Source organism: Procambarus clarkii, chromosome 59 (assembly GCF_040958095.1).
Source record: "Procambarus clarkii isolate CNS0578487 chromosome 59, FALCON_Pclarkii_2.0, whole genome shotgun sequence".
Lineage (NCBI taxonomy): Eukaryota > Metazoa > Arthropoda > Malacostraca > Decapoda > Cambaridae > Procambarus > Procambarus clarkii.
This window is the reverse complement of record NC_091208.1, coordinates 24,328,761-24,472,939: the sequence shown is the minus strand read 5'-3', so window position 1 is coordinate 24,472,939 and position 144,179 is coordinate 24,328,761. Positions and strand designations below refer to the sequence as shown.

At 42.9% G+C, this 144,179-nt stretch overlaps 2 protein-coding genes across 3 annotated transcripts; one reads left to right on the top strand and one right to left on the bottom strand.

Annotated features, from left to right (window-relative positions):
- Window positions 1-22,622: 22,622 nt before the first annotated feature.
- Window positions 22,623-45,469, bottom strand: spidey (hydroxysteroid 17-beta dehydrogenase 12 spidey). Its single transcript, XM_045758675.2, has 7 exons — window positions 45,155-45,469; window positions 38,908-38,954; window positions 30,104-30,179; window positions 28,937-29,108; window positions 28,629-28,791; window positions 24,244-24,459; window positions 22,623-23,491 (listed from the first exon to the last, which is right to left on the bottom strand). Exons 1-7 carry the CDS (start codon window positions 45,294-45,296, stop codon window positions 23,363-23,365), a joined length of 945 nt encoding a protein of 314 aa, XP_045614631.2. The 5' UTR covers window positions 45,297-45,469; the 3' UTR covers window positions 22,623-23,362.
- An 18,595-nt stretch (window positions 45,470-64,064) lies between these two features.
- LOC123768223 (putative ATPase N2B) lies at window positions 64,065-131,551 on the top strand. Of its 2 annotated transcripts, XM_045758674.2 has the most exons (9): window positions 64,065-64,210; window positions 66,959-67,154; window positions 73,148-73,318; window positions 81,641-81,847; window positions 89,839-90,009; window positions 91,559-91,675; window positions 103,865-103,990; window positions 122,942-123,082; window positions 131,124-131,551. In XM_045758674.2, exons 1-9 carry the CDS (start codon window positions 64,200-64,202, stop codon window positions 131,376-131,378), a joined length of 1,395 nt encoding a protein of 464 aa, XP_045614630.1. In that variant the 5' UTR covers window positions 64,065-64,199; the 3' UTR covers window positions 131,379-131,551. The 2 variants fall into 2 exon arrangements, with proteins under 2 accessions (XP_045614630.1, XP_069163146.1); XM_069307045.1 differs by lacking the exons at window positions 64,065-64,210; window positions 66,959-67,154 and adding an exon at window positions 74,098-74,179 and having other exon boundaries at window positions 73,180-73,318.
- The last annotated feature ends 12,628 nt before the right edge of the window (window positions 131,552-144,179 follow it).

Sequence of the window (144,179 nt, the reverse complement as noted above, 5' to 3'; positions counted from 1 at the left end):
ATATTTACCAGGAAGGAGGAAGAGATATTTGACATTCAGTACCTTCCTCCCTTGGGTAAAAGTGACCATGTCTTTTTGGGAATAAAGTATGCAATGCGTTATAAGCTGGAAGAAAATAAGGAGGTTGAAGCAGTTGAAAAACCAGACTTCAGGAGAGGACATTATGGTGACCTTAGAAATTTTTTTTAGTGAGTATAATTGGACAGACTTGATGCTAGGCAAGGAAGTGAATGAGATGTATGGCAAGTTTTGTGAAATATATGATAAAGGCACAAAAAAATTTATACCAAAACAGAGATGCAGAACTAGGAAACAGGATTGGTTCAATAGAAATTGCGAGAGGGCTAGAGACCGAAAGACACAAAAATGGAATCAATACAGGAAGAGGCCGAACCCCCAAACATACCAGCGATACAAAGATGCGAGAAACAACTACACGGCAGTGAGGAGAGAGGCAGAAAGAAATTTTGAAAAAGGGATTGCGGACAAATGTAAAACAGAACCAGGTCTATTCTATAAATTCATAAACAACAAATTGCAGGTAAAGGATAATATTCAGAGGTTGAAAATGGGAAATAGATTCACGGAAGATGAAAAGGAAATGTGTGAAACACTAAACGAAAAGTTCCAAAGTGTGTTTGTACAAAATGAAATCTTTAGGGAACCAGATACAATAAGAATTCCAGAGAACAACATAGAACACATAGAGGTGTCTAGAGACGAAGTGGAAAAAATGCTCAAGGAGCTCGGTAAGAACAAAGCAGCTGGCCCAGATGGCGTTTCACCATGGGTTCTGAGAGAATGTGCATCTGAGCTCAGCATTCCACTTCACCTGATCTTTCAGGCATCCCTGTGTACAGGAATCGTAGCAGACGGGTGGAAACAGGCTAACATAGTTCCAATCTACAAAAGTGGCAGCAGGGAAGACCCCCTCAATTATAGACCTGTATCATTGACAAGTGTAATAGTGAAAGTATTGGAAAAACTAATCAAAACTAAATGGGTAGAACACCTAGAGAGAAATGATATATCAGACAGACAGTATGGTTTTCGATCTGGAAGATCCTGTGTATCGAATTTACTCAGTTTCTATGATCGAGCCACAGAGATATTACAGGAAAGAGATGGTTGGGTTGACTGCATCTATCTGGACCTAAAAAAGGCTTTCGACAGAGTTCCACATAAGAGGTTGTTCTGGAAACTGGAAAATATTGGAGGGGTGACAGGTAAGCTTCTATCATGGATGAAAAATTTTCTGACTGATAGAAAAATGAGGGCAGTAATCAGAGGCAATGTATCAGAATGGAGAAATGTCACAAGTGGAGTACCACAGGGTTCAGTTCTTGCACCAGTGATGTTTATTGTGTACATAAATGATCTACCAGTTGGTATACAGAATTATATGAACATGTTTGCTGATGATGCTAAGATAATAGGAAGGATAAGAAATTTAGATGACTGTCATGCCCTTCAAGAAGACCTGGACAAAATAAGTATATGGAGCACCACTTGGCAAATGGAATTTAATGTTAATAAATGTCATGTTATGGAATGTGGAATAGGAGAACATAGACCCCACACAACCTATATATTATGTGAGAAATCTTTAAAGAATTCTGATAGAGAAAGAAATCTAGGAGTGGTTCTAGATAGAAAACTATCACCTGAGGACCACATAAAGAATATTATACAATACAATACAATACAATTTTATTTAGGTAAGGTACATACATACAATAAATATTTACAAGGATTGTTTAACTTATAGGTATAGCTAGTACATACAATGCCTAAAGCCACTATTACGCAAAGCGTTTCGGGCATGATAAACTTAAATGACAAGCTTAATACTAATTGAGCATAATGAGTAGAATGAAAACAAGAAATGAAAACATAGATGAAAAAGCAGCACAAATACAATTATGTCGACAAACAGCGCTCTTTAAAGAAAAAAACAGACATTGGTTGACAATAGAAGGGTAAGGTAGGTTACAGGGAATTTATTAGGTATAGCTTCGCTTTTAACTTAAACTGGTTGAGAGAGGTACAGTCTTTAACATGGTTGGGAAGGTCATTCCACATTCTGGGCCCCTTGATTTGTAGAGCATTTCTAGTTTGATTAAGTCGTACTCTAGGAATATCAAAACTGTATTTATTTCTGGTGTGATGCTCATGGGTTCTGATACAACCTTCTATGAAGCTTTTGAGATCAGGATTGGCATTATAGTTTAGCGTTTTATATATGTATAATACACATGAGAGAATGTGCAGTGACTTAATGTCTAACATAATCAGAGATTTAAGTAGGGGTACCGAGTGATGTCTGGGGCCAGAATTGGATATTGTCCTAATAGCAGCTATTGTGCAAGGAGCCTATGCTATGCTTTCTAACTTCAGAATTGCATTTAAATACATGGATGGCGATATACTAAAGAAATTGTTCATGACTTTTGTTAGGCCAAAGCTAGAATATGCAGCTGTTGTGTGGTGCCCATATCTTAAGAAGCACATCAACAAACTGGAAAAGGTGCAAAGACATGCTACTAAGTGGCTCCCAGAACTGAAGGGCAAGAGCTACGAGGAGAGGTTAGAAGCATTAAATATGCCAAAACTAGAAGACAGAAGAAAAAGAGGTGATATGATCACTACATACAAAATAGTTACAGGAATTGATAAAATCGACAGGGAAGACTTCCTGAGACCTGGAATTTCAAGAACAAGAGGTCATAGATTTAAACTAGCTAAACACAGATGCCGAAGAAATATAAGAAAATTCACCTTCGCAAATAGAGTGGTAGACGGTTGGAACAAGTTAAGTGAGAAGGTGGTGGAGGCCAAGACCGTCAGTAGTTTCAAAGCGTTATATGACAAAGAGTGCTGGGAAGACGGGACACCACGAGCGTAGCTCTCATCCTGTAACTACACTTAGGTAATTACACTTAGGTAATTACACACACACACACACACACATACACACACACACACACACACACACACACACACACACACACACACACACACACACACACACACACAAATTCACCTTCGCAAATAGAGTGGTAGACGGTTGGAACAAGTTAAGTGAGAAGGTGGTGGAGGCCAAGACCGTCAGTAGTTTCAAAGCGTTATATGACAAAGAGTGCTGGGAAGACGGGACACCACGAGCGTAGCTCTCATCCTGTAACTACACTTAGGTAATTACACTTAGGTAATTACACACACACACACACACACACACACACACACACACACACACACACACACACACACACACACACACACACACACACACACACACACACACACACACAAATTCACCTTCGCAAATAGAGTGGTAGACGGTTGGAACAAGTTAAATGAGAAGGTGGTGGAGGCCAAGACCGTCAGTAGTTTCAAATCGTTATATGACAAAGAGTGCTGGGAAGACGGGACACCACGAGCGTAGCTCTCATCCTGTAACTACACTTAGGTAATTACACGCGGGAGACGGTAGGAGACACACACGATTAGTGAGGTCCGCGGAAATTCGTCAATTTCTCGGGACATTGAAGGAGTATAGAGGCTAGATCATAGTATTTGGCCTCTTGCAGTGTGTAGCTAGCAGGGTGCAACATAGCATAGTCATATCGCTAGCGATAGTGCGAAGATTTGGCGAAGAAACCGAAAGTAGACTAGGGCATCACCGGTGCATGTAAGTGTGTGACCTGACAGGGTGGGACGACCCGCCGTGGAACTATCTGATTGTGCTGTTGAGTGGTGACTGTGATCAGTGGTACAGTGAATTAGTGAACTGTCACATAACGATACAGTGACTGGCTCCATAGCTTTGTGTAGACAGAGAAGAACCGACCTCATCAATCTACCAGCACTTATTTATTTATTTATTTATTTATGCATATACAAGAATGTACATAAGGAATGTGAGGATACAAATATGGTAATTACAGTCTTGTAAAGCCACTAGCACGCGCAGCGTTTCGGGCAGGTCCTTAATCTAAGAAAATTTTAAGGCGGTAAATACTTGCAAAATTTATAGACAAAAAAATGATAACAGATTACATGGAATGAAAAAAAAAGAAGATGAGAGAAAATTATAGGTACAGTATATTAAAGCACATAGGTAGCTATGATTGATTGCAATGACAGCTTAAAATGGTAGTTGACAACAAATTGGTAGGCACAATACAGCAGAAACAATATAAGATTGATTGCAATGACAGCTTGAATGGTAGTTGACAAAAATTGGTAGTCACAATACAGCATATGGCTAGCACATAAAAGAAGACAGCAATGAACACAATGATAAGGTTGTTTGATATTACATAAAAATTAGGAGATTGGGTAACACTAGGTACAGAGCAAATTTAAAGTGAATACTTAGTGAATACTTAGTGAATCACCTAGTGGGAGACAACGACGGATAACCATAATAATAATAATAATAATAATAATAATAATTTTTATTTAGGTAAGGTACATACATAAAGAGATTTTACAAAGTTTGTTGGCTTTATAGATAGAGCTAGTACATACAATGCCTAAAGCCACTATTACGCAAAGCGTTTCGGGCAGAAACCGGGCCATCGTCATCATACATCGCCCTTACTCATCTGGTTGTGTGAGCGGGAGGCAGACTGGTATGTACCCCTCTCTGGTCAATTAATCAGGTGTACAGATTGAGGTAAAAGATTATCAAATTCTCGTTCAGGATATCATATATATTTAAAAATCTCAGAGTGGCTCATTTAGGCAGAGGTAACGCATAAGGGATATCTTGACACATACAAGCACGCCCGCCCACGTACGTATACACGCACACAAGTGTGCACACGCTAAAACAGACACACACACACACACGTGCACACACACACACACACACACAATTGTTCAGTCAGGGGAAAAGGCATTAACACCTGGGATAGGACCTTACTAACCCCCACCCCTCTTGACCCCACCATCTGACCTGACCTGACTTAGTCACCATCTCCGCCCCCCCCCACCCCCAGTCCCCCGCATCGCCCATACACACACTCTTCCCCTCCCCACTCTCCCTCTCTCCCACTCCCTCTCTCCCACTCCCACTATCTCTCTCCTGCTCTCTCTCTCTCTCTCTCTCTCTCATCTCTCTCTCTCTCTCTCTCTCTCTCTCTCTCTCTCTCTCTCTCTCTCTCTCTCTCTCTCTCTCTCTCTCTCTCTCTCTCTCTCTCTCTCCCTCCCTCGAACCTCCCCCTCTCCCTCCCTCTCTTTCCTTCCCCCTCCCTCCCTCTCTTTCCTTCCCCCTCCCTCTCTGCCCACACACACACACACACACACACACACACACACACACCTCCCCCCCCTCTCTCCCTCACCCGCTCTCTCCCTCACCCACTCTCTCCCTCACCCGCTCTCTCCCTCACCCACTCTCTCCCTCTCTATCTCTCTCCCTCTCCTCTCTCTCCCTCCCGCCTCTCTCTCCATCTCCTCCCCCCCCCTCCCCTTCTACTTTCTTCTCACTTCAGTGGAAGGGTCGGATCCCCCCCCACCCACCCATTTATCTCTCCCTTTATCACTCCCTTTCTCTCTCTCTCTTTCTCTCTCTCTTCCTCTCTCTCTCTCTCTCCCTCCCCCATCCCAACAGGGTCAAGCATGGCAGCCAGAGGTCCCAGGGGAACAGGAAAGAGCCAAGGTGACGAGATGAAGGAAATGTTCGCCCAGTTTCTGGAGGACATCAAGAGTGAGATGCAAGAAATGATGCAGGAAATGAAGAACGAAATAAGCAACCTGAAAAGAGAGCTGACAGCAGCAAAGGAGGAGATTAGAGCCCTCAAAGAGAATGGTATCGAGGCTGAGAATCAGAAAACCACCCAAGGAGAAGGTGGTAATAGTTTTCTGGATGAGAATGCCACAATAAAAGCAACATTTGCAGAAATACTAAAAAAAAATAACTCTGAAGTAATGACTGCAGTGATGGAGGTGGCCATGAAAGCAGCCACCTCGCAGGAGGCGGCACGCTCCACTAGCCAACTGCTGGAAAGGAACAGATCAGTGGTTGCTGTGGGTATTAAGGAGCAGGAAGGATCTAATAGGACAGAGTGGAATGACAAGGACAAAGCAGCAGTGAATGAAGTACTAAAGGCACTAGACATGGAAGGGGCTGAGCATAGCATTGAGAAGGTTTTCAGGCTAGGCTGGTACAACAAAGACCGAGACCGAATGATAAAGATAGTGTTTGCAAACGAGAACACAAAGGAGAAGATCCTATCAAGGAAGAGCTCCCTGAAAAACGTGGGAAAATTAAAAAATGTATTCCTCCAGAGAGACATGACAAGGGAGGAGAGAGCCGTGGCGGCAGAAGCAAGGAAGAGGCGCAGGGCGAGAGGGGAAAACCAGGAAGTCACAGCTCCCAACACAACACCCCCAGAGGCAAGGGGGGAACCCACAACCAGCTACCCAGTAACACCAGAAGGGAGGACAACCCCGCCTCCCTCCTCTGCATAGAAAACTCCCCTACCCCAAACCCTCCCTGCCCCCACTCAAATGTTCAGCCAAATCTCCCTCCCCCCACACCCAATCCCCACCCTTCTACCCCTCCCCTTCTCCCGAGTCATCCCTCCCCCCCTTTCCTTCCCGTCCTCCCTCCCCTTTCACCCCATACCCTCCCTGTCCCTCCCCCTTCACTGGATCCCCCGCCCCTCATCCCAGTATCCTCTGAGACCCTGTTATCCACCTCACAGGTCCTCACACCCATGGAACAGCCTCCCCCACCAGCAGAACACTCACCAAGGAGGCGATTTGAGAAGGGACAGAAGAAAGTGAGCCTCAAAGCGATGTACACTAACATAGATGGAATTACAAATAAAGCAAATGAGCTTGGAGAACTGGTACTAGAGGAAAACCCACACATAATAGCCCTCACAGAAACAAAGATCACGAAAACGATAACAAATGCAGTGTTCCCACAGGACTATTATGTTATGAGGAAAGAGAGGGAAGGAAGAGGTGGGGGTGGTGTAGCTCTGCTGGTAAGAAAAGGCTGGGATTTTGAGGAGATGGATATTCAGGGCTGTGAAGGTTTCAGTGACTACATAGCAGGTACTGTAACAAATGGAGGGAAAAAATTATAGTCGCAGTCATATATAATCCACCACCAAATGACAGAAGACCTAGACAGGAATATGATAGAAACAACATGGCCACCATTAACATAATAGAAAGAGCAGCTTCTGTTGCTAGCAGGAATGGATCTGGACTACTAATTATGGGAGACTTCAACCATGGGAAGATAGATTGGAAGAACAGAGACCCGCATGGAGGACCAGAAACATGGAGAGCTAAGCTGCTGGACGTGGCAACAAGAAACTTTCTAAGCCAGCACACCAAAGAACCAACAAGAATGAGAGGAGAAGATGAACCAGCAATGCTTGATTTGATATTTACCCTAAATGAATGGGATATAAGGGAAGTTAAGATGGAAGCGCCCTTGGGAATGAGTGACCACAGTGTATTGAACTTTGAGTACCTGGTAGAGCTAGGACTTATCTCCCCCCAAAAAGAACTAGGAATCAAAAGGCTGGCATACCGAAAGGGGAATTATGAACAGATGAGAAGTTTCCTAAGTGAAATACCTTGGGACACAGACCTCAGAGACAAGTCTGTACAGGGTATGATGGACTATGTTACCCAAAAGTGTCAGGAGGCAGTAAACAGGTTCATCCCGGCCCAAAGGGAAAAATCCGAGAAGCAACAGAAGAATCCATGGTATAATAGGGCATGTATGGAAGCGAAGAAACTGAACAAAAAGGCGTGGAGGAACTTCCGGAATAACAGAACACCAGAAAGCAGAGAGAGATACCAGAGAACCAGGAATGAGTACGTCAGGGTGAGAAGAGAAGCAGAGAAAAATTTTGAAAATGATATAATAATAATAATAATAATAATAATAATAATTTTTATTTAGGCAAAGGTACATACATAAAGAGATTTTACAAAGTTTGTTGGCTTTATAGATAGGAGCTAGTACATACAATGCCTAAAGCCACTATTACGCAAAGCGTTTCGGGCAGGAAAAAACACTACTGACTAAAGCTTAAAACTAATGGGTAAAAAGAAAAAAATGCGTTGAGTACAAATAAAAATAGAGGTAAAAGAGGGGGGAACATTGTTGAAAAAACAGCACAAATACAATTACAAATTATTACAGAAAATTACATTATGGTAATGTAAACAAAGCAATATAGCAAACATATAGCAAACAAAGCCAAGACCGAATCGAGGGGGAAGCGTCATGGCGTCTGGTGGAGGTTCGCGCAGCGTCTCTCCTGCAAATATTGACGATACCTTAGAGGACACTGGGGAACCACTGTTGCATGCCACACATTTAGATCATGAACATCACCCGGTCTTAGAAGAGGATCTAGATGGAGTTTTCCTAGACAGCAAACATCACAGCAAGGCAAACAGATTGGAGGCGAAACGCCGCCAACTTACAGAGGTAAACAGAGACCATGCCGGCACCACGCGGCCTCAGTATCAACCGCCACAGCTCAACCAAAGTAGGCTAAGTTCTTCTGATTTGCAAACTTTCATCATTGCCTTTGATGGCGAAGAGGAAAATGTGTTCAGAAATAGCCGAGCACAAAGTATCTTATATAATGCCATTCCCAAGATATTCGGGATCGATGTGCACAATATGAGACCAAATAAACAGAAAAACCTGATCGCAGTGGACCACAAACATGGCGAAGAACTAAAGCTTTCAGACATTACTGACATCTGTGGCCACAAAGTCAAGTGCTATAAACCACTTGGGGACCGATTAACAAAATATGTAATCCGACATGTTGTAGACATCAGTGTAGACGACATCAAAGCACAACTTGAGACACATGACATCCCGATCCATGGAATCAAAAAATTTATGCGAAGAATAGACGGAGAACTGAGTGATACAGGCACTGCTCTGCTTACCTTTCTAGACTACATTCCCCCTGAGAGGATTTGGTTAAACGGCTTCCTCCATAAACTAGAGAGTGTATATACCACGTCCCACTCTGTGCTTTAGATGTAAAGGGTCTAACCATACCTGGAAAGGCTGCACCAAAGACATTAAATGTGGGAAATGCTCTGGTTCCCATTACACACAAGATTGTACATCAGATACACTTACCTGCTCAAACTGTGGTGGCGACCACGACATTACATTCAAACAATGTCCCTCATACATAGCAGCAGCAGCAAAAACTAAGGTTCTCCCTACCAACAACCTGCTATACAGTAGTGCACTGAAACAACCTAACACAGCCCATCATCAAACACTACCTCACACTCAAACACAGCCTTTGCTTGTACCTGATATATCTGTCACCGACACTCCCACAACCCCAGGGTCCAACCATCCCTCACAAAATGCACAACTGAATCCTGATCTTGTTGAAACTCTCGTCACTCGCATTGAAAATGATCTTGTTGAAACTGTTGTCACGCGCATTGAAAATGCACTAGAAAAAACGCTGGACCGACTGCTAACTAAATTCTTTACACAAGTAACACAACCCACTCCTGAGGCTGACCCAAAAGACATCCCATCAACAGCTACAGACACTGACATCCGCCCAAACAAAGCCACCATTGCTGGACACACATTGTTTGAACAAATGATAGAAAAACTCATAAATAACTCCCTAGCACGCCTTACCAAAATCATTCCACAGGCTGACTTGCCACAAACCCAAACCGCCAGTACCAAGAGTAAGGCACAGCCCACATCCACATCTAGGTATCCAACACGTACTACTACTGGCATGCCAAGGAAAACAGACACATCCATAACCCACACATCCTAAATGGCTCCCCTAACATTCATGAATTGGAACGCAAAAAGCATTAAAACATCTCTCACAGAACTTAAACAATTCCTTTACTCATCCAAACCGGACTTAGCTTTCATAACCGAATCCTGGCTCACCCCTAAACAAAATCCTATTTTTAAAAACTTTCAGATGCAGAGACTGGACAGACCAAACCGTATGGGTGGTGGTATTTTCCTCCTAACACGGAGTAACATGACATGTAAACCTGTAACGCTTACACATTTTGTAAATGGTAAGCTAGAAATTTTAGCATGCCTAATACCCTACAATGGTACACACATATCCTTTCTGGGTATATACAACCCTGGTGGCGCAATAAATTTAAATGAACTAGAATTCTATCTAAACCAACTACGGCAACCGATCATTGTTACAGGTGATCTCAATGCCAACCACCCCACATGGAGTAGAGGCACCCAAAATACTGCAGGCACCGATTTATATAACTACTTAGACACTACACCATATATTCTTCTTTCGCCGCCCTACCTGGCAACCTACTTTAACTACAGAACCAATTATGAAGCCTCATTGGACATCTGCTTTGGCTCTGCACACTTTCAACAAGAACTACAGATTCATACTGGACCAGATATTGGAAGTGACCACAAACTCCTCATTATAAAATTTACTAACTTTCAGCCACCAACCCACCCCCTAACGCTCCCCAAGTGGAACATTAAGAAACTTGATAAGAAAAAATGGGCTGATACTGTCTGTCTCCCAGATACAGACGATGTAGACCCCAACACGCGACTGTCCACAATCACCTCGGCCATAAATTGTGCAGCCACCCAAATGCTCAAGAAAACTTCAGGACATAGGTCAAACAAACCACTTAAACCGTGGTGGAACGCGGAATGTGCACGAACAGTCGCTTTACGCCGACGAGCCATACAAAAACAAAGACGTCAACCCTCCCTACAGAACTGGGTTAATCTCCGGCGGGCTACAGCAGAAGCCAAAAAAACCATACTGTCAGCAAAGCGAGCATCATGGGCAAAATTTTGTGATAGCCTCACACCCACTACGCCACATTCAAAAGTCTGGGCTACATTTAACAGCATTAAAGGTCGCCCAACATTCCCTTCGTTCCCCCTGACGATCAACGGTTCACTCTGTCAAACACCTCAGGAGCGTGCAAATGTTCTTGCTGAATGTCTTAAAGTTACCCTCTCAACACCCTTCTTTCATGCCCAAGAACTCCCCCTCAGACAAGAAATTGACCGTGCCATACTGCTACCCATGCCTGGCGTCGACAACATATACACCTTAAGCGAGCTACAATTAGCCTTAACCCGCCTACCTCTTGGCAAGGCACCTGGAGAGGATGGAATTCCATATGAACTCATAAAACATCTCCCATCAACTGCACATAGTACTCTCCTAAACTATTACAACCTATGCTGGACTCACGGAAATATTCCCTCACAATGGCAGACCAGTATTATTCTTCCGTTCCTTAAACCAGGAAAAGACCCATCCCAACCTGCGTCATATAGACCTATTTCCCTACTATCATGCCTCAGTAAAGTCATGGAAAGACTAGTACATACTCGCCTCCAATGGTACCTAGAATATAATAATATTATACCGTCACTCCAAGCTGGATTTCGACCGCAATGCTCCACACTCGATCAAATACTTTGCCTTGAACATGAAATCCGCACCTCTCTCAGAAGCAGTAGATATTGTCTTGTTGTCTACTTAGACCTCAAAGGAGCTTTTGATAGCATTCCTCATACTTGCCTCCTCGCAAAGCTTGCGCGTTTAGGCGTACAGGGAAGATTACTTTTATGGTTAAAATCTTATCTTACGAACAGGACCTCTAAAGTCTATATACAAGGCGAGTTTTCCGATGACATCCCAATACAAACGGGTGTCCCACAAGGCTCCATACTAAGCCCAACCCTTTTTGCTGCATTCTTAGCAGATTTGTCTAACACCCATCCTGTTAACCTCTCGGCGTACGCCGACGACTTAACACTGTATTACTCAGACAACGCCTTACCTAATACAGTCTCAACAATGCAAACAGCACTTGATCACCTCATAGATTGGACACAACAATGGGGCCTTCAAGTTAGTACTACCAAAACCTATTATCAAATTTTCACTAAAAAAAGACTCGTTCATCTACCCACCCTCACAATACACAACACTCCCATCCAACACGTACGAGAACATAAATACCTTGGCATGCGCTTAGACTCGCCCTCACTTACCTGGACAGCACACATTCAACACCTTAAACAGACGACACAACCCCGACTCGCCATACTGAAAGCCCTCACTGGCACCACCTGGGGAGCACACCATAAAATCCTGCTCCGTTTCTATACAACCTACATTCGCAGCCAAATAGACTATTGTTGCCAAGCATATGCATCGGCTGCGCCTACTAACCTACAGAGCCTAGAGGTCATCCAAAACAATGCCATGCGACTTATATGTGGCGCAATGCGTTCCACTCCTATCCTCGGACTTTACGGGGAAACGGGCCTCACAAGCCTAGCCACCAGACGAGACATAATGTGTGCCAACTATCTGTCACTCTGTACCACTGCTCACCAGACACACCCATACAGATCAAAAATTAACCCAACAGTTAACCCACATAACCCCCGCTTCCCAACCAATCACTCACAACCTTTCCTCACACGGGCTACAAATAACCTCAATATAGACCTCTCTCTACTCCAAAACTCGGAAACCCAACTTACTGTTCCCCCTATTCCTCCCTGGCTTTATACAACTCCTAATACAGCAATACAACTCGAAGACAACATTCCAAAGTCTGCACCAAACTCAGCCATAGCCTCAGTCTTTCTCTCAACAATGAAAAATTGCTACCCAAATACCACAGCGATTTATACAGATGGATCTCGCATCATCAAGAACAACGTACCCTCGGTCACTAGCGCTGTATGGATACCGGAATACCATCTCAAGCAGGGATGGCGGTTACCAAACCAACTATCTGTTTTCACAGCTGAATTATATGCCTTATATCAAGCTACCCAAATAATCACAACATTACCAGTCGGGACATATACAATCTGCAGTGACTCCAAGAGTGCGATTCAAGCAATTACGTACTCTTCAAAAACGTGCAAGGAGTTTGTTTACCCATGTCTTCAACTTCTTCATGAACATCGATTGAACGGTTATGATACCTCTATCCAATTGGTCCCAGCGCATTGTGGTATTCTCCATAATGAACTAGTAGATCAACTAGCCAAAGCAATGCACAACACACCTCACATTACCCGTCATCCAATTCCCCATGTTGCACGTAAAGGAGCCTTCAAAAATACCATCACCCAAGATTTTGCGACGAAATGGAAAACGTCATGCTCACCTTTGTACTATGGGTCCATTAAAAAGAAATGGGAAACTTGGAAACATGTCAGATATAAAAGCAGAGAAATTGATATAGCGATGACCAGATTAAGGCTGGGACACACCAAACTAGCAGCACACAGCTCTAAGTACAGAACAGACGTCAACGAACTCTGCATCCACTGTCAGGTGCCTGAAACAATCGAACACTATCTCCTACATTGCTTCCGACACTATAGTGCCAGAGTAAATTTCAAACAAGAACTTATCTCACTTAAAATACCCTTTACCATCGAGCATATATTAGGAGGCGGTGACCACTCTTTACATGAAAAATACCAAATAGTCAAAGCACTGGCTAAATATCTCCAGTCGACCAACAAATTGGGTCACATCTGACCCGCGCCACATTTATACCTGGCGCCACCAACAGCTAAACACAGACAACAACTGCCTCGTCGCAACACCAAGGATCAGCTGACGCCATAAACACAACACACCGCCCTACGGTGCGGCAAGTCTCCCTCTAACACACACCTCTGTTCTAGTCGCCGCTCCTCTGTCTACAGCACAACGCAACAAGCACTTTTGAAACTCTTATCATCTTCAACATAAACGCCTCTACCAACATCTGTACTGGTGCAGTCATCGGGAGGACAAACCCTTCATGCAAACTGCACCTACTATCAAGAAGAAGAAGAAGAAGAAGAAGACCGAACCAAAGCTACTCCACAGTCACATCAGAAGGAAAACAACAGTGAAAGAACAGGTATTGAAACTTAGAACAGGCGAGGACAGGTATACAGAGAATGACAGAGAGGTGTGTGAGGAACTCAACAAGAGGTTCCAGGAGGTCTTCACAATAGAACAGGGTGAGGTCACTGTGCTAGGAGAAAGGGAGGTAAACCAGGCGGCCTTGGAGGAGTTCGAAATTACGAGAGAGGAGGTCAAGAGACACCTGCTGGATCTGGATGTTAGAAAGGCTGTTGGTCCAGATGGGATCTCACCATGGGTACTGAAAGAGTGTGCAGAGGCACTTTGCTTGCCACTCTCCATAGTGTATAGTAAGTCACTAGAGACGGGAGACCTACCAGAAATATTGAAGACGGCGAATGTGGTCCCAATATACAAAAAGGGCGACAGACAAGAGGCACTGAACTACAGGCCAGTGTCCTTGACTTGTATACCATGCAAGGTGATGGAGAAGATCGTGAGAAAAAACCTGGTAACACATCTGGAGAGAAGGGACTTCGTGACAAATCGCCAACATGGATTCAGGGAGGGTAAATCTTGCCTTACAGGCTTGATAGAATTCTACGATCAGGTGACACAGATTAAGCAAGAAAGAGAGGGCTGGGCGGACTGCATTTTCTTGGATTGTCGGAAAGCCTTTGACACAGTACCGCATAAGAGGCTGGTACATAAGCTGGAGAGACAGGCAGGTGTAGCTGGTAAGGTGCTCCAGTGGATAAGGGAGTATCTAAGCAATAGGAAGCAGAGAGTTACGGTGAGGGGTGAGACCTCCGATTGGCGTGAAGTCACCAGTGGAGTCCCACAGGGCTCTGTACTCGGTCCTATCCTGTTTCTGATATATGTAAATGATCTCCCGGAGGGTATCGATTCATTTCTCTCAATGTTTGCGGACGATGCTAAAATTATGAGAAGGATTAAAACAGAAGAGGACTGTTTGAGGCTTCAAGAAGACCTAGACAAGCTGAAGGAATGGTCGAACAAATGGTTGTTAGAGTTTAACCCAACCAAATGTAATGTAATGAAGATAGGTGTAGGGAGCAGGAGGCCAGATACAAGGTATCATCTGGGAGAGGAAATTCTTCAGGAGTCAGAGAAGGAAAAAGACTTGGGGGTTGATATCACGCCAGACCTGTCTCCTGCAGCACATATCAAGCGGATAACATCAGCGGCATATGCCAGGCTGGCCAACATACGAACGGCATTCAGAAATTTGTGTAAAGAATCATTCAGAACTTTGTATACCACATATGTCAGGCCAATCCTGGAGTATGCAGCCCCAGCATGGAGTCCATATCTAGTCAAGGATAAGACTAAACTGGAAAAGGTTCAAAGGTTTGCCACCAGACTAGTACCCGAGCTGAGAGGTATGAGCTACGAGGAGAGACTACGGGAATTAAACCTCACTTTGCTGGAAGACAGAAGAGTTAGGGGGGACATGATCACCACATTCAAGATTCTGAAGGGAATTGATAGGGTAGATAAAGACAGTCTATTTAACACAAGGGGAACACGCACAAGGGGACACAGGTGGAAACTGAGTGCCCAAATGAGCCACAGAGATATTAGAAAGAACTTTTTTAGTGTCAGAGTGGTTGACAAATGGAATGCATTAGGGGGTGATGTGGTGGAGGCTGACTCCATACACAGTTTCAAGTGTAGATATGACAGAGCCCGATAGGCTCAGGAATCTGTACACCTGTTGATTGACGGTTGAGAGGCGGGACCAAAGAGCCAGAGCTCAACCCCCGCAAACACAACTAGGTGAGTACAACTAGGTGAGTACACATCTTGAGGTAACGCACCACTCATTTTGGAGATAAGAATGCTGCCTTATCAATCCCAAGTCCCCTTAAGCCAACCACTGACCTTCCCCAAGGATGCAACTCACAACAGTTGCCTAACTCCAAGGTATTTCTATTAGTACTAGGCGCGCAGAGGCATCAGATGAAAGGAAATTTACTGAACCCACAAGGGGAACTGAACCCAGGTCCCTCGATTGTGGACCGAGGACATAAACCACTGTGCTACTGAGCAACAAAAGCAGTTACTGATGACAATAATAATAATAATAATAATAATATTTATTTAGGTAAAGGTACATACATAAAGAGATTTTACAAAGTTTGTTGGCTTTATAGATAGAGCTTGTACATACAATGCCTAAAGCCGCTATTACGCAAAGCGTTTCGGGCAGGAAAAAACACTAATGACTAAAGCTTAAAACTAATGGGTAAAAAGAACAAAATGTGTTGAGTACAAATAAAAATAGAGGTAAAAGAGGGGGGAACATTGTTGAAAAAGCAGCACAAATACAATTACAAATTATTACAGAAAATTACATTCAAACAGCGTTGATTTGAAAAACAAGAAAAAACAAAAAACATACATGGGTTGACAACAGAGGGGTAAGGTGGGTTACAGGGAATTTATTAGGTAAAGCTTCGTTTTTAACTTAAACTGGTTGAGAGAGGTACAGTCTTTAACATGGTTGGGAAGGTCATTCCACATTCTGGGCCCCTTGATTTGTAGAGCATTTCTAGTTTGATTAAGTCGTACTCTAGGAATATCAAAACTATTTATTTCTGGTGTGGTGCTCATGGGTTCTGTTACAACCTTCTATGAAGCTTTTGAGATCAGGATTGGCATTATAGTTTAGCGTCTTATATATGTATAATACACATGAGAGAATGTGCAGTGACTTAATGTCTAACATATTCAGAGATTTGAGTAGGGGTACCGAGTGATGTCTGGGGCCAGAGTTGGATATTGTCCTAATAGCAGCTTTGTGTTGAGTAATTAGAGGACGTAAGTGATTTTGGGTAGTAGAGCCCCAAGCACAAATACCATAGTTGAGATATGGATAGATAAGGGAGTATGACTATTCAGTAACATTTACAGTACAGTGCTACTACAAAAGGCTCAGTAACATGTACAGGACCCTACAAAAGGCTCAGTAACATGTACAGGACCCTACAAAAGGCTCAGTAACATGTACAGGACCCTACAAAAGGCTCAGTAACATGTACAGGACCCCTACAAAAGGCTCAGTAACATGTACAGAGGGCACTACACAATTATGCGATAACAAAAAAACAAATAAAAGGTTCGATAACATGTACAGGGGGCACTACGAAGGCTCAGTAACACATACAGGAACACTGCAAATACAAATTTTGTGCCCTCTGTAATGCTTTTTGCGCTACCGCTCACAGGATGGGTATGGGGTGCACAATAAACTAGCCGCCTCCGGCTGCAAAAAAAAAAAAAATCAATAACATACATACAAATATAAAGATGGCCCCTGCTTCGTGAATCTGGCCCAGGAACTTTGCACATATATGTAAAAATGGTGAGAATCGGTCAGAAACTGAATCTTTTTTACTAGGTCTCAAAGATGAAAATGTTTTTCATAGAGAAGAATGCATATAAAGTTCTCGACAATAAATATAGTACTGTACTTCTAATTTATGACATATCTTGTAAGTTATGAATCAAGACTGCTTGGTATTCATACTCGAATATGTGAAAGTGGTAGGTCAATGTGTGTTGAAATGAAGTCAAGAAAAAATAATCCCCAAAAAAACTATATATAGGGATACGTTAGAGATAACTGAAAAACAGACACTGGGCCCCTTAACTGTCTAACAGTAGGTTAGACATATATATGAATGAGATTGGGTAGATATAAATAGGAGCCGCCTCGTATGGGACAATCAGAACACTGAAAAGAATTACTGAACAAATAATAGGCCTTCTGAAGTTACCTTCATTCTTATGTTATTATAACGAAAACATATACATTGCAATAACTTTATTATCCATTTATAAGTGATAAGGCTCTTATCTGGTCCTCATTCATCAATAGAGGCTAAATAGACAAAGAGAATAGTGTTTGAACTCTGCAAATAAATCGACCCCCAAAAAGAAGTCACAACTTCGGCCACTTGTGGCTGATTAACATGTTGACCAATTTCGTTCAAACTTCATATGCTTAGTGCAGGATATGCATTCTCAAAGATGTAAAAGCCACAACTAAATCTGTCTAGAAACAAAGGAGAAAGAAAAAAAAGGGGGTTGTCAGCTTTTTGTACAAAGGGACATAAAATAATTGCCATTGGGCAATGTATTTATATGATACTGGCATATAATAGAATATAGCGTAATAACATACTAACTCATTATGTGTGAAATCCGGTCCTCTAAGTGGCATATCCACTTTGTGGACTTTACTGAGTTTGAGTTACTTTTGGCCCTAAAAAGAAAAAAAAAAGGTAAAGCCACATCACCCGGTGAGAATGGTATCACCGACTTATTGCGTCTGCTCCCTTTAGTACTAGCGTACTGAGGATTCCCTCAAGCAGGAAATCCCCTGCTTGAGTTATATAATATGAGCTATGTTACTGGGAACTTCCTATCTCTTGGACCAACAGTACAATCATTCCAATTCCCAAGCCAAATCAAGAGAATGCTTTCCACCCAATTTCCCTTACTAGCTGCATTTGCAAAACATTCGAGAGAATGGTCCTCAACAGTCTCCTCCATAGAATAAGAACCATGCTATCCCCCCAGATATATGGCTTCATGCATGGAAGGAGTGTGCATCATTGCATCACCACCTTTCTTACCCTGCACACTGAAAAGTCATATACCACCTTCCTGGATCCCAAGTCTGCCTTTGATATTGCAAATCGACATGTTATCTTGAGTGAGCTTGCAAGAATGAATTATTGGTGGTCGGCTTCTTTGTTGGATCAGGGGTTACTTATCCAAAAGGAAGTCATCTATATTTTTCCAGGAGCATAGGAGTGTAACAAGAGACTTCGAACTAGGTACCCGGCAGGGAGGTGTCCTCAGGTCCTACCTTATTTAATATCTTAATAAACACGTTAAACTCTGAGCAAACACAACGTCCACATCATTAGCTATGTTGATGATATAACGATGCACACTACTGGGTATGCTAACACGCAGAACACTCTTAACTCTATTAGATTCATGTCAGGATCTAGTTTTAGTCATCTCAGCAGAGAAAACAAAGATACTAAATCGGCAGCCCACCCAGACCGGAGGAGCTGTTCGCAAGATGCAACTGTCTTATGGCTCCCAGCTTGAGTATGTAAACAGATTCAAATACCTTGGCCTTGAGGTGCCACTGTATGCAGGTTATCACTCAGGCTATGGTGTCAATGTCAGAATTGTCAAAATGATGTACCTTGCATAAATCAATCTTTAGTGGATTATGCTGCACCTCTCCTTGCTTTGATGCATTAAAGAAAGCTTGGAGGGCTTGAAAAAACTTACAGAACTAAGCCTTGAGGACAATCTGGGTGCCCTCGTACTACAAATACTTAACATGAGAAAGGAACTTAATATTCAGAGCACTGCTGATCGTGTTACTGAAACTGTCAAATTGGTATAAAAATACTTAGGCTAACTCATCCTAACCCTTGCACAAAAGCCCTCCAGAATTTCTTTATTGAAGGTCAGCATTGTTCCAGATGGATAACTAAAACTGGAACTGAACTTAACATGTATCAGGTTAATCATTTGTACCAAGAGAAACAACAACGGCACTTTCCTGCAATGTGTGAGATTACACCTTTTCCAATTTTAATCCCTCCCTTTCCACCCAAGAAGCAAATTAGAGATCAGCCCAAGCTTCATCTTGAGGCAAAGCTCAACGCCTTAAGCCATATTGATGCTCTGTCCACAGAGCATTCTCTCTCTCAAATCATATACACTGATGGTTCCCTACACCGCCCCACGGGTGCAGCTGGAAGTGCAGTTATCCTGACAATGGGCGATGGCTTATATTTTGAGTGGGGAGTCCGTATAAACAGCTGGGCCTCTACCCTTCAGACCGAACTGTTTGCTTTGCTCCTTGCAATGAAATGTGTACAAGTCTCCAAACTTGATACATTAATTGTAAGTGACTATCATCCTTAAATGCAGACGAGAGAGATCAAATAATATACAAGTGGAAGATACTGGAGGGCCAAGTACCAAATTTAAACAGTAAAATAACAACATGATGGAGTGAACAATATGGAAGAAAATGCAGAAAAGAACCAGTGAAGAGCAGGGGTGCCATAGGCACAATCAGAGAACACTGTATAAACATCAGAGGTCCGTAGTTGTTCAACAAGCATAAGAAATATTGCCTGGACAACCGTGGACATCTTCAGGAGAAAACTAGATCATTTTCTCCAAAGAGTGCTGGACCAACCGTGCTGTGGTCGATATGTGGGCCTGCAGGCCACTGCAAGCAACAGCCTGGTGGACCAAACTCAAGTCAAGCTTGGCCTCGGGTTGGGCTTGGAGAGTAGAACTCCCAGAACCCCATCAACCAGGTATCTCTCAACTCTTGAGACATAACTGTAATGTGCTCGTGTGCGAAGCTAGACACAAATACAGTACAAAAAAATTATTAAGGACGGTAACAGAGTCCATTTCATGCGGTCTCCATCTCATGTTGGCCTCCGAATGCACGATAAGAGCTGATAAGTTAGCCAAAGAATCTGCTTTTTAAAGAAGACGTTGAGTGTAACCTTGGATTGTCAATGAGCAATCTGAGAGCAGCAGTACACCGAGAACTTCAACAAGATCTTGTAGATCTGAGGCAAAGTGAAATTGACACCAGTAATTATATCTATCATCATACTATCATGCAAGAGGAGCCACACATCTATGGTTCATCCAATAAATTCAGCAGACTTCTAGATGTTACTACTGCTCAGCTTAGACTCAGTTACAAGTATCTCTGGGAATTCTCATTATCTGCTGATGTAGACCTGACCAAATGTAAACCGTGTCAACAAAACTATTTGCACACCCTCCGTCACTATGTGATGGAGTGCGAAAAGATACGTGAATTCAGAGACAATTCTATAACAAATGTTGCAATAAAGTGTAAATATGCATTTCAAAATTATCTGCTATCAGAAATTTTAGCCAAATATCCCCAGTTTGCTAACTGTAGGTAGTAACTAAATGATTGTAACTTATCCACTGGATAGGGAGGAAGGATGGGGGAAGGGGGGCGCGTGCACAGGACAAACATATCAATTGTGACACTTGCCCTCCACATATGTCAGTTGCTTAATTTGGAAACTGTACTTGTGGTTGATCACGAACACATTCATAATGTGACGACTTATACTGGATTTTGTAACTTTCTTAACTAAATGAATTGTGGGGTTCAGTCTCTGAGCCCTGTGTGCTCCTCCAACCCTTTCCACTACCGCCCACAGTATGGGTATGAGGTGCATAATAAATGAACTAAACTAAAAAATAAATAACCTAACTACTACTAAATCTTCTTTGTGCATCAACAGGTGCTTGCATCTCTCTATCCCTAATTTCCAGAAAACAGGTGGTGTTATCAATACCATTTACCAGTTATCATCAATACCAGTTGCCGCCCGTCGCTCATGCATATAAAAAAAATTTGTAAAAAATCCATTTCTTAACATATTGGGATGAAATTTTCACGACACTGATGCCAAATAACGGGAGACTTTAAATTTTTCATACAGTATTTGTTAAAAGTCTCCACATGCACCGGGCCCCTTAAAAGGGAAGGATTTCAAGACAACTAACTGCTACCCAATAGAACTTGCCATTCCTGTGCTACCGCTCTAGCACAAGAAATTTGGGGAGCACCGAGCTATATAAACTATCACACTACCAAGAACTGTCTCACATGTCGGAGATCGAGGCTGCCAGTGCCAAGGTGAAAAGTTACATCCACAGTAGTGTGGTAAATAATTTACAATGTTATATAATTAAAACAGGTAACATTGATGATTTGCAATATTTTTGGCAGGAACATTACAATTTCATAAACATCATATTTAGGTTTCTCTTACCCCTGCTTTCTAAGATTTTACCAAATTTTAATGAAATTTTAATGTCTTAGGGCATACAAATGTTAAAATCTTAAATATGTTTTTGTATCAGTTCATGGTAACCCCATGCTTAAGTTCCAAGCTAAAAATAAAAAATATAAATCTGGAAACCTTGTTCCAAGAGTAAATATGACTAGACACCCCTTACTGATGTGCACTTAATAAGGAAAAAGCCTTTGTACTATAGTGTACACTCTATTGACACTGCCGTGCATTATTTTGTACAATATCTCAATTTTCAGGACTGCTGTAAACCTTGCCTTCCAAATGCCCCTTCAAGTCATTTGTCCCTTGATATAATCTTTGCTCGAATATCATTTTTCTCGTTCTGGCACCCTAAATGTTAAGGCCATTCTGATCACTGCAAAAGTGGTCAATAGTATCCCTGGCCATCGTACCTTCTTTTGATAATTACTGCACTTTGAGAACCACCTGAAAAAAACAATATCAGTTAAATAAACTTGAATTGTACATACATGTACATATAGGCCTGGTCGACGACCGGGCCGCGGGGGACGCTAAGCCCCGGAAGCACCTCAAGGTACATATTCTTACCACATTCATATTCTTAATATTCTATTCTAACATTCTTACTTTAAGCTCTCTCCATTTTTTTTTTTTTGCGCTTCAGATCAAAATTTATTGCTGCAGAAAATCAAACCAATAAGACAAATATACTTATCCTTCAAGAGTACTGTACCCTCATCACACACAAGTGAAAATAATATTGTTGCCTATGGTACAACATGCAGGAAAGAATAATTTAAAGTCTTTACAACTAAATTTATTTTTTGTACATTATTGACTGTAAATGTAAAAACAATACAAAACTATTTATAACATTTAATTTAAGTGTTATGTTTTCAGAAGTACTACATAAACAGCATTAACATATGATTAACTTTTAAGAAATCACACATTACGTGCAGATAAAGTTGATTATGACACATTACGTGCAGATAAAGTTGATTATGACACATTACGTGCAGATAAAGTTGATTATGAAACATTACGTGCAGATAAAGTTGATTATGAAACATTACGTGCAGATAAGTTGATTAGGAAACATTACTACAAAGTTAGAATTAATATTAACCAAACACTTCTTGATACTGTATAAATTAATTCATCTTCTAAAATGTAATTACCTGTATTGTGAAAAATTGTGGCAGAGTTACATACAGCAGATACATTTTTTACAATACTATATATATATACAGTATTTAAGACTTTTCCCCCATTACTGCAATGTGATTACTGATCGCTTACTTCTCAAACTGCACATCACAGATTACAACACTGACCTGAGTTGACTTAGTATTCTAAGAATTACTTCACATATTCCTCATTAGACTTGTGTTAGTTTCTGTAAACAAAGTTGAATAAGATAAATACTAGTACTGTACACATTTTCAGTGGCAATTAATGTAAATCAGTTACTAATGACCTGGAGGGAACAATTAATAATAACTTTCTTAAACTGTGCCTCACTTTACAACAAAACTGATCTCACTCTGCTTTGGCTTGCTTTTGCCTCTTCTTGAGAGCCCTAATGTTGAAGGCTTTCAGCTGCCGGAACACAATGTATGTAAGGATCCACCCAGGAAAGTGCATCTTTGCTACTTCAATGAAGTAGAGCTGAGGATACATAATAAAACTTTAATACAGGGTAAAGCATAATAAAGTGCTGCAAGGAAAATTAATAAAATTATATACTATTCCCCGAGAAATGCAAGGTTAAGAGAATATGCACAGTAGAGTACATAACATTTTCCAGCACATCAATTTACTATAAATATTAATTAATGTTTGAACATGTTGTTGACATATCATTACTACCAAGACTTGCAAGAGAAAAATCACGTTAAAGCCTCCAATTACTACTGGGTTATACGCCAACAGTTATCAATGCATTACTTTTGTTATGATATGCACATAACTGTAGGTTGATATGTGAACATTTGGGAAGATGAGTAGCTATAGACAAACCCCAATATTATGGACAGAAACATTATACTTTTTTAACTGTAGCCAAATTAAAATTGAAACACCAACTGTACAATGGGCACCATAACCAATATATTTGCATGAAATATAACAATGTAATGATGCATATGTGGTAAACGAGTGGCAACAAACTGAACAGCTATTTCCAGCTTGGGTATGATCATGTCGCCACCTATTTGAGCACTATACACAACTAATGGTGCTTAACCTCTAAAACCAAGAACTGTAATGGTAATATCCACTAAGCAAAGGCTATTTTTAATTAATTTTCACATGCACATTAAATTAATCTCTCTCTATAGAAAATACCAGTAATTTGTGTTGAAAGCATATTCTATAAATTCAAGAGAAAAAAAAAAGATTACTAGAATTGTTTCACATACCTGTATCTTGTGCATGAAATAACCAGCAGTACATTTTTCAATACCAACAGTTCTTAAAGTAGACTTTACATATGCTGTAGGTGAGGGAGCCATGAGGGTGGGTCGTCTGATCTTGGACATGTTGGAAACCACAAAACCCGGCATTACACACTGCACAGTAATGCCCTTACTACCATACTCTGTGCCAAGGCTCTCGCTGAAGCTCTGCACATATGCCTACAGATTAAACACAAATTAGTATGTATAATTAACCAAAATACACACAACTAGCACACTATTTCAGTTATATTTTCAATTTACACTTACATAAAAACATTATAGCATATTAGTTAAACTTCATCCCACTTTATATTACTTCAACAGCAACACTAACCCTTATTTGTGCTTCTATTCCTTTCCATCCAGTTTCCTACATTTAAGCATAATTGAGTGGGAGAAGTTTTAACATCAACAAAAATTTAAATACAGTACTTAGGAACCCAGAAAATCAAACAAGAGGCTTTTGAGGTCACGATTCATCTATTACTGTAAAAAAGCATCCCCCCCCCCCCCCCGGTGGCAAATGTTATTTCCTAATTACTTATGCCTTCAAAGTATAGAAAATGGACATTATTCCCACAAACTTTACTTATTTACAAGAAAATTCCATGATCAGTGCCGAGTAAACTTTCATGTAATACAAAGCGTAGTATAAATACAACGTAAATATAAATAATATTGTATTTATACTATATTATAATAGTATAAAGAACTGTAATGGTAATATCCACTAAACAAAGACAATTTTGAATTAATTTTTACATGCACACTAAAGTAATATCTACATACAGTATAGTATATTAAACACTACAGTACCAGTAACTTGTGAATATTACAGTTTATACTATAGTATAAATATAAAACATGTGGCCTTAAGTCCGCCTGTTTAGTTGAAGCTGCCTTAGTAGATACATATCTGCACTTTTCACAGATAGCATCAAGAGGTCTGCAAGCTTCCAGCATATGCATGTTGTTGTCTACAACCAATTTTTCAAGACAAGTGAAAAAGTGTTCCATGGAAGCATCAGCTAAAATGAGCAAGGCCCATAAGGCATATTTAAGCATGCCTGTCAGGGATCAAGACAAACCTTGGGGATCTCATTTCACCTGCGAGCACTGTAAAAACCTCCGACTGTTTCGAACAGAGGCAATCAGAATCATCATACGATTCTAATTGTTATCACTATATGATACCTGGTTGTTAAACAAGGTATATGCTTATACCAGGCTGTTAAAACGATTTTGCTCGTCGCATTCCAGGGAAAACTAGGATTAAGGACCTGCCCGAAATGCTATGCTTGCTAGTGGCTTTACAAGAATGTGAGAGCTCTTGTATATATATATATAAAATATAATAAGAAATTAAATAGCAACAAGCGAGTGGCACCTCACTGACCAGGAGCCTCAGTTATGCTGCTCTATAGTAAGAACAAGTGCCATCTCTTCCCCTGGCTTAGTGCCCCACAAAGAGTATTACAACTGCACCAAAATCAAAGTGGATGCCTTGACATATGAGAAGTACAGGTGGGAGGTCATCTGAGACTTCAAAATAGTGGCATTCCCAATGGGTCTCCAAGTCAGTTTTACAAAGTTTCTCTGTTATCTTTGCCTTTAGGATAGCAGGAATGCACCTAGATGCACTACCACAGGCTGGACTGGCCACTATAGACCAAGTTATGTGTATTCACCTAGTTGTGCTTGCAGGGGGTCGAGCTCTACTCTTTCGGCCCGCCTCTCAACTGTCAATCAACTGTTACTAAATACTATCCCCCCCCCCCCAGGAAGCAGCCCGTGACAGTTGACTAACTCCCAGTTACCTATTTACTGCTAGATAACAGGGGCATCAGGGTGAAAGAAACTCTGACCATTGTTTCTCGCCGGCGCCCGGAATCGAACCCAGGACCACAGAATCACGCATCCAGCGTGCTGTTCGCTCAGCCACCAACCTCCCCTCTGTGGGAAGGAGCAACGTCAGGTGGGAGTTACTGATGGACACCCCCACCCCAGAAAATGTTTATATCGTCATTACATATCAATAGGGCCTTATGGAAAAAAATTGCCATCTCTAGACGAGTTGGCAGCATTCAAATACCTTCAAGACTTCTTCCCTAAGCTGTCTGAGGCAAAGGTGTTTTAAGCAGACTACATACAAGATGATCTTGGAGTGCAAGGAATTCCCCATGAAGCTCACTAGGAAGGAAAAATTGGCCTGAAACAGTCGATTCAGGGCTTCCTGGGCAATCTCGAGACTGAAAACTATATGGAGTTGGTCGAGAGACTGGTAAAGAATCATGACACAGTGGGCTGAAGGATGTTCAAAGTTTATATCCTTGAAGCTCCTCTTGATAAATTCAAGAATATGGAAGTGTACTCTGAGAAGCAAGGTGAGCAAATTTATAATGCATGCATGTGTGGAAAAACCAGGCTGCTCATCACTGCAGTTGAGCTAGAATAGCTGGGGAGTCACCAAACAGAGCAAAAGGACACCGCACTACTGCACTTTGAGGTTTCATGTCCATATTTCCAGCACTTATTGCTAAGGCATGGAGAGTGGGGATGAACTCCTGAAAGGAGCATCTGGCATCGGTAAGAATTACCGAAGATACGAGGTTCAGATTATCAAAAGTGATCCCAACTGCTCTAGGGGATTGACGATGACTGCAATAGGGTAAGGTGAATGTATCAATATGGAGGATGGAATAACCCTGGGCCCCAAGGATGTAGTTACTATCCTCATGGCAGTCCTTAAATTATCATTCCCCAGTCACAACATGGGGGAGGGAGAATGACTGCTGACTTTTCTATAAAAAGAAAATGACTGTAGATCAGTTTTACATTTGTCTGCTATACCTTTCTCAAAGTTCCTTTCTACCTCTCTCCTCACTGCTGTGTAACTGTTGCTTGCTTGTAGTGTTGGTATGTCTGTGGGTTAGGCCTCTTCCTATATTGAACTCATTTTCTTGTCTCTCTCTCTGGCCCTCTCACAATTTCTGTTGTGCCAATCCTGTTTTCTGGTCCTGCATCTCTGTTTTGGTATGAATGTTTGTGTACCTTCATCGTATATTTCTCAAAATTTGGCATATATCTCATTTACTTCCTTGCCTAGCAACAAGTCTGTCCAATTAAAATCATTAAAAAAAATTCTTAGTTCCCCATTCTTCAATGATGTTCAAGAACTTGACGGTGATCAGATCTCCATCACTTCCTTGATCGTCTCTCTCTCTTTTACAAGAGATCAAATAAGGAAATAAGAGGAAATAAAAATAACGTCTCTTATTTCCTCTTTGTACTTTTCTAGTTCCTTATTAACCTCATCTATGCGAGTTGTCAATGAAGTTTCTCTTACCATATCCTTGCCTAACTCCTCCTGCATCCTTACCCTATCAATCAAGCTGGTAATTTCCTTACCTTGCTGGAAAATGCTTCCTTTTAATCTTGAGACCTTCATTTTATTGTTCTAATTACCTTTTCTTCATAATTCTGTAGCAGGTGCTCAATAATCACTAACCTGCCCAGTAAACTACCTTTCATTATATCTTGTGCTGAGAATCATTGAAAACATTCATCTGTTGGTGTGTTGTCCTCCCCTGTGGTGGCGGCCATCTTTGTTGTTGACATTTTTGTTTTGGAATATCAAATTTTCCAACCCAGATTTTTCACTCACTCACACTTATTTCTTGTCTCTTAGTTACTTTTCAAATTCCTTATAGCTTCATGTATCCTGGGACACCACTTACAGTCCTCACCCTCTTCCTCAATACGCAGGCAATTCGATTTATCCTGGAGCCTGCTGCAGTGTGACTCCTGCTTCCTGGTGCTCCTCCCCCGTGCGAAAGACTGAGTGCTGACCAGTGCAACAAAGGGCGTGTTGTCCAAAGCAGCACTCCCCCATTTTTTAATGGGAGTCCAACTTTATCGTTGGACACCACCAGACTGGTGCTATAACCTCTTCCTCTCACCCCAGCCTTAACCCCCCAAACCTACCTCCAAGGGCAGCACCTCACAGGTGACCCCCTCCAGCAGGTGGTCTGATGACCTGAACAGGAATCCTAAATATGTTTAATTTCAAAGATATGATGCCCGGAGAAGGGTAGGAGGGGACTAAGGAAACTCGCACAAGTCTCAGAGTCATATGTGAGCCTCCTTACTATGACAAGGCGAAACCCTTGAGGGAAAGCAGCAGCTAAAGTTACCGTCAAAATGGCAGGCACCGCCCCACCAAGAAACAAAGCCTCTGTATTTGCTATGAGGGATGCTACTATTAAGGATACTAAAGGTCGTCCTAACGAAATATACACAATAAACGTCTTATATGTTCAGTATTCAAATTCTGCTCCTGCACAAACCTTGGATGCTCCATATACAGCAAGCAATGGGGCTGGAATGGTAGATGATACAGATGACAAGTTCATGATGAGGCCTCTCTTCCTTTCTGCCATGCCAGGTAGTATGATGCGAGTCATGTGAGTTAATGACTTTATATTACAGTTGATTAACTGGTCACACATCCTGTAGAAACACATTTACATATATTTAATAACCATACCCGAGATAAATATTTGCAATGTTAACAAATGAGCGAGAGATGCAAAATGAACCTGTGTTACATTTAAATTGTAAAAATCATTTATGGAAAACAAATACTGGTACTCACTTTTGACACTCAGAAATCTCTGTAAAATATTCTGGATATTCATAGCTCATGCCAACATTGTTCACCAGGACGCCAACATCCATTTTCCCAAGTTCAGACTCCAATCGATTGTAAATATCTTCTTTGGTGAAGTCAACATCAACAATCTTTGTTTCAGTACCATACTTGCTGTCTGTGGTCATGACATTAAACATGGTAATCAATATACCCGGCATCACAAACTTCAAGCAGCTGTACATGCACATTGCACTATCATAACTTTCACGCTCTCTGGGAAATTACAAAAACTTTTTAGACATCTAAATTATTCTAATGACTTCATTATGTAACTAAACCAATGTTTTACAGATAACAGATCTCTTGTACTGTAACTTCACAAAAAAAAATTACATCCCAAAGGGGTTTAAGTGGATGCACCTTCTTACTTTACTATAGACAACAGTTACCTCTGACATAACACTTAATTCATTACTTTACTATAGACAACAGTTACCTCTGACATAAAACTTAATTCAGTCTTCAAGAGTAATCTGAAAAAATACTACATTGGTAAAAAATGCCAAATATTTAGACATTGGGAAAATATAGCCTTGTTATCACACTGTGCAACACACGACACCAAGGCCACATGTTATATTATGCATGTTAGCTTTAAGCCTCTTATTGGCCTTCCTGTAACCTGAAGGTTACAGGAAGGCATCAAGCCTACCGAGGAAAAATTGGTTTGATATATTACTCTTGAGATAAAATGATTAAAAGGTCAGTTGTAAAGCACAAAACGAGAACTATTATTTAAAGGGAAAAGGTGCGCAAGAAAAACCTGATAAACATTCAAGTATCCCTATAGTATAAGGAGCCGGTGGCTGAGTGGACAGAACACTGGACCCGTGATCCTGTGGTCCCGGGTTCGATCCCGGGCGCCGGCGAGAAACAATGGGCCGAGTTTCTTTCACCCTGATGCCCCAGTTACCTAGCAGTAAATAGGTACCTGGGAGTTAGTCAGCTGTCACGGGCTGCTTCCTGGGGGTGGAGGCCTGGTTGAGGACCGGGCCACGGGGACACTACAGCCCCGAAATCATCTCAAGATAGCCTCAAGAAGATGATCCTTCAGGATGACCCTTCACATGCATGTATATAAAAACTAACACTTGATAAAAGAAATCTTACTGATCTCCGCTGCCACATTCTGAAGCTTGAAAGGATTCCGACTGACTAGGGCAACCTTAAATCCAAGACGGGCAAACTGGAAAGCAAAATAAAGCAAACAATAAAAATACACCAATTTTATTTTTACATATATACTGTACCATGTTTTGCAAAATAATGCAAAGCAATAGAACAATCATAATCCAAAATAAGCTAAACCTAACATATGTTTGTGTATTTCATATAGGTACAGTACATTTAAAGTTATCAAGAATACATTTAACAATATTGTACTGGTTATACTGTACAGTACTGTAAATAAACAACTACAGTAATGTACACTAAAACACTCCTTATTAAAAAAAAATTAATAAAATCTGTGTTCCAAAAACATGTCTTTCATTAAGTTGAAGCCCATGATACCTTGAACAACATTTTTAATGTACAGTACACTTTAACCTCGGTGTACGAATTTAATCCATTCCGAAAAAAAAAATGGCTTTGAATGTAATGAAACGCCAGTTTCTGGGAGAGCTCCTGAGGCTCCCTGCAGCTATCCAAACTGACATATGCCATATTATTTAGGTGTCATCAGTTTTGGTTGGCAGTTCTGTACCTACCGGAGACCACGAGCCAGAACCTGGTCCCCTCAAAGAGGCGCAGGGAGCAATGGCTATTATGAAAACACTAGCTTTAGAGAATGTCATGTCTGCCATCGACCAGGAAGGGCACCCCAGAAAGAAAGGCGAACCAATACAAACCCCCAACTGGTAAAAATTGCAGCCTATGTCTGAACAGAGCCAAAGAACTCCCCCAAAAAGAAAAACAAGCAAATCGTCATCCAACTAGCACGCCCACTCTGGCGAGCCATCAGCCCACTTCCCCAGTTCGTAGAAAGATGAAAACCACTGACCAGGTTGTCAGGGAGCATCCGGGGCTCGCCCAGAAAATAACATTTCACTACATTCAACGCTGGTTCTCTGTGGAGAGCCCTGTCGGCTCCCTGAAGATAACTACCCACATATAAGTAAAGGAGGGATTTACCTGGGAGGCGGCAGCACCACAGGTCTCAAGAAGACAAGACTCTAGGCCACAACAGAAGTGCCAAGGCCAGAGGGGGCATGGCACATTCACAAGATATCTAGCGGCTAGGACCCTGTTCGATTTGCAAAACCCGTGCCAGAATGCCAATCCCAGACATGTTCCCAAATACAGCCGCGAGAGCAGCATATTTCCTCATCATGGGCACAAAAGTAGACCGCAGGTTGGCTAAACTTGATAACCCTGCGGACAACCTGAGAGACATGAGCCCTGGAACAGGAAAACTGGATCAACCCTGAGTGCGTTTACAGTTACTGAAGCATGGTAGTGATGTAAACCCGCCACTGGACACAAAACACGATGCACCAACAACCCTCGGACCCCTCCGGAAGTTAGTTGTCTCATTCTTCGCCAGAAAAGGAGGGGGCTGCAAATGAACAAAACACCCAGGACCTCAGCTCTCCAACCTGACCCCCAGAGACCAAAGCCAACAAAACAAGGCCTTCAGAAAACAAGCCTGAACCAAAGGGGGCCACAACAAACAGAGGAGGAAAGAAAAGAGCACCTGGTCCAAAGACCAAGACAGCTCAAGTGGAGCATGAGCAGGCCGGAGGTGGAAAAATGCATGGGAGAGCTTGCGGAATACGGCACAAGTGACATCCACCCCAAACGCAAGCTGGAGCGGCTCCGCCAATATCACACATGAAGCGACAGTATTTGGCATGAGATGCCGGTCCAAACAGCCAAGAAAGGACAAAACCACCTTCACATACACCAACAACACCCTCTGAAGTGAAAGGAAACGGTGGAAAGACTGCCAGGAGATTTCATACTTTCGCTGAGATGAAGACCGCAGGTGGAACACCATCAGAGAAGCCACCTGATCACCATATGAGTGGCGATAAACCCGCATCAAAAAACCAGCAAGGTACCTCACTGGCCTGACTTGCAGAAGGACTCCCGGGTTCGGACACTGCGCAAGCAGCATCAAGGCTGGGCTGGCCACCATGGGGCCAGAAGCACCCTTCCCTGATTTTTTTTAGCACTTTGGCGTACCTTGGCGTAAGGGAGCCGGTCGGCCGAGTGGACAGCACGCTGGACTTGTGATCCTGTGGTCCTGGGTTCGATCCCAGGCGCCGGCGAGAAACAATGGGCAGAGTTTCTTTCACCCTATGCCCCTGTTACCTAGCAGTAAAATAGGTACCTGGGTGTTAGTCAGCTGTCACGGGCTGCTTCCTGGGGGTGGAGGCCTGGTCGAGGACCGGGCCGCGGGGACACTAAAAAGCCCCGAAATTATCTCAAGATAACCTCAAGATATACCTTGCGCGCCACCCCTCAACTGTGCGATTTGGGTCCCAGGGTGTCACGGGAGCGCGTGTAAATTCTGAAAAGTGTATCCTCTCTTCAACTTTGTCACCTCAATTCTCGTCCTACCAGATTAAATTTGGTATCATTGTGTTCGCAATAAAATTCTCTACAGCACTAAATGCATATAAACTCCAAAAGCTCGGCTAATTACCCACAGCAAACAGAGAAAGTGCGAACGAGTTACCCAGGAGCGCGCAAACGCTATAAAATGTTTTCACTATTTTCATTCTGGTCACCTCAATTTTCGTCCTAGGTCTTTCATTTTGGTCTCAATGGGTTTGCAATAGAATTCTCTAGAGGAACAGTAGCATATAAAATAAAAAAAACCTGGTCACGCTCCAACCGCCAACGAGTTGAAGACGGGCCACGCGTTAGCCGCGAGTGAGCCCTCGGACCCCTTCCAGCTACACTCCCAATTCCCGCCCTTTTCAAGCCCTTCTTTCGCAATTTTCTTCCTGGAAGGGCCTTGTTCATGATCACTATCCATCGTGGAGTAAGCGTAGTTTCTAAAGCCGCAGTAAGAAATATAGCCACGGAAAATAGCCGAAATGTTCACACGTTTGAGATGCGAGGGGAGGCGACATTGGTCACAACAGTGGAGCGAAAACAATGGGCCGACGGCATGTGTAATTACCCAAGTGTAATTACCTAAGTGTAGTTACAGGATGAGAGCTACGCTCGTGGTGTCCCGTCTTCCCAGCACTCTTTGTCATATAACGCTTTGAAACTACTGACGGTCTTGGCCTCCACCACCTTCTCACTTAACTTGTTCCAACCGTCTACCACTCTATTTGCAAAGGTGAATTTTCTTATATTTCTTCGGCATCTGTGTTTAGCTAGTTTAAATCTATGACCTCTTGTTCTTGAAATTCCAGGTCTCTTCCAGGTCGATTTTATCAATTCCTGTTACTATTTTGTATGTAGTGATCATATCACCTCTTTTTCTTCTGTCTTCTAGTTTTGGCATATTTAATGCTTCTAACCTCTCCTCGTAGCTCTTGCCCTTCAGTTCTGGGAGCCACTTAGTAGCATGTCTTTGCACCTTTTCCAGTTTGTTGATGTGCTTCTTAAGATATGGGCACCACACAACAGCTGCATATTCTAGCTTTGGCCTAACAAAAGTCATGAACAATTTCTTTAGTATATCGCCATCCATGTATTTAAATGCAATTCTGAAGTTAGAAAGCATAGCATAGGCTCCTTGCACAATATTCTTTATGTGGTCCTCAGGTGATAGTTTTCTATCTAGAACCACTCCTAGATCTCTTTCTTTATCAGAATTCTTTAAAGATTTCTCACATAATATATAGGTTGTGTGGGGTCTATGTTCTCCTATTCCACATTCCATAACATGACATTTATTAACATTAAATTCCATTTGCCAAGTGGTGCTCCATACACTTATTTTGTCCAGGTCTTCTTGAAGGGCATGACAGTCATCTAAATTCCTTATCCTTCCTATTATCTTAGCATCATCAGCAAACATGTTCATATAATTCTGTATACCAACTGGTAGATCATTTATGTACACAATAAACATCACTGGTGCAAGAACTGAACCCTGTGGTACTCCACTTGTGACATTTCTCCATTCCGATACATTGCCTCTGATTACTGCCCTCATTTTTCTATCAGTCAGAAAATTTTTCATCCATGATAGAAGCTTACCTGTCACCCCTCCAATATTTTCCAGTTTCCAGAACAACCTCTTATGTGGAACTCTGTCGAAAGCCTTTTTTAGGTCCAGATAGATGCAGTCAACCCAACCATCTCTTTCCTGTAATATCTCTGTGGCTCGATCATAGAAACTGAGTAAATTCGATACACAGGATCTTCCAGATCGAAAACCATACTGTCTGTCTGATATTATATCATTTCTCTCTAGGTGTTCTACCCATTTAGTTTTGATTAGTTTTTCCAATACTTTCACTATTACACTTGTCAATGATACAGGTCTATAATTGAGGGGGTCTTCCCTGCTGCCACTTTTGTAGATTGGAACTATGTTAGCCTGTTTCCACCCGTCTGCTACGATTCCTGTACACAGGGATGCCTGAAAGATCAGGTGAAGTGGAATGCTGAGCTCAGATGCACATTCTCTCAGAACCCATGGTGAAACGCCATCTGGGCCAGCTGCTTTGTTCTTACCGAGCTCCTTGAGCATTTTTTCCACTTCGTCTCTAGACACCTCTATGTGTTCTATGTTGTTCTCTGGAATTCTTATTGTATCTGGTTCCCTAAAGATTTCATTTTGTACAAACACACTTTGGAACTTTTCGTTTAGTGTTTCACACATTTCCTTTTCATCTTCCGTGAATCTATTTCCCATTTTCAACCTCTGAATATTATCCTTTACCTGCAATTTGTTGTTTATGAATTTATAGAATAGACCTGGTTCTGTTTTACATTTGTCCGCAGGTGTCAAGCCACCTGCGGGCCACGAGGCGCAACAAAGAAAAAGGGAAGACATCGGCGCGCATTTTAAAACCAGTCCCCAAAAAATCGGATAAAAACCTGATTTTTGGCGATTATTTAAAGTGGATGACGCAATGCTGCGTCATCCTCGGCATTACCGACAGTAAACAGATGACGCAATGCTGCGTCATGCCCAGGCAAAAGTGTTAATTTCTTTATCCTTTACACACGGCTGTTTATGATATACCAAGGATTAATTAAGGCAACACTCAAAACTTTGAAAAACCTCTTTTACAAAATACAGTACATCTTATCTGTGCACCTATATTTAATATTTAAATTTCTTAACACTTTAGTGCGCGCGGCACTTGCTGAAAATAAAGCGGGTTGTGCGCGCGGCGTTCTGGGCGCTCAAGCGTAAACACAAAAAAGTGTATAATCTTTTCACGCTCCTAACATCAATTCTCGAGCTACGTTTTTCATTTTGGTATCAATGCGTTGGCAATAAAATTCTCTACAAGATCATATGCATAAAATGTCACCCAAGCATTTGGTATCCCACCACGAAGTAAATAAACACGAAGATGACTCGCCGTTACACCCAAACAGGAAGTAAATGTTCATACTCTTTCGTTTGTTGCCAGCCTCACAGTCATCCTACAGCGCTCATTTTGATATCACTGAACTCGCAATAAAATTCCCCACCCAGACATATGCCTATCAATGTCTAATTATGGTATCGGGTGACCCGCACGTGTGGGAACTGGGCGAAGCGTTAGCCGTGATTTCAGCAGCGACGACACTGGTGTGATGCAGCGCTTTGAATGTTTATACTTATTTCACTGTCCTGACATTATTTCTGGAGCTACGTATTTCATTTTTATAGCAATGTGTTCGCAATAGAAAGTTCTATAAGAACATGGGTAGAGTTGGCCAACACAGCGTCAAATAAATTTGCGGCGAATAAAATCTTACGCGTGTTTGTACCCGTGAGCGTCAAAAGTTTTTACTTTGCTCATGTTTTTCAAGTTTATACTTGTTTCACACCGTTTTTTTCTTTTGTATAGTGTTCGGAATAAAATTCCCTATACAGACATATGCACATCAAATACAATTCCTTGGAATTCACAGCTGTAGAGATGACGGAAAACACACAACCGGAACCCGCTCTTGACACTCCAACTCACACCCGCAACACCCACAAAAAAAGTTTCTCTTGTTTCGTGTATACTTTAGTTTTCGTGCTACAGTTCTCATTTAGGTATCAAAATATTCCTAAGAAAATAGACTACAATACTGAAACAATCTAAGACAATTATGTGTACTTACCAAAGCAAAGACGATTGTAGTAAAATAAGTTGAGCATTTTATCTCCACTCCACCTCCTTCAGGTACTGATTCCTGAAGTTGCTCAACAGATGTTCCTAGGTGGAGTGAAGCTGGTGCGGGTGGTTATTTCTTGTCCACCCAATACACCCTTTTCCTGTGATAAGTGGTGTAACAAGGTATGACGCAAAGTGGAACATCGCATGTCTTGCACGCTATACCAGTTTCCTTCCTGATACCCGACTTTGCACACACTTCACACCTGCGACGTTTGGGGATTTTTACCAGCTCATGTTTCAATTTATAGTTCAGACGAGTCTCTGCTATAACAATACGTCGCTGTTGTCTCTGGGTTGGCAATAAACTACTGTCTGAATCGTCGCTCTCACTATTGTTTTCAAACACTAATGTGGAATATGAATTATCTTCATCAGATTCAGCTTCAGCACTAGGTGTAGACGTGAAGAGAGGGCGCCTCACACCCGACGGGCCAGGTGTTGACAGGTCAGCAGCAGGATACACAGGACCAGTGTCATCATTTATGTCTGGAGCATGAACTAGATGTGGAGATGGTGTAGTTGTTGCAGGCCACTCTGCCTTGTCAAATTTCAATAAAGACCAAATAGCAACTTCATGGAACTGGAGCAGAGTTAGTTTCCTTCGATCATCTGTGTTGGCCTTGTACAATGCATAAGCGTTTTGCAATGCCATTTGCAAGAAATAAAATGTTATTTTCTTGGTCCACTTGTGACATTTCCTGGCGAAATGGTAATACTTTACCATTTGATCAAAGTGGTCAACACCCTTCATTTGCCTGTGGTTTGTTCACCACAACCTGCTGTAGTCTTTACTGTTCCATCTGCCCTGCGAACTCGTTTTCTTTTCTGAACTTTCTTTGTGTCTGCATTGTGTAGGTTGGTAATCATAGAGACAACTCGCTTGTCGCCCGCAACTCGCCCCCTCCTCCTCCTCCTCAGTTTGGCTTTCAGTCTCATCCTTTGTTGAGTCATCCCCAAGGGGTCTACGGCCTCCAATTTCAAATTCTTCTTCTACATCCTCACCTTCTGCATCACTTCGTTCATTTTCAGCTTGATCAAAGGCATCCAAGACATTGGGAATCTTGTTGGGAGTGAGCCTCATACCAGCAAACCTCCTATAGATGGCGGTAATCCCGTCTTTTCCACTTGATTCTAAGGCTCCTGTAGCCGAAACACCGCTTGGGCCTGGTGCTGGATCCATTATTGATGAATTTAGTGGGTTATAAACACACACAAACGGGTAATAATCCTTGAAAACGTGCGAGTTTGGCGGCCGAGGGGAGAGAGATCCGATCACGTGACGGATCACGGCCTGTCACGTGACCCAGTAGGCCGACGTGACTTGCGGCCTACCCGAGAGAACGGGAATTTCATGGCGCGGAGTTTGAAACAAACCCCAAGTAAATCGGATTTAAACTGGATTTTTTACAAATATTTTAAACCGCACCGTAAATTTACGTCGTGATCCGACAAGCGGTTAGGGAAAACGCCCGTAATTCCAAGTCGAAAATCCAGGAAAGTGTTAAATTACTGGAGTGTTGACATTTTTTATAAATGCACAAAGATCCAATTTTTGCTACTTCATCTGATAATATAACCCCTGATGAAGTGATGCAACCTGTTAGACTCGTTTTGTCTTAATATTGATAAGAATTTAACAATGAAAATATTACTGAATGAGGCAGCCACACAACTTGAACTCAACTACTGACATCCGGTCATCAGATAAGCTGCAACACTTCAAGAAGTTTACAAGATGTGTAAAATTCTGGACTAAAATCAGCTAATTGTTTTTAGACTACTGTACATGCAAGTCATCACTCTAGCATATGAATGCAATCAAAACAGCAGGATCATTTCTCAACACCTCCAGTGTTTAGGCATTTCTCAGAGGACAAACATGTATCGATAACCATTTATATGGCATCATATTTAACCTGACAACACAATATTCTTAATATGTACCAATTGTGCAAGACGAGTTTAAAGCAATCTTAAAAAAAAAGTTTAGCTAACTCGGAAGTAAATATTTTTTCTTTCCTATGTACAAGTTGAGAAAAAATTAAATAGTTACATGGCCCTTCTATCAATTTTAGATACAAAATCTGGCCCCAGTCCTAAAATAATTGAACAACCATGTTCCATATGCGAATATTTCCCCATTTAGAAAAATAAAAACTATACTCTGATATAATCTAAAATAGCAACAAAACTTCATAGGGTATTATTTGCAGCCGAGACTTCAATAATTAGCAACATCAGGGCAGGTGTGAAAACAAACCTAGAGCACTAATCCTTACTGTAAAACAAACCTAGAGTACTAATCCTTACTGTATTGGTTTTTCAAAATACTTGTCAACACCCCCTTTTCACTCCCCCCCCCTGCCATGCTACACTTTTTAAAACTTTTCTGAAATTTTCCACCAGGGAGACACATGACCCATTAATACTACTATGGGTTTTCCTTGCACCACCTTGGTTGTTGACATTTCCAAGTGGACACAAAGACAACCTCCAGATATGGCACCGACATTACTGATTTCGTAATAAATATACACCTGTACAGTACATTATTTCTTTGAAAATTATAATTATTCCATTCAGAAAATACATGTTAATTTGTATTACTAAACTTACTTCAAATGCGTAAGCTTTGCCAATACCATCTGTCGCTCCAGTAATAACTGAAACAAAAAACAAAATTAAGTACAGTACCACTAAAATTAAATAACAATGGAAAATACTGTATTGTTTAACATAGTACAGTATTGACCACAAATCCAAATGATGATTCACAAAATCAACAAACGTGGTAAGAAATGCAAATGACCTGATAAAACTTTAGTGCACATTAATAAGAAAGTTCAGGAACATTATGCAAAATATTCCCATTTCTTTTTTTAAATATGAGAAAATTACATAATCAAAACTTTACAAATTTTAAGCCTTTTTTTTTTAAATTTAAGCCTTAAAAGCTTAAATGTTAAAAATACTATCACCTGCACATACTCAAGGAAATCACACCAACAGGATATATCATCGAGACCATCAATTGGAGCCGTGTGGGGACTCAACCAGGACATACAGGCGATTTCTTATTATCACCCGTATATCCACTTATTTCTACATTACCTGGGTGGTATTTCAAATATCATAATATATTTCAATATCTAATCACTTGAGATCATTTAATCCATATCCTTTCATAGTATTCAACATGCAGCTTCTATTCAACCATAAATTTTGTACAATGTACCCTTATACTGCCCGAAACGCTTTGCATAATAGTGGCTTTAGGCACTGTATGTACTAGCTCTATCTATAAATCTATCCATTTTTGTAAAACCTCTTGTATGTATGTATGTACATGTATGTACTTTACCTGAATAAACATTTATTTATTTATTTATTTATACTGTTAGTAGGATGAAAAGCAATTTGAAAAGAAACATAACATGTTCAATGACTATCTTAACAGTTATATAAAGTGTAGTATTTTTTACATTTTACAACACAAATTTATTAACAAATAATGTACGAGATGAATTTTAATAAATTTTGAGCCAACAAATCAGATGCTCCAAGAGATATGAGGATTGTTTAGCATACTTGGGCACTGCAGCGAGAAGTAGGACATGCGAGGAGAAGGAAATAGTTGTTCCCCCTCTGGATTAAATAAAAATACAGTAATGTCAATCTAAAAAAAGAACCATTGAATGTAATGAAACAATTTTCTGGGCGAGCCCCCGGAGCTATCCGAACTGATATAGTGCTATATTAGTTAGGGGTCATCAGTCACAGGAGTTCTTGTGCCTACCACGGACCATAAGCCAGAACCTGGCCCCCTCGGGGAGGTGCAGGGAGCAATGGCCTACGAGAACTTTACATTTAAAGTATGTCATAACTGCGACCAGGGAAGAACCCAGAAAGGTAGATGAATCAAAACAGACCACTGTCTTGTTAACCCACTGAGAACACCGAGGACAACCCGAGATATAAGCCCCGGAACAGGGAACTAAGGAAACAGGATCCACTCAAAGAACGTCCACTGTCACAGAATGCAGGTAGCGGCTTAACGCTGCCACTGTCCACAACAAGTAAAGCACCCCCGCCCTAACCAGCTAAGCATCCACAACCAACGGACCCCTTTGAAAGCCAGCTGTCGCATTCTTCGCCAGAAAAGAAGAAGGCTGCAAATGAACAAAACAACTGCCTGAACCAAATGAACAAAACCTTCCGGCGTCGGAGGAGAGCATGCAGCTCCCCAACCCGACCCCCCAGTGGTCAAGGCAAGCAAAAACAAAGCCTTCCAAAAGCAATCCTGAACCAAAGGGGCCACATCAAAATGATGAGGAGAAAAAAAACACACAGTTCAAAGACCAAGTAGGCTCAGGCGGCGCATGAGGTGGTCGAGGGGTGAAAAAATTAACATGAAAGTGGGTCGCTGGGAGACCCGCAAAAGGGCTGACGCAAACCCTGAGAAGGCACACAAAGCGAACGCCATGCTGACCAGACAATGAAGGCTTCGGGGAACCCGCTAACACAAACTTGCACCAGAGGCCTACCCAAATCAACCGAGGCCCAAGCTCTGGCACAACCTGATTGAGAGAACCGGGAACGACCCCTTCCCCCTAGAGCACCAACAATTTGCAAATATGAGAGCAATCGGCCAAAGTGGGCAACGACATTCTCCGAGAACAACAGTGCACAGCACGGCGAAGACAACTGCAAAGCCAGGGCTCAAACCGAATCCAGTGACAGAGCCAGCACAGTCAGCCGACACACGAGGCGAGAGGAGAAAAACATGGAAACCACCTCTTGGAGGATCGCCGCAAACAGCTCAGAAAGGCAGACGAATGCCCCAACAGCCGAAACTAAAACACCAGCCAAAGGCCAACCGCACTCAATACCCCCCAGAAGACCGAAGAAGCAACAGACTGAGGCCAAATGACTGAATCCGCAGGTCCACAGCCGCCAAGGCAGCTGAAAGAGAGAGGACTTGAGAGAGGAAAGAGAGAGGCAACGTTGTAGTAAAGCAGGCTACGTCAGCCATAGTGCGCCCCACCCAGGATAAGACGGAAACCACAAGACCCCAGATGTACCCCAAGGGCGAAGGCTACTTCAAGCGATGAAGCCCTCTAGTGGGGAGCGATTCCCAAACACCCCAGGGAAGAACCTTGAAATGCAAGGGCAGTACTTACAAAGCACCTAGGGCAGTTCACCATAGGCACATGCAGCTCTGTGTACAAGAAGACACCTGGCTATCACCCAAACATACAGCTGGTACAGCCACACAGAGCAAAATCGAGAACAGGAACTTGAGGCCAGAGGTGACCGAGAGACCACCAGCACACTGTTCGAGTACTTGAGTGGTGGACTGCCAGCTCCGCCCCCCCCCCCATAGGCCCTATAGGAAAAGGGGAGGGGGAGCAAACATGCGGAAGTGCTAGTTGCACGAAGGGTTGCTTGTTTCTTTTAATTTTTAGGGGGAATTATTTTCATCTTTTCAGATGTAGATTGCACAAGAAGATTGGGAGAAGAGACCTTGATATAAGATTAACATGTACTGTATGTATAAACTAGCTACCTGTCCCTGAATATGAATTATTATTATTATTATTATTATTATTATTTGATGAACTGCAGTGATGACAAATTTGAAAAGTCATAAATACTATGTATTGTCAGTTTAATATCACAGGGATACAGACTACCACACCCAATTGAGGCAATGAAGCATCGAGTGCTGATGGTCAGCAGTGCTCCTCTTAAGAGATGCATTATCTTGAGGTTATCTTGAGATGATTTCGGGGCTTTAGTGTCCCCGCGGCCCGGTCCTCGACTAGGCCTCCACCCCCAGGAAGCATTTCAATGTATTCCAAGCTACCAATGACTCCTGGGCATTTATGAAAGTAGGATTCTGAATGGCCTGGTGACAATCTGACAAAGTCTCAACCCATCCTAGCCACATTGGTGAATGACTAAAAGTAACTTGTTAAATATAAACCAGAAAATTCCAATGAGAAAACGTCAGACAAAAGAATGTCTCCTAGGTCATAACAGCCTAACCAATGCAATTCTAGAACTAGCAGCAAGCTAACTAAAACTTAATCTTCAACCAAATCTGTCCTGGACAGAATAAACCATGCAGGTAGAGTTAAGGTATCCAAAAAGAAGCTTGGGTGTAGCTATGAAGCTATGTAAAAACTTGACCTTCCCAAGGACCAAGCAAAGAAAGATTAGTGACCAGTACTGTCTACAAAAGGCAATTGCACATTTATAAATAAATGGCTTGCATCAAGGTCTAAACTAGTGGTTCTTAACCTGGGTTATGTGGTATCCCCAGGTTGAAAATGTTTGGTCTAAACAGTGAATTAAAGAAGACAAATGAGAGTTTAAGGATTAAAGGAAAACTCTAAAATTAAAATCCTGGATGTGAGAAAAGCTGCTGAAAGTTTGGTCAAATCTAGATGATCCTTCATATGATTTGCTAGGCAAGAACACAAAAAAGAAAATTTAGCAAGATGGAGATTACAAATGGTAATGTATAGTAACAAGGGAAAATTAAAATTGCCATCCTAGCTCGCATATTAAATGTTATATTCTTAATGCCTGGTGGTTCCCAAGACAAGCCACTGAACATGGAGGGTGGCCAATACGAGTCTACACCCACGTGTGTCAAAGTGCCGAGAAAGTGAAACTTAAAAATACTTCACACCATTTTACCATACACAGTACAGTAATCATGCATGCACTACTGCTCAGAATTTCCCTCAACAGGTGCCAATGAATACGTAGATAGCAATGCTAGTGCTCATCCACTAACCATGCCCGTGTTCTGTCACATGGACTTCAGACCTGTGAGTGCCAGGCTTTTATAGGAATGTTGCCTAATAATATTGAAAGGAAGGTATTATATATTGTACTTATTTATTCAGACTAAGAAGTCTACAAAAGTTTCCTTACACCTGATGCTTTCATTTATCTTGCAGTTAATAATAATTTGATTTGTTGGGGTTAAGAAGCCTGTGTAATTACACAAGTGTAGTTACAGGATAAGAGCTAAGCTATTGGTGTCCCCCCATCTTCCCAGTACTCTGTCATAATGCTTTGAAACTACTGATGGTTTTGACTTCTACTACTTTCTCACTTAACTTGTTCCAACCATCTACCACTCTTGGAAAAAAAAAAATTCAATTTTTTTGTTGAAATTCAATAATACATAATTGAACACAATTGTTCAATGTGAACAATTTTATACATCACAAATTTACAAGAGCATAACTTTCCAAGACTGGGTTCTGGGAGTTCTTCTACTCCCCAAGCCTTGTACCAGGCTTGACTTGTGACACCAGGCTGTGGCTTGGAGTGGCCCGCAGTACTGTACAGTACTGTACTTGTACCAAAATCAGCACAGAGACCACACATTGCATGGCCTAGTTTAATCCTTTCATTGTACTTTCTTGGGTCAACTGATAAATAATTTGTTTGTTTTGTTTTATCTACAGTAAGAAAATTACATTTTCAAGTTGTATTAATGAAAAAATGAGAAAATCAAAAGTCCAATTTTTTATAAAAATATGGACCAAATACCTTTTATCATATATAATTGATTAATGATTATATTATATATATATAATGATTACATTATATATATACTTGATTATATAATGATTACACACATTTTTTAGGCGCTGAGCTAGCAGTATGTCACAATCTGCCAGCATACCTCAACCATACCACACAAAAAGGTTTAAACATCAGAAAACGAGCTTTATTAAGCTGCCTGTGGAGGACCTGACCTTATCCCGCCCTCAGAGTAAGCTTTTAGCTCATATACCCCGCCTTCAGCAGTCCCAGTCCCGCTCCAGTAGGATTCCCTGCTTGATGGGGTTCTGGGAGTTCTTCTACTCCCCAAGCCTCGTACCAGGCTTGACTTGTGACACCAGGCTGTTGCTTGGAGTGGCCCACAGGCCCACATACCCATCCATCACAGCCCGGTTGGTTCGGCACTCTTTGAAGAACACAATCTAGTTCTCTCGAAGATGTCCACGGTTGTTCCGGCAATATTTCTGATGCTCGCTGGTAGGACGTTGAACAACCGCGGACCTCTGATGTTTATAGACCCCCCAGTCCCGTTCCCCTGGGACCCCCCCCCCACAGTCCCGCTCCAATGGGACCCCCCCAAAGTACCGCTCCTGTGGTACCCCCACAGTACCGCTCCCGTGGGACCCCCCCACAGTACCGCCCCCATGGGACCCCCCACAGTACCGCTCCTGAGGGACCCCCACAGTACCGCTCCTATGGTACCCCCACAGTACCGCTCCTATGGTACCCCCACAGTACCGCTCCTATGGTACCCCCCACAGTACCGCTCCTATGGTACCCCCCACAGTACCGCTCCTGAGGGACCCCCCACAGTACCGCTCCTATGGTACCCCCACAGTACCGCTCCTGTGGGACCCCCACAGTACCGCTCCTATGGTACCCCAACAGTACCACTCCCGTGGGACCCCCACAATACCGCTCTTGCGGGACCCCCACAGTACCGCTCCCGTGGGACCCCCACAGTACCGCTCCCGTGGGACCCCCACAGTACCGCTCCTATGGTACCCCAACAGTACCGCTCCTGAGGGACCCCCACAGTACCGCTCCTATGGGACCCCAACAGTACCGCTCCTATGGTACCCCAACAGTACCGCTCCTGAGGGACCCCCACAGTACCGCTCCTGAGGGACCCCCACAGTACCGCTCCTGAGGGACCCCCACAGTACCGCTCCTGAGGGACCCCACCAAGAGTCCCCACACATGACAGGAGCACTTGGTCAGCACTTACAAGCACTACGGTCTGCCAGGAGAACACGAGAGAGGAAGACACACTTACCTGCCCACTCGCCAGTCTTCTTGAGGTTGAGGTTAAGACGGAGAGCAGCTCCCAAGAAGGACCCGTATATCCCCTTCAGCAGCGACCACCCTATCCGCGCCACAAACAACACCACGGCCAGCTTTCCTACCAGCTCCCACATCTTCACGCGTCTGGAGAACTAATCAACGAATCTTTAGACCTGCAGACGTCCAAGCATCTCTTCTTGACGAGGTGAAAGCGTGCTGTCAGACGACTTTCTCCGTCTGAGGTCGAGGAAGCCACCTGCCGGACGCTGGCTGGGTCCGGCCGGACTCTCCCACCTTGCATGCAGGACCAGTAGTGGAGCACCAGCACTATTTATCACACTCTATACCTTCATGTATGTATAATATATCTAGTATATAATATCGGATTGCAAATAAAATGTATATAAATACCCTAGGTAAACTTTTATATTATTATCTTCATCAAACAGGAATGTTATAGATTTTCCATATTCAATTCACATGCTGTCATATACCTGCAAAAAAGAGGCGGTAAACTTTAACAAAAAAACGAAGAAAAAAACGTATAAAAACTAGTTTTGTCAGAAATAATATTAAGCAATATTGCAGCTAAACTGCAAGGTAACCATGATGCACCTTGACATGTTTTGTTAATGTTATATATACAATAAGTGTTGCTGTGCATTTCTTTTTTTAATATATACAAGAGTTCTTACATTCTTGTAAAGCCACTGGCATGCGTAGCGTTTCGGGCAGGTCCTTAATCTTAATTTTTCCCCGGAATACGACCCGCCAAATAATTTAACAACTAGGTTCCCATTCACTGCTGGGTGAACAGAGGCTATAGTTAAGGATTGGCGCCCAGTCAATCCTCCCCGGCCAGGATACTGTATCCTGGCCTGGCCTGCATACTGTATACAAATGTATTGATTCACTCATTCATTGGTTACAGAGGCACATATTTCAGGAATTGACCCCATCGTTCATTTAACTAAGCAAGTGACAATTTTTTGAAGCTAGTTGCACAATTGTTAATTAAAACACACACTCGATTCTGCGGGCACAATTAGTAAATACACACACACACACACACGTTTTTTTTTGTTTTTTGTTTTATTATTATTATTATTATTATTATTATTATTATTATTATTATTATTATTATTATTATTATTATTATTATTATTATTATTATTATTATTATTTTCTACCACAGACGTGGCCACACATTTATTTATTTATTTATTTATTTATTTATTTATTTATTTATTTATTTATTTATTTATTTATGCATATACAAGAATGTACATAAGGAATGTGAGGATACAAATATGGTAATTACAGTCGTGTAAAGCCACTAGCACGCGCAGCGTTTCGGGCAGGTCCTTAATCTAAGAAAATTTTAAGGAGGTAAATACTTGCAAAATTTATAGACAAAAAAATGATAACAGATTACATGGAATGAAAAAAAAAGAAGATGAGAGAAAATTATAGGTACAGTATATTAAAGCACATAGGTAGCTATGATTGATTGCAATGACAGCTTAAAATGGTAGTTGACAACAAATTGGTAGGCACAATACAGCAGAAACAATATAAGATTGATTGCAATGACAGCTTGGATGGTAGTTGACAAAAATTGGTAGTCACAATACAGCATATGGCTAGCACATAAAAGAAGACAGCAATGAACACAATGATAAGGTTGTTTGATATTACATAAAAATTAGGAGATTGGGTAACACTAGGTACAGAGCAAATTTAAAGCTCAGTGTAGGAAACTAAATAGATGAAGTTAGGTACTTTTTGGTTTTGCTTTTAAATAAGGCAAAAGTTTTACAGTTTTTCAATTCACTAGGGAGTGAGTTCCATAGACTAGGTCCCTTAATTTGCATAGAGTGTTTACACAGATTAAGTTTGACCCTGGGGATATCAAAGAGATATTTATTTCTGGTGTGGTGATAATGGGTCCTATTACATCTGTCCAGGGAGAGTTTCAGAGCATGGTTTGCATTTAAGAACAGGGTTTTGTAAATGTAGTTGACACAAGAGAATGTGTGGAGGGAGTTAATATTTAGCAAGTTTAGGGATTTAAACAAGGGAGCTGAGTGTTGTCTGAAAGCAGAGTTAGTTATTATTCTGATAGCAGATTTTTGCTGTGTGATGATGGGCTTAAGGTGGTTTGCAGTGGTAGACCCCCATGCACAGATACCATAATTAAGATAGGGGTAGATTAGTGCATAATATAGTGAGAGGAGAGCAGAGTATTTACAATGTTAGCATTTACAATGCTAACCAGCATATATACATTTTCTTCTGTCCTCCATGGACAGGGTTAGAAAAATGTTAAACATATAGTTCAAGGGTTTATTGAACACTCAACCACAGAAGGTGATGCGGTGCTTTTAAAGTGCTAAGCTAACCTACATACGTAAATACATAGATACACAGATTTTCGTATACCCTACATAAAGTGTTTGATGTGTCTTTTACATAGTGTCATTAATGTACATTCACAAAGGTGAAATGTAATTCTGATCAGCTTTCATATATACTTTATACCCATACATATACATACACACACATATACATACATATATACACACACATGCATTCACATACATCTGTCTCATTTACTCTGACAGGGTGAGATAGCTGATAAAGAAACTAGTGTGCAATTAAGCACTTAATCACTGAAGGTGATGAAGGTGCTTTCACAAGCTCAGGTTATATAGTTACATCATATATATACATTGAATAAATTATATATTACACGGTCAATCTTGGATACAAGTCCAATATATCATCAAGTGTTCCAGTACTCATATAGTAATTACAGAGTTCAGCATACCTTAGCCCAGGATGGCGAAAGTCAGTCAGTATGGGACATTCTACAATATAATGTTCAAGAGAGTGCATGTTTTCTCTTTCACAAAGTTGACACATTGTGTACTCGACATTTGGGTTTTGAGAAAGCTGCCAGATACGTCTATATCCCAGGCGTATTCTGGCCACTATAACATCACATTGCCGGGTTCTTGTTCTATTAGTCCCATATGTGAATGTCTCCTCACGATATCTATCATAATATTTAATGCTACAACTTTCAGGTCTTTGTGAATTTGTTAGGTCGGTGAGATTTTCATTAGATATTTGTTTAAGTATTCTCTTTGTCACTGCTAATGAAACACCCATATCAATTTCTACCACTGGTTTTCTGCAGGCTGTCTTAGCAAGCATATCAACAGTGTCATGCCTTGAGATGCCAACATGTGATGGTATCCATAGGAATTTAATCTCGAATCTGTTTTCTTTAGCATCTAAAACATTCATTCGAATATCACTGACTATTTTCTGGGTGTCACTACTATGTGCATTCAGTGCCAGGAGTGCACTCTGCGAGTCACAGTATATAAGTCCACTGCCTTTGTCTTTTAAAAATTCAGTGGCAAGGTATATGTCTGCAAGTTCGGTTTGAGTTGTACTTGCCCAGTCATTGACGCGCTTCATTGCTGTATGTACGAGAGAAGATTGTTCAAATATGTTACATGCACATCCGGTACATCGTCCACCTTCTTCTACAGAGCCGTCGGTATAGCACTGATAAACATCGTTACCCATACTCTGAGTACTTTCAGTGATGCTTTTCAGTGTTAACTGTTTTAATAATGTAGTGTGCACACTATCTTTCTTGGGCGCATTTACAAAATCAACTGATAGATTCCAGTTATCCCATGGAGTAATTGGCTGATTAATCATTAGTTGAGTTGGGTACATATTTAATATTTTGATGGAGTTGGCTACCTTGTAGAACCAATATACATAATCAGATTTCGTTCTTCTTCTATAGACCTCAGGTGAGTGCAGCATATTAGAAAGTTTAGCTTGAAACTCCATGTGTTGTCTAGATCTACTCAATGCCTTCACGCCGAGAACCGTGCTAATAGACAAAATTCACTTATGGTAGGTAGTTTTTACTCTGCTCTCATATTAACTATTCTCGTGGACTTTGGAGCCCTAAGGATGAGACGCATAGCTTCATTTTGCAAGGTTTCAAGAGATTTCAGCTCTTTGTCAGTATACAGTGTGAGATGTAGAGCATTGTAGTCAATCACAGAGCGTATAAATGATACATAAAACATTCTAGCAAGTCTCACGTTAAGTCCATGATTGACACCAACAAGGACCCGCAAGGGCTTTAATCTCTCCCAAAGTCTCCTCTTGAGAGAAGAAAGGTACCCAGGGTCGTTAATGGGGACACCAAGGTATCTGTAAGACTCGCAGTTCTCAAGTGCTCGCCCATCTATATGATAATTGGGTGGTGGAATACCACATGGAATGAGGGCACGAGTTTTCTGTACAGAGATAAGGAGGCCACATTCCTCAGCTCTAGTAGCAAAAGCGTCGAGCAGAACTTGCATTCTAGGCTCGGTGGCAGCCTGTAAACATATATCATCAGCATAACAAATGACAGTGTCTTCATTATTAATTGGAAGATCTTTAATAAGTTTATGCATCAGAACGTTGAACAACAAGGGACTGAGGACCCCTCCTTGTGGAGTTCCCAGTTCAAAGTGCTTTTAACACCTTTTAACACTTTTAACACCTCAAAGTGCTTTTAACACCAGTCTCTGTGCTTTTAACACCATTAAACAAAACATACAGTATGCTGTTCGATTAGACAAATAGCCTTGGGGGCTGTTACACGCGCTTGGGGGTTGAAGTCCTAATTAAGGGTCCGGGTTAGATTCCCGGCCAAGGCAGAAACAAATGGGCATAGTTTCTTTCACCCTGATGCACATGTTCACCTAACAGTAAATAGGTAACTGGGAGTTAGACAGCTGCTGCGGGGTGCTTCCTGGGTGTAATTACCTAAGTGTAGTTACAGGATAAGAGCTACGCTCGTGGTGTCCCGTCTTCCCAGCACTCTTTGTCATATAACGCTTTGAAGCTACTGACGGTCTTGGCCTCCACCACCTTCTCACCTAACTTGTTCCAACCGTCTACCACTCTGTTTGCGAAAGTGAATTTTCTTATATTTCTTCGGCATCTGTGTTTAGCTAGTTTAAATCTATGACCTCTTGTTCTTGAAGTTCCAGGTCTCAGGAAATCTTCCCTATCGATTTTATCAATTCCTGTTACTATTTTGTATGTAGTGATCATATCACCTCTTTTTCTTCAGTCTTCTAGTTTTGGCATATTTAATGCCTCTAACCTCTCCTCGTAGCTCTTGCCCTTCAGTTCTGGGAGCCACTTAGTAGCATGTCTTTGCACCTTTTCCAGTTTGTTGATGTGCTTCTTGAAGATATGGGCACCACACAACCGCTGCATATTCTAGCTTTGGCCTAACAAAAGTCGTGAACAATTTCTTTAGTATATCGCTATCCATGTATTTAAAAGCAATTCTGAAGTTAGAAAGAGTGGCATAGGCTCCTCGCACAATATTCTTTATGTGGTCCTCAGGTGATACACACACACACACAGGTGTGTGTACGCGCGTCTGTTAGAAAATATATGTAGTAGACATAATAGAGGAAAATTTATTGGTTAGAAAGGCGGGGTCCAAGAACTAATGCTTGATTGCAGGTACAAAGAGTAAACACACACACACCACGGGGGGACATCTCCCGTCACGCAGGGTGCAGTCGCACCTCCACAGATCTCCAATATCATCTCTTGATACTGGTAATGGCTCAAAAGGGCCACCACTTACGGGTTATTCATGCCCGTGCCACCTTTTGGGTGGCTTAATCTTCATCAATCAATCAACACACACACACTCGCCAGCTGACAAAGATTAAGCAAGGAAGAGAAGGATGGGCAGACTATCGGCAAGCCTTTGACATAGTACCCCATAAGAGGCTGGGGCATAAGTTAGAGAAACGGGTAAGAGTAACAACCCGTTCTCGCACTTGCTTATAGTCAATATCTTGCTTATGAATAATTGCATATGTGACATACTAATTTATTGTGAATATTTGAGTCAGGTTGCACCAGTGGATGAGGGAGTACCTAAGCAATAGGAAGCAGAGAGTTACTGTGAGGGGGTGAGACTTCAGAGTGGCGTGATGTCACCAATGGCAACCCATCCTTCTGTTTAGATACAGTGTAATAGTTTTGTAACTATGTGCACCATAGTACAAATATTGACGTACTAAACAATTAGATAGTAGAACTTGGTACTATTCACTTTATAGTCTGAAAAAATTAAACTAAAAAAAGAACTGAAATATTCCTAGGCCTAGTATAGCACACATATGTACTATATTAGGCCTCAGATATCGTGTATTACGCCTGGGAAGGTTAAGTTAGGTTGTTTAGTTTGTCTTTGCAACATAAAAAGAAAATATATTCCGGTTTGTTTAAGTTCAATAGTACCGACTTCTACGTTCTACTTGTGTTGTACGTCGGTATATGTACTATGATCCTCACCGTTACTATAAGTACTACCAAAACAGGAGGATAGTTGCTAATGGAGTCCCACAGGGTTCTGAACTCGGACCAATACCGTTCCTGATATATGTAAATGATCTTCCAGAGGGTATAGACTCATTTCTCTCAAGGTTTTCTGACGATGCTAAAAATATGATAAGGATTAAGACAGAGGAGGATAGCAAGAGACTACAAGATGATCAGGGCAAACTGAAGGGACGGTCCAACAAATGACTACTGTGTAGAGTTTAACTCAAGCAAGTGTAAGGTGATGAAAATGGGTGTAAGGAGAAGGAGGCCAGATACAAGGTACCAATTGGCTGATGAAATCCTTCAGGAGTCGGAAAGAGAGAAAGATCTATAATATATATATATATATATATATATATATATATATATATATATATATATATATATATATATATATATATATATATATATATATATATATATGTATCCTGACCTGACCTTAAACGCTTCTTAGAGGGTTGTAACAGAACCCATGGGCATCACGCTAGCAACAATTTTTGTTATATTCCAAGAGTGCGACGTAACCAAATTAGAAATGCTCCACAAATCAAGGGACGCAAAATGGGATATAACCTTCCCAATCACGTCAAGGACTGAACATCTCTCAACAAGATAAAGAGAAAAACTAAGTACTACCTAATCAACTCCATGTAACCTACCTTTCCTCCTAAATGTCAACCTATGTCTTGCTGTTATCAAACATTAATGATTAATGACTAACATGTAAACCTGCTGATATCTGCCATGTATAAACTTAAGAATATTATACTGTAGTCCGTTTGTTTATTTATTTAGAATTACTATCTGTTGTTCTGTTACAATTGTTGTTGTTCCATTAAACATGTATTTAGTGGCATTCTTTCTTCTACTTCAGTATAAGTATATAAGTAGAAGTACCACTACTTCAGTATTCAGTTCTACTTCATAATTTTTATCTCAATTAGTCTTAAGTCTTAGAATTTAAGTGTGTTTTCTCACATCCTGCCCGAAACGCTGTGCGTGTTAGTGACTTCGGGCATAGTATACACTTGCTCTATCTCGAAATCCAATATTCTACTTGTAACTCATTATGTATGTATGTAGTTTTACTTAAATAAACTATTTATTATCTGTGGGTTGATATCACACCAGACCTGTCCCGTGAAGCCCATGACATCTAATATGAAAAAATATCCTCAGTGGCATATGCTCTGTTGGCCAACATAAGAACTGTCATTAGAAACCTATGTAAGGAATCATTTAGAACCTTGTATGCACCAGTTGATTGTTTGTTGAGAGGCGGGACCGAAAAACCGAAACTCAGCCCCTGCAAGCACGACTAGGTGAGCACACAGTAGCCTGGTGGCCTGGTGGATAGCACGCAGGGCTCGTAATTCTGTGGCGCGGGTTCGATTCCCGCACCAGGCAGAAACAAATGGGCAAAGTTTCTTTCACCCTGAATGCCGCTGTTACCTAGCAGTAAATAGGTACCTGGGAGTTAGTCAGCTGTCACGGGCTGCTTCATGGGGTGTGTGTGTGTGTGTGTGGTGTGGAAAAAAAAGTAGTTAGTAAACAGTTGATTGACAGTTGAGAGGCGGGCCGAAAGAGCAAAGCTCAACCCCCGCAAACACAACTAGGTAAATACAACCAGGTGAGTACACACACACACACAGTCGCTCACTCACCTTCGGGTGACAAGCCAATACAACAAAGAACTGGAACGTCAGGAAAATTACGACAAAAAGCCCGTTACAAAAAGGGAAGTAGGCTGAGCATAAATGCCGCAAGGCATAAACACGTCATGACCTTTGGCCGACATTGTCTTATATAGAGGACTAATATACAAAATTATATACAAAAAAAACAGGATGGAACTGTGGTGCAATAGGACATGTGCGCGTCATTTGTCCAGTCAGGTAAAGAATCGTTGAAACTGGCCAGTAACTGGATGGGTGGTTGAAGGGATAGCCTCACCATTGACTTGGGGGGGGGGATGAAGGGGAATCTGAACATGCTTAACAGCACTACTCTTCCCATCCATGGTAAACATCACAACTGTTTTCAAGAAATAGACAGAAAAGATAGGGTCGTAATGAAAGTAAGTAAATAAAGATGACAAACGTCATAATATTGCTAAATTCGATGATTTTAGTACATATCAAAATGCAAGAAATCTCACTAAAAAAAAGAAGAAATGTCAGAATAGAAAAAGAAATAGAGACAAATTCGGGCACGATTGGTCAGGTGTGAGTACACAACATTAGTTCAACTAGTGCTAGAAGTTACACCAATCCTAATCCTCCCCTTAAAAATTAAAAAAAAAATGTACAAACGGTTTCCTGTAACTTATCTGCTGATGTAGACCTGACCAAATGTAAACTGTGTCATCAAAATTATTCGCACACCCTCCGTCACTATGTGATGGAGTGCGAAAAGATACGTGAATTTAGAGACAATTCTATAACCAATGTTCCAGCGATGTGTCAATATTTCATTCAAAATGATCTGCTACCAGAAATTTTAGCCAAATATCCCCAGTTTGCTAACTGTAGGTAGTAACTAAGTGATTGTAACCTATCCACCGCTGCCCACTGGATGGGGGGCGGTGTGCAGGACAAACATATCAATTTTGACACTAGCTCTCCACATATGTCAGTTGCTTAATTTAGAACCTGTACTTGAGGTCGATCTCGAACCCATTGTTGATGTGACGACTTATATTAAAGTTTGTAACTAGCTCATCAAGATTGTAACTTGCTTAGCTAAATGAATTGTGGGGTTCAGTCCCTGAGCCCATTATGTGCCTCTGTAACCCTTTCCACTACCGTCCACAAGATGGGTATGGGGTGCATAATAAATGAACTAAACTAACTAACTAACTGTAACGATAGTTCCAGAAATGAAACCTGAGCTCCGAGAACAGACTATTCCCATACTGGAGATGTTCGAACTACACTCGGATGGTAATCTTGGGCATAGCATTTTATCATTTTATAGATTAGTATCAGAGGTGAAGGTTCTAAATTAAGCAACTGACATATGTGGAGAGCTAGTGTCACAATTGATATGTTTGTCGTGCACCCCGCCCCCCATCCAGTGGGCAGCGGTGGATAGAATATCAAATAGGTATTTTCTGATCAGGGAGGAAAAAGACACCATCCACATAAGGGCCTATTTATTTATTAGTAGAACAAGTAGAATTTTTTCTGCAGACCATGTTAATGAAGCGGCTATAACTTGTATATTTTACAACTACATAACATAGACATGTATAACTTTGAGTACACTACAACAACTTAATAACATTAATACATATACTTATAGCCGGGAACTAAATAAATCAAGATCTGCAGAACACTGTATACTTATTATCTATGAGTAAAAGTAAGGCAAATGACTAACATATGTTCCATGGAGAATCGGGCATTTAGAGTAGCATATAATGGCCTAACACGTGACAGGTAATAATGCCCCTTTCCAATACATAATGTAAATTGGTAAATTAACCAGTAAATGCAGAATACACATAAAGGGCAAGGTTAACATTACTACAAGTGAGGGTCAGTAGCTGTGGACAGCGGAACACTTAGGGGCCGGCGCTACAACCCCTTTCAGACCATCAGCAAAGGACGATAGACATAGAACTGTTACATAGTTTTAGCTGACTGCACCCAGGAAGGGGAGGAGGGTGGGTCGTTTTTAGCTTGCGAAGCGGAGCGTGTCGGGAGCAGGAGAGAGCGCATGACCTCTCCATTGATTGATTGATTGATGAAGATTAAGCCACCCAAAAGGTGGCATAGGCACGAATAGCCCGTAAGTGGTGGCCCTTTTGAGCCATTACCAGTATCAATAGATGATACTGCATCTGTGGAGGTGCAGCTGCACCCTGCGTGACGGGAGATGTCTCTCCCATGACCTCTCGATTGATTGATTGATGAAGATTAAGCCACCCAAAAGGTGGCACGGGCATGAATAGCCCGTAAGTGGTGGCCCTTTTGAGCCATCACCAGTATCAAGAGCTGATACTGGAGATGTGTGGAGGTGCGGCTGCACCCTGCGTTGTTTGACCTCTCCTCGATCCCCCCTTTATATAGGCCCCCATTGCGCTGCGCACACACCATTTGGTCACCATTTGGTCCGGGAGACATCTCCCGTCACGCAGGGTGCAGTCGCGCCTCCACAGATCTCCAGTATCATCTTTTGATACTGGTAATGGCTCGAAAGGGCCACCACTTACGGGCTATCCATGCCCGTGCCACCTCTTGGGTGGCTTAATCTTCATCAATCAATCAATCGCTGCGCACACAGCGCCTGCGGATCGCGCTGTGCAAATGTCTTTCTCCTCCCTCAGAAAATCCTCTGCTTTCCTGTGTAATGCAGTGGTTATTTGTTTCTGGTGTGGTGCCCATGAGTTCTGTTACAACCGTCTAGGAAGCTTTTAAGGTCAGGATTGACATTACAGTTCAGAGTTTTAAATATATAGAGTACACATGAGAGGATGTGCAGTGACTTAATGTCTAACATATTCAAAGATTTAAGTAAGAGTACCGAGCGCTGTCTGGGGCCAGAGTTAGATATTGTTCTAATAACAGCTTTGTGTTGAGTAAGTAGAGGTCTTAGTTAGTTTAGTTCATTTATTATGCACCCCATACCGGTATCTTGATGAGCTAGTTACAAAATTCAATATAAGTCGATAAATAGAGGTCTTAGATGATTTTGTGTAGTAGAACCCCAAGCACATATACCATAGTTGAGATAAGGATAGATGAGAGAATAGAGCGTCACCAGAGCAGGGCGAGGCGAAGACGACTGATAATACACAGAGAGTAATCACACAAACGTGATGTGTCAATGACAAAATCCGTAGGAGTCGTGATGAGGATTCGAACCCATGTGCGTTCTTGCGCGCACACCCTACTCAACTAGACCATCATGACATTAGACCGTGAAGTGGCCTAGTTGACTAGGGCGTGTGAGTAGGGAACATCCAGCGAATAGGTTCGAACCCTCATCACGGCTCCTACGGATTTTCCTAATAATAATAATAATAATAATAATAATAATAATAATAATAATAATAATAATAATAATAATAATAATAACAATGATAATAATTTTAAAATGTATACACACTGAAGGTTAGTGGAAAAGTGTGTGAGAGCGTGTGCGGGGGGGGGGGGGGAGGGGGGGAGGGGGGGAGGGAGGGGGGGGGGAGAGTGTACACTGTTCTCTCACCTTTAAGACCAAAGGCTGCCTCATCATCATGGCGTCACTTACAGCCACGCAGCAGAACGTGGAATTAAGGTCGGAGGCTGAAAGTAAGAGTGAGATGGTCATTGTATACAGCCCGAGATGACCCACAAAGTCACACTAAACATAGAAAAGACCTACATTTTATTTTGAGGCAAATCATGAACCCAAATTCACCGCTTTATCATATCTACATTTGAAACTGTGTATGGAGTCAGCCTCCACCACATCGCTGCCTAATGCATTTCATCTGTTAACTACTCTGACACTGAAAAAGTTCTTTCTAACGTCCCTGTGGCTCATGTGGGTACTCAGTTTCCACCTGTGTCCCTTTGTTCGCGTACCACCCGTGTTAAACAGTTTATCTTTATCTACCCTGTCAATTCCTCTGAGAATTTTGTAGGTAGTGATCATGTCTCCCCTTACTCTTCTCTCTTCTAGTGTTGTGAGGTGCATTTCCCGCAGCCTTTCTTCGTAACTCAGTGCCTCTTAGTACTTAGTTAGTGGCATATCTCTTAACTTTTTCAAATTTCGTCTTAGTGCTTGACAAGGTACGGGCTCCATGCTGGGGCCGCATACTCCAGGATTGGTCTCACATATGTGGTATACAAGGTTCTGAATGATTCCTTACACAGGTTCCTGAAGGCAGTTCTGATGTTAGGCAGCCTCGCATACGCCGCATGATGTTATTCTGCGGCGTTATTCTTTTGATGTGGGCTTCAGGGGACAGGTTTGATGTGATATCAACTCCTAGATCCTTCTCTCTGTCCGTTTCATGAAGGATTTAATTTCCCATTCTGTATCCTGTGTCTGGCTTCCAGTTTCCACTGCCTAGTTTCATTACCTTACATTTACTCGGGTTGAACTTTAGTAGCCATTTGTTGGACCATTCACTCAGTCTGTCTAGGTCATCTTGTAGTCTCATACTATCTGCCTCCGTCTTAATCTTCCTCATAATTTTTTGCATCATCAGCAAACAATGAGAGGAATGATTCTATACCATATGGAAGATCATTTACATATATAAGAAACAGTATGGGTCCAAGGACTGAACCCTGCGGGACCCCACTGGTGACGTCTCGCCAATCTGAGACCTCATCCCTCACAATGACTCACTGCCTTCTGTTACTTAGGTACTCCTTTATCCAACGGAGTACCTTCCTTTTCACTCCTGCCTGCATCTCCAGCTTTCGCACCTGTCTCTGGTATGGAACTGTGTCAAATGCTTTCTGGCAATCCAAAAATGTGCAGTCTACCCACCCCTCTCTTTCTTGTCTGATTCTTGTTGCCTGATCGTAGAATTCAATTAATCTAGTGAGGCATGGCTTGCCATCCCTGAAACCATGTTGGTGTTGTGTCACAAATTTCCTTCGCTTCAGATGTTCCACTAGCTTTTTTCGCACAATTTTCTCCATTAGGTTGCATGGTATGCAAGTTAGGGACACTGGCCTGTAGTTCAGTGCCTCCTGTCTATCCCTCTTCTTGTATATCGGGACTACGTTTGCCGCCTTCCAAATTTTTGACAGTTCACCTGTTACCAGTGATTTGTCATACACCATGGAGAGTGGCAGGCACAGTGATTCTACTCCTTCATTTAGTATTCATGGCGATATTCCATCTGAGTCTATAGCCTTTGTCACATCCAACTCTAGCAAGGTGGGTCCTTGAGAAAGAAGAGATGGACCCCCCTTTTCTTACGAAAGAAGAGATCCTAGCAAAAAAGAGCATGCTAATGAGACTAAAAGGATACAAGGACGTTTTTCTACAGAGGGACATGACGAGAGAAGAGAGGAGGAGGGCTGCAGAAGCAAGGAGGAGACACAAGGGAAGGGATGGGAACGGGGAGCCACAGAACTTGGCGTAGTATTCCCCAGGAACCTCAGAGGGGGAGTGGGAATCCCTTCACCAGCAGGCCAGCATCCTCAGGGAGGAATATAACAGAAACCTCCAACAAACCCATCCCATGATCATTCCCCCCAACCAGTAGAGATCCTCCCCAGACCAAGCCCTCCCCTGCCCCCTGATTCCAGGCCCCCCATGTTTCCCTCCATGCCCTCCTTCCCCAACCCCTACCCCCACCCCATGCCCTCCCTAGTATCTCCACCCCAAGCTCTCCCTCCTTCCACCCCCCCCCTTCCTTCCTTCCCTGCTGCCCCACCCCAGGTTTCCCTTCCCTCCCCAACCCCTGACCTTCCAGCTCCCTCTCCCCAGGCTTCCCTTCATCCTCCAACCAATGACCTCCCCCACCCCTTCACATGCCCCTTTTCCTCCTCCATCCCAAGCCCAAATTAACCACAACCCCAGACCCCCCCCTTCTGCAACACCACCCCAGACTCTCCTACATTCCCCATACAGGATCCTCCCAGCCCCCTCTCACCCCAGGTCCCCCAGGTTCACCTTCCTAGCCCCTCCCACCCCAGATACCTCTTTCTCCCCCCCTTCTCTAGTGGAACGAACAGAAACTGAGGATGGAAGGAAAAGAGTTTTAAGGTAATGTACTCGAACATTGATGGGATTACAAGCAAGACAAGTGAACTTAGGGAAAGAGCACAAGAAGGGAACCCAGATGTAATTGGACTCACATAAACAAAATTCTCAGGAATTATAACGGATGTGGTGTTTCCCCAGGAATACACTGTAATAAGGAGAGAGAGGGAAGGAACGGGAGGAGGCAGAGTGGCCCTACTGATAAGAAAGGAGTGGAGTTTCAAGATGGTTATCCCAGGCTGTAAGGGTTCAGAGACTACATAGCAGGTACCTTGACGATGGGAGGACCAAGAGTAGTAGTAGAAGTGATATATAACCCACCACCAAACAACAGAAGACCCAGGCAAGAGTATGACAGAAACGACATGGCAGTCAACATTATAATTGAGAGAGTAGCCACTGCTGCCTGTAGAACTAGATCCCATCTGCTCATCATGGAGGACTTCAATCACGGAAGGATAGACTGGGAAATCAAGGAACCACATGGAGGCGAGGAAACATGGAGAGCTAAATTGCTGCAAGTGGCGACAAGAAACTTTTTGTGTCAGCATGTTAGAGGATCCACAAGAATGAGAGGCAATGATGAACCAGCGAGACTCGACCTAGTCTTCATTCTAAATGACTCTGACATAAGGGAATTGGGTTTTGAAACCTCTATGGGAATGAGTGATCACACTGTACCTCATATGTTTGAGTATTTGGTAGAAGAAGGGATAATGTACTTAAGGAAGGGCCCAGAAAACAAAAAAGGCTGGCATTCCAAAAGGGAAACTATGATGAGATAAGAAAATTCCTAACAGATATAACTTGGGAAACAGAACTCGGAGAAAAGACGGCCCAAGGCATGATGGACTTCATCACACAGAAGTATAAGGAAGCAACAGACAAGTTCGTGCCAGTCCAAAAGGAAAAAAAATAAATGCAGATGAGAAACCCATGGTTATATTAGAGATGTAAGCTAGCAAAACAACTAAGTGCGAGGGCATGGAAAAACTATAGAAATAATAGGACACTAGAGACCAGAGAAAGGTACCAGAGTGTCAGGAATGAATACGTCAAGGTGAGAAGAGAAGCAGAAAGGCAATATGAAAATGACATAGCAAGCAAAGCAAACAGGCAACCTAAATTACTGCACAGTCACATCAAGAGAAAAACAACAGTGAAGGAACAGGTAATGAAACTGAGGTTGGGGGCAGACATATTCACTACAAACGACAAGGAAGTGTGTGAGGAACTCAATAAAAAATTCCAGGAGATCTTCACGTTAGAGCAAGGAGACGTTCCAGACATAAGAGAGGGAATAGATAACAAGGCACCGCTAGAGGACTTTGGGATTATCAGTGGGGAGGTGAGGAAGCTTTTGCTAGAGTTGGATGTGACAAAGACTATAGGCCTAGATGGAATCTCACTTTGGATACTAAAGGAAGGAGTAGAAGCACTGTGCCTGCCACTCTCCATAGTGTATAACAAATCACTAGTAACAGGGGAGCTGCCAGAAATTTGGAAGACTGCTAATGTAGTCCCGATATACAAAAAGGGGGGCAATCCAATAGATAGATTGGGATAGAGGGGATAGACAGGAGGCACTACACTACAGGCCAGTGCCCCTAACTTGCATACCATGCAAGTTGATGGAAAAGATTGTGCAAAAAAAGCCAGTGGAACATCTGGAGCGAAAGAACTTTGTAACACAACATCAGCATGGGTTCGGGGATGGCAAATAATGCATCACAGGATTAATTGAATTCTACGACATGGCAACAAAAATCAGCCAAGAAAGAGAGGGGTGGGCAAACTGCGTATTTTTGGATTGCAAGAAAGCCTTTGACACAGTACCACACAAGAGACTAGTGCACAAGCTGGAGTGAAAGGGAAGGTACTCCATTGGATAAAGGAGTATCTAAGCAACAGAAGACAGCGAGTCACTGTGAGGGGTGAGGTCTCAGATTGGCGAAGTATCACCAGTGGAGTCCCACAGGGTTCAGTCCTTGGTCCTATACTGTTTCTGATATATGTGAATGATCTCCCAGAAGGAATAGACTCGTTCCTCTCAATGTTTGCTAATGATGCAAAAATTATGAGGAGGATTAAGTCAGAGGAAGATAATATGATGCTACAAGATGATCGAGACAAATTGAATGAATGGTCCAACAAATGGCTACTACAGTTCAACCCAAGCAAATGTAAGGTAATAAAACTAGGGGGCGGAAACAGGAGGCCAGAAACAAGATACTGAATGGGAGATGAAGTCCTCCATGCATGAAACGGATATGGAGAAAGATCTAGGAGTTGATATCACACCAAATCTGTCTCCTGAAGCCCACATGAAAAGAATAACATCGGTGGCGTATACGAGGTTGGCTAACATCTGAACTGCATTCAAGAACCTGTGTAAGGAATCATTTACAAAACCCTGTTCTTAAATGCAAACCATGCTCTGAAACTCTCCCTGGACAGATGTAATAGGACCCATTATCACCACACCAGAAATAAATCTCTCTTTGATATCCCCAGGGTCAAACTTAATCTGTGTAAACACTCTATGCAAATTAAGGGACCTAGTCTATGGAACTCACTCCCTAGTGAATTGAAAAACTGTAAAACTTTTGCCTTATTTAAAAGCAAAACCAAAAAGTACCTAACTTCATCTATTTAGTTTCCTACACTGAGCTTTAAATTTGCTCTGTACCTAGTGGTACCCAATCTCCTAATTTTTATGTAATATCAAACAACCTTATCATTGTGTTCATTGCTGTCTTCTTTTATGTGCTAGCCATATGCTGTATTGTGACTACCAATTTTTGTCAACTACCATTCAAGCTGTCATTGCAATCAATCTTATATTGTTTCTGCTGTATTGTGCCTACCAATTTGTTGTCAACTACCATTTTAAGCTGTCATTGCAATCAATCATAGCTACCTATGTGCTTTAATATACTGTACCTATAATTTTCCCTCATCTTTTTTTTTTTTCATTCCATGTAATCTGTTATCATTTTTTTGTCTATAAATTTTGCAAGTATTTACCTCCTTAAAATTTTCTTAGATTAAGGACCTGCCCGAAACGCTGCGCGTGCTAGTGGCTTTACAAGACTGTAATTACCATAATTGTATCCTCACATTCCTTATGTACATTCTTGTATATGCATAAATAAATAAATAAATAAATTTAGAGACCTGTATACCTCATATGTAAGACCAATCCTGGAGTATGCGGCCCCAGCATGGAACCCGTACCTCGTCAAGCACAGGACTAAGCTGGAAAAAGCTCAAAGGTATGCCACTAGGCTAGTCCCAGAACTAAGAGGCATGAGTTACGAGGAAAGGCTGCTTTAAATGAACCTAACGTCGCTGGAAGATAGGAGACCTCGGGGAGATATGATCACTACCAACAAAATTCTAAGAGGAATTGACAAGGTAGATAAAGAAAATTTTTTTAACACGATGGGTACTCGAGCAAGGGAACAAAGGTGAAAACTGAGTACCCAAATGAGCCACAGGGACGTTAGAAGGAACTTTTCCAGTGTCAGAGTAGTTAACAGATGAAATGCATTAGGCAGTGATGTGGTGGAGGCTGACTCCATACACAGTTTCAAATGTAGATATGATAGAGCCCAGTAGGCTCAAGAACCTGTACATCAGTTGATTGACAGTTGAGAGGCGGGACCAAAGAGCCAGAGCTCAACCCCCGCAAGCACAACTAGGTGAGTACATCCAGGGAAGCAGGTCGTAGCAGCTGTCTAACTCGCAGGTACCTATTTACTGCTAAGTGAACAGATGCATCAGGGTGAAAGAAACTGCCCATTTGTTTCCGCCTCCGCCGGGGATCGAACTTGGACCCTTAGGACTACGAATCCAGAGCGCTGTCCATTCAGCCGTCAGGCCCCCTTCCACCACTGGTGGCATCACACTGGGGGTGTTGCACGCCATCTGGGGAGGGAATCATCAGGGTAAAGCGCAAAGTCATTGAACCTATACAGCACTTGGAAGGGATCAGGAGAATGATTTGGGATGGGACGGAGGGGGAGGGGGGAAAGGAATGGTGCCCAATTAATTGGACAGTCGGGAATTGAATGCCGACCTGCATAAAACGAGACCGATCATCCAATAAAATCAGCAGACTTCTAGATGTTATTACTGCTCGGCTTAGACTCGGTTACAAGTATCTCTGGGAATTCTCATTATCAGCTGATGTAGACCTGACCAAATGTAAACTGTGTCAATAAAATTATTCGAACACCCTCCGTCACTATGTGATGGAGTGCGAAAAGATACGTGAATTCAGAGACAATTCTATAACCAATGTTCCAGCGATGTGTAAATATTTCATTCAAAATGATCTGCTACCAGAAATTTTAGCCAAATATCCCCAGTTTGCTAACTGTAGGTAGTAACTAAGTGATTGTAACCTATCCACCGCTGCCCACTGGATGGAGGGCGGTGTGCAGGACAAACATATCAATTTTGACACTAGCTCTCCACATATGTCAGTTGCTTAATTTAGAACCTGTACTTGAGGTCGATCTCGAACCCATTGTTGATGTGATGACTTATATTAAAGTTTGTAACTAGCTCATGAAGATTGTAACTTGCTTAGCTAAATGAATTGTGGGGTTCAGTCCCTGAGCCCATTATGTGCCTCTGTAACCCTTTCCACTACCGCCCACAAGATGGGTATGGGGTGCATAATAAATGAACTAAACTTAAAAAAAACGCTCTACCGTCCAGTGCAAGTGGTTGGGCGTGCCAGTGCCCGTGCCAGCTGGGTGCCGGCGAGGGTGGCGCCATCTGGGGATCACAGGTGGCACCTCCAGCAGTGATCACCGTGAGAGTGGTGGTGGTGGTGGTGGTGGTCAAGACTGGGACTCTTAACCATCAACATGCAGTTCAGGTGACCACTTCTGCCTCTTAACCTCTCTTATATGCACTCTTAACTGTCATGACACTGATCGTCTCCTTCTTGTATGTTAAAGTAATGTGACTAACAATTTAAGGTACCGGTGTTTGTTTACATTATGTTCCTTCGCCACCGGTCAATTTTTACCCGAAGTTACCTGAGGGCTACTAATACTTTAGTGGCCTCGACGAGGACAGGAAGCCGCTGGCTTGTCAAAGGCTTCCTTTGCCTATTTGTCCTTATGATCTTTTCCAATTGGATTTTAGCATTTATGGCTTCGGCGGGTAGGCGGTTCCATGGGTTTATAACCCTGGGGGTGAAAAAGCATCTCCAGTTCTCAGTCCAACACTGTGGCTTGTTGAGCTTGAAACTTGTTCCAGTGTTTGTCTTACTTTGACCTTTTGAAGAAATTGTCCGGGTCAACATCCTACAAGTTGTTCAGTATTTTAAAAGTTTCAATGAGATCCGCCCTGTCATGCCTGGCTTGTAGTGATGTTAGCCCTGTGGCCTTCAAGTGTTACTGGTACCAGAGATGACTTGGCTCTGGAATGATTTTTGTCGCCCGGTGTTGCACTTTCTCCAGAGCAGCTATGTTGTTCTGAAGGTGAGGTCTCCATGCTTGGATACAGTAATCCAAATGGGGGCACACCGGAGATTTATACAGTTGAATCACTACCTTTTTTCTTCCATAAAAGTCAAAAGCACAATTGATTATTCCAAGGGTTTGGTTAGCACTTTTGACTACTGCTCCTACCTGTTGTGCAACTTGTAAGTGAGTGGTGGATTTTGACTCCAAGGTCCTTTTCTATTTATTTTTGTGAATGAGGGTGAGCAATCAAACATAGGCGATATAAATTTTTATTAATTTAAATAAATTATTTGGAACTGCAAGTTGCATGGAAATTTCCAACTACAGTTGCTAGTAATTTGCAATTGAAGCTGCTGGAATTTATTGCAGTTTCGCAGGTTGGTAATAAGTACAGTTGCTAAAATTTGCAACTGCGAGTTGCAGCCTATGGTGTCCATGTGTAGGGATACATGTTAAGGGACCTTAATACCTATACTTGTACATCTATTCTACGTAAGTAGGGGCACGTGCACCCTGAACTTAGTAGTACTGTACGTAAATAAAGTATACAAGTTTAGAGAATTCATCCCAAAATTATAAGTGGTGCACTTAACAATAATAACGAAGGATGCATATGGCCTATGCACAAATAATCCTAAATAATTAACGTTACTAATTATCTGTACTTACCCACTTACATAAGTGTCTAACATTACAAGTGTAAATGAAGAGACAAGCTACATGCATACAGAAACATTGAAAGATTATGTATGATGTGTAGAAGAATTGAAATGATTTAAATAAAACTACCTGTACAAGAATCATAAAAAAATTAGGAGAGAGAGAGAGAAATGGAACGAAAAAACATCGGTGAAATTGAGATGGACCCAAAATATTTCTATGCAAAGTGTACAGCAAAAACTGCATGAAAGTTTAATAAACCATACATTGGGCTTCCTGGTGCAACGGAGATGAAACTTTCACTGATGATAACAGTGACAAGTGAATTAGTGTCATAGTATGACTCCTGTTTTTAGAGAACCCCTAAACATGCCATAATATGTAATAAAATAATAATTTATTGTGTCGGGGGACAGAAAACTAGTGTATTCATATACGTTTGACTTTTATCGAGGCCCCCCCCCCCCTTTCACATTAGGTGAAAGGAAATGTGCCCAACCATTTCTGTCACGCTCTGGATTTGAATCTGGAATTCTCGATTGTGCATCGAGTACGAACACGACCAAACTACTGGGACACTTTTACTTGGATAATAACTATAAGAGCTATAGGTAGACAGTATATGATTTTTTCATGAATGTGGCCCCAACCTCAACCTATATCTCGGATGCCACGCCAAGCTCTCTGGACTTTGAAGTAGCTATAGACAGCATGCCCATGCACTCTACATTAGACCCAGACTCTTGGAATTATATATTTATAAAAAAAAAAATAAAAAAAAATCTCCCCAAAAACTATTACAGATATACAAAACTATTATGGTTAATTAACAAAAACTAATTTTTGTTAATAAACCATACATTTGCATCTTGCCTTAGAGAACAACTGAGTGGTGTAGCTAAAGAATTTGACTTTTTGAGTATATATGAATAGCTCCTTTCTGAGTAGAACCTTCTGATTACTCTGCTTCTTCTATTCCTTATTGGATGTTTATAAGAGGTAAAATGTGAGTTAGCTTGTCAGGATACCCTATTTACATGTAGGTGCTGCCACCTTGGGTAACGGCTGGATGGGCCAATTTATACAGTAGTTAGTGAGAATGCTGCTTGTCAGTCTCTGTGATGGAAGTACAGTACTGCTGGAAGGGCTTCAAGTTTTAAAATCGAGCATTCTAGAGGTCATTCTCGGCTGAATTTATTATTCACCACTGGCCTCCCTTTTGCACCAATATGACCTGGTAATGTTGTTTGAAGAGATCCCTTCAGTGCTGGCGTGGAATGTCAACCTGCCCTGACTGTATATGATGATGTCCTACGAACCACCAGGATCTTCCCTTAGGGAGAAAGTGTTCCTCTCGTAAACAACCTTTTCTTATAACAGTATTGTACATTCATATTCTGATTTGTATTGTTTAAATTTGTGATTTTTTTTAGGTTTTAATTTGTTTCATAAAAAATGTTACATTAAATATAAATTGTCTTGTTTGATTGCAGAAGGATGCTAGCAGTTCAGAGGCTTGTGTGTGGTCCGTATCCCGTACGTTGCTTGGCCACAGTTGCCCAAGAGGCATCGGCAAAAATAATGGAAGGGCCATTATCTGTATATAATAACTATATAGCTGAAAGTAGACTACAGTATGATGATTATCAAAAGGAAATTGTTAATGAACTTCAGCGATGTTATGAAGAGGTAGGCTATTGTAAATTCTTGAAAAATTACATTGTACAAACAATCATCTTTAAGTACTTTATAGTTAGCGCTTGCTTTTCTGGGGGAAGCTTCTTGTGGCTCTCTGAAACTATACTGTACACTAAGATAGTTCCCATCTACCAGGTTACATCAGCTGTGGAGATCATAGGCCTTTCAGGGACCAAACAGAACCTGGCCCCCTCACAGAGACACAAGGAGCGGTGACATTTTGCCACTTCACTGGGGAAAGCATCCAGAAAGATCAAGTAGCCACTGCTTATAGGTCTATCACGGAAGTCCAACGTACTCGGGCTCGGGAGCATACAACGTACTCGGGTGGGGGAGGGGGGGGGGGTTTGTCCTCATCCATGGTGGCTATTGGGTAGGACTGGGGCATCACCTACTGTGGGTCAAGGTAGGCCTTCTTTAGAACCAGATTCTGGGTTGCTAGGATTCTGATTTTCCTAGCCAGTCCTTCTTGGTCTGGTCGGTACCGTACTCACTCTTTCCGGAAGTCATCGGTTTCTCGTGGTATGCGCCAGTTCTTTTGCAGTTCACCCCCTTCGTGATAGGGGGGATAGCTTGCCTGGTTTGCCACCTCCTGGTACCATGATTTGTGGGCTTTTCAGGTAATTTTGTGCGGCCTGCAGTGGAGTTGGTCGAAACCCCCCACTCCTTTTCCAAGGGTTTCAGTCTTTCTCTGCAGGCTTTTTATTCTCGCCTTTGTCAGGTCATCTCGAAGTAGGTGATTTCTGGCATGGTCGAAATGACTGCGTCACTTCGCTGGGTTTCCTGCCTCTCTCCAGCTCCAAAATGGGACTCTGGGCACCTCTGATTCATCCTTGATATTTCAAAGCCAAACCTATTCATCCCTTACCATATGTTCTGGCTGACCACTTTGTCCCAGGTTCACCTCTAATACAAGGTGAACTTGGGGAAATGGTTACTGAAATCTTATTAACTTATAGGCTTATTAACAATATAGTACAACATAATGTATTCTGTTATAATAAGTTTTAATTTTCATTGGCTCTGTTGAGTTTACTTTTCTATAAAATCCTATTATTAAATGAGTTACTGGTTTAATAAGTCATTACTTAAGTATAGTTACAGGATGAGAGCTGCTCTCATGGTGTCCCATCTTCCCAGTACTCTTTGTTATGTAACACTGTAAAACTACTGACGGTTTTAGCTCTACCACGTTCTTACTTAAGTTGTCCCAACCGTCTACCACTGTTTCTGTGGGAGCCTCGTCGGCTCCCTGGAGTTATCGAACTGATATGCGATATATTAGTCTGGGGGCATCAGTCAATTGGAGTTCAGCCTACCTGGGACCACGAGCCAGAACCTGGCCCCCCCCTCAGAGAGGAAAGGGAGCAATGGCCTATGGACACCTCCCATGTGGTTGGGGGGCATTCCTTGTCTGCTACTGACCAGGGTTAGGCACCAAGAAAGGTAGGCATAACAAAAACCCCTCTTGGTAAGAAAATTGCAACTGAAGGCCCCCAACACCCAAAGAAACAAGCAAACGTCATACACTGCCACTGCGCTGCTTGTCCGGGGGGAGCCCCGGGTTGCCTTCCATAGTGCCTTTGGGAAACCACTCCCATAGGGGTTTTTGTTGCTTGGCATTTGCCCTGCCCTTGAGGCCAGCTGGGGTTTCGTGGCCTTTGTATGGCCTTGGGTAGGAAGTGGTCAGTTGCTCCTTGGGGTACAAGGTTCTGTGCTGCTCGCTTTCCTATGCAGTGGCTGTGTTCCTGTTCCTTCTGGTGGTGGTGTACTTTTGCAGGGTTTTTCTTTACTTTTTGTTTTCCTTGCCAGGAGGGGGTATGCCTTGTTTGGGTATTGGTCCACTTAAGGTTGTTGGTGGCCCTCCTCTCGGCCCTCGTGTCTGTACATGTCACAGGGGTTCAGTTTTTAGCTTGTCCCCTTTTGTTAGCTCTTGGGTTTCACCGACTTTGTAGCACCTTGCTTGGGCTTCCCGTAGCAGTCAATCTGTGGGCCCTGGAAAACCTTGTTGGGACTAAGTAGACCGATGGATGCGTCTTCTGAGTTCCAGCTCGCCTTCTGTGAGTTTGAGTGTTGTTCTGTACCCTTGTCTCAGGGTGACAGTCACCTCTTTTGCCTCTGTCATGCTGCCTGTTGGGCCGACGACAAATTTGACCTGGAGTCTTGCGAGATGTGTTCTCTGCTCGTGCTTTAATTTACCCATTCTATTGTCACTGAGGTTCGGGTACAGGTGGCATCCGCATTGCATGCTTGATTTAGATTGCTGGAACGTGCTAGACTGGTTGCCCACTCAGATGCTCCGAGACTGCCCCGTTTTGGTTAGACGTTGTTTGCCCTGCTTCCCCCCCCCCCTTTCCCCCCTGCTTCTGGCTCCGAAACGTCTGAAGGTTTCTGGGTCGGGGTGGGGTTTAGTGATGAGACTCGGGTGGCTTCGGGGGCTACCTCATTCGGGCTTGGATTTGGTAGCACAACAAATTGTCGACAATCCTAATGTTGAGGGTTTGAAAGCGGCAAAAAACCAGTGTTGAATGTAATGAAACAACATTTTCTGGGTGAGACCTGGAAGCTCCCTGGGCTGATGTGTATATATTAGACCGTGGCAACAGTCAATCAAAGGAGTTCTAGGCCTACCAGGGACCAGAGCCAGAACCTGGCCCCCCCCCCCTCAAGAGAGGCACGAGGAGCAATGGCCTAAAGACACCCCGTGTATAATTACACCCTTTGTGTAATTGGAAGCAGTCTTTATCTGCCATCTACCAGGTCAGGCACCCAGAATGGTAGGAATTCCAAAACAAACTACTACTGGACAAAAATTGCAAACCTAAAGCCGAACTAGTAAACAGAACTTCCCAATCAAAAACAAGGAAACAAACATGACGTCATCACAACTGCCGTGCATCCATCTGCGCACCCCCCCTCCCTCCCTGGGAGGGGGATGGGGGGTCCCAGACCTCCATGCTCGCTACTCTCCTCAGCTCAAGAGGCTGTTGTGTTGGTGACAATCGATTGCTCTAGCTCCACTCTTTGTGCAGTGCTGCTTAGTGGTTTTGTTGCTCTGTGTTGGTGGTGTGCGAGCCATGAGTAACACAAGTACTGGGGCTGCATGCACCTAGGGCTACCCTCCCTAGGTTCCCCGTAAGTACTGCCTTTGCGGCTTTGGGTTATCTTCCCTGAGCTGTTCAGGAGCAGCTACCTCTGTGTGGTTCTGTCGCTGCTCAGTGATTGCCCGCCCTTGGGGGTTCAGTTGGGGTGGTTCTTACTCCTGTTTGCCCTTGGGTAGGAGGTAGTTTTGTCGCTGACTAGGGCGCGAGGTACTGTGCTGCTGCCTGATATACACATAGCGACCGACTCTGTTCACCTGGAGATGTTTGTGCTTTTGCGGGGTTTTTCTTATGTTTTTGTTATGTTTTGCCTGGTGGGGGAGTCTGCCTTGTGTGGCGGTAGGACCACTTGCAGGATTTTGGTGGCCCTCCATTAGGTCCCGTGCTTGCACATGTCGCAGGGGTTCAGCTTTTAGTTTATTTGCTTGGTAGCTCTGGGATAACCGGCTAGCAGTACCTCGCCTGGGCTTCCCTTAGCAGTCAGCCTAAGGGCCCTGGAAACCCCCCATTGGGGCTCAGTGGTCCGAATGGAGGAGACCTCTGAGTTCCACCTCGCCATTGTGCGAGTTTTAAGGTTGCTCTGTCCCCTTGTCTCAGGGTGACACCTATGACCTAGAGTCCTGCGAGTGGTGTTCTTTGCTTGTATTCCATTCACCCAGTCCACTGAGACTGATATTCGGGTGCAGGCAGCTTTAGCATTGCATGCAAGGTTTAGGATGCAGCAACATGCGAGGTTGGTTGCCTTTCTGGATGCCCCGCAGATGCCCCGCTTTGATTACACTGGTAGTGAGAGACTAGCGGCTTCGAGGAGTGCCCCTTCCGGAGCAGCGGCGGAGGCATTCGAGCCTGTTCCTCCTGCTGGAGCTTTTAGTTGTACCAGTGGGTCGCCGTTCATCCCTGCTTTTCCGGTGGACTCTGCTTTTTCTCCAGAGGCAGAAGGTTTGGAGGATGGCTCGGCCCTGGGTCCTGACATAAAGGATTCCGGGGCTGGGTAGGAGTTGACTTTAGGGGGGGCTTGGGCCCCAATTGACCCTGCTTGGGTAATGGTACCCTCAGCACGGGGCTTGTTGTTACAAGGGGAGGGGTTTTCCTATCTCCCCTCCTTGTACGATTTGTTACGTGTTCAACTCCTCCCTGGGGTCAGTTCCGAGTTCCCTTGGGTTCTTCGATTCCCTCCTTTCGGAGTTTTTGGCTTCCCACATCCCACTGAAGAAGGTGTGGGAGGTCCTTGCGGCTTACCTATTGCAAGACCCGGATTACGCTTCGATAATGATGCCGCCGCCTTTTGAGTTTGACTCTTCTTTTCCTTATTGGGTGCGTTACGAGGTGCAGGGGTCTTCCTGGCTGGCAGACTGCCTTTTCTTTTCACTGAGGGCTTGGCATTTTTTCTGTCGGGCTGCCACTTGAATGACATGAGTTGACTAAGTCATTCAGGTTTACCTGGGGGGCCGAGTTGGAGCACCTCAATGCGTGCTTGTTCACCCTCGTCCTTCCTCATGACGTCGGCCAAGTGGAGCTTCACGTGCAGGTTCCCTCCCTTTCGGCATCTCTGGTGGCCGAGGATTTGCACGCTCGTGGGCACTTGACTTCGGTCTCCCAAGCAACTCTTTCCTGTAGAATCTCTGCCACTCTATCATAAAAAGTAAGTTGATTTGTTACATAGGATCTAACTGTTCAGAAACCATACTGTTGTTATATTATTTCTCTCCAGGTCTTCTATCCATTTGGTTTTATCTAATTTTTAGCATTTTTGCTACCATGCTTGTCAATGACATGGTCTATAATTTAGTCTCTTCTCTGCTACCAATTTTGTAGACTGGAACTATGTTCTATGGCATATTTTCATGCAAGGTACAGGTTCTTGACATTTCTACAATGTTCTTGCCTATCAATGACTACAGGAGAGTGAGATTTAGCCCTTTGTGCCCCACCTCCTAGCCATTTATACCTGGCACTCTAATTACCTCTCTCAACGTTAAGAAAAAATATGATGAAAATATTAAAGTTGTGGATGAAATTGGCTTCTACAACTTCTTCCTTCAATGGATTCTGGTTGCCAACCACCCATACAAGGAATGAGAACTTCCTTGCATCTCTTAGGCTCAATTGCTGTCCAACTTCCACTAATATTCCCATGTCCTACCTCTCATTAATTTAAAGAGGTTGCCTTTGTCCAATTTGTCTATCCCCCTCAAAATCTTGTATATACAGTAGTTATCATAGACCCTCCATTTCTTCTCTTTAAGGTTGTGAGGGAGAGTTCTCACAACCTGTCCTAATAGCCGTGGCCTTTCAATTCTGATACTAATCGAGTTGCAAACCTTTGAACTTTCTCAGCTTTCTGTTTATGCTTCACAAGGTGAGGCATAAACATAGGCAGTATGGACTTGAAAGCTTCCTTGTGTAGTTTGACATTCATATGTTTGCTTATTTTCCCTATGCTACTGATGTAATTCTGTTTAAATGGCCTTCTGATGTTAATGTTGGGATTGTCTACTCCCAGGTCTTTTTCTCTCGTTGTTTCTTGCAATTTCTTTCCCTTTATGGTGTTAAACATAAGTCTCTAATCACATTTACCCATTTTCATTACTTTACACTTATTTGGACTGAATTCCAGCAACCATTTATCTGCCTTTACTGAAGTAATGAAGTTGATTATCTGGGGCAGTCTGATTGGAAAAATGTGGCAGTGACTTAATGTTTTGTCAATAATCTGTTTACAGCTGAAAAGTTTGTAATTTATTAATTAATTATTTGCTTAATTAAAATAATAAATAATGAAGCTAATTTAGAAATTAACTTTTATTTCAGTTATTTGTCATTGAAGAAAATAGGCAACAATTCCATATTAGTTTATTAACTTATTGGACATTTTTCTTACAGGTAACGACATATACACCACCAACTCCACTGAATGCACTGCAGAAGTTCCTTGGATGGCAGAGAGAAGTGTCTCCTCCTAAAGGTGTATATATTTGGGGCACTGTGGGAACTGGTAAGACCAGGCTTATGGACCTCTTCTTTGAATGTGTTCCAGTCAACAAGAAAAGAAGGGTACGTATAACAATTCTTTTATTCCCACTGTTTGCTTTAGGTAGCATTTAGTATTAACAATGTTCATTTATCTGCATGTACACCAGGGCTAGATTTAGACATATTGAGACCCTAAGCTATGGGAAGCTATAGAGGCCCTATTTGGCAATTGTTAACAGAGAATAAGGCAGTGTAACAACTTAATTTGGCACGATGCAGGGGGAGGGGGCGGGGGGAAAGGATTACTTCTTTACAACTACAAAATTATTTTTAATTATTCAGTTTAAAGACATTTATTAATAGGAAAAAATACTGGAAATTTGTTTCCAGTGAGTCAAATGAGTGTACAATTCCTGTGAGTAAAATGCTCTTATTAACTTGTAAGTGCCAGATAATTAAATGGATTTTGAAAACTATAACATGGTTAACACTGATAAAGCATAAAAAATCAGTCTTCAGTATTTTCTTTCTTGCTTTTCTCAATTACCATAGGTTAAAAAAATTACAGTACTTCAATACAAATTTTAAGAAACCCATTGCATATGAAAAAAAATTGAGATTTTAAGAGGGCCCCTTTAGAATGTGAGGCCCTAGGCTATAGCTTGTTTAGCCTATGCTGAAATCTGACCCTGATTTTGTACACCCATCCTTACATACATTCATGTGTTTGTACAGTACTTCCTTCTAATAGTACAAGTTCCTTTCAAAGATGATGATCAATTTAATGTTGTTAAATCATCCATTAAATTAGCTAGGAAGCAGGGGTACAATGTCCTCATGGACGTCCTGCTCTTTTACAGACTGGCATGGCTTGATTGGTAAGGGTGAAGCTGCCTGGGCAGCGAGATGCTGGTGGTCAGTGTGTACAAGCCTTTAATAGAGGTTAGTGATTGTTTTCACACTCAGGAGTACCACAAGCTTCAGTACTAGCACCAGTAATGTTCAGTGTCTATATAAATGATCTACCAGGGGGGGAATACAGAGTTACATGGGCATGTTTGCTGATTATGCTAATTTATTAGGGAAAATGAAAGACTTGGATTATTCATGCCCTTCAAAATGACTTGGACATCATAATAAGTGAATGAAGCAGATAGAATTCACTATGAATAAATGCCACATTGAGAAATTGGGGAAAAAGGTAAAATGAAATCCATAAATTATGGGAAGATATATTAAATGATTTGGGAAAAGAAAGATCTAAGGGTGTTTCTGGATAGTAAACTGTCATTAGAGGGCCATGTAAAGGACACTATGAGAGGAGTCGACTATGCTTGCAAACTTCAGAATTGCTTTTAAAGACATGGATGGAGAAATACTAAAAAAATTGGTCATAACATTTATGAGACCGAATTTGGAATATGTAGAAATTGTATGGTGCCCATATCTCAAGAAGCACATCAGTAAACTGGAAAGGGTGTAAAGACATGCTACTATATGGCTTCTGGAACTAAAAAAAAAACAAGAGTTATGAGAAAGAGGCTAGAGATATTAAATATGCCAAAGTTAGAAGATAGAAGGAAGAAAGAGACAATATAATTATTATATACAAAACAATATCGGGAATCGGCAAAATGGACAAAGAAGTTCTTAAACCTGCAGCTGCATTAACTAGAAGCTGTATATTCAAGCTAAGGAAAGGAAGGTGCTGGAAAAACTTAAACAAAACTAAGTTGTAGAAGGTTGGAACAAGTTAAGAAGGAAGGCAGTGGATGCCAAAACCATCAGTACAGTAGTTTCAAAGCTGCACATGACAAAGACTATTAGGAAGATGGGGGCCACCATGAGTGTAGCTCTCATCCTTGTAGCTACACTTAGGTAATTACAGATATTAAAGGGGCTAAAGGAACCTAAATGAATGAATATGCCATGATTGTCATAGATACTGTATGCTTATGGCTAATAGACCTAGAGGTATTTTGAGATACTAGACAAGTTCTTGCAGGATGTGCAATGTGCAGGAGTCTGGCTGATTGAATAGTCATTAAGGAAGACTGACCATGGACAGGGTTGTGAGAGCAGAACTCTCAAAACTTGTAACAGATAAAACATGTACTTTTATTTACAGGATTAAATGCAGTTTTTTAAATATAACATTTTCTTCATTACAGAAGGTGTATTACCCACTACCCTTGTCTTCATTCCTGTAGTATTTAATTTATCTCCTTAAATTAATAAGAACAATTTTATAAAAAATAATGTTAATCAAATTAGATGGCTCCAGATGGTTGAGTTTCTGCCCAGAGAGGAGGAGGAACTTCTCTTCTTTTAGCTTGGCTTATGAGATAGTAGTGCAAGCAGGGTTGAAAGACTAATGTAGCTGTGTACTGAGAGACCTGCATTTAAAAACAAGACTTTCTGGGGGGAGCCCCTTGGAGGCGCTCTCAAGCTATATCACCAAGATTGCTTTCTATTACTAAGTCACATCAGTCATAGGTGTCCTGTCGACCTAACAAAGCCCATACCTGTCCCCCCTCAAAGAGGCACAGAGAGTAGGGGATTGTTATAATCACCCTTACCAGGAAAGTAACTAGAAAGCAGAAGAAACAATTCAGACAGCTGCATGAAATCATGAAAATGAAGCACCAAGACAGCCAACAAACACTGCAAAAGATTTACTCGAAATGATACAGCCAAGAAGTGGCATCCCGAATTTAACTCTTAAATTGCACAACACATCAATAGCTGTGGTGAGTAACTGTTGCAGAATTGCGCACCACATGTGTTGGAGTCCCGCAGCAAGATATAAAAGTTCCATGGCTACATGGAGTTCACATCAGCTTCCTCAGGGCTTTTGCAAACAGACACCATTTAAAAAACAAATAGTGGGCAACATTTCCAGGTGTGAGAGGCCTCAGTACTGAGTGAGCAACCAAGGCTGGCGCACGCAGCATGAGCAAACAGCACTGCTGTTCAGCTTATGACTACATCATTGCCTAAAATATGTAAAAATATATTTGTAACTGGTATTATTTAGCGATGATAGTATTAAAGAAGACCCCTGACTGTGATAATATATGACTAGGATTCTGATAATAGCAGGATTGTTGTGATAATTAGCGCTGTGCGTAGTATGGTGGGAGGAGTAATGCTGAGGGAGGGAGGGAGGTAGCTTTGTCTGCTGACTGTGTGTGGCCACCTGTTATTGTCAAGAATCATCATATCAGCTTAGTGGTTCGCTATGGTGAACACAAATGTAGATAATTATATATAACATAATGTATACATCCTGTTAGGTAATAACAGCACATACAATATGGTGGGAGGAGGAATCTTAGGGAGGGAGGCAGCATCAGCCGACTGTGTGTGTGGCGACCTCTTTTATTGTCTGAACTCATCATACTAGCTTAGTTGTATAGTTAAAGTGAACAAAACATGTAGATGCTTATATAAATGTGTGTGTGTATATATACAGTGTAATAACACCACAAACAGTATGGTTGGAGGAGGAATCCAGAAGCAGGCCTTCAATTATAAAAATTCACAGGTACCATGACAGAACATGTCAGTCAGCAATGTTGTAGAGAGTAATGCTAAGACAGCTTTCATTTAACAGAACAATTTATTCAACAAGCACTAAAACTACAACAATGATGTTACGCTTAAGTTCTTCCATGACACATTAAAGACAGATTCAACAGCCAAGTATAGCACCTACTCCTGTCTAATGCCACTCTCAAGTATAACCACAGGATCCTACCTGTGGTCACTTCGGGCTGAATAAATGAACTTAAACTTAACAATACAGATGTGTTCACAGAGGACGTAACAATGCAATCAAAAGAAATTACTCGCAGCCCTCTGCGAAGTAAATCAATAGTTACAACTTGCAACAAACTCCTGCAGCCCCACTGCAATGAGATATCAGCGACTAGGTGGGTTACTGACAACTCCAGGAACCCCTTATCAAATTCTTACGTTAACACTTTGTCTCCTGGACGATATCAAACAATTGACAAATTAATTGCACTAATGAACACAAGGACAATTACGTTAATTGACTACGAACAACAGTCAGCAACAGGTACAATCATTGTACAGGTATGATTGTTAATCACAATCTTGTCTCCCACAGACAGCAATCTGTCTCTACAATCACTCCTTATCTCATAATTACATTTAGACACTTGACCCATCTAGCATTCAGTGATTAATTACTTTAATTACTGTAAACTGGATAGCTAATTAATCCTAGAATGAGTTACGTTATCCCAGGCTATCACCCACTCGATAGCTCACACCATAAGTCTTACGTCAATATGCTTTGAGGACGGTAATTACCCGTAATTACCCTGAGCAATTAATTACTATCTCACGGATCAATAATTAATTTTACACGAATACGTTGCGCTCAACATTGGCTCAACAGTTCCCACATCAAAGCAATGAGAAATTTACCCTGGGGTGCTAATTACCCCTAACTAACTAGAATGAACAACCGTCCCACGGATCGATAATTAATCACAATGTCTACGTTACCATCAGTGACTTTACCCTCCTGAGACTCGATCCAATCAAAGCCAGTCGTTAATTACCCTAATTAACCGGCATAATTTATTACCTGTCCAACTGACGGATAATCAATACTGACCGTACTACGCTAACACAATTACTGTTGCCCTCTCGTGAGCCAATCAAACCCTGAAAGGAGTTAATTACTCTAATTAACATGAACACCTAATTACTCCCACACCACTGTCTGACTTCACCAGAAGATGCTAATTACCCCCCAATTAACTTGAATGACCAATTAGCTGTCCTACGGAAAGATAATTGAACCCGAATGTATTAAGTTAAACTCAATACTGTCTCAACATGACAGTGTCCCTCATCAAGCAATGGATGATCCCTTGGTGATGTTAACTTACTTTCTTAATTAACGTTCACTGAATCTTTAATTAGACAACCAAAGATTGACACCAAGTCCTCGTCTTACGGACAAGTGCACCCATGACTCGCACACGAATCACAACACGTGGTGATGTATATATCCATATAATATCACTGTCTAAAACCACTTGCAGCCCCACTGCATTGAACCACACACTCAGTGAACAAGATTATATATACAGTAGTAATATTCACCGACCAAAGGCACACAACACACTTGTATAAATTTCACAGGCGAATACCCACAATAATCACTAGTAGGAAGTCTTCCAGCGTTAGTCACAGATTACATTACCATTAATCACTGTCGGAACTGGACTTCTGAAATGATATCACGTGTGGACATGGGCAAAATAGCATGATATACACACACACACACACACATATATATATATATATATATATATATATATATATATATATATATATATATATATATATATATATATATATATATATATATATATATTATATATATATTATATATATTATATATATATATATTATATATATTATATATATATATATTATATATATTATATATATTATATATATATATTATATATATTATATATATATATATTATATATTATATATATATATATATATATATTATATATATTATATATATTATATATTATATATATATATATATATATATATATATATATATATATATATATATATATATATATATATATATATATATATGTCGTACCTAGTAGCCAGAACGCACTTCTCCGCCTACTATGCAAGGCCTGATTTGCCTAATAAGCCAAGTTTTCATGAAATAATTGTTTTTCGACTACCTAACCTACCTAACCTAACCTAACCTAACTTTTTCGGCTACCTAACCTAACCTAACCTATAAAGATAGGTTAGGTTAGGTTAGGTAGGGTTGGTTAGGTTCGGTCATATATCTACGTTAATTTTAACTCCAATAAAAAAAAATTGAACTCATACATAATGAAATGGGTAGCTTTATCATTTCATAAGAAAAAAATTAGAGAAAATTTATTAATTCAGGAAAACTTAGCTTAGTAGGCAAATCGGGCCTTGCATAGTAGGCCGAGAAGTGCGTTCTGGCTACTAGGTACGACATATATATATATATATATATATATATATATATATATATATATATATATATATATATATATATATATATATATATATATATATATATATATATATATACAGTACCTATATAATGATATGTAATCAACACATTACCCTACACTGGAATGGCAAATTAAATCACCTGATGGTTATTATCTGTCCTAATTTTACATACATAAGCTGAATGTGTTCCCAGGCGTGACCATACACACTTTACATTTGCACAAACAGTAAAGTCTTTCCCCTTGACTGATAAGATGCAAAATTAGGTGAATCTCACATGTCTGCACTTTGTTTCACCTGTCCAGGTGCTGAGTAACAGAATGCAGACAGACCCCTGATGCGAGTCAGGTACAAAGATGTAAATCACCAACACAACACAAAAGTACTCACATATTACCAGGCTGGCCTGCACAAACATACCACCCCCATTCACTCCTGAAACTGATGTACTGCAGTATGGAAGATCAGTGGTGGGCTGCTTTCCAAGGCAGCGCAGGCAGGCAAGGTGGTGGCCTGCTGGTAGCCTCACACGGCCAGCAGCGTTTGGTACTCGCCTACACCCACACAGCCACAACTCGACCTGTGTTTGTACTGCGAGAGGAGGCGTGTGGTACAAAATGGCAGTGCCTTGCCACACTGCCACAGTGTGGCAAGGCACTGTGGAAGTCAATGTCTCAACCGATGGACCGAAATTCCCCGAATTTCTAATGGAAGACTTCCCAAGACACTGGAGAGTCCTCCTTGGTGTCTCCACTGCTAGGTGACTTAAGCAGGAGAACCGATGATGAGTGCCGTTGACAATAACTGCAGATGCACGACACAGTCTGTTGCCCTCTTCTCCGGCGATCCCACGCTTACTCTACTGTTAAGGACGCACTTCCCTCAAAGTAATTAACGGCATGTTCCGGGATTCTGCAGCTTTCCCAGCGGACATGCGTCATTAGTACAAAGACAGTGAGTACTGTACTTAAATGTCGCTGCAGATGGTGTTTTACCTAGTTTGGCCGAACTAAGCGAAAACAAGTCAAGGAGCAGCAGCGACTGGAGGTAGAATGCCTTCCTTAGGAGATAGCGGGAAGAAGTCCGCCATCCCCTCTGTGCTTAAATCTTCCAATCAGAGCGTCGCACATCAGAGGTCTAGGGCCTCTACCAATGGCAGCCTCCCCTTGGATGGCAAGAGAGCTCTTGACGTCACGCCATTCAGCTGTGTCGCTAAGGCAGCCCCAGGCGGCCGTTGGCACTTCACCCCCCAGCCACCAGCCTTACACAGATTTACAGTAAAACCTACTATAATCTATAAGTATTTCCACAACTACAGTACAGCAGCGACTGTAACAAATTTGGAAAGCTGATGGCCTAGGCTTTCCAACATGCCTAGACATGAGATGTTTCGAGTATGGGTTATGGAGTCTATACCAAGTGCACGGCTGTGCACGGCTGTGCACGGCTAACTGGTGTATGGCAACGATCGTGCCCTCGACACACTAGTAGAAGCTTGGCTGGCAAATCTATACTCTCACAATCAGTTGTGTAGTATTTGTATAACACAAAAACATTGTGTAACCATGCATAGCCACAGAGAATGGGAAGACGTTGGTGCTCATTTTAAAACTAAAACCCAATAACAATCAGATAATAATAGGATAATAAATGGAATTTGTACACATATTTTACTTTTGGATGGCACTGCCGTCCTTCGGATTACTACGTGTGTTGATTTTAGGACATCAATACTGTACCGTTAACCAGATGCGATAGTATTAATGGATTACAGGATTTATATCTGGGAACAAGGGGACAATCGAGTTTCCCCTTCATAGAGTTTGTAAAGGGATTGGTAAATTACACTGTTTTACCGAGCTATTATTTTGTTATAATACTCCTTTATAAAGAGCAATTGTTAACTTGCTGTGTTACTTTAACTAATAGGTTTATCTTTATCCCATAGGAAGGAAGAACTAAAGAAGAAGAATGTGTTCCTAACAACAGTTTATATGGGTTTTGATATAATAGAGAAACTAGTATTATTCCTTTTGTTTGCATTATTTCCAAGTTAACTTTCAGCTCATTCTTGGCTAGACTGAATGTTGTTCATTGGGTCCCCTGGCATCTATAATGATCTTGCAAGGACCACTTGAAATGTTTCCTATGGACCTGATGTCAGTACGTTGTTGTCTCACCTGACTCACTGTTTTGACACAAGGACACAGGAACTTGAGTAGAAGCCAAATTAGGTAACTTAAAAATATATTGTGTGACAATTAAAATTGGTGATAGGATTCATTAGTAAAACTGTTGAAAATTGATTAATATTGATCATTTTTTTCATAGGTTCATTTCAACTACTTCATGTTAGAGGTTCATAAGAGAATACATGCAGAGAAGAAAAACATCAAGAAGATACATGCTCCTGACCAGGCTCGTTACTTTGAGCCAGACGGAACATATACAATCAACCACAGACCCTATGATCCCATCCCTCCTGTAGCAAGGGGCATTGCTGATGAATCATGGCTTATATGCTTTGATGAATTTCAGGTGAAAAATATATTCAGTGTGTGTGTGTGTGTGTATGTGTAATTACCTAAGTGTAATTACCTAAGTGTAGTTACAGGATGAGAGCTACGCTCGTGGTGTCCCATCTTCCCAGCACTCTTTGTCATATAACGCTTTGAAACTACTGACGGTCTTGGCCTCCACCACCTTCTCACTTGTTCCAACCGTCTACCACTCTATTTGCGAAGGTGAATTTTCTTATATTTCTTCGGTATCTGTGTTTAGCTAGTTTAAATCTATGACCTCTTGTTCTTGAAGTGCCAGGTCTCAGGAAATCTTCCCTGTCGATTTTATCAATTCCTGTTACTATTTTGTATGTAGTGATCATATCACCTCTTTTTCTTCTGTCTTCTAGTTTTGGCATGTTTAATGCTTCCAACCTCTCCTCGTAGCTCTTGCCCTTCAGTTCTGGGAGCCACTTCGTAGCATGTCTTTGCACCTTTTCCAGTTTGTTGATGTGCTTCTTAAGATATTGGCACCACACAACCGCTGCATATTCTAGCTTTGGCCTAACAAAAGTCGTGAACAATTTCTTTAGTATATCGCCATCCATGTATTTAAAAGCAATTCTAAAGTTAGAAAGCATAGCATAGGCTCCTTGCACAATATTCTTTATGTGGTCCTCGGGTGATAGTTTTCTATCTAGAACCACCCCTAGATCTCTTTCTTTATCAGAATTCTTTAACAATTTCTCACATGATATATAGGTTGTGTGAGGTATATGTTCTCCTATTCCACATTCCATAACATGGCATTTATTAACATTAAATTCCATTTGCCAAGTAGTGCTCCATATACTTATTTTGTCCAGGTCATCTTGAAGTTAGTTAGTTTAGTTCATTTATTATGCACCCCATACCCATCTTGTGGGCGGTTCTCATCTTGAAGGGCATGACAATCGTCTAAGTTTCTTATCCTTCCTATTATCTTAGCATTATCAGCAAACATGTTCATATAATTCTGTATACCAACTGGTAGATCATTTATGTAGACAATAAACATCACTGGTGCAAGAACTGAACCCTGTGGTACTCCACTTGTGACATTTCTATATTCCGATACATTGCCTCTGATTACTGCTCTCATTTTTCTATCAGTCAGAAAATTTTTCATCCATGTTAGAAGCTTACCTGTCACCCCTCCAATATTTTCTAGTTTCCAGAACAACCTCTTATGGGGAACTCTGTCGAAAGCCTTTTTTAGGTCCAGATAGATGCAGTCAACCCAACCATCTGTTTCCTGTAATATCTCTGTTGCTCGATCATAGAAACTGAGTAAGTTCGATACACAGGATCTTCCAGATCGAAAACCATACTGTCTGTCTGATATATCATTTCTCTCCAGGTGTTCTACCCATTTAGTTTTAATTATTTTTTCCAATATTTTGACTATTACACATGTCAATGATACCGGTCTATAATTAAGGGGGTCTTCCCTGCTTCCACTTTTGTAGATTGGAACTATGTTAGCCTTTTTCCACACATCAGCTACAACTCCTGTAAACAGGGATGCCTGAAAAATCAGTTGAAGTGGAATGCTGAGCTCAGGTGCACATTCTCTCAGAACCCATGGTGAAACTCCATCTGGGCCAACTGCTTTGTTCTTATTTAGCTCCTTGAGCATTTTTTCCACTTTCTCTCTAAGACACCTCTATGTGTTCTATGTTGTTCTCTGGAATTCTTATTGGATCTGGTTCCCTGAAGATTTCATTTTGTACAAACACACTTTGGAACTTTTCGTTTAATGTTTCACACATTTCCTTTTCATCTTCCGTGAATCTATTTCCCATTTTCAACCTCTGAATATTATCCTTTACCTGCAATTTGTTGTTTAAGAATTTATAGAATAGACCTGGTTTTGTTTTACATTTGTCTGCAATCCCTTTTTCAAAATTTCTTTCTGCCTCTCTCCTCACTGCCGTGTAGTTGTTTCTCGCATCTTTGTATCGCTGATATATTTGGGGGTTTGGCCTCTTCCTGTATTGATTCCATTTTTGTGTCTTTTGGTCTCTGGCCCTCTCTCGCAATTTCTGTTGAACCAATCCTGTATCCTAGTTCTGCATCTCTGTTTAGGTATAAATTTGTTTGTGCCTTTATCATATATATGATCATATTCCTGATGTATGGGAATGGTATGTAAGTCAGCAGTATGAATGAGTAAGTACCTATGTGTGTATCGCTGGTGATCAGTTAGTCTCTAAAGCTTGAATTCGAAGTCAGGTGTTCCGTCGCATTGTCACTAACAGCACCTGTAGAGGTGAAGTGAAGTGTAGACGAGGAGATAATCACCCCTGTTGTCAGTCCAGGGGAGATTATCTTTCTTCTGTTCATTTTCACTTTCTTCTGTTCATTTTTTTGTCCCATTCTTGGCGAGCATTCTGCTGGTGTGGGAAGCTGTTCCGTGGGTGAGAAGATCTGTGAGGTGGTTTGCGGGTTTGTGTGTGGTTTGTGTGTGCATGTATAATATATTTGATATTCTGTATACCCAGTACTGTATTTAAAACATATTCTGCATGTACACACAGATCCATATGACTGGATTTGACAGGAGTACTGTAGGCTACAATACTGTACTCCAGTTTTGTATTTAATATTGCAGCTCATTGACATTAGATTAATCAGATATTCAGTAATTCAACTTTTAATATTATTATTGTATTTCTGTATTAAAGATTAAAGGCTTTGCATGTCCATAGCACAATATTTAGTAAAAATTTAGCATGTCTTTAGAAATTTCCAGTTCAAGGGAGCTTTGCTATGTTTAAATGGTTCCAATTATAATGTGTTATTTTAAAGAGTTGTAAATGTTTCCAGTTATAGGATGTACTTATCTGAGTTGTTGAAATGTTTGTGGTTATAAGGTGCAACACTTCTTCCTCGGCATGTAGCACACTAGCATTTATACTTTTGTTTTCCTTTTGCCACAGTATCTTGTTGCAGTGGATTTGAAGGTTTTCTCCTGCCTTGTTGATGTGCTGAGCTTATTCGCTCGTCAGATGCTCATCGCCTCTAGGCTACAGGTGGAGTTTTGTAGACCGAATGATGTGGGTGTGATGAGGTCTTTCTTCCACAGTTGCAATAGCTTAGACTTTGCCCAAGTTGTGCTTTCTTGCTATTGGATATTGTGAGTGCACTGTAAGACTTGCTGCATCGATCTAGCTTTATCTTTTCTCCAAAAAGTTTTGAATGTTTTAAAAACTATTCTGATGACATTACTGTTCGAGTACAAGCAGCATCCGCATTGCATGCTAGGTTTAGGTTGCTACAATGCACTGAGGCTCGCTCTGTTTGCTCGCACTTGGTCCCTCGATTTGTGGGCATTTTCGGTTGTGTCATCCGGCCTTGGTGGCATTGGGCGGCTCCTTCTTCGGGGGGTTTGGGGCTGATAGGGCAGGCTTCTTTCCCTATGCTTCGTCAGGTCATCTCAGAGTGGGTGCACTTGAGCAGTGGTCGAAACGACCCCGTCCTCAGGTAGGTTTCTCGCCTGTTCTCAGTGCTGAAACAGGACTGTGCAGATCTGTGGTTCATTCTGGAATTGTCCAGTCTGAATCCCTGGATTCCTTGCCCCTCCTTTCGGATGACCACTTTATCTCAGGGTCCGGCTTCTGTTGGAGCAGGTGCTTGGATGGTGTCCCTGGACCTTAAAGACGCATGTTCCTATTCATCCGGGGTTCTGAGACTGGTTAGGTTTCATAGTGGGGCGTCAGGTTTCCATTGCCTTTCCTTTTGGCTTGAATCTGGCACCTCGCATATTCACGCGTCTTATCTGGGTCGTGGTGACCCATCTGCATCTGCTAGGGGTTCGGGTCCTGGCCTACCTCGACGACTGGCTGGTGTGGGCTCCCAGCCAGTCTGCTTGTCTGCTCGCCAGGGGTGTGGCTCTTTCCCAGCTTGCCGGGTTCGGGTTCCTGGTGAACTGGAGGAAGTCCTATCTGGTTCAGTCCCAGGTTCGGACCTGGCTGGGTCTTATTTGGGACTCTTGGACCATTTCCATGTCTCTTCCTGGAGGCGTTGCTGAGGCTGCGGTCCCACCTTTGGCTGTTTCTAGAGGGGGGGGGGGGGGTTGAGTCCTGGGCCACTCGGCGGTTGCTCGAGCAATTGTGCGGGAGTTTGAACTTCACCGTGCTGATTGGGTTTGAGTTTGGCTTTGGTGTCTGTTCTAGTTCCTTTGGGGACACCCCTTCCGCTTCTCTCATGATCGCTGGGTTCGTACTCCAGGGGCCTTGCATCGGTTGCTGCGTCACCAGCTTCCTCTTAAGAGGTTTTCAGGGTTCAGTGCCTTGGCGCCTACATGAGCCTTCACTCGTTGTGTTCATGGATGCAGTCATCTCTCAGCTGGGGCTTTGTGACCAGTGCTCGCCAGGCCAGCCAGGGGGTAAATGGGGTTCGTCCTTCTGCCGAGCTCACAGCATGGTGCGGGAGTTTACGGCAGTTTGGCTGTCGCTTCGGAGAGTTCAGGTTGCTCAGGGTTTGACCATCCAGCTCCTTTCGGACTGTGCTCCATTGGTTTGTTGCCTGAACCGCAGGTGTTCTCTTCGGTCCTTGCCTCTTTGGGGCTGGTCGCTTTGAGTGGCTCATCTGCTGGCTTCTCGGGGTTTGGTTCTCCGTGTTGTTCATATCCGGGAGTGTCCAGTGTCCTGGCGGATGGCCTGTCTCGGTTCATTTCCCTGTCCACGGAATGGACGGTCGACACTGACTGACTCCTTCAGCTGGCTCTGCCAGGATGTACGGACTCCCGGATCTGGAACTCTTCATGTCGGCGTGGTCTCAGGGTCTCCCGATCTATGTGGCGTCCATCCCCGACTGCAAGGCTGTCACGGTGGATGCCTTTCGGCAAGACTGGTCAAGGTGTGGGTTACCTGTACCTCTTTTTCCTGATCCAGCTGTTGCCTCGGGCTTCTAGCTTGGATAGAGTCCTACCAGGGAAGAGTAGTCCTTGTGGCCCCTTGGTGGCCGGCATCCAGCCTTGGTTTCAGGTGCTGCTTGCTCGGTGTGCGAACCCGGGACGTTTTTCACTGGCTCTACCTCTTCCAGCAGGTCTGATCCTGTCTGGTACATAGCTGGTTTGGTCTTCTCCTCCGCTCTTTGCATCTGGTCTTTTTGTTGCGGGTTTATCACCATCTGTATGGTGATCAGGTGGCTTCGTTGATGGTGTACCACCTAAGAGTGTCGTCTTGGCGACAGTACGACGTTTCCTGGCGTTTTTTCTGCCATTTTCTCTCTTCATAGGTTGTCTTCTATTTCTGATCGAGTTGTCTTGTCCTTTTCTATCTTGGCCTATCTACCTATTTTCTATCTACCAGCGAGCATCAGAAATATTACAGGAACAACCTGTGGACATCTTCAAGAGGAAACTAGATTGTTTCCTTCAAGGAGTGCCAGACCAACTGGGCTGTGGTGGGTATGTGGGCCTGCGGGCTGCTCCAAGCAACAGCCTGGTGGACCAAACTCTCACAAGTCAAGTCTGACCTCGGGCCGGGCTTGGGGAGTAGAAGAACTCCCAGAACCCCATCAACCAGGTATCAACCAGGTACCAGGCCTTTCAGGATTGTTATTTGATGCCTAATTCTAACGCCTCGTATCGTGCGGTGCTGGCTGAGCTTGCATTCAGGGTGGATGTCACTTCTGCCCCATTCCAGTAAGCTTTCTTGTGGTTTGTTTCACCTCCAGCCTGCTCTTGTGCCACCTGAGTCATCCTGGTCCTTGGATGGGGTGTTCTCTTATCTTTCCTCTCCTCAGTTTGTGGAAGTGGTTCAAGATTGTTTTTCCAAGGCTCTGTTTCTGTTGGCAGTTGGCCTCTGGGGGTCGGGTTGGTGAGCTTCATGCTCTCCTCCGGCGCAGGGGTTTCTACTCTTTTTGGTCCTGGTGGTCGGTTTGTTCGGTTGCAGCCTTCTTTTCTGGTGAAGAACGAGACACCTGCTTTCCTGAGGGGCCCTTGGGTCATTGTTGCTTGGTTGGTCAGGCCGGGGATGCTTCATGTGTTGTGTCCGGTTGCGGCTCTTCGCTGTTATCTGCAGCGCTTCGACTTCGGTGGCTGGGGATGTGCTTAGGGCAGATCTGGTGTACCTTTTCCCTGTTCCAGGGCTCGGGTCTCTCAGGTCGTCCACAGGGTTATTGAGTCTAGCCAGCCTGCGGTCTTTCCTCGTGCCCATGACATTAGGAAGTTTGCTGCATTGGCTGTGGTGTTTGGTAACATGTCTTGGGCTTGATATTTGGGTGCAGGGATTTTGGAGGTCGAACAGGGTCCTGGCCGCCTGTTATTTGGTTAACGTTCGTGCTCCTGGGTGTTCCTGTGTTGCTTTGGGTTGCAGATTGCAGCCAGTTGTCTCGACTTCGTGTTTAGGAGTGTGTGGCGGACACCTCCTGAGTAAGTCCCTCTTTTCCTTATCTTTGGTTAGGTAGCTCCAGGAAGCCGAAGGGGGGTCCCCACACAAAAAAAAGGGTTGAATGTAATGAAACGCCATTTTCTGGGTGAGCCCCGGAGGCTCCCTGGCAACTCTCCCTCCCTCTCCTCCAGTCTGCAGTTTTTCGTGTTATTTGAAGTTTAGCTTCCAAACTGGAGTGCTGAGTAGCCAGCACGGGGAGGTCCAGAGCTCCACCCTCCCTCTCTCGGGGAGGGGAGGGCTGCGTGGACGAGCAGTGCTGCAGTAGAGTGTGATGTTTGCTTGTCTGCTTGAGATTGGAGGATGTTCTGCCTCTCTGCTTGGTTTTCTTTGTAATTTTCTTACCATGTGGAGTTTGTTTTGTGATGCCTACCTTTCTGGGTGCCTAACCCCGGTTGATGGCAGATAAGGAAAACCCTCAACCACAAGGGGATTTTCCATTGCTCCCTGTGGCTCTCTGAGGGGACCAGGTTCTGGCTCGTGGTTCCCGGTAGGTCGAACTCCATAGACTAATGCCCCGGTCTAATATATCACACATTAGCCCAATAGCTCCAGGGAGCCTCGGGCTCACTCAGAAAATCACATTTCACTACATTCAACGATGTTTTTCACCCATAGAGTTATAAACCCATAGAATCGCCTATCTGCTGAATTCGTAAATGCAAAATTGGATGCAAAAAATTCCCTGGAACAATGGGGAGGGGACCTTTGACTTGCCATTGGCTTCCTGTTCTTATTGAGGCCACTAGATTGAAGTTAGCCTCCAAGTAAATTCAGTTAAATTTGTTTCCTTCTAAATTTGTATAAAGCTGTCGGTAGCTTCTACATGTCTGGGTCACATCAATCACTGCTGTTTTCCATGTTTAGGTTGTGCAGGCGATGAGTCACAATAACGTGGCTGAAGTAGTTTGATCAGACCACACACTAGAAAGTGAAGGGACGACGACGTTTCGGTCCGTCCTGGACAATCGACTTGAGAATGGGCCAGGACGGACCGAAACGTCGTCGTCCCTTCACCTTCTAGTATTTGGTCAAACATATTTAGGTTTCTCTCCTATTTTATCCCATCTAGATTCTTGCTTATTTTCTTGTACTGTACTTTCCTTTATGATAATCTAGTAATTTTTAGAATTTCCTCATTCATCCCTGTTCCATTCTTCATACTCTGAGCCATGCTATATATTAAAAAAACTAAACACTGTGGTCAGTGGCCCCAAGCGGGATCTTATATTTTGTGTCCTCAATATGAGCTTCACTCTGAGCTAATATTAATTTTAGCCTTGCTGGTTTGTATTCTTCTCTTATCCTTGTTGCTTCTTGTTACACCAGCAAGTTTGTCTGGAGTCTAGTAGCTGTTCTGTTTGGGTTTCTTCTGTGAGCTTTGCCCAACTCCCTATTTGTGCTTTATAGTTTAAATCTCTTAGTATTAGGCATTTTACTCTTAATTGCTAATAATGCTGCCTCCTTTAGTGTTATTTATGCTATCTTTGTTTTTTTTTTATTGTTCTAGAGCTTCAGCTCTAGAACCCCACTTTTGCTATTATAATATGTTTATTTCAAATGATTTCACTTATGGTTATTTTTTTGACAGGTGACAGACATTGGTGATGCTATGATTCTTAAGCGATTATTTACAGAACTATTTAATAATGGCATCATTGTCATAGCAACTGGCAATCGTAAACCAGAAGACTTGTATAAGAATGGACTCCAGAGATCAAATTTCTTACCATTCATTCCTATACTTAAATCTCATTGTAAGGTAAGCAGTCTTTAAATTTCCTGATAGATTACATATAAAAATATATAATGTACAGAACAGTATTATGCCTTATTAGATAAACTATTAAGTATTTAGTGACTATATAATAGTGACTATCAAACTTTATTCATAAACCTTTACTTTTAACCTTGTATGGAATTTTGTATATATTTTATGACATCATAGGTAGTGTAACAAGTTGATTCCTGTTCTATTATAAGCATCAGATTAGATCTGGGTCTGGTTACATCTTGCCAAAAATGTCTTAATACATGTTTCAACTATGCTGTTATATTGTCAAAATGTTGGTATTATAGGTTTTAAAATTCAGTAACTGAATTCGTCATTAGTGCGAAATGAAGCTAAAGTTTCTGCTGGCATGTTGCAAGTTTATTTTCTGGAGGAGCTGAAGAGTGGTTCTCTGTAGCTAGCTTGTGAGGTAGCTCCACCCATGAGTCATATTAGCCCTTGGTGTCCATATTGCCTACTGGAGACCAGAGCAAGAACTTGGTGCTCACTCACAGAAATGAGCAGGGGATTATTACGATCACTCTCATCAAGGAAACTTCCAGGAAGTATGTGGAAATAAACTGACAATTGAAAGATTTTCAGAGAGACGAGAAATAAAGCAGCAAATACCTACACAAACGATCCACCAAACAGTTAGGTAGAACCCACTAGTTGCACTAAGTGGCATCACCATTGGGAGCTCTGGCTTCCCATGTCAACAGAACTCAGTCCTGTCACTGATGTCCACCTGTAATTACCTCAGTGTAGTCACAGGATGAGAGGTATTATAATAATAATTATAATAATAATAATAGTAGTAATAATAATAAATGTTTATTCAGGTAAAAGTACATACATACAAGATGCATTACAAACAATGTTGGATTTCTAGATAGAGCTAGTACATATTATGTTTAAAACCACTAATACACACAGCTTTTCAGGCAACATGGTGGTATCCCATTTTAGGCTCGTGGTGTCCTGTCTTCCCAGCACCGTCATATAATGCTTTGAAACTACTGTTTCCGTTCGTTGTCGGACTTGTTGGTCCTTTGGGGGTCTCGGGGAAGGTGGGGGGGTTCTTTCTGGGTTGTGCCTGGGCTCGGGGTTCCTCTCATCGTGGTAGGCCGCTGGCGCCAGTTTTGACCTCCACCACAAATTCTCACTTAACTTCTTCCATCTCTCATCTCTGGACTCCCCAGAAACAATATTTTCTCAGATACATCACGTTATGTTTGAGTTGTGTCAGAATTAGAGCTGAATGTGTGTGAATATATGTTCAAAAGAAAATATTTAAAACCAATATAGATGGCATATCATAGGAATCACACTATTCTAGTTGCTTGAAACTGTAATGTGCTGGCGTTGATTCGTTGTTATGATGGTTAATTTTGAAAAATATGGTGAATGGATTAGCCTTCTTTCTCTATACATTATGTACGTTCCTTTTGACTTTCCTCATGAAAAGTGGAAATAGGGTAATGGTTTTGATGACATTTTATGCATGGAAATGTGTCTTAATATTAATTATAATTTTCAGGTTATGAATCTGGACTCGGGCATTGACTATCGGACAAAACACCTCTCGGGCTCCAAGAAGGTGTTCTTCATTAAATCAGAATGTGATGCAGATGCCGAAGTTAAAGCATTATTCAAGGTATGTTTTGTATTCGTCATATTTATATATTTACTACAGTATTTTAGTTTGATTAAATTTTGTTATTTAAAACTTTATCACAACTTTAACCAGATTTAGACAAATGTATTCAAGTACACAGTATCTTATGCATGTTTTAAATATTAACATCCTAACAGACTTTCTCCAGTATGTGCAAATGGTGTTGCATCCAGTTATAAAAGTTTACATGTAGTCAACCTGCGTCAATATTCACTCCCTTTTACATCAATACAAATTTTGAGATTCCTGGAGCACAGTAGTCTACATTGTTAGCTTACAACCAAGGTTCACAGTCTTGATTCCCGTGATAGGACAGATGGTTGGACACTTTTCATTTGATCTGATAACTTTGTTCATCCAGCACTAAAGGTACTCGGGAGATAGACAATTATTGTTGGTTACATCCTGGGGAAGGTCAGTAATTACCTTAGTGGGACCTAGATAAGCCTAAGTATGGGCTTCCTGTCCCCCATATTGGGGAAACTGTATAGTGTGGGAGCCGGTGTGGCCGAGCAGACAGCACACTGGACTTGTGAACCTGTGGTCCCGGGTTCGATCCCGGGCGCAGGCGAGAAACAATGGGCAGAGTTTCTTTCACCCTATGCCCCTGTTAGCCGTAAAATAGGTACCTGGGTGTTAGTCAGCTGTCACGGGCTGCTTCCTGGGGGTGGAGGCCTGGTCGAGGACCGGGCCGCGGGGACACTAAAAAGCCCCGAAATCATCTCAAGATAACCTCAAGATAACCCATTATCTGAAGTATGTCCATCAAGTTACTACTGTACTTGCTTCCAACTGTGTAGTGTGCTTTGCATTAAGGTGACCATGGACTAATTATATAATGTTCATGGAGATTTCTCACATCTGAACTCCATGGCAACAGTTAGTTTTCATAACTATTTATAAACTCATATTTCCTCAACCACTTGGGCTGCATGGTTGACCGACAGTCTCACTTTATGCACGTTGGACTTCAATTCCCGAACATCAAGTGGTTGGGCACCATTTCCTCCCCCCCCCCCCTTCCCTGTCCCATCCCAAATCCTTATCATGGTCCCTTCCAAGAGCTATATAGTCGTAATGACTTAGCGCTTTATCCTGAGAGTTCCGTTTTTTCATGTTTGTCTTCAGGATCACTAAACTGAATCGAGAATAGCTAATCTAAGTCGTGTAAAATAAGGTTCGTTCAAGGATGTTATTTAACAAAATTATACGGAAGCTTTGTATTTGTGATAACCATACAAGGGAAGGCCAGGAGCAGAATTATTAGCTGTAATGAAGGAATGAATATTAATTGGTATTTGTACCAAATCATGTGAAGTATTTTCCATCCAGTAATGTTTGAGATACTCCTCTGAACATTTTGCCAGGGAGTGGTGATGCCGTACTAGTTTTCTTTGATGTTACGAAGTGTGAACAGTATTATAACAATACAGTTCTTTTAATAACTTTAACCCTTCAAAACTTTCTACTCCTTTTCAGGCAAGTGCTTCTCTACTTTTATCAAAGTGAGAAATGCGGTAATGATAATGATTACTTGATGAAATTCAGCTGTACATGATGGCTCCTTTTTCTGGGAGAAGCCCCTACGGCTTCTATCCAGAAATTATCCAGGCTGATATGAATATCCCTAATTCCACCCACAGTTGATGTGGGTGGAGTTCTAGGCCTACCGGAGACCACGAGCCAGAACCTGGCTCCCTCAGAGAGGCACGAGGAGCAATAGCCTATAGAAATGCACATGTGATTTTGGAGCATTGTATATCTGCCATCGACCGGGACAGGTACCCAGAAAGGTAAGCGCCCCAAAACAAACCCATATTCTGGTAAAAACGACGAAAATAAACAAACGAGTGGACAGAACTCCCCAAATGAAAACGAGCAAGCAAACGAGCATGATGTCGTTGGCTCGTTTGCGCTTGTGGCTGAGGACTTGTGCGCTCGTGGCTTTCTGGCTTCAGTCTTGTGTTTGTTTTCCCTCCTGGAGCTATCTTTGGATTGGCTTGTGGAGGGTGTAGAGGCGCTTGGGGCCGTTCCTGGGTCTTGTGCTTTAGTCTTGGCTGCTCGTGCATCATCTGCGCTGCTGAAGCTGTTTGTGCCGATCCTGCAGGATGCAGTGTCGCAGTTTTCGCTTCGTGTCTCGCGTGTCGGCAAGTGGTGCTTGCTTCCTTCTTGGAATCTGCCTGGGCTCTGGCTCTTAGGTTTTCTTCTCCCTTTTGTCCCTTGCTGCTTGCAGAGTCTGCAGTTGGGCAGTTTCTGCAAGCAGCCTCTTATAGTTGTCATCCGTTGTTGGACTTGTTGATCCTTTGGGGGTCTGGGGGGGGGGTCCTGGAAGGGTCATGCCTGGGCTCGGGGTTCCTCTTGTCGTGGTAGGCCACTAGCGCCAGTTTCTGGGTTGACGCCACCTTTGGACCCATCTTTGTCTGGTCGGTGCGGAGATTGCTCTGTGCGTAAGTCAGGTTCTTGTGGTTTGCCCCGTTGATGGGACGATGAAAGGGGGGGGGGAGGCTCGCTATGTTCACTCACGCCTGGTCTCACGCTTTGTGGGCTTTTCGGGCCGTTTCCGACAGCCTGCTGTGGTGTTGGGTGGCCCCTCCTCCTTCGGGGGGGTTCAGGACTGGTGAGGCAGGACTCTTCTCCTGCACTCAGTCGGGTCAGTCTCTTGGAGTAGGTACGTTTGGGTGTGGTCAAAATAGGACTGTGCGGACCTGCGGTTCATTCTGGACTTGTCCTGTCTGAACTCTTGGGTCTTTTGCCCCTCTTTTCAGATGACTATTCTCTCTCAGGTCTGGCTTCTGTTGGAGCCAGGCGCTTGGATGGTGTCTCTGGACCTCCGGGATGCATATTGGCACGTCCCGATTCATCCGGGGTTCAGTGATTGGCTCGGGTTTGTTGTGGGGCATCTCGGTTACTGCTTTCGTGGTCTCCCATTCGGGTTGAACCTGACAACTCGTGTGTTAGCACTGCTTTACCTGTGTTGTGGTGGCCCGTCTACATCTCTTAGGTCTTTGGGTGCTGGCCTTCCTCGACGACAGGCTGGTCTGGGCTCCCAGCCAGTTCGTGTGTGTGCTCGCCAGGGATTTGGTTCTTTCCTAGCTCGCCATGTTCGGGTTCCCAGCGAACTGGCGGAAGTCCCATCTGATTCCCACTCAGATTCGGACTTGGCTGGGTCTTAGTGTGGGACTCTCGGACCGCTTCCTTGTCTCTCCATCCGTAGTCTATGCTTCGGCTTCGCTCCCACCTTCGCTTGTTTCTGGGGGGCTCCCAGGTCATTCGGTGGTTGCTCGGGGGTTTGTGCTGGAGCCTGAACTTTGCCGTGATGGTCTACCCACTGGGTCGGGTTTGGCTTCATCGGCTGTTCTGGTTCCTTCAGGGATGTCCCTTCCACCTCTTTTGTGACTGCTGGGTTCGTCCTCCGAGTGCCTTGCGTCGGCTGCTGCATTGCCGGCTTCCTCTTCGGGTTTTTTGGGGTTCAGTGCCATGGCGCTACCGTCCTTCCGTCGGGCCCACAGCATGGTGCAGGAGTTCGCGGCAGTGTTTATGTCACTTCGGAGGGTTCAGGTTGTTCGCGGATCGATGATCAGGCTCCATTCAGACTGCTTCCCGGTGGTTCATTGCCCGAACTGTGGAAGTTTGCTGCGGTCTTTGGCTCTTTGGGGCTGGTCACTTTGGGTGACTCTGCTGAGTTTTCTGGGTTCTAGCTCGCTTAGAGACGTACCAAGGGAGAGTTGTCCTCTTGGCCCCATGGTGGCCAGCCCAGCCTTGGTTTCAGGTGCTGCTTGCTCGGTCTCCGAACCCAGAGGTTTTCCTGCGGCTCCGCCTGTTTCATCAGATCGGTCCGGTCCGTTACAAGACTGGTTCGATCTTCTCCACAAGTCTTCGTGTTTGGTCTTTTTGACTTGGGTCTATCACCATCTACTGCCAGTATATAGTGATCAGGTAGCTACTCTGATGGTGTCCCACCTGCGAGCTTCGTCTCAGCGGCAGTATGAAGTTTCCTGGCGGTCATTCCATTTCTTTTTGTCTCTTCGTAGGTGTACTTCATTTTCTGTTATTGTTGTCTTGTTCTTTCTCTCTTGCTTGTTCCAGGAGTGTTATCTTATGCCGAATACTGTCGCCTCGTATCGTGTAGTGCTGGCGGAACCTGCTGCATCTTGCTTTCAGCATTGATGTTACTTCTGCGCCATTTTGCAAGCTGTCTCGAGCCTGCTTTCAGGCGTTTCATCTTCGGCCTGCTCATGTGCCATCTGAGCCGTCCTGGTTATAGGACAGGGATCCCTCCTATCCCTCTTCCCCTCAATTTGTAGTGGCCCCTTCAGTTCAGGACTGTTTCTCTAAGACTCATTTTTTCCTGTTGGCGTTGGTCTTTGGGGGGTCGGGTCGGGGAGCTTCATGTTCTCCTCCGGCACGGGTTTTGGCCCTTTTTGGCTTTGGTGATAGGTTTGTTCATTTGCAGCCCTCTCCTACTTTTCTGGTGAAGAAAGAGACGTCTGCTTTCCAAGGGGGCCCTTGGGTTGTTGTTGATTGGTTGGTTAGGCCGGGGGTACATCATGTGTTGTGTACGGTTGCGGCTTTCTGCTATTTTTTTGTGCACCACAGCCTCTGTATCTGGGGACGCGCTTTAGATTGACACCGTTTTCTTTCTTCCCTATTCTCAGGTTCGGGTCTCTCAGGTCGTCCGCAGGGTTATTTGGTCCAACCAGGCGGCAATCTATCCCGGTGCCCACGACATTCGTAAGTTTGCTGCGTTTGCTGCCATCTTCGGTAACATGTCTTGGGATGACATTCGGGCACGGGGTTTTTGGTGGTCGAACAGGGTCCTGCCTGCTTGCTACCTGGTCAATGTTCCCGGGCCTCGTCTGGCCAGTGTTGCTTTGGTTCGGCGGTTGCAGCCAGTTACCTGGTTACCTGGTTGATGGGGTTCTGGGAGTTCTTCTACTCCCCAAGCCCGGCCCGAGGCCAGGCTTGACTTGTTAGAGTTTGGTCCACTAGGCTGTTGCTTGGAGCAGCCCGCAGGCCCACATACCCACCACAGCTCGGTTGGTCCGGCACTCCTTGGAGGAATAAATCTAGTTTCCTCTTGAAGATGTCCACTGTTGTTCCGGCAATATTTCTTATGCTCGCTGGGAGGGTGTTGAACAACCGTGGACCTCTGATGTTTATACAGTGTTCTCTGATTGTGCCTATGGCACCCCTGCTCTTCACTGGTTCTATTCTGCATTTTCTTCCATATTGTTCACTCCAGTACATTGTTATTTTACTGTGTAGATTTGGTACTTGGTCCTCCAGTATCTTCCAGGTGTATATTATTTGATATCTCTCTCGTCTTCTTTCTAGTGAGTACATTTGGAGGGCTTTGAGACGATCCCAATAATTTAGGTGCTTCATCGCGTCTATGCGTGCCGTATATGTTCTCTGTATTCCCTGTATTTCAGCAATCTCTTCTGCTCTGAAGGGGGAAGTGAGTACTGAGCAGTACTCAAGATGGGACAACACAAATGACTTGAAGAGTACAACCATTGTGATGGGATCCCTGGATTTGAAAGTTCTCGTAATCCATCCTATCATTTTTCTGGCTGTCGCAATATTTGCTTGGTTATGCTCCCTAAACGTTAGGTTGTCAGACATCATTATTCCCAAATCCTTTACATACTGTTTTCCTACTATGGGCAGATTTGATTGTGTTTTGTACCCTGTATTATGTATAAGGTCCTCATTTTTACTGTACCTGAGTACCTGGAATTTATCACTGTTAAACGTCATGTTATTTTCTGATGCCCAGTCAAAAACTTTATTAATATTAGCTTGAAAATTTTCAGTGTATTCAGCCGAGGTAATTTTCATACTGATTTTTGTGTCATCTGCAAAGGATGTTACGAAGCTGTGACTTGTATTTTTGTCTATATCTGATATGAGAATAAGGAACAGCAGTGGTGCAAGGACTGTACCCTGAGGAACAGAGCTTTTAACTGCGCTTGGACTAGATTTTATGTGGTTGACCGTTACCTCGCTGAGTCCTGTTTGACAGAAAACTGAGTATCCAGCATCCTACTTTACCGGTTATTCCCATTGACTTCATTTTGTGTGCTATCACGCCATGGTCACATTTATCGAAAGCCTTTGCGAAGTCTGTGTATATCACATCAGCATTCTGTTTTTCTTCTAATGCCTCGGCGACTTTGTCGTAGTGCTCAAGTAGCTGTGAGAGGCACGATCTTCCCGCTCGAAATCCATGTTGGCCTAGGTTGTGAAGGTCATTGGTCTCCATGAAATTGGTGACCTGACTCTCAAATACTTTTATTATGTGCGATGTTAGTGCAACTGGTCTATAATTCTTTGCCAATGTTTTGCTCCCTCCCTTGTGTAGAGGGGCTATGTCTGGTACTTTAAGTGCATCTGGTATCTCCCCCATGTCCAAGCTCTTCCTCCAGACTATACTGAGTGCCTGTGCTACTGGCACTTTGCATTTCTTTATAAATATTGAATTCCATGAATCTGGACCTGGGACAGAGTGCATGGGCATGTTTTCGACTTCGAGTTGAGGAGCAAGTGCCGACCAAAAGTACCTTTTGTTTTTATCTTTGGGTAAGTAGCTCTGGTGAGCCGATGGGGCTTCCCCCAGAAAACCAGCGTTGAATGTAAAGAAACGTTATTTTCTGGGTTGAGACCCAGAGGCTTCCTGGCATCCCTCCCTCCCTCCCTCCGGTCGGCATTTTTTTGCGTGTTTTGACATCCAGACCCAGAACTGAGGTGTGAGTAGCTGGCGTGAGGGGGGTCTGGGGCTTCCGCTCCCAGGAAGGGGGAGCTGCGCAGACGGTGGCATGGCATGTGGTGACGTCATGCTTGTTTGCTTGTTTTCATGTGGGGAATTCTGTCCACTCATTTGACTTTCAGTAATAGTTTCAACCAGAATAGAGAATTGTTTTGGGATGCTTACCTTTCTGGGTGCCTGACCCGGTCGATGGCAGGCATAGAATGCTCCATAACCACATGTGCATTTATATAGGCTATTGCTCCTCGTGCCTCTCTGAGGGGACCAGATTCTGGCTCGTGGTCCCTGGTAGGCCTAGAACTCTATTCACATTGACTGATGCCGAAGTCTAATATATCCATATCAACCTGGATAGCTCCAGGGAGCCTCCGGGTCTCACCCAGAAAATGGATTCAACACTGCATTCAATTCATTGCATTCAACACTGGTTTTTTAGGCTTCAAATGTCGACATATACGTCAGCATATACGATATATATATTAATTTATATTTATATAAATAGCAGTAACCCCCCCCCCATCCCATGCCGTAGTGATAAGACACTTGCCTGGCATTTCGCGAACGCTTTGGCCTAGGTTTGTATTCTGGCCGGGGGTGGATTTATTGGGCGCCAATCCTTAACTGTAGCCTCTGTTTACCCAACAGTAAAATGGGTACCTGGTTGTTAAATGATTTGGTGGGTCGTATTCTGGAAAATATTAGGATGAATACTTTGCCTGGCCTAGCGCCCCAGCCCATCCCATGGTCTGTCGAGCATTTCACACGAGCACGGAACTGCACTAAAATGTGTACTCTCTTTAGGTTTCTCACCCCAATTTTTGTGCTAAGTCTTTCCTTTTGGTATGAAATGGTTCGCAATAGAATTCTCTAAAGAGATATATACATATAAAAGTCAAAATGCCCGGCGTGCCGCCCGCAGCAAACCCAAAATTCAGCCAAGTGTTACCCGTGAGCACACAATTGCATTAAAATGTGTATTCTGTCTTTAGGTTTCTCACCTCAATTTTCGTGCTACGTCTTTCATTTTGGTATGAAATTGTACACAATAGAGTTCTCTAAAAGGATATATGCATATAAAGTCTAAAACCCCCTGCATGTTACAAACAGCAAACCAGAAAATATGCCGTGCATTACCCGTGAGTGCGCACCCATCGGCACACCCACAACATATGCACTAAAATGTGTGTACTCTTTTCAGTATTCTCACCTCAATTTTCGTGCTATGTCGCTCATTTTGATATCAAATTGTTCATAATAGAATTCTCGAAAGGGATATATGCATATAGGATTCAAAAGCCCAGCGCACTATCCACAGCAAACCCAAAAATCGGGCCAGCGTTGCCTGTGAGGGAACACCCACCTGCATACCCGTAACACCCCAACTAAAATGTATATACTCTTTTTCAGTTTTCTTACCTCAATTTTTGTGTTACGTAGTTCATTTTGGTATCAAATTGTCTGCTATAGAATGCCCTAAAGGGATATATTCATAGAAGGGCAACTGGAAGAACAACGTTACGAATACCATAAGAATAAATTACATCGTCATGTGAAAAAAATATATACACAACTGAATAAACATGTCTGTAGTTACCACACAATGATGTTTGTAGAGCATGAGTTGAGCATTAGGTTCAACCATTTGTGACTTGCGTCACAAGCAAGTCAAGCGCCTTCAACCAGTGTGGCTTCAGCAGCTGGCAGTCAAAACTAAATTTGCCTCATGAACTGTACAGTAATTTTAAGTGTTAATTTTAGTGTTGTGTTAGAATAGGTTATATAAATTGTCAAGAATTCTTAATTTCAAGATGTGTGGCATCAATCAAGATGATGAACTACAACAAGGTAAATTGAGGTTTCTAGTTGAATATTTTATAATTATATGTGGAAAGGCAATTCAATTTATGTTGTCTGTGGTATAAAAATAGTTTGAAATGGTTACTTTTGGACTTCCGCAGTGAAAACGTACGTTAATCCGGAAAAAGTGATAATCCGGCTGGGGGTCCTTTCCATACACAGTGGCACCTCGATTAATGAGCGGCTCTATTTACAAGCATTTCAAGTAACGAGCAAGCCACTCTCAGCAAATTTGTGTCTATTGACGAGCTTCACCTCTATTAACGAGCAAAACCACATGGTGCTTCCTAGCATCTCGCGGGTTCTCGCAAATTCTCGAATGCCTCCGACGCCAGTGTTGTTGTTGTATCGCACACGACAAGCATCCCTCTGGATTTATTTGCGCTTTTCTCTGGGTCATCACCATCCAGTTCCTTCCTCTCAATACCACTCCACTCCTCCAACCTATGGACCACAAAGTCATTGCAAACTTTAAGAAACTCTACATGAAGGCCTTGTTGGAGAGGTGTGTTGATGTGATAGACAATACAGAGCTGACCCTCAAAGAATTCTGGAAGAACCACTTCAATATCCTGGGTGCCTTACGTTTGATCGATAAGGCCTGGGAAGGAGTGACACGGAGGTCCCTAAACTCTGCATGGTGTAACCTGTGGCCTGAGGGTGTCCCTGAGCGAGCCTTCGAAGGTTTCGGTCCTGCACTTGCAACTGCATCTGCACCTGTGGAAGACCCGGAAGTGCATCTAGTAGATGATATTGTTGCTCTGGGGCAAACTTTGGGTCTAGAGTTGGATGCTGCTGATGTGCAGGAGTTAGTGGAGGAGCACAGTGAGGAACTGACCACTGAGGAACTCGTGGAACTTCAGAAGGAGCTTAATCAAGAGGAGGCACAAGAGCTCTCATCAGGGGAGGAGGAGGAGGTAGGGGAGGATGCTTCTGCCTCTTCAAGTGAGATCAGGGAAGTGTTGGGAATGTTTGAAAAGGTGACCGCAGTCATGGAAAAACATCACCCTGATGTGTGAACATGTTTAATGACAATTTGCTGTCTCATTTTAGGGACATCCTAAAACAAAGACAAAAGCAATTGTCAATAGATACATTCTTTGCAAAAGTAGAGAAAAGAAGAGCCAGTGATAGTGAACCACAACCCGGTCCCAGTGGGGTGAAATTCCCAAGAAGAGAGAGCCCACCTGACTCAGAGGTGGATTCTCCTTCCACACCATAACCCCTCTCCTCCTTCCCACCTCCCCATCGTCTCCCTCAAGTCAGCAACAACTCTTCATAAGGTAAAGTAAAAATGAAAACAGTACAACAAAACATTTATAATTACATGTGCAGTATTATATTTACATTAAAAAATGTCATACAAGTATGGATGTTTTTGGGAGTGGAACGGATTAAATTTATTTCCTTTATTTTAAATGGGGAAATGTGTTTCTTAAGACGAGTTTTCCACATAACTAGCACGGTGCCAGAATGGATTAAACTCGTTAATCGAGGTGCCACTGTAGTCCGGATTAGCGAGCTGATACATTATATATAAATAAATAACAAGATTAATAAATTTTATATATGGATATACAGTATATATATATATTAGTATATTTTGGTAGCAGTCTTTCTTGTAAATATATATTATTAAATATGACCGAAAAAGTAAGATTAATAATTCTAACACGAATTTTCTCAATATTTCTTATGCTTCTTTTCACTGTCGATGGTAATTGAAAAATCAATTCTCCAAAATTAATTTTTATTTTTAGTCTGACGCGACACTTGAACGCGTTTCAGTAATAACTTATTACATTTTCAAAGACTTTAGTTTACACACACACAACTATAACCTGTAAACACTAAACAGAGTTGTATGCTATCATTTAAACAGCTTTCATCTTATATACCCGCATTTGGGTGAGGTGATATGTTACAACAGTTTTGGATGAGGTGAACAAAACTTTCAACACAAGATAGAACAGGAAACAATGGGTATAAATTGGGTAAATTAAAGGGAAGGATGGAAGTAACTGCAAAGGGCCTATTGGCCCATATTTTTTGATGCTTCTATATTGGTGCGGAGTCTTGAAGTGGGTAGAATATAGTTGTGCATTGATTGGCTGTTGATGGCTGGTGTTGACTTCTTGATGTGTAGTGCCTCGCAGATGTCAAGCCGCCTGCTATCGCTGTATCTATCGATGATTTGTGTGTGTGTAATTACCTAAGTATAATTACCTACGTGTAGTTACAGGATGAGAGCTACGCTCGTGGTGTCCTGTCTTCCCAGCTCTCTTTGTCATACAACACTTTGAAACTACTGACGGTCTTGGCCTCCACCACCTTCACACCTAACTTGTTCCAACCGTCTACCACTCTGTTTGCGAAAGTCAATTTTCTTATATTTCTTCGGCATCTGTGTTTAGCTAGTTTAAATCTATGACCTCTTGTTCTTAAAGTTCCAGGTCTCAGGAATTCTTCCCTATCAATTTTATCAATTCCTGTTACTATTTTGTATGTAGTGATCATATCACCTCTTTTTCTTCTGTCTTCTAGTTTTGGCATATTTAATGCCTCTAACCTCTCCTCGTAGCTCTTGCCTTTCAGTTCTGGGAGCCACTTAGTAGCATGTCTTTGCACTTTTTCCAGTTTGTTGATGTGCTTCTTAAGATATGGGCACCACACCACCACTGCATATTCTAGCTTTGGCCTAACAAAAGTCGTGAACAATATCTTTAGTATATCGCCATCCACGTATTTAAAAGCAATTCTGAAGTTAGAAAGTGTAGCATAGGCTCCTCGCACAATATTCTTTATGTGGTCCTCAGGTGATAGTTTTCTATCTAGAACCACCCCTAGATCTCTTTCTTTATCAGAATTCTTTAAAGATTTCTCACATAATATATAGGTTGTGTGGGGTCTATGTTCTCCTATTCCACATTCCATAACATGGCATTTATTAACATTAAATTCCATTTGCCAAGTGGTGCTCCATATACTTATTTTGTCCAGGTCATCTTGAAGGGCATGACAATCATCTAAGTTTCTTATCCTTCCTATTATCTTAGCATCATCAGCAAACATGTTCATATAATTCTGTATACCAACTGGTAGATCATTTATGTAGACAATAAACATCACTGGTGCAAGAACTGAACCCTGTGGTACTTCACTTGTGACATTTCTCTAGTCCGATACATTGCCTCTGATTACTGCCCTCATTTTTCTATTAGTCAGAAAATTTTTCATCCATGTTAGAAGCTTACCTGTTACCCCTCCAATATTTTCCAGTTTCCAGAACAACCTCTTATGTGGAACTCTGTCGAAAGCCTTTTTTAGGTTCAGATAGATGCAGTCAACCCAACCATCATAGAAACTGAATAAATTCGATACACAGGATCTTCCAGATCGAAAACCATACTGTCTGGCAAAGTTGGCGAATACAATGTTATATATACATACACACACACACACACACACACACACACACACACACACACACACACATATATACATATATACACATATATATACAGTATAATAATTTTTTCCAGCTCTTCAGTGCAGAGGAGACAGATATTGTCCGACCACGCATCCTCACTTATGGTGGTAGAAGTGTGACATTTCAGAAGACTTGTGGTGGTGTATTGGATAGCACATTTGAGGAGCTTTGTAATAGAGTAAGTACTGTAGTTTAAAGTTATTAAATGAATGTTTATACTTAAATTAACATTATAATATTTTATTAATGGATTCTGAAGGGAAACTCTTATAGAAAGAAAGGAGCAAGAGCAGCAGATATCATATGTTACTTCAGATATCATATTCCCGCCATGATATCTGAAGTAACACAAATCAAGGGCATCAGAAGGGAATTATGAATCACCATAATAATGAATCCATCAAGAAGAAAAATGATAAAAGATATTTAGAAATATCACAGTAGAATACCAGCAGATGTTTCTGTGAAGGAGGTAGGTAGTAAGCACATCTGTGAAGAAGCAAAAACATGCAACTGCTGCAGGTAGTGAGAAGGACAAATTTAAAAATGATTAAATGCAGATGAAAAAAAAATGAATAATGAGGTGTGAAGAACTTGCCAGAATGTTTGAGATAATGTTGTGGTGGAAGGTGAGAACTGTGAGGGTATCACTGAATAGTAAATCTGGGAAATGTAAAGAGTGTAAGAATAATAAAGGCTTGAACTTACCGAGTTTGGCATGCAAGGTTGTATAGCAGGCTAGTGATAGTATAGTATAGTATAGCAGGCTAGTGATAGTATAGTATAGCAGGCTAGTGATAATATAGTATAGCAGGCTAGTGATAGTATAGTATAGCAGGCTAGTGATAGTATAGTATAGCAGGCTAGTGATAGTATAGTATAGTATAGCAGGCTAGTGATAGTATAGTATAGCAGGCTAGTGATAATATAGTATAGCAGGCTAGTGATAGTATAGTATAGCAGGCTAGTGATAGTATAGTATAGTATAGTATAGCAGGCTAGTGATAATATAGTATAGCAGGCTAGTGATAGTATAGTATAGCAGGCTAGTGATAATATAGTATAGCAGGCTAGTGATAATATAGTATAGCAGGCTAGTGATAGTATAGTATAGCAGGCTAGTGATAGTATAGTATAGTATAGCAGGCTAGTGATAGTATAGTATAGTATAGCAGGCTAGTGATAGTATAGTATAGCAGGCTAGTGATAGTATAGTATAGTATAGCAGGCTAGTGATAGTATAGTATAGTATAGCAGGCTAGTGATAGTATAGTATAGTATAGCAGGCTAGTGATAGTATAGTATAGTATAGCAGGCTAGTGATAGTATAGTATAGTATAGCAGGCTAGTGATAGTATAGTATAGCAGGCTAGTGATAGTAGTATAGTATAGCAGGCTAGTGATAGTATAGTATAGTATAGCAGGCTAGTGATAGTATAGTATAGTATAGCAGGCTAGTGATAGTATAGTATAGTATAGCAGGCTAGTGATAGTATAGTATAGCAGGCTAGTGATAGTATAGTATAGTATAGCAGGCTAGTGATAGTATAGTATAGTATAGCAGGCTAGTGATAGTATAGTATAGTATAGCAGGCTAGTGATAGTATAGTATAGTATAGCAGGCTAGTGATAGTATAGTATAGTATAGCAGGCTAGTGATAGTATAGTATAGTATAGCAGGCTAGTGATAGTATAGTATAGTATAGCAGGCTAGTGATAGTATAGTATAGCAGGCTAGTGATAGTATAGTATAGCAGGCTAGTGATAGTATAGTATAGTATAGCAGGCTAGTGATAGTATAGTATAGTATAGCAGGCTAGTGATAGTATAGTATAGTATAGCAGGCTAGTGATAGTATAGTATAGTATAGCAGGCTAGTGATAGTATAGTATAGTATAGCAGGCTAGTGATAGTATAGTATAGTATAGCAGGCTAGTGATAGTATAGTATAGTATAGCAGGCTAGTGATAGTATAGTATAGTATAGCAGGCTAGTGATAGTATAGTATAGCAGGCTAGTGATAGTATAGTATAGTATAGCAGGCTAGTGATAGTATAGTATAGTATAGCAGGCTAGTGATAGTATAGTATAGTATAGCAGGCTAGTGATAGTATAGTATAGCAGGCTAGTGATAGTATAGTATAGCAGGCTAGTGATAGTATAGTATAGTATAGCAGGCTAGTGATAGTATAGTATAGCAGGCTAGTGATAGTAGTATAGTATAGCAGGCTAGTGATAGTATAGTATAGTATAGCAGGCTAGTGATAGTATAGTATAGCAGGCTAGTGATAGTATAGTATAGCAGGCTAGTGATAGTATAGTATAGCAGGCTAGTGATAGTATAGTATAGTATAGCAGGCTAGTGATAGTATAGTATAGCAGGCTAGTGATAGTATAGTATAGTATAGCAGGCTAGTGATAGTATAGTATAGTATAGCAGGCTAGTGATAGTATAGTATAGCAGGCTAGTGATAGTATAGTATAGTATAGCAGGCTAGTGATAGTATAGTATAGCAGGCTAGTGATAGTATAGTATAGTATAGCAGGCTAGTGATAGTATAGTATAGTATAGCAGGCTAGTGATAGTATAGTATAGCAGGCTAGTGATAGTATAGTAGTATAGCAGGCTAGTGATAGTATAGTATAGCAGGCTAGTGATAGTATAGTATAGTATAGCAGGCTAGTGATAGTATAGTATAGTATAGCAGGCTAGTGATAGTATAGTATAGCAGGCTAGTGATAGTATAGTATAGTATAGCAGGCTAGTGATAGTATAGTATAGTATAGCAGGCTAGTGATAGTATAGTATAGCAGGCTAGTGATAGTATAGTATAGCAGGCTAGTGATAGTATAGTATAGCAGGCTAGTGATAGTATAGTATAGCAGGCTAGTGATAGTATAGTATAGTATAGCAGGCTAGTGATAGTATAGTATAGTATAGCAGGCTAGTGATAGTATAGTATAGCAGGCTAGTGATAGTATAGTATAGCAGGCTAGTGATAGTATAGTATAGTATAGCAGGCTAGTGATAGTATAGTATAGTATAGCAGGCTAGTGATAGTATAGTATAGTATAGCAGGCTAGTGATAGTATAGTATAGCAGGCTAGTGATAGTATAGTATAGTATAGCAGGCTAGTGATAGTATAGTATAGCAGGCTAGTGATAGTATAGTATAGTATAGCAGGCTAGTGATAGTATAGTATAGTAGCAGGCTAGTGATAGTATAGTATAGCAGGCTAGTGATAGTATAGTATAGCAGGCTAGTGATAGTATAGTATAGCAGGCTAGTGATAGTATAGTATAGCAGGCTAGTGATAGTATAGTAATAGCTATAGCAGGCTATGATAGATTAGTATTAGTATAGCAGGCTAGTGATTAGTATAGTATAGTCTAGGCTAGTGCTAGTATAGTATAGGCTCGTGATAGTATAGTATTAGCAGGCTAAGTGATAGTATAGTATAGTCTAGCAGGCTAGTGATAGTATAGTATTATAGCAGGGCTAGTGATAGTATAGTATAGCAGGTTAGTGATAGTATAGTTAGTTATAGCAGGCTAGTGATGTTAGTATAGTATAGCAGGCTAGTGAAGTATAGTATAGTATAGCAGGCTAGTGATAGTATAGTATCGCAGGCTAGTGATCAGTATAGTATAGTTATAGCAGGCTAGTGATAGTATAGTATAGTATAGCAGGCTAGTGATAGTATAGTATAGCAGGCTAGTGATAGTATAGTATAGCAGGCTAGTGATAGTATAGTATAGTATAGCAGGCTCGTTGATAGTATAGTATTAGTATAGCAGGCTAGTGCTCAGTGTAGTATAGCAAGGGGCTAGTGATAGGTATAGTATCAGTATAGCCAGGCTAGTAATAGTATAGTATAGTATAGCAGGCTAGTGGATAGTATAGTATAGTATAGCAGCAGGCTAGTGATAGTATAGTATCGTATAGCAGGCTAGTGATAGTATAGTATAGCAGGCTAGTGATAGTAGTATAGTATAGCAGGCTAGTGATAGTATAGTATAGCAGGCTAGTGATAGTATAGTATAGCAGGCTAGTGATAGTATAGTATAGCAGGCTAGTGATAGTATAGTATAGGCTAGTGCTAGTATAGTATAGTATAGCAGGCTAGTGATAGTATAGTAGTATAGCAGGCTAGTGATAGTATAGTATAGCAGGCTAGTGATAGTATAGTATAGCAGGCTAGTGATAGTATAGTATAGTATAGCAGGCTAGTGATAGTATAGTATAGTATAGCAGGCTAGTGATAGTATAGTATAGCAGGCTAGTGATAGTATAGTATAGTATAGCAGGCTAGTGATAGTATAGTATAGTAGCAGGCTAGTGATAGTATAGTATAGCAGGCTAGTGATAGTATAGTATAGCAGGCTAGTGATAGTATAGTATAGTATAGCAGGCTAGTGATAGTATAGTATAGCAGCTAGTGATAGTATAGTATAGCAGGCTAGTGATAGTATAGTATAGCAGGCTAGTGATAGTATAGTATAGTATAGCAGGCTAGTGCATAGTATAGTATAGTGATAGCAGGCTAGTGATAGTATAGCTATAGCAGGCTAGTGATAGTATAGTATAGCAGGCTAGTGAGTAGTATAGTATAGCAGGCATAGTGTAGTAGTTATAGTATAGCAGGCTAGTGATAGTATAGTATAGCAGGACTAGTGATAGTAAGTATAGTATAGCAGGCTAGTAGATAGTATAGTATAGCAGGCTAGTGATAGTATAGTATAGCAGACTAGTGATAGTATAGTATAGCAGCTAGTGTAGTAGTATAGTATAGCAGGCTAGTGATAGTATAGTATAGTATAGCAGGCTAGTGATAGTCTAGTATAGCAGGCTAGTGATAGTAATTTAGTATAGCAGGCTAGTGATTAGTTATAGTATAGCAGGCTAGTGATAGTATAGTATAGTATAGCAGGCTAGTGATAGTAGTATAGTATAGCAGGCTAGTGATAGTATAGTATAGCAGGCTAGTGATAGTATAGTATAGCAGGCTAGTGATATATAGTATAGTATCAGCAGGCTTAGTGATAGTATCGTATAGTATAGCAGGCTAGTGATAGTATAGTAATATATATGCAGTCTAGTGTAGTTATAGTATAGTATAGCAGGCTAGTGATAGTATAGTATGTCAGGCTAGTGATAGTATTAGTTATAGTATAGCAAGGCTAGTGATAGATAGTATAGTATAGCAGGTAGTGATAGTATAGTATAGCAGGGCTAGTGATAGTATATAGTATAGTATAGCAGGCCTAGTGATAGTTATAGTATAGCTTTAGCAGGCTAGTGATAGTATAGTATAGGCAGGCTAGTGATAGTCTAGTATAGCAGGCTAGTGATAGTAAGTAATAGTATAGCATAAGCAGGCTAGTGATAGTATAGTATAGCAGGCTAGTGATAGTATAGTATAGTATAGCAGGCTAGTGATAGTATAGATAGAAGGCTAGTGATAGGTATAGTATAGTATAGCAGGCTAGTGATAGTATAGTATAGGTATAGCAGGCTAGTGATAGTATAGTATAGTATAGCAGGCTAGTGATAGTATAGTATAGCAGGCTAGTGATAGTATAGTATAGCAGGCTAGTGATAGTATAGTATAGCAGGCTAGTGATAGTATAGTATAGCAGGCTAGTGATAGTATAGTATAGTATAGCAGGCTAGTGATAGTATAGTATAGCAGGCTAGTGATAGTATAGTATAGCAGGCTAGTGATAGTATAGTATAGTATAGCAGGCTAGTGATAGTATAGTATAGCAGGCTAGTGATAGTATAGTATAGTATAGCAGGCTAGTGATAGTATAGTATAGTATAGCAGGCTAGTGATAGTATAGTATAGCAGGCTAGTGATAGTATAGTATAGCAGGCTAGTGATAGTATAGTATAGTATAGCAGGCTAGTGATAGTATAGTATAGCAGGCTAGTGATAGTATAGTATAGCAGGCTAGTGATAGTATAGTATAGTATAGCAGGCTAGTGATAGTATAGTATAGCAGGCTAGTGATAGTATAGTATAGTATAGCAGGCTAGTGATAGTATAGTATAGCAGGCTAGTGATAGTATAGTATAGCAGGCTAGTGATAGTATAGTATAGTATAGCAGGCTAGTGATAGTATAGTATAGTAGCAGGCTAGTGATAGTATAGTATAGTATAGCAGGCTAGTGATAGTATAGTATAGCAGGCTAGTGATAGTATAGTATAGCAGGCTAGTGATAGTATAGTATAGTATAGCAGGCTAGTGATAGTATAGTATAGCAGGCTAGTGATAGTATAGTATAGTATAGCAGGCTAGTGATAGTATAGTATAGCAGGCTAGTGATAGTATAGTATAGCAGGCTAGTGATAGTATAGTATAGCAGGCTAGTGATAGTATAGTATAGTATAGCAGGCTAGTGATAGTATAGTATAGCAGGCTAGTGATAGTATAGTATAGTATAGCAGGCTAGTGATAGTATAGTATAGCAGGCTAGTGATAGTATAGTATAGCAGGCTAGTGATAGTATAGTATAGCAGGCTAGTGATAGTATAGTATAGCAGGCTAGTGATAGTATAGTATAGCAGGCTAGTGATAGTATAGTATAGCAGGCTAGTGATAGTATAGCAGGCTAGTGATAGTATAGCAGGCTAGTGATAGTATAGCAGGCTAGTGATAGTATAGTATAGCAGGCTAGTGATAGTATAGTATAGCAGGCTAGTGATAGTATAGTATAGCAGACTAGTGATAGTATAGTATAGCAGGCTAGTGATAGTATAGTATAGCAGGCTAGTGATAGTATAGTATAGCAGGCTAGTGATAGTATAGTATAGTATAGCAGGCTAGTGATAGTATAGTATAGCAGGCTAGTGATAGTATAGTATAGCAGGCTAGTGATAGTATAGTATAGTATAGCAGGCTAGTGATAGTATAGTATAGCAGGCTAGTGATAGTATAGTATAGCAGGCTAGTGATAGTATAGTATAGCAGGCTAGTGATAGTATAGTATAGCAGGCTAGTGATAGTATAGTATAGTATAGCAGGCTAGTGATAGTATAGTATAGTATAGCAGACTAGTGATAGTATAGTATAGCAGGCTAGTGATAGTATAGTATAGTATAGCAGACTAGTGATAGTATAGTATAGCAGGCTAGTGATAGTATAGTATAGTATAGCAGGCTAGTGATAGTATAGTATAGCAGGCTAGTGATAGTATAGTATAGTATAGCAGGCTAGTGATAGTATAGTATAGCAGGCTAGTGATAGTATAGTTTAGCAGGCTAGTGATAGTATAGTATAGCAGGCTAGTGATAGTATAGTATAGCAGGCTAGTGATAGCATAGTATAGCAGAGCCGGCGGAAGCTAGCGGCCGAGTTCTGTCCGTGTGATCCTGTGGTCCCGGGTTCGATCCTGGGCGCCGGCAAGAAACGATGGGCAGAGTTTCTTTTCCCCTGATGCTCCTGTTACCCAGCAGTAAATAGGTACCTGAGTAAATAGGTAAATAGGTAAAACTTAACAGTGCACTTTATTTACCAAACACTTTAAAATTTATGAGTTAAGAGATATAATCTTAACCAATCACTGGATGGATTCATTAAGACAGGAAGTAATTCCTGTGTTAATTAATTCCTGTGGCTGGGTGGGGGTCGTGGCGAGTGGCTGGGTGGGGGTCGTGGCGAGTGGCTGGGTGGGGGTCGTGGCGAGTGGCTGGGTGGGGGTCGTGGCGAGTGGCTGGGTGGGGGTCGTGGCGAGTGGCTGGGTGGGGGTCGTGGCGAGTGGCTGGGTGGGGGTCGTGGCGAGTGGCTGGGTGGGGGTCGCGGCGAGTGGCTGGGTGGGGGTCGCGGCGAGTGGCTGGGTGGGGGTCGTGGCGAGTGGCTGGGTGGGGGTCGTGGCGAGTGGCTGGGTGGGAGTCGTGGCGAGTGGCTGGGTGGGGGTCGTGGCGAGTGGCTGGGTGGGGGTCGTGGCGAGTGGCTGGGTGGGGGTCGTGGCGAGTGGCTGGGTGGGGGTCGTGGCGAGTGGCTGGGTGGGGGTCGTGGCGAGTGGCTGGGTGGGGGTCGTGGCGAGTGGCTGGGTGGGGGGTTGTGGTGACTGGCTTGGTGAGCCACACACCCATTCATCTTTTCGGTGGTTTTATTCCTCTCAGCTTACCCCTGTAGAGGTTCGGGAGGCCCTTGGGGCATAGCTGATGTGAGACCCGGTTTACGCCTCTGTGTTGGATCCAGTTTTGTTTGAGTTTGGTTCCTCTTCCCCTGATTGGGTGCATTCCGAGTTTCCTGCCTCTCCCTGGCTGGCACCCTGCCATGACAGCTTGTTGGTGTGGGCTCCCTGCCGGTCTTGGCTGGACCTAGTGTGGGGTTCTTGGGCTGCGTCCGTTTCTCTCCTTCCTCTCCCTCCGGTGGCAGTCTCGCCTTCTGCTGTTTTTGAGAGGGACTTGGGTCAGTTGGCTGTTGCTCAAGCAGCTGTGCGGGAGCCTGACCTTTGCTCTGTTGGTTTTCTGCTGGGAAGGGTTTGGCTTCGGAGGCTGTTCTGGTATTTTCGGAGCGGGTTCTTTCATCGCTCTTGTGTTCACTGGGTTCGTTCCACAGTGTCCTTGCACCAATTGCTGCATTATCGGCTTCCTTTTCGGGTTTTTCTGGGTTTGGTGCCATGATGCCTTCCTCTTCCCCTCACTCGATATGTTCCCAGTCTCTCGGTTGGGGGTTTGTGTTCAGTGCTCACCAGTCCAGGCCTGGGGCATTGGGGCTCTCCTTAAGTCGAGCTCACAGCACAGTGTGGCAGGTGATACAGGGGATTAGGCTTCCTCAGGCCTCAATGTTCTGGCTGTATTCGGACTGCTCCCCCCGTGGTTCATTTTTTTGCACTGGTGGGGGTCTCTCTTCATTCCATGGTCCTTTAGGGTTGGTCACTTCAGGTAGATGGAGTGGACGGTCAATGCCGATTACCTCCTTTGGCTTTGCCAAAAGGAGGCAATTGGAGGTGGACCTCTTAACGTCAGCTTAGTCTCGGCATCTCCCATTGTATGTGGTGCCATTTCCCATCTGCGAGGCCTGCTGTTGATGCTTTTTGGCAGGACTGGTCAAGGTGGGGGTTCCTGTACATCTTTGTCCTGGTCCAGCTGTTGCTCCGAGTTCTAGCTTGGCTGGAATCCTATTGGGGAGTATGCTTTTCTTGGTTCCATGGTGGTGGAAACCCAGCCTTGGTTTCAGGTGCTGCTTGCTTGGTGTCTGAACCCAGGCATTTTTCCGTGGCTTCACCTCTTTTCCGCAGGTCAGGCCGGTGAGCTGGTTCAATTTACTCTTCTGCTCTCCGTGTCTGGTTTTTCTGATGCAGGTGTATCACCGTTTGTGTTGTGATCAGGTGGCTTCTTTGTTGATGTCTTACCTGCGGTTTTTGTTTCGGCAACAATATGCAGTTTACTTGGCGGTCTTTCCGTCTTTTCTTTATCTTCAGCAGCTTCGGATTGGGTTATGTTGTCCGTTCTTTCTTGGCCTGTCTTGCTCGGCATCTCATGCGCAATACTGTTGCATCTTCTTGTGCGGCAGTTGGCGGAGCTGTTGCAGCTTGTGTTCTAATGTACAGGCATACCTCAGAATGCGAGTTTAATCCGTTCCTGGAGACGCCTCGCCTTCCGAAAACTCGCATTCCGAAGTTAATTTCCCCATAAGAAATAAAGGGAAATGAATTAATCCGTTCCTGACTACCCCAAAAACCCCACATCAAACTAAATTTTTATACCTAATTTACCTAATTCATCTAAATACTGTAAACCTACAAAACTATGTTCCAGTTATTACTTACCTTGCTGTCGAGTGCTGTAGGCGTATGGAAGATGGTGAGGAGGGGGGAGGAGGAGAGGAGTTACTGTTTGGAAGGGGAGTCCCCTTCCATAATCACATCAGGCAGTGAGGACCTTTCTGGTGTGCTCTCCCTGGGACGTTTAACCTGAGTGCCACTAGGTCCTGGTTGAGGCTCACTGCTCGATTTCCTCACCACAAATCTGTCCATGGAAAGCTTGCTTTTCCCTTCTTCGCAAGCTCTCTCTGTAGTAAGGCATCACATTGTCATTGAAAAGATTAAGACAACGGCCTACTACAGCTTTCTCTGGGTGAGTCTGTTCAATAGTTGTTTGAATCTCTTCCCACATCTGACACACCTTCTTAATTACTGCAGAAGGGACACTTCGCTGGTGCTGTTGGTGCTGCTGCCACCTCCTCCTCCACTGCAGAATCATTCGCTGCTGTGTTGGCTTGCTGTTCCTGTTGAAGGGCTAGGAGTTCTTCGGTGGTCAGTTCTTCGTTGTGTTCTTCCACCAACTCCTCCACATCATCACCATCCAATTCCAAGCCCATTTGCTGGCCTAGACTAACAATTTCCTCAACAATAGGCGCATCATTTATAGGCTCAAACCCCTCAAAGTCTAGTTCTCTCACACCTTCAGGCCACAATTTTCTCCAGCCAGAGATCAGGGTTCTTTGAGTCACTTCTTGCCAGGCTTTGTCAACGAGTTTTAAAGCACTACAAATGTTAAAATGCTCTCTCCAGAACTCTTTGAGGGTGAGGTTTGTGGCTTCAGTCACTTCAAAACATTTCCAGGAAAAGTGCCCTTTCATACAGTTTCTTAAAATTCGCTATGATTTTCTGGTCCATAGGCTGAATTAGAGGAGTGGTGTTAGGAGGAAGGAATTTAACTGTGAGGAATTTATTGTATTGAGGCATCAAATCATCTTCCAAGCCTGGAGGATGAGCAGGAGCATTGTCAAGGAGAAGCACGGCTTTGAGTGGCAATTGTTTCTCCTGCAGATATTTTTCTATGGCAGGGCACAGCACTTCATTCACCCACTCCGAAAAAATAAGCCTAGTGACCCTATGCTTTTTTATTAAACTTCCACATCACACACAAACGGGTTTTCTGCACATTATACTGTTTGAAAACCCTTGGATTTTCAGAATGATACACTAGCAAGGGTTTGATTTTCAAATCGCCACTCGCATTTGAACACAGCACAAGCGTAAACCTATCTTTCATAGGCTTGTGTCCAGGCAAGGATTTTTCCTCCTTGGTAATGTATGTCCTCTTAGGCGTTCTTTTCCAAAACAGTCCTGTTTCGTCACAATTAAACACTTGTTGCGGTAGGTATCCCTCAGCCTCTGCAAACTCTTTAAATTCGTCAATAAATCGTCCAGCGGCTGGTTTGTCTGAGCTGGCTGCCTCCCCATGCCTTGTAACACTATGGATACCACTTCTCTTCTAAATTTTTCAAACCAGCCCCTGCTTGCCATTAAACTCTTTCTTATCTGCATCACTCGTTGCAGGGGTCTTCTTTAGAAGGTCTTCGTGCAACACCCTGGCTTTCTCACAAATAATGGCCTCCGAAACACTATCACCCCTCAACTCCTTGTCGTGTATCCAAATTAATAACAACTTTTCCACTTCTTCAAGTATTTGTGGTCTTTGTGCCGTTAATGTTCTTACTCCTTTTGCCACATTAGCACTCATAATCTTATTTTTCTTCTTAAGTATAGTGCATATTGTTGATGTGGCTTTGTTGTACTGCCTACAAAGTTCAACAACACGTGTACCGTTCTCATGCTTCCGAATGATCTCTTGTTTCTCCTCTATTGTCATCCTCACATGAGCTTTCTGGCCTTTATCCTTACCACTGGCTTTCTTGGGACCCATGGTGAGATATATAATAACAAATTGTATAGACAAATCACCAAAAATCCAACAAAACACTGAAAATCCGCGAGAAGAATTGATGTGGGGGTAGTCACTGAGCGCGAGACAATGGTAAACTGAGGGGCAGCGGGGCAGAGGGGCGACGATCGCCGAACCACCACGCGCTAGGTCGGCCTGTACGCGTATCAACAAACTCGCGTCCCGAAGTAACCATCGCCTTCCGAGACAAATTTTTGGAGTAAATACTGCTCGCCTTCCGAAAACCTCGCATACAGGGACAATCGCATTCCGAGGTACCACTGTAGCACTATATCAATTCAGATAGCTTCAGGAAACTGACGGGGCTCACCCAGAAAATGGTGTTTCATAACATTCAATGCTGGTGTTTATGGAGAGCCCCTCTGGCTCCCCAGAGCTATACCGGGCTGATATGTATGTATTAGAACTTGGCATCAGTCAATTTGAATGGAGTTCTAAGCCTACCAGGAACCATGAGGCAGAACCTGACCCCCCTCAGAGAAACACGAGAAACAATGGCCTATAGAAACCCCCATGTGGTTGGAAGCATTCTATATTCTGTCATCTACCAGGTTAGGCACTCAGAAAGGAAGGCATCCCAAAACAGATCCAAACTGGTGGAACATTACTACTGAAAGCCAAACTGCTAAGCAGAACTCCCCACTCTGAAAACAAGCAAACAAGCATGATGTTACATCCACTGCTGCGCCACCTGTCCGTGCAGCTTCCCCTCCACGGGAGGGGGGAAGGGGGTGCCCCAAACCCAGCGCAAGCTATCCAACCTCAGTTCTGAGGCTGATGCATTGAATGGCGGTCGTTCGACTCTGGTTCCTGATTCTTAGCAGACCTGTGCTTTGTGGGGTTGTCCTGCAGTGTTGTGGTGTGAGAGACAGGAATAATTCAAGAAGTACTGGGGCTATATGTGCCTAGGGCCTTCTTCCCTAGGTGCCCTGTAAGTACTGTCCTTGCAGCTTGAGGTTGCCTTCCACAAGTTGCTCAGGATCTACCTCTGCAGGGTGTTTTGCTGCTCTGTGATTGCCCGCCCTTAGGGTCAGCTGGGGTTTTGCTTAGCCGCTGTTTGGCCTTGGGTAGGAGGTAGTGTCATCGCTGGTTGGGGCACAAGGTACTGTGCAGCTTGTCTTATAATATCATAATAGCCAATTCTGTTCTTATGACGCCGTAGTACTATTGCGGGGTTTTGCTTTTCTTTTTTATTTTGCCTGGTGGGGGTTTTGCCTCTTGGTCATAGTTCACATTCTGTTATTCTGGTGGTCTCCCGCTAGGCCCCGTAATTGTACATGTCGCAGGGGGTTCAGCTTTTATTTTGGTAGTTTTGGGGTAACCGGTTCGCAGTACCTTGCCTGGGCTTCCCTTAGCAGTCAGCCTAAGGGGCCCTGGAAACCCCCATTGGGGCTCATTGGTCTAATGGATGTGTTCTCCGAGTCTCATCTCGCTTCGTGTGAGTTTGAAGGTTGCTCTGTCCCTTGTCTCAGCGTAACACTCCTAGTTTTTGCCTTTGTCATGCTGCCTGTTGGGTCGATGACACCTTTGACCTGGAGTCCTGCCAGTGAGAGAGAACTCTATCAACATCAGAGGCCTGAGACTGTTCAACACGCTTCCACTACACATAACGGGCATAACTGGCCGACCCCTCACAGTGTTCAAGAGAGAACTGGATAAGCACCTCCAAAGGATACCTCATCAACCAGGCTGTGACTCATACGTCAGGCTGCGAGCAGCCGCGTCTAACAGCCTGGTTGATCAGTCCAGCAACCAGGAGGCCTGGTCGACTGACCGGGCCGCGGGGACACTAAGCCCCGAAAGCACCTCAAGGTAAGGCACCTCAAGGTAAGGTGGTGTTTGCTGTTGGTTCTCCAGTTTCCCCAGTTCTATAATACTGTTGATCGGGTGCAGGCTGCATCAGTATTGCATGCATGGTTTAGGTTACTGCAATACTCTTGGTTGGTTGCCTTTCCGGATGCCCAGCGGCTGCCCCTCTTTGGCTATAGGGATCCAGACTTGAGGGGGTGTTATTCGCTTCGACTTTGGTTTTGTCCATGCTCCCTCAGCCGTCCCCTGTTGTTTGTACTGCTCCTCCCCCCTTCCTCTCCTGCTATCGGCTCCCAAACGTCTGATGGTGTTGGAGTCGGGGGCAAGGTTTAGCTAGTGGCGAGACTCAGGGAGTTTCGGTGACTGCCCCATCCTGTTCAGCGACAGAGGCATTTGAACCGGCTCCTCCTGTAGGGGCTTCTGAGTCTGACCAGCAGCCCCCCTTCTTCCCAGCCTTTCTGGTGGACTCTACCTTTTCTTCTGGGACAGAGGATTTGGAGGACTGCTCTGTTCTGGGTCCTGATATGGAGGATCCAGGGGCTGGAAAGTTGTTGTCTTAAAGGGCTTGGGTGTTGATGCCCTCGGCACGGAGTTTGCTGTTACAGGGAGAGGGTTTTTGTATCCCCCCTCCCTGTAAGATATTGATATGGGTACAGCTCCTCCCCGTTCACCTATGCTTCGGCCTCCTTCATCCTGCCTATGGAGGTTCAGGAGACCATTGTGGCTTAACCCCTGCATGACCCACATTTTGCCTTGGTAATGGATCCTTCCTCATTTGAGTTTGGCGCAACTTTTCCTTATTGGGTGCATTACGAGGTGCCAGAGTCATCCTGGTTGGCAGACTGTCCATTCTTTTCGTTGGGTGCGTGGCATAAGTTCTGTCTGTCCAGCTGCTTGAATGGTGGAAAAACATCTACTGTAGTTCAGGTTTACATGGGGGACAACTTTGAGCGCATCAATGTGTATTTGTTTGCCCCTGCCCTTCCTAATAATGTCGGACAGGTACAACTTTGTGTAGTTCTGGGTCACAGCACCCCTGTGTAGTTCTGGGTCACAACACCACTGTGCAACTATGGGTCACAGCACCACTGTGCAGTTCTGGGTCACAGCACCACTGTGCAACTATGGGTCACAGCACCACTGTGCAGTTCTGGGTCACAGCACCACTGTGCAGTTCTGGGTCACAGCACCCCTGTGCAGTTCTGGGTCACAGCACCACTGTGCAGTTCTGGGTCACAGCACCACTGTGCAGTTCTGGGTCACAGCACCACTGTGCAGTTCTGGGTCACAACACCACTGTGCAGTTCTGGGTCACAACACCACTGTGCAGTTCTGGGTCACAGCACCACTGTGCAGTTCTGGGTCACAACACCACTGTGCAGTTCTGGGTCACAACACCACTGTGCAGTTCTGGGTCACAGCACCACTGTGCAGTTCTGGGTCACAGCACCACTGTGCAACTATGGGTCACAGCACCCCTGTGCAGTTCTGGGTCACAGCACCACTGTGCAACTATGGGTCACAGCACCACTGTGCAGTTCTGGGTCACAACACCACTGTGCAGTTCTGGGTCACAACACCACTGTGCAGTTCTGGGTCACAGCACCACTGTGCAACTATGGGTCACAGCACCACTGTGTAGTTCTGGGTCACAGCACCACTGTGCAGTTCTGGGTCACAGCACCACTGTGCAGTTCTGGGTCACAGCACCACTGTGCAGTTCTGGGTCACAGCACCACTGTGCAGTTCTGGGTCACAACACCCCTGTGCAGTTCTGGGTCACAGCACCACTGTGCAGTTCTGGGTCACAGCACCCCTGTGCAGTTCTGGGTCACAGCACCACTGTGCAGTTCTGGGTCACAGCACCACTGTGCAGTTCTGGGTCACAGCACCACTGTGCAGTTCTGGGTCACAACACCACTGTGCAGTTCTGGGTCACAGCACCACTGTGCAGTTCTGGGTCACAGCACCACTGTGCAGTTCTGGGTCACAGCACCCCTGTGTAGTTCTGGGTCACAGCACCCCTGTGTAGTTCTGGGTCACAGCACCCCTGTGCAGTTCTGGGTCACAGCACCCCTGTGCAGTTCTGGGTCACAACACCACTGTGCAGTTCTGGGTCACAGCACCACTGTGCAGTTCTGGGTCACAGCACCATTGTGCAACTATGGGACACAGCACCACTGTGCAACTATGGGTCACAGCACCACTGTGCAACTATGGGTCACAGCACCACTGTGCAGTTCTGGGACACAGCACCATTGTGCAACTATGGGACACAGCACCACTGTGCAACTATGGGACACAGCACCACTGTGCAACTATGGGACACAGCACCACTGTGCAACTATGGGTCACAGCACCACTGTGCAACTATGGGTCACACCACCACTGTGCAACTATGGGTCACACCACCACTGTGCAGTTCTGGGTCACAGCACCACTGTGCAGTTCTGGGTCACAGCACCACTGTGCAGTTCTGGGTCACAGCACCATTGTGCAACTATGGGTCACACCACCACTGTGCAGTTCTGGGTCACAGCACCACTGTGCAGTTCTGGGTCACAGCACCATTGTGCAACTATGGGTCACAGCACCACTGTGCAGTTCTGGGTCACAGCACCACTGTGCAGTTCTGGGTCACAGCACCACTGTGCAGTTCTGGGTCACAGCACCACTGTGCAGTTCTGGGTCACAACACCCCTGTGCAGTTCTGGGTCACAACACCCCTGTGCAGTTCTGGGTCACAGCACCACTGTGCAGTTCTGGGTCACAGCACCACTGTGCAGTTCTGGGTCACAGCACCATTGTGCAACTATGGGTCACACCACCACTGTGCAGTTCTGGGTCACAGCACCACTGTGCAGTTCTGGGTCACAGCACCACTGTGCAGTTCTGGGTCACAACACCCCTGTGCAGTTCTGGGTCACAGCACCCCTGTGCAGTTCTGGGTCACAACACCACTGTGCAGTTCTGGGTCACAACACCACTGTGCAGTTCTGGGTCACAGCACCACTGTGCAGTTCTGGGTCACAACACCCCTGTGCAGTTCTGGGTCACAGCACCACTGTGCAGTTCTGGGTCACAGCACCACTGTGCAGTTCTGGGTCACAACACCCCTGTGCAGTTCTCGGTCACAACACCCCTGTGCAGTTCTGGGTCACAACACCACTGTGCAGTTCTGGGTCACAACACCCCTGTGCAGTTCTGGGTCACAGCACCCCTGTGCAGTTCTGGGTCACAACACCACTGTGCAGTTCTGGGTCACAACACCACTGTGTAGGTCTGGGTCACAGCACCACTGTGTAGTTCTGGGACACAGCACCACTGTGCAACTATGGGTCACAGCACCACTGTGCAACTGTGGGACACAGCACCACTGTGCAACTATGGGACACAGCACCACTGTGCAACTATGGGTCACACCACCACTGTGCAACTGTGGGTCACAGCACCACTGTGCAACTATGGGTCACACCACCACTGTGCAACTGTGGGTCACAGCACCACTGTGCAACTATGGGTCACAGCACCACTGTGCAACTGTGGGTCACAGCACCACTGTGCAACTGTGGGTCACAGCACCACTGTGCAACTATGGGTCACACCACCACTGTGCAACTGTGGGTCACAGCACCACTGTGCAACTATGGGACACAGCACCACTGTGCAACTATGGGTCACACCACCACTGTGCAACTATGGGTCACAGCAACACTTAGTAATGAGGAATAAATTAGGTAACTGAAATTATTTTGCATTGATAGTGTGTCATAGATGACCCCTAACTGTGCTAAAGACTATGTACAATGTTCAGGTATCAGTGAATACAATGCTAGTTATGATATTGACAGCATGAGGTACAGACACAGCAGCCAGCCATTGTTTCCTGCAAATACGCATCATGAAATGACCTTATGTTCCTTCACTAATGTTCATTTTGTTATGGACATGGATTCATATTTGGGATTTTGTGACAGGAATGTGATCATAACGGCAGTTTTGTAGCCAGTCATAGCGAGATGAGTAGAATATTGGAGGCCTTGTCTTGCATCTTGGTACTGCTGGTGTCGTCTGCTTGTGGCTCCATGCTGTGTTTTGATTTCATCACCGTACTCACCAGAACTGCTTATTAATATGTTATGGTGCATATAAATGTTGATTAGTGATATATATAACGTGCATATATAGCGAATTAACAACAGGAACACTGGTTGATCAAAGAATATATGTGTGAATATATAAGAGCTCCATATTTTTGAGAATTGTGAAGTTCCACACATTTAACTATATACATTCCATATATTATACCCTACTGAATAATATTAGTGCAAAACTAGATATAAAACCATTCACAGACACTGAAATAATTATGTAAAAATGTATTTGGGGCAGCCCCTGCCACACTCCCTGTCGGCCGCTAGGCTGACCTTGGATTGTTGTTCTGTGTATATAAACTCAACCCATGATCTTTGTGGTTCATTACGGTGTACAAACATGTAGGTCGTTATATACAACGTGTGTGTGTGTGTGTGTATATAGTGTAACAACAGCAAAAACACTGTGTGATTGATCATAGAATATAATATACATGTCACATACGTGAGCCCCATAATTTTTAGCATTGTGATGTTCCATACATTGAACTATAAAAAATACCACAAATTGAATAATATTACACCAAAAAAACAGAGAAGAAACGAATGAGATAAAAATACAGTAATTAAGAAAAATTATATTCGCGGCAACTGCTGCCCCACCGAGTGGCGGGGTCGCATGTCCCAGAGTGCTTCATCACTCAGTGCCCATAATTTGCTCAACTTCTCATCTCTATCACGGCTAAAGTATGTCACATACAGTATTTTTTTTTTTAGTTTTCTGTGATCAGAGACTGCATTTTAACAATACAAGAAGAGAAAATAATTTTTTGCAAAGAATTTGTTTTCGGGGCACCATGGGAATGTCATATTTTAAGGCCGAGCAGCATGGTGGTTAAGGACTGCTATCTTTCCCCAAGTCTCTAAAAACCATGGAGCTCTTCTCGGTGATGACTTCTGAGAAGTATGTTAGGTAATTACCTAAGTGTAGTTACAGTTTGAGAGCTACGCTCATGGTGTCCCATCTACAAAGCACTCTTTGTCATATAACGCTTTGAAGCTACTGACGGTTTTGGCCTCCACCACCTTCTCACTTAACTTGTTCTAACCGCCTGCCACTCTGTTTGCGAAAGTGAATTTTCTTATATTTCTTCGGCATCTTTGTTTAGTTAGTTTAAATCTATGACCTCTTGTTCTTGAAGTTCCAGGTCTCGGGAAATCGTCCCTATTGATTTTATCAATCCCTGTTACTATTTTGTACGTAGTGATCGTATCACCTCTTTTTCTTCTATCTTCTAGTTTTGGCATATTTAATGCCTCTAACCTCTTGTGTGTGCTGCATCACGCACTTGGCATTGTGTGTGTGATAATTGTATTAATAGCCAGTTATTAAAAAAAATTATATAATTAAACAGGTTTAATGACAGATAAGACAACCTGTATTTAATTTTCCTTTATATATGCATACTGTATACTGTACTTATTAATGGAGGATAAAGGAAATTTTCTCTATTTTCTAGCCCCTTGGTGCCTGTGATTACATCCAGCTGTGCCACGTGTTCCACACCATCTTCATCAGAGATATTCCCGTCTTGAATCAGAGGTCCAAGAGCCAGGCTAGACGATTCATCACACTCATTGATACATTTTATGACAACAAGGTAAAGCAAGTAATCATGTTTTTATCTAAAAATATTGTTGTGGGGAAAAACTGACTTGTGGGATTTATTGATTTATTTACAATTTATTAATTTATATTTATGTAGTAGTTTATTTCTTGTGGTAATTTATTTATGTCAATAGCAGACTGTATGATGCTTAAAGTGGACTGTATGATTTTATTCCCACAAATCATTTCCAACACATTCTGGGGGAGGGGGTTTGTTATTTATATATACAGTGGGACCTTGGTTGACGACTGCTCTAGAAGACAAATGTTTGGATTACGACGTCAAATTCGTCGTAAAATTTGAATTGATACACGATGGTTTACTTGGACGACGATGTCTTCGTACATGTATGGGTTGAAGGAGAATGTGATGCTGGGGGCACGGTGGCGAGGCGCTCTCAGTTTGTTTACAAGTCTATCCCGCATAGTGACGACCGATCTTGAATTCTTTGTAAAGAATTTCATTATTTTTCCATTTTTTTTTTTGTTTTCTGAAGAGTAAACTTCTTATTATATATTATGACATGGGTCCCAGGATGGTGAGGGGATGGATGGTGAGGGGACTGGATGGATGGATGGAGGGAGGGAGGAACTGGATGGGTGGATAGTGGGGGTGGATTGATGGATGATGGAGGGGGGGACTGGATGGATAGTGGATGGGGACTGGATGGATGATGGGGAAACTGGATGGATGGTGGGAGGGACTGGATGGATGAAGGGTGGGGGACTGGATGGATGGATGGTGAGGGGATTGGATGGATGGTGGTGGGGGACTGGATGGATGGTGGGGTGATCCTCCGTCCCCCACACAGCACCCTCCTCGCTACACCCATACCCCCATCATGCCACTGGACCCTCCCCACTACCTCCATCCCCCACACTGCACCATCCCCGCTACCCCCATACCGCCACTGGACCCTCCCCACTACCTCCATCCCCCACACTGCACCATCCCCGCTACCCCCATACCGCCACTGGACCCTCCCCGCTACCTCCATCCCCCACACCGGACCCCCTCAGGTGTACCCTCCCAGCCACATCGGAACGGTATTAATACGTGCTTCGTTGCTACCAGCTAGTGGATCATGAGGCACACTGCATGACATTGAACTCTTGTTGTTTACTGACTGTGAAAACCTGATTGACTGTAAATGACTGTAAATGACTGAATGATTAAATCCCTAACTGGTTTCTCCCACAGTTGTGAATGCTTGACTGTCTTTGGTTATGACCACCTGTGACTGGTCTTGACTGTGAATGCTTGACTGACTTGTGACTAAGTGACTGGTTCTGACTGGCTGCCACATAAGAGGCAGTGAAATGTGTGAAAGGAAAATCTGGAACCAGTGATGCAGATACGAAAGTGTTTAAGACGAACAGGAGACGATCTTACCACCTCCTCCTCCCTCCTCTACACCCTCCCCATACACCAACACCGCTCCTCCCTCCCTCTCTCCCTCCTCGACATCTCCCATACACCAACAAGGGTCCTCAGTAAGGGTAAAGTGCAGTTAAATGTTCACTTATTTTATTTATGGTTTATATGTATACCTGATTGTTTTGTGTATGAAAAATATGAGTAATATTCTGTATAAAATGTATTTTTAAGTAAATATTTTTGGGGGTGTGAAATGGATTAATTCAATTTACATTATTTCTTATAGGAAAATTCATTTTGGTTAATGAATTTTTGGATGACGACATGTCTCTGGAAACGGATTACGATTGTGAACAAAGGTACCACTGTATAATCTATCAATTGAAATTATTCAAATCAAATCAAATCAAATGAAAATCAAATGTTTATTCAGGTAAAAGTACATACTGTACATAGAGGATTAGTTACAAACATAATGTTGGATTAATAGATAGAGCTAGTACATACAATACCTAAAGCCACTAGTATGCATAGCATTTCGGGCATTTATTGATTGGTAGACATTCACTACAATATTACTAGGTGTTAAATTACAACTGATTAGTAACTATAAAATTAAAACAAATACAGCTTGTGAGAGTGCACAAGTGAAATATGCCCCCATATGTTTGCTGTGTATGGAGACCCATATGTTCTTTCATCTGGGGATTTGAACTTACCCAGCGGCTGCAGCCCCTAGAGGGCAATACACCTCTATATATATATGCAATAGATTCAAAAGGTGACACCCCTAGGGTCAACACTTGCAGCAGAGGAGCTCCAGCATATTTCAACAATCCTAAGTATTGTAGTACAGGTTGATGGTAGTGAGTGGTGTCCCAGAGAACATAAAGGTATAGTGCTCTTGAAAAATAGGTGAGACAACAGGAAAGTGCTAAGGGAAGTGAAAAATCGGATGAGAAAAAGTTGCCCTAGTGTTTACAGTGCAGAGAAGAACATTCAAGATGGCCACTGGCAAGGGGAAAAACAAAACAGAGCTTGATTTTGAGGGATTCAATGAAGAAAGCATTGATATTAGCAGTCTACATAACAAGTTGGTAAATTTAGATACTATAGTGAACTCTCATGTAGAAATAATTAGTAAATTGAAAGAAAGTAATGACCATTTGAATAGCAAAGTTTTATGTCTTGAGGGTTTAGTGAAAGACTTGCGCAAGGATAAGAATCAATTGGAAACAAATTGCAAAGCCATGGAAGAAGAAAATAAACTCTTAAAAATAGCTTTGGAAGAAGTTAAAGTAAATTTAAACATAAATGACTACAATAGGTTAGACAAGGAAATTCAACAGGAGAAACAGCTTTTGTCAGCACAGATGGAGGAAGTTACACAGGGAATAGAACAGTGCAAGAAAGATATGCAACTCACTTATGCACAAGTGGCCAAGGAGAAGGAAAAAATAGAAGAAGCAGTAAAGGAAGTCAAGCACTGCAGCAACCAAGATAAAACAAACATTAGGCTAGAAGTGAGGAAAGAATTGGCATCTAACCCGAAGTTGGTGCAAAACACAGTTGATCGGAGTAAGTCCCTGATCATTTTTGGCTGCAAAGAAAAGGCGATAACATCTAGGTCAGAAAGAGCTGTAGAAGAAGCTAAAGTAGTAGATAAAATTGTTGGCCTCGTGGAAGGTCTTACAAACAGAGAGAATGTGTGCGACTACAGGAGAATAGGCAGGTACGTAAAAGGGAAAGATCGACCTTTGAGGATCACCCTAAACGGTGCCAAACAGATGGAAGAAGTACTAAGGAATGCTAGAAAATTGCAAAGGGATGAGGATGGGAAAGGGTGGTCGTTAAGACGAGATCTTTCAAAAGAAGATAGAGAGAAGCTGAAACTGAACCTCGCCGAGGCAAAACATTTAAATGAGAGCAGGAATGAAGAAGAAATAAATTCTTTTTTCTACAAAGTGATAGGGGTAGGCAAACCAGTAAAGTGGTACATAAAGGCAAACCAACAAAATCAATAGAGAGAGGGGGAGTGAAGAATAAGGAGAGGGGGAACAAGTTCCTGAAGATTGCAAACACCAACATAGATGGAGTGAGATCGAAGATACTGGAGTTAAGTGATGTAATACAGCTGCAGACACCAGACATTGTTGCACTCACGGAGACAAAACTTGAAGATGTAATTTTAAATGAGGTCATATTCCCAAGGGGCTACTCAATTTGGAGACGGGACAGAAAAATTAGGAAAGGCGGTGGCGTTGCTGTGCTGGTAAAAGAACACCTAAAGGTGAAGGAAATAATGACTGCCAATCCACAAGAAGTTGACATAATAGCACTAGAGATCTGCTATGAGGATGATAAACTAATGATGATAAATGCATATAGTCCACCGCCAAGCAGCACATGGTCAAAGGAGGAGCTAGATAGTAAACGTGAAGGTCTTATAACAATAATGAGAGAGATTATAGCGAGAGCGGATAACGATAGATCACGACTGTTGATAGTCGGTGACTTCAACTTGAAATCCATAGACTGGGAAGCATATGAAGCTAAAACAGAAGATTTTTGGACCTGTAAATTTGTAGACCTCATCCTGGAAACATTCTTGTATCAACATGTTAAACAAGCTACGAGGATGAGGGAAGGGGACGTTCCCTCCATGCTAGATTTGATATTTACCAGGAAGGAGGAAGAGATATTTGACATTCAGTACCTTCCTCCCTTGGGTAAAAGTGACCATGTCTTTTTGGGAATAAAGTATGCAATGCGTTATAAGCTGGAAGAAAATAAGGAGGTTGAAGCAGTTGAAAAAGCAGACTTCAGGAGAGGACATTATGGTGACCTTAGAAATTTTTTTAGTGAGTATAATTGGACAGACTTGATGCTAGGCAAGGAAGTGAATGAGATGTATGGCAAGTTTTGTGAAATATATGATAAAGGCACAAAAAAATTTATACCAAAACAGAGATGCAGAACTAGGAAACAGGATTGGTTCAATAGAAATTGCGAGAGGACTAGAGACCGAAAGACACAAAAATTGAATCAATACAGGAAGAGGCCGAACCCCCAAACATACCAGCGATACAAAGATGCGAGAAACAACTACACGGCAGTGAGGAGAGAGGCAGAAAGAAATTTTGAAAAAGGGATTGCGGACAAATGTAAAACAGAACCAGGTCTATTCTATAAATTCATAAACAACAAATTGCAGGTAAAGGATAATATTCAGAGGTTGAAAATGGGAAATAGATTCACGGAAGATGAAAAGGAAATGTGTGAAACACTAAACGAAAAGTTCCAAAGTGTGTTTGTACAAAATGAAATCTTTAGGGAACCAGATACAATAAGAATTCCAGAGAACAACATAGAACACATAGAGGTGTCTAGAGACGAAGTGGAAAAAATGCTCAAGGAGCTCGGTAAGAACAAAGCAGCTGGCCCAGATGGCGTTTCACCATGGGTTCTGAGAGAATGTGCATCTGAGCTCAGCATTCCACTTCACCTGATCTTTCAGGCATCCCTGTGTACAGGAATCGTAGCAGATGGGTGGAAACAGGCTAACATAGTTCCAATCTACAAAAGTGGCAGCAGGGAAGACCCCCTCAATTATAGACCTGTATCATTGACAAGTGTAATAGTGAAAGTATTGGAAAAACTAATCAAAACTAAATGGGTAGAACACCTAGAGAGAAATGATATAATATCAGACAGACAGTATGGTTTTCGATCTGGAAGATCCTGTGTATCGAATTTACTCAGTTTCTATGATCGAGCCACAGAGATATTACAGGAAAGAGATGGTTGGGTTGACTGCATCTATCTGGACCTAAAAAAGGCTTTCGACAGAGTTCCACATAAGAGGTTGTTCTGGAAACTGGAAAATATTGGAGGGGTGACAGGTAAGCTTCTATCATGGATGAAAAATTTTCTGACTGATAGAAAAATGAGGGCAGTAATCAGAGGCAATGTATCAGAATGGAGAAATGTCACAAGTGGAGTACCACAGGGTTCAGTTCTTGCACCAGTGATGTTTATTGTGTACATAAATGATCTACCAGTTGGTATACAGAATTATATGAACATGTTTGCTGATGATGCTAAGATAATAGGAAGGATAAGAAATTTAGATGACTGTCATGCCCTTCAAGAAGACCTGGACAAAATAAGTATATGGAGCACCACTTGGCAAATGGAATTTAATGCTAATAAATGTCATGTTATGGAATGTGGAATAGGAGAACATAGACCCCACACAACCTATATATTATGTGAGAAATCTTTAAAGAATTCTGATAAAGAAAGAGATCTAGGAGTGGTTCTAGATAGAAAACTATCACCTGAGGACCACATAAAGAATATTGTGCAAGGAGCCTATGCTATGCTTTCTAACTTCAGAATTGCATTTAAATACATGGATGGCGATATACTAAAGAAATTGTTCATGACTTTTGTTAGGCCAAAGCTAGAATATGCAGCTGTTGTGTGGTGCCCATATCTTAAGAAGCACATCAACAAACTGGAAAAGGTGCAAAGACATGCTACTAAGTGGCTCCCAGAACTGAAGGGCAAGAGCTACGAGGAGAGGTTAGAAGCATTAAATATGCCAAAACTAGAAGACAGAAGAAAAAGAGGTGATATGATCACTACATACAAAATAGTTACAGGAATTGATAAAATCGACAGGGAAGACTTCCTGAGACCTGGAATTTCAAGAACAAGAGGTCATAGATTTAAACTAGCTAAACACAGATGCCGAAGAAATATAAGAAAATTCACCTTCGCAAATAGAGTGGTAGACGGTTGGAACAAGTTAAGTGAGAAGGTGGTGGAGGCCAAGACTGTCAGTAGTTTCAAAGCGTTATATGACAAAGAGTGCTGGGAAGACAGGACACCACGAGCGTAGCTCTCATCCTGTAACTACACTTAGGTAATTACACTTCTTTGGTGAGGGGATGGGGGTGAATTGGGAGGTTTAGTGCAGCCCACTTCAACCAATCGGCTCTTCTGATTAGCCTCCAGACGAGAGGTTTCATGCTCTCCTCCAGAGGCAGGGGTTTTTGTTCTTTTGGCCCTGGTGGGCATTTTGTTCATTTGTAGTTTATTCCTCCTTATCAGGCAAAAAATTAATGATTTAGTTTCCGGATAGGTCCTTTGGTCATTGATGCTTGGGTTGGTTCGGTTGGCAGTGCATCATGTGCTGTGTCTGGTGGAGACTCTCCACTGCTATCTTTGGGCCACTGATTCTGCTTCAGTGGATGCTTTGTGGGTCGATTCTTTTTTCTTGGCCTCCTGTATCAAGACTCATCTTTCTCAGGTCATCTAAAGTGTTATTAATTCTAGCCAGCTTGCAGTCTAATAATGTTTAGAAGTATGCTGCTCTGTCAGAAGTGTTTGCAAGCGATATTTGGGGGGTTGAAGTTTTGTAAGCCGAACAGGTTTCTGGGGGCCCAGCATCTGGTTAATGTTCCCAGGCCTTGGGGCACTTGTGTGGCTTGGGCCGTGTCTCTTGAGTGGGTTTCTCCTCTTCGTCTTGACTCCTGTGATGCTTCCTCCTTCCTGGTGAGTTCCTGTATGTTTTCCCTCTCCATGGGGTAGTTAACTTTAGGGAGCCATAAAGGGGCTCTTCCCAGAAAACCAGCGTTGCATGTAATGAAAGGCCAGTTTCTGGGTGAGCTCCAGTGGCTCCCTGATCCCATACCTTTTATCCAGAACATTGGGTTGTTGCCTAAATTTTCCCCCCTAGAACTGATCTTGGGGAGGCTGGCTGGCCAACCTGTCCTGTTACAAAGAACATCGTATTTTGCTCATATGAGTTACATAAGGCCAAAATTGTCATGCTAGAAGATGGAAGTGGCTCGCAAAAGTGACGTACTGTCCCGTTTTCTGTTTTGGGTCCTCTGGTAGGTTAGGAGAGGACACTTTAATTTGACCAGTTTCTTGATGTTGGGAAACCCTCTCCCAACATTGGGCTGGCAGTGGTCTACCTCCCTTCCACTTCCCCCAAATGAATAGGGAAGGTGGGGCAAACAAGCTCACGCTAGTTGCAAGAGAATTTGATCATTTGTTTCCATAGTTAGAGAATTCTTTTGCAGGGTTTCGAGGCTTCTGTGTCTATTGAAGCCAGCAGTGGTTTGTTTCGACTCGCTGACTTTCTGGTTGCTTCTCCAGTGTGATGGTGAAAATAACTATCACTGCTTCCTGCACCTTTATGAGGGAGCCAGATTTTAGTGCTGGTCCCCGGTAGGCCTATAGAACGCCACAACCGATGCAACTTGGTAGATGGCACCATATTATCATAAAGTAGCTTCATGGAGCCACTGGGGCTCACCCAGAAATTGGCTGTTCATTACATTCAATACTGGTTTTCTAGCCTTTGTATGCTTTAGCAATTAGAAAATAATAGTTTCTACCCATTGACAAAAAACTGTTCCAGTGTTATTTCTGTCTAGGAAAAAAGAGGACCTACCTTTATACTTTTCTCAGAGAAATGGGATCCTCTTCTTTGCTTGTATCCAGGAAACATTTTAATGGCCAACAGATCAGCTGGGCAATTATGTACATACAATCATTATCCTGTTTCCCAATTTCATCAGTTTGGGAGGCAATGAAGTGAAGGACCTACAATTGTATTTATTGTCAAAATTATTTGCAGGCACGGATTGTATGTACCTGTGATGTTGCACACACACACATCTTCAGGGGAGATGAGGGCCATTCAGAATTTGTAGACAAAGAAAGCCTTATGCTCATGGATGACTTGGGACTCCAGGAGAAAAGCCAGAGTACAAAAGCTTTAAATATATTCACAGGTGAAGAAGAGATGTTTGCCTTTGACCGCACTATATCTCGCCTCTCGCAGATGATGACCCAAGAATACTGGCAAGAATATGAATCGCAAAAGCGATGAAGTCGCTTTGGTTCATTTTTATTGCATATTTCGCATCCAGATAGATATACTGGAGAAATATTTTAACTACTGTAATTATAAATTTTACAAATGCATTTGAAGTATATTTGATAGAGTATTTTGTTACACTGATGAATAATGAGTAATACAGGTACATATATGTATATACATGTCTGAAAAATTAAGGTAGTAATTTATTAATTAACATTAAATTAATGTAGTTTCATAGGAATACACCACAAACTCTTAGCCAATTTTTATCACAACATAGTTTGACACTGACAACTGCTTAGGAATTTTTGAGTGTGTGTGCATGTGTAATTACTTAAGTGTAGTTACAGGATGAGCTTGACTCGTCATGTCTCGTCTTCCCAGCTCTGTCACATAACACTGAAATTACTTATGGTTTTGGCCTCCACCACACTTAGCTTGCTCCAACCGTCTACCACTCTGTTTGCAAAAGTGAATTGTTTAATTTTTTTAGCAGGTTTGTTATTTAGCTTAAATCTGTGACCTCATTTTCTTGAAGTTGCAGGTCTCAAGGATTCTTCATCAATTTTTCAATTCCTGTTGCTAATTTGTATGATCATATCGCCTTTCTCTTCTGTCTTCTATCTTTGGCATATTTAATGTCTCTAACCTCTGGCATAGCTCGTCTTTCAGTTCCAAAACCATTTAGCTGCATGCCTTTGCATCTTTTTCAGTTTATGTGCTTTGTAAGATATGGGCACCATGCAACTGATGCATATTCTGACTTTGTTCTCACAAAGGTCATGAACAGTTGTCGTGAGGTTGTGAACAACTTCTTTAATGAAGGGGGGGGGGGGAGAGGGAGAGATAGAGATATTATTGATTAGAGAATATACTATACAGTATTGCTATAAATCATACTTCCTATAGCTTTTTGTAAATAGTGAATTCATATTATATTTGAATACTGTATTATGTAGAATTCTTTTTACAGTTATTCTACTAGGATTTAATTATTTTTTTAGTACTGTATATTGTAACTAAGTATATTGTTCCTTATTGGTAGACAGTATAAAGTTATAAATTGAAATGCAGATAAATGTTGCATATTACTATTCAGGATATTCCACAGAGCAGAGTATGAGGTTTGTGCATGTACATACACACCTGCACAGAGCAGAGTATGAGGTTTGTGCATGTACATACACACCTGCAGAGCAGAGTATGAGGTTTGTGCATGTACATACACACTTGCACAGAGCAGAGTATGTGGTTTGTGCATGTACATACACACCTGCACAGAGCAGAGTATGTGGTTTGTGCATGTACATACACACCTGCACAGAGCAGAGTATGAGGTTTGTGCATGTACATACACACCTGCAGAGCAGAGTATGAGGTTTGTGCATGTACATACACACCTGCAGAGCAGAGTATGAGGTTTGTGCATGTACATACACACCTGCAGAGCAGAGTATGAGGTTTGTGCATGTACATATACACCTGCACAGAGCAGAGTATGAGGTTTGTGCATGTACATACACACCTGCACAGAGCAGAGTATGAGGTTTGTGCATGTACATACACACCTGCACAGAGCAGAGTATGAGGTTTGTGCATGTACATACACACCTGCACAGAGTATGAAGTTTGTGCATGTACATACACACCTGCACAGAGCAGAGTATGAGGTTTGTGCATGTACATACACACCTGCACAGAGCAGAGTATGAGGTTTGTGCATGTACATACACACCTGCACAGAGCAGAGTATGAGGTTTGTGCATGTACATACACACCTGCACAGAGCAGAGTATGAGGTTTGTGCATGTACATACACACCTGCACAGAGCAGAGTATGATGTTTGTGCATGTACATACACACCTGCACAGAGCAGAGTATGAAGTTTGTGCATGTACATACACACCTGCACAGAGCAGAGTATGAGGTTTGTGCATGTACATACACACCTGCACAGAGCAGAGTATGAGGTTTGTGCATGTACATACACACCTGCACAGAGCAGAGTATGAGGTTTGTGCATGTACATACACACCTGCACAGAGCAGAGTATGAGGTTTGTGCATGTACATACACACCTGCACAGAGCAGAGTATGAGGTTTGTGCATGTACATACACACCTGCACAGAGCAGAGTATGAGGTTTGTACATGTACATACACACCTGCACAGAGCAGAGTATGAGGTTTGTGCATGTACATACACACCTGCACAGAGCAGAGTATGAGGTTTGTGCATGTACATACACACCTGCACAGAGCAGAGTATGAGGTTTGTGCATGTACATACACACCTGCACAGAGCAGAGTATGAGGTTTGTGCATGTACATACACACCTGCACAGAGCAGAGTATGAGGTTTGTGCGTGTACTATTACAGTATTATGAAGGACTTACTCCAGTATTGGTTTGACTTGCTCTGGGCCAAGTCTTCCATAGTTAACTCTTTTTCTAATAATATGTCTGCAGGATGTGTTGTTATTTACACAAGAGGATTTTTTTTAATCGTGCAAATTTGTGCATGAAAATTATAGATGGCCAGGTAAACTGTATTGTACTTTGATGACTAAGTTAATAGCTCTTGTAATGGTTTTTCAACTTCTTCTTCTTCAGGCACCATTAGTAAATTTATTATATATTGGTGGCACCAATATTTCAGTATGTTAAATGCAGGAACATTTTAGATAACTTTAGATGTTACTCCCTAATAATTCAAGGTTTAATTGGCTGTAGTGTTGAAGAGATGGTGCATGTTTGGCTGCTTTTAATGATAATTTAGTTGTAGCTGTAAATACTTACAAGTACACACAGAATCTTCACCAGAACATTTACTGGTGTGCTTAATGGCTCACTCACACTTGTCTTCATATATTGAATGAATTATGCTAAGCAAGACTGTAGGATGATGCAGTTGACAAGATTTTGTGACACCTACTTCAACTTATTCCTTTTGACATTTCTTCATTTTCATGTGATATGTGTCAGGTGAATTAATTCCATCAGATAATTTAGAACTGATTTAACTGTGGGTAAAAATAGCAAATTGGTAATGAAGTAATGTTAATAGGCATTAAAGTTCTGTCCAGCAAGTTACAAACATCAATACAAGAGCTTCCAAGGGTGAATGGAATATTGTAATATATACTATTTAATCACATGCAATGATTAATGAGTCCTGGATAACAACAAATTATGCAGGCGATGAGTCACAATAACGTGGCTGAAGTATTTTGACCAGACCACACACTAGAAGGTGAAGGGACGACGACGTTTCGGTCCGTCCTGGACCATTCTCAAGTCGAAACGTCGTCGTCCCTTCACCTTCTAGTGTGTGGTCTGGTCAACAACAAATTGTTTTTTTAAGCCAAATTTTCGGTGGCATTATACCTATTACTTTGGCTGTTTGTAACAAGCACTGTGATGAATCTTCCCATTCAACCCCTTTAAATACTCTTACTCATATGAATTGTCTCTTTAATTTATTTTTAATCCAAAACTATAAAAAAATTATTTTTTTTTCATGCTATATGTCTATATAGCATGACATGTTCATGCTATTATTTATATAGATAATTAGGCCAACTTATTATTTGTATCAAATCCACACTGACCTGGTATTTACATGCATTAGATGTTCATTTATATAAACAGTTACCTCATAATTGTCCTAAATATTGTACTGGTGGAGAAGTGAGGAGGTCTCAAAACACACACTTCCCCATAACTCCATAATGACATCATGGAAACCTGTTTATCTTGATATTATTAAATTGGTCAATTTGTTGAACTGAGCCACATCATTCATAAGTGACTTTTGTATTATTCCTTCAGTTAATAATTATAGTTGAAAAATGGATTCGAAGCAGTATTCAGACCTTTCACTTGAAATAAAAAATAAAAAATATTGAGAAAATAAGGTCATTAAATATTTTTTCACTTTGACCACAATAAATGCCATAGATGAACTTATTCATGCAGTCTCAGTGGCGTTAGTCTTGTATGTGTGTGTACCTTACTATGTTATCAAGTGTATACATCTGTTTTAATTACATTTTTTCAAAATTGTTAAAAAAAATTTCCTTTTCTGTTGCATGAGCAAGTAAAGCAAGTTTTCAGCAAAGGAATAATGATTACTAACTATTATAGTTTATCATGTTGTGCATTCCTTATAATATACTGTATGGATGCAAATTGTGGCAAGTGTTTGCTAGTGAGTGCCATCTTTGACTCTCCTGCCACACACCTTTGCTAGTCTTCCCAACTTGGTGCCTTCTTTTGATAATTACTTAACCCACTGTCATCTGTTTGTATGTTTATAATACGAAAGCTATGTAATTTATACATTTTGAAGAGGTACAACTTGCACATGTTAATATATATAAACTTTTAAGTTTAGCAATGCTGGTAATAGTGAATAAATTTGTTTGTTATGGGATATGTAACTTTCATTATGCAAATTTGTTGTCAGTATAAATTTTGTAAAATGAGTGGCGCACACAGGTTTTAACGAACGGCAAAGGATAAAGCCGTTATGACATCATAACGTATTTTATGAACTAGGGCCCCCTAGCAGGGGCAAAGATTGTCTAGTTACAGTGCATGGAGGTATATCCCCATGTGTTTATGTACATGGAGGTGTTTATGTACAAGTTGCATGCAATTAATTTTTTGTATAAGATTCTGAAACAGATTTACTTAAACTAGGTTATATGTACTATATCTGCATTTATTTAAAGATAAATATAAAAAGCTATACAAGTTATTTTACATACATTATATAAATAGTAGTTTATAAAGTACTACTCTATCATCCTATTTTTTCTGGGGGGGGGGGGCTTCAGTTCCCCGGAGCTATTCGGGCTGATATGGATATATTAGACTATCATCTGACAATATGAATGGAGTTCTAGGCCTACCAGGGACCACGAGCCAGAACCTGGCCCCCTTAGAGAGGCACTAGGAGCAATGGCCTATAGGAACCTCTGTGTGGTTGGAAACATTCTATGTCTGCAATCAACCAGGTCAGGCACCCAGAAAGGTAAGCGCCCCAAAACAAACCCCTATTCTGGTTAAAATATTACTATCAAAAGCCTAACTAGACGACAGAACTCCTCAAATGAAAACTGGCAAACAAGCATGACGTCACCACACAGCTTGTTTACGCAACCCCCCTCCCGGGAGGGGGAAAGCGGAGCCCCAGACTCACGGACGGCTATCCACCCTATAGTTCTTTAGCTGATGTGATTGGCAACAGTTGTGTGTCTGGCTCCTGTTTTCCTGTCTCCAGCTCTGTGCCTTGTGATGTGGTGCTGTGTCCTTGGTGGTGCGCAAGCCAGGAGTAATTTAACTGGTACAGTACTCGGGCTGCAAGCGCCTAGGGTCACCTTCCCTAGGTGCCCTGTAAATACTGCCCTTGGGGCTTTGGGCCACCTTCCACAAGTCGCCTTTGGATCTTCCTCTGCTGTGTCTTTTGCTGCTCAGTGATTGACCGCCCTTGGAGTCAGCTGGGGTGTTTGTGCTCCCCTGTTTGCCTCTAGGTAGAGGGGTAGTTTTTGTCACTGGTTGGGGTGCGTGGTGCTGTGCAGCTAGTTGTCATCTCTCATGGCGGCTGGCTCTGTTCCGCCTGGATAAGTTGTCCTCTTGTGGGGTTTTCTTTTTGTTTTTTCCTGCCTGGTGGGCGGTCTGCCTTTGGTCGGTCATACCCTATTGCCCTTTGGATGTCTTCCGCTAGGCCCCTGTGAGTGTACACGCCCCGGGGTTCAGCTTTAGCAGTTTGCTTGGTAGTTTTGGACAGTCAGTCAGCAGTAAGCCTGGACTTCCCTTAGCGAAATACCATGACTAAGGGCCCTGGGAAACCCCACGGAGGTTCAGTGGTCCTATGGATACGACCCCTGGGTTCCCCTCGCTTCGTGCGAGTTTGAAGGTTGCTGTGTCCCCTTGTCTCAGGGGTGACATTCACAACTTCTGCCTCTGTCATGCTGTCAGTTGAGTCAGTGACATCTTCGACCCAGAGTCCTGCAAGTTTTGTTGCTTGTTTGTGACTCGGTACACCCAGTCCACTGATGACTGTTTGGGTGCAGGCAGTTCAGGCATTGCATGCTAGGTTTAGGGTGCTGTAACAAGCAGGGTTGGTTGCTGACCCGGAAGCCCTGAAGCTGCCCCATTTTGGTTATAGGGACCCAGACTTGGGGGTGATGGTCGTTTTGACTTTGATTCAGTCTGCACCTTCTCGTCCTTTCCCTGCTGTGGTTTGTTCTGGTGTCCCTCCCTCCTTCCCTCCCTTGTGTCTGAGGGTCTGAAGTGTCTGAGGGTTTCATAGTCGGGGCAGGGTTTAGATGGAGTGGAGACTCGGGCAGTCGGGAGGATACCCCTTCTAGGGCGGCAACAGAAGCATTCGAGCCTGTTCCTCCTGCCAAAGCATGTTGGTCTCACCAGTGAGCCCCTTCCTTCCTGTTTTTACCTCTGCCCCGGCTTTTTCTTGTGAAACCGGGCTTTGGGAGACGACTCGGGGCCCAGACTGTGGGGGTTCCCAGGGCTGGGGAGGGGTTGACTTGACTTGAAGGGAGGGAGGGAACCTTGAGCCCCGTTGGACCCCGCTTGGGTTTTTGTACTCTCTAAGCAGGGCTTGTTACAGGGAGTGGGGTTTTCCTCACCTCCTCTGCGTACCGGTTATATTTCATGTCAGCCCCTCTCTGGGTTTGGTTCCGCATCCCTTCGGGTCCATCAGTCCCATCCTTCCGGATGGTTTTATTACACGACCCAGATTACGTCTCTTTCATGAATTCATCTTCATTCACGTTTGGTTCCTCATTTCCTTACTGGGTTCATTATGAGGTTCCAGAGATGTCCTGGCTTGTGGATTGCCCTGTTTGTTGTTGGAGGCTTAGGACATGTTTTGTTGGTCCTGCATGCTTGAGTGACGTGAGGCTCTGATGGTGGTTCAGGTTTACCTGGACCACCGGGGACAAGTTTGCACACTCAAAGCGTGCTTGTTCACCTCTGCCCTTCCTCGAGATGTTGGCATGGTGCAGTTTCACGTGCAGGTTCCCTCTCTTTCGGCTGCGCTGGTTGCTGATGATTTGCTCGCTCGTGGCTTGTTGGCTTCGGTCTTGCATTTCTTTTCCCTCCTGGAGCTGTCCTCAGATTGGCTTGAGGAGGATGTGGAGGTGCTTGGGTCCGTTCCTGGGTCTGGTGACTTAGTCTCAGCGGGGCATGCATCATCTGCCCTATTGAAGCTGTTTGTGCCTTTCTTGCGGGTTGCAGTATTTGTTCTTTGCTTCTCGTCTCGCGTATCGGCAAGCAGTGCTCGCGTCCTCTTTGGATTCTGCTTGGGCCCTGGCTCTTAGGTTTTTGTTGCCTTTTTGTCTTTGCCTTTTTGCGGATTATACGGTTGGGCAGTATCTGCGGCCAGATTCTTCCAGTTGTTGGTGTTGGTTCTCCGGGAAGCCCGTGGGGGGTCTTCCCGGAAGAGTCGTGCCAGGGATCAGGGTTCCTTCCGCCGTGATAGGCCAGTGGTGCCTGTTTCGGGGCCGACGCACCCTTCGGATCCGTCTTTGTCTGGTCGGCGAGTTGATTGCTGGGTTGTGGTGGCCCTTCTGCGTCTCTTAGGGGTTCGGGTTCTGCCATATCTCAACAACTGGCTGGTGTGGCCTACCAGCCAGTCCGTGTGTCTGCTCGTCAGGGATTTGTTTCTTTTCCAGCTCACCGGGTTTGGGTTCCTGGTGACCTGCAGGAAGTCCCGTCTGGTTCCTTTTCAGGTTTGGTCTTGGCTGGGTCTTATGTGGGGGGCTCTGATCGTTTCCTTGTCTCTCCCTCCAGTCTCTCTGCTTCGGCTGCAGTCCCACCTTCGCCTGTTTCTGGGGTGCTCCCGGGTCACCCAGCAATTGCTCGAAGGTTTGTGCTGGAGCCTGAACTTTGCCGTGATAGTCTACCCGCCGAGTTGGGTTTGGATTTATCGGCTGTTCTGGTTCCTTTGGAGACATCCCTTCTGTTTCTCTCGCGATCGCTGGGTTTGTCCTTCAGATGCCTTGTGTCAGCTGCTGCGTCGCTGGCTTCCTCTTCGGGTTTTTCAGGGTTCAGTGCCTTGGCGCCTGCCTGAGCCCTCGCTCGATGTGTTCACGGACACGTCGTCTCTTGGCTGGGGGCTTTGTGACCAGTGCTCAACAGGCCGACCAGGGACAGGGGTCCGGTCTTCCGTCAGGCACACAGTACAGTGCGGAAGTTCGCGGTGGTGTGGATGTCGCTTCGGAAGGTATGGGTCGCACGCTGATCGACGATAAGGTTCCATTCGGACTGCTCCCTGTAGGTTTATTGCCTGAACCGAAGGGGTTTGGTGTGGTCCTTGGCTCTATCGGGCTAGTTGCTTTGGGTGACTCGTCTGTTAGGTTCTCAGGGTTTGGCTTTCCTGGCCATTCACATTCGGGGGGTTGCTAATGTCCTGGCAGATGGCCTGTCACTGTCCATTTCCCTGTCCACGGAATGGACGGTCGATGCTGACTTGTTCAGTTGGCTTTGCCAGACGTATGGGCTCCCGGAGGTGGACATCTTTTTGTCAGCATGGTCGAGGCGTCTCCCATTGTATGTGGCGCCCTTCCCTGACTGCAAGGCCATTGGGGTCGATGCCTTGCATCTGGACTGGTTAAGGTGGGGTTACCTGTACCTCTTTTTCCCGGTTCAGCTGTTGCTCGCTTGGAAACTTCTAGGGAAGGGTACCTCTTGGCTCCTTGGTGGCCAGCCCAGCCTTGGTTTCAGGCACTGCTTGCACAGTGTCGAAACCCGGGGGTCTTTCTGCGACTCTGCCTCTTTCAGCAGATTGAACCGGTCCGTTACGTGGCTGGTTCGTTCGTTCTCCTCGAGTCTTCACGTCTGGTCTTGCTGACTCGAGTCTCTCACCACTTGTGTGGTGAGCAGGTGGCTTTGTTGACGGTGTCCCACCTGCTTGTTTCGTCACGGTGGCAGTATGTAGTTTCTTGGCAGTCCTTCTGTTATTTTTGTCCCTGCGTAGTTGTACTTCTGTTTCTGTTCAGGTTTTGTCCTTCCTTTAGTGGTTGTTCCAGGACCGTCATCTTACCGCCTAGTACTGTCATCTCGTATCGTGTGGCACTGGTGGAGCCACTGCAGCATGCGTTTGGCGTTAATGTTAAATCTGCGCCATTTTGCAAGCTGTTTTGTGTGTTGGTTCACCTCTGGCCTGCTCATGCACCCCCTGAGCTGTATTGGTCGTTGGACTGGGTGCTCTCCTTCCTGTCTTCTCCTCGGTTTGTGGTGGCCTCTTCGGTTCAGGTTTGTTTGGCATAGGCTCTTGTCTTGTTGGCATTGGCCTCTGGGGGGTCAGATCAGAAAGCTTCACGCTCTCCTCCGGCTCAAGTATCTGCTCTTTTGGTCTTGGTAGTTGTTTTGTTTGTTTGTGGCTGTCTCCTTTTCTGGCGAGGGATGAGACTGCTGCTTTCCGGAGCGGTCCTTAGGTTGTTGATGCTTGGTTGGTCTGGCCGGGGGTGCATCATGTGGTGTTTGTTTGTGGCTCTTCACCGTTTCCTGTGTGCCACGGTCTTGGTGGCCGGGGATGCACTTTGGGTTGTCCGGTTTCCCTGTTCCAGGGTTCGGAGGCCAGGTTATCCGCTGGATCCTTCGGTCCAGCCCGCATGCGGTCTATCCTTGTGCCCATGTCTTTTGTGCGTTTGCTGTGTTGGTGATCATCTCCCGGATTTGTCCTTGTGTTATCTTTAGGCAAGTAGCTCCAGGAAGCCGAAGGGTGCCTCCCCCAGAAAACCAGTGTTGAATGTAATGAAACACCATTTTCTGGGTGAGGCTCCCTGGCAACCCTCCCTCCCTCCCTCCGATCGGCGTGTTTTTGCATGTTTTTGACATCCAGCCTCAGAACTGAAGGGTGGATAACCGGCGTGAGAGTCTGGGGCTCCCCCCTTACCCCTACCGGGGAAGAGGGATGCAAGAAAAACAAGCTGCATGGCGACTTGGTGATGTCATGCTAGTTTGCTAGTTTTCCTTTGGGAAGTTCTGTCCTCTAGAAGTGGGGCCTCGTAGCCTGGTGGATAGCGCGCAGGGCTCGTAATTCTGTGGCGCGGGTTCGATTCCCGCACGAGGCAGAAACAAATGGGCAAAGTTTCTTTCACCCTGAATGCCCCTGTTACCTAGCAGTAAAATAGGTACCTGGGTGTTAGTCAGCTGTCACGGGCTGCTTCCTGGGGGTGGAGGCCTGGTCGAGGACCGGGCCGCTGGGACACTAAAAAAAAAAAACGAAATCATCTCAAGATAACCTCTAGCTCGGCTTTCGGTAGCAGTACAGCATTTTAACTGGCAGCAATATTAAATTAAATATTTAATTTAAGAATAGGGGTTTGTTTTGGGGTGCTTACCTTTCTGGGTGCCTGACCCAGTTGATGGCAGACATAAAATGCTTCCAACCACATGGGGATTTCTATAGGCCATTGCTCCTCGTGCCTCTCTATGGGGGGCCAGGTTCTGGCTCGTGGTCACTGGTAGGCCTAGAACTCCATTCACATTGATGCCAAAGTCTAATATATCCATATCAGCCTGGATAACTCCGGGGAGCCTCTGGGTCTCGCCCAGAAAATGACGTTTCATTACATTCAATGCTGCATTATTTTTCTTCATTTAATGCATTGCAGTAGCACAAGTCAATGAATAAGTCATCACCTGTGTACTATAACAATGACCCTATGGAGTTACTGTATCGATCACGATGGTACTGTACAGACAGGATACTGGTTACTACATACAGGCTCAGGGTAGGGGTGGGAAGAAAGGCACCAGAGCTGAGGTGTAACAGTATGGTGAAGAGCATAAAGACGACAAAGAGTTGAGGGAGAGGCAGACTAGTAAGCGGGACAACCATAATAGAGTTTAGACAGCACGAGAGAGGAATGTAAATAGTGTAGTGAAGTGTGTGTATATCAGGTCCCCAAGAAGTATGGGACAAAACCTTAAGTAAGTTATGAGCATTCAACTTGGAGGTAAGAGATATGGGGCAACCAAGACAAATTTGTGTCAAAAGATTAACAGAATCTTTACACAAAAAGAGAATTGCCATAGAGTGACAAAGGGGGGCGAAAAAATGACCTACCTTTGAGTAAAAATCACAGTTGATTTGATTCTCTTAGTTGTAGAGAACTTGAAGCAATGATTAGAGGCCCAAGACGACACGACATAAATTGTCATTGGAGCAAAGGCGAGTCATCACCTCGGCAGCAGAGGGCAAGATCGTCAACATAGAGTGCCAAGAAAATTCTAGAAAAGGGAGGAAAGGATGTCAATATAGGAGGATACCTTTGATATCACTCTCCCTATGTGCTTTTGTTCTCGTATTGGCATCCTTGGTGATATTTAGCACCTTTTGAACATCCTGCATCTTTGATGATAATAAGTAGTCTCCCCAGCTTGGTACCTACTCTTGATAATTACTTACTGCTCCCCCCCCCCCCTTTCCCGTCTCTTAGCTCCATTCTCCACCGCCTGTCTTCTGCCGACTTGCTGTCGCCTCTTGCCCGACAACAGCGCTGCCTCTCCTGTCTGCCTAGCCTGCTGCCATGTGCCATACCCTCCTGGCCTCTGTGACCTGTGAAAGGGCCATCTGTTACAGGGCCGGTCCTTTCTCCTGGCGTTGCCTCCGGTTACCTTGCCTTTGCCTCCTCCGCCCTCGTAGCATTCGGCGAGGTGTGGGCTACTCCCACCCTGCCCACTTCTGCTGGAGCCCAGCTTCTTTTATCAATTGCCATGTTCTGCTTTATTATTCATTATTCCCTTGTCTCCAGGTTAGAATTTCACTCCTTGCCAATGTGGAATTTCCACACAAGACTTGTCCCTGAACTGAGAGGACAGAGAGAGAACTAGACTGGAAGGAGAAATGGAAAGAGAGACACTGTGATAAAGATATAAAAGACTGGCATTGACTGGACAAGAAAAAAAAGTTTAGTATGAACAAGGGATACAATGAGAGGATATAGGTGGAAACTAGAAACTTGTTTGAGCCATAAAGACAAGGAAGCACTTTGTGTATGAGTAGTGAGTTGAGAAGAGAAGTAGTGAGCATAGTTAAGGCCAATTCCATCCATAATTTAAGAGTAGGTATGATAAGAAAAAGGGCCAACAGCCATAGGAACAAGTGACAATGTTGGGTCCCAGAAGCTGAGTATACAATCATTCACAGCACACAATCACTTTTAAAATATTTTCCTCCTTTATTCTTCAAAATACTGAATTGTTGTACTGTATTTGTGCACTGGGAGACCTATCTCCCTGTTTTTATATGCTGTTAGTCTTAGAATTCACAATTTTGCAATTCATCAGTGTCTGACAAAATTATTACCATGAATACAGATGGTCTGCTGAACTCAACTTCATAATTCTTTTTCCACTATAAAAGTTAGATTTTCAAGTCTATCACAACATTCTTAAGCATTCCAGCTTCCTATCTCTACCACTAGTTATAGCTCCACTATTAAATTTTGTCTATTATATTCTCGTATCTACCACAAAGAGTTTGATTTCTATAACAAATTACAAACACTGGTATAAAAGGCACACACCCAAAATGAGTAATATGTCAACCACTTAAAACTTTCGCATTCCTGGTATGGGCGCCCTAACCTACCCCGAGGTGAGCTGAGCATTTCCCGTGAGCGTGCGGCCACACCAAAATGTGTATACAGTACTCTCAGTTTTTTCACCTCAATTTTCGTTGTACGTCGTTCATTTTGTTATCAAATTGTTTGCAATAGAATTCCCTACAGGGGTATATGCACACAAGATCCAAAAGCCCCTCCCCCTGCAGCA

Bases quoted from the DNA above. Each gene is read 5' to 3' on its own strand.
- spidey (XM_045758675.2), bottom strand. From the start codon at position 45,296: ATGTGGGAGCTGGTAGGAAAGCTGGCCGTGGTGTTGTTTGTGGCGCGG. The intron at 38,955-45,154 runs GTAAGTGTGTCT...TTTTTGTTTCAG, and splicing joins GAAGACTGGCGAGTGGGCAG to TTATTACTGGAGCGACAGAT. The intron at 28,792-28,936 runs GTGAGTACCAGT...GTGTTTCTACAG, and splicing joins GAGATTTCTGAGTGTCAAAA to GATGTGTGACCAGTTAATCA.
- LOC123768223 (XM_045758674.2), top strand. The intron at 67,155-73,147 runs GTAGGCTATTGT...TTTTTCTTACAG, and splicing joins TTCAGCGATGTTATGAAGAG to GTAACGACATATACACCACC. The intron at 90,010-91,558 runs GTAAGCAGTCTT...TATAATTTTCAG, and splicing joins TACTTAAATCTCATTGTAAG to GTTATGAATCTGGACTCGGG.